This window comes from Agelaius tricolor, unplaced genomic scaffold, assembly GCF_023055355.1.
Source record: "Agelaius tricolor isolate 1412-34295 unplaced genomic scaffold, bAgeTri1.0.p SCAF_8, whole genome shotgun sequence".
Classification (NCBI taxonomy): Eukaryota; Metazoa; Chordata; class Aves; order Passeriformes; family Icteridae; genus Agelaius; species Agelaius tricolor.
In genome coordinates this window covers 5,330,094-5,474,272 of record NW_027269268.1, presented here as the reverse complement: position 1 = coordinate 5,474,272, position 144,179 = coordinate 5,330,094, and the positions used below count along the sequence as shown (strand labels likewise).

The window sequence follows — 144,179 nt, the reverse complement described above, 5'->3', positions numbered from 1 at the left end:
TAGCAGTCCAATTGGAAATGTGGCTGCAGTCGTCCTGAAGTATCACGTGTGGTTCTGTTGGAGCAAGGGGGATCAGTAGAGATGGATGTATTCTTCCTCTGAAGATCCAGTAGAAGAAGAGACAGCTGCTGTTCCTCTGGGGAATCCCGTGGAGAAAGCCGTGCTGGTGTCTTAAAACCTTCTGGATTATATCTGGGTAGCAATGCTTGGCTCCTTCCCCTGGGCGGAGCATCTCCCAATGGGATGTTATAGTTCTTATCAGCCATGCAGTGACATTCAATAGCTGTTATCAGCAGGAGGGAGGTGTGAATGTGGTCACTCAAAGAAAGAGATAAAGCAAACTGCCCACTTGACAAAGGTAATCTGCCATACAGATGGTAATTGAAAACATCTTGCATTGCAATCTTCCACAGCCAAGGATAAGCCCACGGCAGAGCAGGCACACCCCTGCAGGGCAGTAGCCATGGGAAGGCCTTGCCCACACGGGTATCTGTGAGGCTGTGCCTCGTAGATAAGGCTCTCCTTGGAGCAGGTGCAGCCCTAAGGGGCTGCAGTCTGTGGATCAATCCAAGCCCAAGCAGGGGCAAGAGGAAGAGCTCATTGAAATGCTGAACCTTCTATGGTCCAAAGGGACCAGGGCGGAGATTGTTGTGGAAATGCCTTAAAATTCTGATACCCATGGTTTCAGAATTCCCATAGCAGGAGCTCCTTGCTTCTAGTCAGAGTAGGAGCAAGAGTAAGAGTTCACTGCAATGTGAAAGCCTATAGAACCAGGGATGGAGATTGTGATGGATTTATGCTTAAACTGCTGTAAACCATTATTTGAGTTGTGTGTTATAGGATTTACTACAGCAGGAACCGCTCTGGAGTGGAAAACCACAGTGGAGGACAAGTGATACAAGAAGCAGTGCAGGTACAGCAGTGACATGACCTGAGGTGGCTTTGGTGCCCAATAACTCCACTCAGCATACCATCTCTCCTGTCCTGAGTGACCACCACTACACACAATTTTACACCTCTAATTCTCTCCCTCATTCTGTTGGATGGCTGGGGTTAAGCCTCAACAGCTACAGTGAGTGTCAAGACAGGAAAGTAAAGTTTCTTCACCTATATTTCTCTTGGATTCTAACAGACTTTTAAAAAAAAATTGAATTAAAAAAAGAATAAATGTCTATCTACATCTAGCTGTATGTCAGGTATCATTTTAAAAGCTTCACTGGGCATTCAAAGCATAATCATACTTCAAATGATGTCCTTATTTTACACCACAGGAATGGCTGCAAGAAAATGTAGTAATAGCCCTAGAAATTAAAATCTTGGTCCCTTGAAATGCATTGGAAATCATCATTCTTGCATATAGGTTTCACACAATGATGTTAGACTGCAATTTTATAAGTGAAAACTAAAATATTAGAAAATACAGGTTAACCTCTCAAAATATTTTCAGACATTATTAAAGTTGCCTTACATAATGTTAGCAAAAAGGTTTTGAAGATGTATGACGTTGCAAAGAGCAAACTAGTGTTTTGAACCAGCCTGTGTGTAATACAGACACACACACCCCTCCCAGGAGGGACTACCTAACCAGAGATTCAGGCAACTCAAAATATATGCCAAACAAAACTACTTTTCACTGCCTAAAGTTTTTCCCAAGATAAGAATAGTATTTTCCGTAACTGTGGAAATGACTGAATTAGGTTTGGTAATAAAATAGTCATATCTACTTTTTATGTATGATTCAACATTTCATTTCTCTACTGAAAAATATGGGTTGCATTAATTACACAAAAAAGAAAGCTCATCTTTATTATTCAATGAAATGATTAACATTCAAAAAACCACAATATTTTAAAACACTAGGGAATATTTAACTCAATGTTTAAAGCATAAAATTTGCTTATTTTAACCTACTTTTCATCCTGGAAAATTATTTATATTATTATAGTTCAATCTTACAGAATTTCAATTACATATGAAATATATTGAACACAATTTGTATTAAGTGTTGTTAATTATACAGTGGATACTTTGTAATTAAAATATCTTAGATCTAATTTTCATGCAGTTCTGAGCATAGACCAGTTCAGAAACCACCAATGAATTCAAGAATAGAATACTTTGTCATGTTCTTTTCCCAGCAATAAATACTGAGGCAACCTCTCGTGTGTGGTGCCCAGCAGTCCACTGAGATTTCATTGAAAATCTCAAATCTCTGCTTTGCTTTCTGACCTTTCTGGCCATAAACTTCTCTACTGATGTTGGCTACTCTGTTGTCCCCCCAGAATAAAGCCCATACAGGAGGTGAAAGCTATGCAGCAGGGAGACAGATTTTCAGTAAATTTTCAGTTAACAGGAATTTATATAGCAAAAGGCCTGAAATTATGAAAACTCAGTGCCTGAATTTGATCCAGTGGATGCAGAGAAAAGGGTAATGAGATTTAATATTCTTGGTGGACTTAATTGCTGAGAAAAAGCCCTGAGCTTTCATGCCCAACTCATCTTGCCAATTTATATGTGTATCATTTGATTTCTATAGTTGACTCATAGATGTCCACAGTAAAGTCTACAGGTAACACCTGCTTGAATCATCCTACTAAAATCCAACAATCCAGGAGAAAACAACCTCTGGCTCTCAGCTGCTAATTGTTGACATTAGATTAGTACCTTCACTTTCTGTGTAGGAAAGGTAAAGTTAGAGGGCAGGACATGAGCCCTGAGTGTCAACAAGATGGCATGGGGCCCCATCACACTGTGAGTTTGTGTAAATTTTGCTTCTGACTGGATTTTCTCCTGAGCCCTAGAAAATCAGGACAACCTGAGATCTATAGAATTGGAGGTACACAGGTGATGGCCCACACTGAGACAGGGGAATAAAGTGAGTTAAATTAAGCATTTCTCCCTCACAGTAAAGAAGGTGACTTGAAAGGATAGAGACGTGTTAAAGGAACTTCAGAAGATATTAAAGGCAAGTAATTAGTCTTGCCTTTTTCTTTATTTGGCTATTTATACAATTGTGTTTACTTAAAAGTGCATCCTTCTGGGAAGATGACGAGCTTATATTGGCTGTAATTAAACTGTGCTCCTCTGCCTAATGTAACACCACTGAAGTCAATAAGAAACTTTAAAGCCTCATTTCTGGATCTATTTGAGAGCTGCTTCTTCCATCCTGAACCATTTACTTACTCATCTACTCCTTCTCCATCTATTCTTTAACTAAAGTTTAATATGAAGAACCCATGTAATTAGCTACTTTGTTTTAAATTCCATGTCTTTAAAAAAAGACATTTATTTTATGCTCTGAATGTAAAATAAACTCTATAGCAAGGTTATGTCACAGTTTATTCAGAATAAAACTAATGAGTTTTCACATTCAAGTTTTACTGTTTGCAGTAAATTCTGCTCACGAAACACTTTGGTACAAATACAGGCATAATTTGAATTTATTTTAAAAAGTGGTCAGTATCAAGATAGAAATATCAACAGCAGCACTCTTCTAGTCTAGCTTTCTCCATGAAATATGGAACAGCTAAAGTATTCAAGCAATTCCTCAAATTTATGTGCTGAAAGCTATTCAAATATAAAATAAGCACTAACAAACGGGCAACCTTGTCAGTTGCAATGCTAATAAATCAAATTCACCAAGGTAAGTTAGCTACATTTTCAGTGCAAGTGGATATATCATAAGAGCCTAATAATGATACAACTACCAGGAAAATAAATGTGCATTCTCTGACCTTGACAATAATTCACTAACAGCTTGCCTCACGATTTTCCTAACATTGAGCCACTCTTCACAGGCCAAGTGTTTATATCTCTGTGGATGGAGAGTTTCATCTCTGTCATCACTAGTCTATTAGGGATTTTAGTGCCCTGCTAAGATTAATTATAGAAAACAATAAATTTCAGGATAATAGTCTATGAAAACGCCCAGGGGAATTTGGGGGATAGGGATCAGAGGAACACTAGGGGGTTTTGTTGTGTTAGTTCTTTTTTTTCTTTCAGAGTACTGATCTAATGCCCTTCACAGCATTTCACATGGCTCTAAAACATCTAAAGCTGGATTTCTTTTACTGATTTTTACTCCCTAAAAAAGGTAATGAGAGGCATTGCTACTGGGCTAACAAGGAAGAAGCACCTGACCAGTGTTGGCCCTTTTATCTTACCAACTTGGAAGAACAGCAACCTCAATAAGGGAAGACAAAAAGACTGTATTTTATTTTAGATCAGTGAAATTATGGGATATGGACTTTTTATTACTTTACATGGTAAATTACAGGCAGGACAGAGATCTAGTTAAGCTAGAGGATAGGCATGAAAAAAAATTCAGGCTCAAAACTAGAAATAGAAGAATATAGATCTTGACAAGGAAGCTAGCAATTAGAAGATGGAATTTGATAGCTTCATGGAAAGAATTACATGGTTCAGTTCCAGAAGAGGCAAGAAACTGAACTTGGAGATCTTCACATCTCCCTTTCTTGCCTCCCTCCACCCACAAAGCTACAAGCACTGTCCACAGGAAGAAAAAAAGGTATCGAGGGATAGTGGACTTAAATATCAAGACTATTATTTCATCCAGATGTACCTACTCTAAAGATATCTGTTATTAAAAACTAACATGTAATCATTAGTAACTTATATTGCTTACAGTTGCTTTCAAAAAGCTAGAAAAACTTCAAGAATGTAGCTCTTTGAAGAAGATGTGCACAGAACAAATACCTTTATTTTAACTTAGAAAATTTACTTCCTATAGCAATAAATTTTAAGGCCAGTGTCTCTGTCCCAGCTGGAAATACATCAACATATGCAACCAGCTTTGGGGATACAGAATGCAAATACATAGAGGACTTGACTCACTTTACTTCAATTTTTTTTCCCATTGTCTGGAAATCTAAAGCAATGGGAGAGAGAGGGAAGAAAGTGAACTTATCTAATGATAAGATTTAAAAAAAAAAAAAAAACTGAGTCAAGGAGAATTGCTTTTTAAGGGAAGGTTAGATTTTTTACTTTCCAGCAAACACATTTTTCTCTTGCAAAGTGCAATGTGTGTGGGAGTCTGCTCACGTAGAAAGTGGTTCCCTGATCAAAACAGATGGCATGCTGGCAGGGTAAGTTTTAAATGGCAGAGTGTTGATGTTGAAAGATTTCAACAGCAGCTTCCATGACAGGGACAGAGACATAAATGACAAATACAAAATACAAAGACATTTCAATAACTTACCATCATATCACTTTGTAAGTTAATACCACTCTCAGTTCTCAAGATGTTAGAGGAAGACTTCCGAGCTGTGGGCATGAAACTGTATTCTAGCTCAATAAATCTCAAAACACTAATGAGGGTTCTATTTTTAGGACAATGAAGCATGAAAACTAAAGCTTTTATTGGCATGGGGAAGGAATAAGCTGGCTATTGGAAAGGTTTGTAGCACAACTCTCAGAGAAACAGAATGGCCAAGTAATTCCTCTCCTAACTTAACCAAACTTGTCAAGTTATTCTGAAAAAAGGCTTTTATTAGGCTCTGAGCTTTTGTCACATGCATTTTAGTTATCAATTCGCTCATCTCTGAGGCACAGTGTATCAGTGGGATCAAACTGGGGAATTTGTGAGGGATTTTTTATCAGTGTGTGAATATGATTTTAATATTTTCCTAATGTTTAAAAACATTTAACTAGAGAAATCATTTTAGATATTCAAATTTGAATAGCTCCCATCCTTGATCTTTTCTCTTCACTACTTGTTCCTTCTATACATATCTGTATACATATCTGTAAGTCAAGATTGCTTTTAGGATATTAAGTCATATTTAGACAAGTTCTTGATATTTGTTATTCTCCAAACTTTCCTCATCTTCTCCTATTTTCACTGTCTTTTTTTTCAAGGCTGAGGGTAGTCCATCTTTTTTTCTTTCTTACCAGTATCCTAATCTTTTTTTTCTCCCATCAATTCAGATTCAGTTGTGCATCGAGCTGTCCGTGAAGCATTTATTACCAATAAGACAAGGCACACAGTTTTGCACTTTTTTGGGGCAGAAACAGAGCAATTGAGCCTTCATGCAACTCCTTGCTGCAGAGGGGGATGCTCAAGATGGAATGACAGCTCTGTGAAGCGCCAAATCATCAAAAGGAGATCAATGATTTTTTTCTCTGCAATGGGAAAGATGTGTAGATATCAGCTTGTACAGGAGGTGCTTTCTGATCAGAAGAAGTGATATGTAGACAAGGCAAATTTAAAGTATTTTACAAAAAGCATTTTTCTCATAAAATAATCTTGGAAGGAACTTAGGCAGAATCCTGACACGAACAGCAGCATTAAATAACTTTGTAGCTTGGTCAAAGAAAAAATGGCAGGGAGGAGATGGGGAGCACATGACAGCTGTTAATTCATAGTTAATTTTTGTACCTGGTAATGATTGTAGTAAAAAAAACGAACACTGTAGATTCTGTACAGTCTCCAAGGCATTGGCTTTATAATTTTGATAGATTAGAGATGATGGCGTGCTTTTTTTTCAGTCTATGCTTGCTATGAACTGGATAAACACCAAAAACTGAGCAATACATAGTAAAAAAAAGTAATGCATAATAATAGTAATGCCTAGTAAATACTAAAGAACATAATGATCCCAATTTAAAATTGCTCTGAAAGACATTTGTAGATGACATATAAAAATTAAATTACAAATGAATGCTGGATCCCTCTTCATATGATAAAATATACTGTCCTTTCAGGGAGCTACATCCCAGAAAGTGAGTTGTGCCTCACCACAGTAACAGCATCTCACGAAGAAGCTTGAATTATTTTGTTAATAAGATATTAATAAATTGACACTAAGAAAGAAAGGCTAAGAAAGAGGAAGAAATTAAACTTTCAGTAAATTTCTTTTCACTTTCAGCTCCAAAATAATTTGCTTAATGCTAAAAAAACCATACAGTTACACAGGCAGTCTCCATGTTTCTCTCCAGAGCAACTGTGAGCAGTTCTTAAGCCCAGATGTGTAATCACATAAATATAAGGTTTTCCCTTTATGTATTTATGTACAATAAAGCTGACTAGACTTTAAATATCTTTGCCAAGTTCCTGCCCAGGTAGGAGTTAAAGCTGCTAACAACTATTTTAGACAAATTTGGCTAGAATGAATCAGCTAAGTGCAACAAAATATTAGACTTCACAGTTTTCGTGCCTAGCCAGGTATTCCTACCCTAGTTTTCAACAGAAAGGTTTGAATATTTAGGTCTGTGTTTCCACTTTTGCACAGAATTCCACTATTTTGCCCTGACTTCAAATAACAGGCCATCCTTTCTTCAAGAATGACCTGAACCCACAAAAATGGCACCCAGACACTCAATGACCAAAATCAGTATCATTTTCTCTTTATATATTAAGTTTCAAAAGACTTTGCATAAAATCTTGTAGAATGAAATTCAATGAGAATCTTTACAATACAGTTTTATTCATTTATATGCCATATTTTATGCTAAATAGAAGGGTTTTTTTATTTAAATAAAAGGGGAATTAGTGATTGTGGTCTCTGTTTACTACTGCTAAGTGTCCTAGAAAAAGCAAAGCACTTTCTGAGTAGATTTTAAAGGCATAAAGGAGCAAATCAGAGGCAAAATAAAGTGTGTTTACCACAACTCACTGCAATTTATAGTCACAGTAATACTGTTTGGCAGGATATCAGTATTCCATGAATACTCCTTGAAAACATGACTGTGTCAATTAATGTTCCACTATTCTTTTCAGGATTGTGTTCACTGTCTGCAGACCTTCCTCTGCTAGGAAAAACTTAAGTGATTCACACCATTGAGCTCTCTTGTTTGTCCTATCTGCTGCAAAGCAGCTAACAGCTGAGAGAAGTGAGACTGACAGTATTGAGTCTATCTCAAGTACTCAGAATTGTGAGTCACAGTGCAATGTCCTGAGTTTTAGAGAACAATCTGAGGGATCCTATTATTTGCTGTCTGGTCTTTGAGACTTAAATCATGGTTAAAGAGTAGATAAATAAAATACAAATATAAGTTGTGAATGTATTTACTCTAATAAAACCACAAAATACCTATAAGTTCTAAGATGTCAAGGTCTGGCTATTATGCTAACCTGTTCAACTTCAGGCAGCAGCCCCTTTTCTAAAAGAAGAGCAGTGCAGCAACCTGGGCATTGCATCCCTCAAACTTCACTGTGGAAGCATGAGCTGCTAGTAAAACAAAAGCAATTGGCAGCTCAAACAACCACTGTGGGACAAGCAGAGAAATGGAAGAAAGGTCAAAAAAAACTTTAACACCACCCCCCCCAAAAAAAAAAAACAAAAAACCAAACCTAATATTTGTTTCTAACATTTGCATTTGTATTTGGCAAAGTCGGACAGAATAACCATTTATTAACTGGATATTAACTGGATGCTACCCAGTTTGCTGGTATTGAGGGCCAGCATTAGGAAAATCTCACCTTGCAAATCTCAGTAACATAATGGTTATTTCTGCTTCTGATATCAAATTATAGAATAAATTAGTGGCTGTTTCATTTGGTTGGCATCATTTATTTCTTCAGATGGCCCCAAGTTCAGAACTCATGTCTGTTGAGATGCTAGGGCACTTTAAGGTACTTCACTTCCAGCCAAAGCTGCCCAAATTAGACAAAGTTGCTACCACTGAGCCTCTGACCCACAATTATCACAAACCCCTCAGCACAATGAGTCCCTGCACTTGTGGCATAAACTTTGTTGTACCCTTACCCAAACACCCCATCCATTCAACCCCAAAATGTTACCTGAAAAAACCCCACAGATTTTGAAAGAAAACAATTGAAAAATGGGAGAGGGGAATGGGAGATACACAAACACCTGGCTAGCAGAGCTATTGTCACCAAGCAGATGTGTAGTCAAGCCATTGAGCAATGATCTGGCTGATGGCACCTGCTGACAATTTCATCATCAGCCATTCTCTCAACAGTTTAATATGATGGCACCCTGATAATGAATTAATCATCCAGGAAGAAAAAAGAGAAAATAAATAATATTAGTTAAAGTGAAGGTGGAGAAATGAGGCAAAGCTACACAAAGGGAACCAACCCCAATCAACATCTGGAGCAGAGTAACCCAGAGAGAGAGCCTGTTGACCTGGCACCTGGAAATAGAGCAGATGAATACAGGAATGCTTGCGAATCAGTGCATGGAAATAATAAAACACACTTAGAAACGTACTCCCTTCTAGCATTTCCACCTCTAAAACAAACCGATAAATTCCTTCAGTCTCACAAATCTAGTTCTACACTGAGATCCTGGCACTCTACAGGCTGATTTGATCCCTAGCTCAACAGCATCATATGGGAGACAATCACCAGAGAAAATTCACCTGTCCCTCTTTAAAAAGGACAGCTAACATGCACCAGTGGGATTAAAACAATTCCCAAGAAAACAATAATTTCAAATTTCATGTTAAATTGAATTAAGTAAATGAGATAGTTGCTGTTGAACCAACATGAAGAGAGCTATGATTCACTGTTTCAAAATCAAAATGTGTTAAGAGATGAGGATGTCATAATTTAAAAACTGAATATTGTACCTGTGACTTAGCTGACCAGAAAAAGCAGAAACATACCATCCTCTTTGCCCTTTAACTCAGAAAAAGAATTGAAATCACAAAGGAGCTGAGGGCTAACAGTGAACTGTAAGTGATTTATCTATTCCCAAAAATAATTTCCATATTCACATGCCAGTTGTAAAGCAGAAAAATACCCAGATTCTAGCACATTAAAAACACCTCATCTCTATACTATGTTACAAGCAAGGTTATTTCTTATACTTGAGCAACTGCAGCCTCTACTTCATAAAGAGGTATTATCATTATTGCTCCAACACTATTGCAGCAAGTATTGCCCCACTGGCTCTGACTGGAAATGGGCATATTTAGCACCATGGCAATTACCTCTCCTAACAGCCAAGTCTGGAACCTTTAGTTTCCATAGATGAACATACACCAATAATCTGGAAATTGCAAGACTCTTGCTATTAAATACTCCAATTTGTCTACCATAACAACACTTGCAAAATGACAGGCATCGTGAAGAGATTAATCTACGACAAAATGTTAATTCAAAAATAATTTGATGTTCCAGGAATCTTCAAGAAGTCCTTCATATTCTGCAATCCATCTTTTAAGAATGCTAATTTTATAATCTAAAAGCTGAATCCTTTTGCTGTGTGCAGAATACAATACACATTGACTAGCAGACAAGTAGGCTATTACAAAGAGGCGTTGTTCATGGCTTCTAGTACATCATAAGTACTTACAATGACACAATATATTGCTCTGATAAGATTATAAACACAATATCAGAAGAAAATCCATAAAAATCTAATTATGCACACAAAAGGTACAGCATGAAAAGCTTGCTGAGGCACTTGGACAAAAGGTTTGAAGTTAGTATTAATTTTAAACATAACACTACTGGTGGACTTAATTCCTACAGAAATTTAATTTTAAAGTTTTACTACTAGATGATGATCAGAATAGCTTCAAGGCCAGCAAGCTTTTAGTGTTTCTTTTAAATTAATACAGGAATTTGGATACAAACCCCGCTCAGCTTTCCTGGATATAGGGAAATCAGATGTCTAAGAGCTCAGTGATCGTAAGTTACCTGTAACAAACTCTCTAAGTCAGTCCAAGGTGTTGCAATGCAGAAGAGGCATTTCAACTACCACCTTTGAAAAGCTGGGAGCAGGGAAGCATAAAAAGCAGTGCACAATCACAGCTGCAGAAAGAAATAACAGAATGAACTCATCCCGTGTGCCAACATAACCACAAAACCCACGCACTCTGTCCAGATTGCCACAATCACCTGTTTGGACCTGACGCATAATTTTTTTCTAAGTCAAGCCAGTAACATGATAGAGGATTTTCACTTCTGTATCATGACCATGGCCTCACATGAGTAATGGCAAAGTGTCTGGGTGGCAAGCTAAACATAAGGCAGGACACAGATCATTAAATATACTTTTCAACAGGCAGATCATCCCTGTATGTCTTCATCTGTTCAGCTGCTACAGGAGTAAACTAGAGAACAGTACAATGACCTAAAATCCTATAGGGATGATATGAAAAATATTTTTGGATACTCTTCTCCTTCCCATCAACAACACGCATATATGAAGGAAAATAAATACCTTGCCAAGAGGCAAATTTGTAAAGTTTTTAACCTTAAGTTCTATGGAGTCAAAACTCTTAGTTAGTGACAAGATTTTCATTGACAAGATGATTGAGTGCTAAATTCTCAACAGGACACAAGTGGAAGGAATCCAGTTCTTTGTTCTTTTTGGTAAACATCAAGACATCCAAAATACACAAATACAGATATGAATTTATATGTATATTTATAAACACAGAAACAGGAGATATCTATATATACACACATATCCTGATAAGAAGAAAAAATGTGAAGAAATGAAGTCTTAATAGAGAATGACAAACCCTGAGCAGAAAATGGAAACAAAAAGAAGGTGAAGCTCAGCTTTCTGCAGAGGCTGATAGCTCAGAGTGTAGTGCTGAAGAAGGCTTCAAACAAGAAAAGATTCAGTGAAAGGGGTGGATTATACATACAAAATCTTGCCACGGTATTCCTAAAGTTTAAGAAGATTTTTGGGGGAGACTATTAAAAACAGGAATTACCAAGTCAGGAACAAGCAATGAACATGCTGCAATAAATCCACCAGAGCTATCAGGAAGTAGGTAAGAAGCTGAGGAAGTAGCTGTTACACAGACATGAAGTCGGATTTTCCTTTCAATTTCCCCACTATAGACCTGTGCTATTGCAAAAATGAAACTGGTTAAGAATGTATTCTGTGGTCTGTGATACCCAAGGCTGAAAGTCTGCAGAGAGAGAAAAGAGAGCAGGAGAAAGCTGAAATGGAAAAATGAAGTCTGGTTATTTTTCTTTTGACAGGAAGGACAAAAACAAATGGAAAAATAAAAGGGGGAAAAGAAAAGGTGAAAAAAGGGTAAAAGGGGTGAAATTGAAAGTAGGGGGAAAAATGTGAAAAAGGAGGAAAAAAAATAAAGAAAATATGGAAAACCCCTTTTCTTCAAGAGATACTCTGTGGGGTTGTCACAATTGCCTGTTACAGCTGGCTCCCAATTAGGAAGTTCCTTTTAAACCAATAGAGGTTAAATTACAGTTTGTGTCTTTAAGAGGAAGGTTATGTTCTACATACATATGCCCTCAAGCCCATGCTCACCAGCCATTTACCTCAGCCATAAATGCCAGGGCTTTGTTCTTTCAAGATGCTGCACTGAGAATCAGACAAACACCACACTTCCCCAGGAGAAGAGCATCAGCTCCATTTGCTCTCGTGTTATTCACATACAAATCCACGGTGAGGAGCCTTAGGCTGAACTCCAGAGCAAATGTGCAAGGGGTCCCTTCCACAGCCTCAGCACACATTTGCTATTGACGAGTTGTGCATCAATAAGGCCGAACATATCACAGTCCAGAGCAGTGCCAGTAATGGCAAACACAGATCTTCCTGCCTTCTGAGAGTCTAAGAGCCAATGGTCTGAGCAAAACCACATCCCACTGAGCTTCCTGTTGGACCAGTCGATCCCAACTTAGCCTTCATTAGGGAGATGTTGACATCAAGACCTAAAATTTTAATACAGGCAAAAAGTCTGTTTGCCACACACTTGTCACTTTAATAACTCTGTTCACCAGTAATAAATGCACAGGGTATTTAGATGGCCACCTTAATTAACAATAACATATTGTTTAACTCAGTGGTCTGCCTATCAAGAGAGACACAATAAGGTCTATTTTGCAGTCAATTTTTTTACTAGCATTTTCTTGCTACAATACTACTTTGTGCAAAGTGAAAAAAGCCAGAATGTATATCAATATTTATTTTAATTCATCTTTTCTACTCATTTCCCTCGTCAATGCTGCCACCTTCTGATGCTCAGCAGCTTCACCAAGCACCTCAAACCCAGTTCTTAGGTTACAGCGCTGTGGACAAATCCCTCACTGCAATTCTTTGTGGCCCTCAGGCTCAGGAGAGCCCTCTCACCCCGCCCCTATTGCACCCACTTCGGTGGAGTTTTACACATGGATGGAAGCAGGGATTTGAAGGATGGAAATTTGTAACACAGCAGATGTTTGTGAGACTTAACCTATGATGCTAGAGTTTGTTCACTGGTCTGGTTCTAAATTGTCCATGCTCCCAGGTCCTCAGAACTTCTGGAAGTTGCTGGAAACTGCTTTTTCTGACATTTTGCCCTCTCTCCTGGGCAACCTACCATGGAAACTCACTGGGTCTGTGAGTTTTAGCCCCTCTTTATACTGTTCCTGTGCCATAACATAGTTTCCTTTTCTAAGCTCCTAGGCATGTCTAAACTCTTATTGAGCCTTTTTGGTTTAGCCAACTGTCTAAGTGTTCTAGCTCTCAAGGCGACCTAGAGAAAGACAATAAAGATGGAATCATTCTCTTGGAGGATATTAAATACTGACCTACAGCCTTGAACTGAACTCTCCTCACTAGGAAAGCTGCCAGTTTAATGTGTTTTCATACCCTTTAAGAGTTTCAGCAGAACTCACTTCATTTAATAAAATCACAGGCATTGACATCAGTTTGGGGGAAAAATGTTTATATTAAAAAATTTTATACTGAAATTTATATTTAAAAAAAAAAAAAACAACCCAAAACAAAACCAAAAAACATTGACCCACAATTCAATAGAACTCCAAAAATCAGTTTCATGGAACACTTAATCCTACCCAACATAAATGGGTACAATTCTTGGATAGTAAACAGAATAGCAGTATTTTATTAGAAATTGAGAAAACAATCTAGATATTATTATTATTATTACTATTTGTGTTAAAAGTAATGCCTCCACCAAAAGCATGAATGCAAAATTCATAGCCAGTGTGTCACAGCATCTGATGCAAGAACAGGCCAAGTTCATGTACAGCAAGCACAAATTTCAAGCTTAGCAAAGAGCACAGACCATGAAAAGGATGCTGTGAGATGGTCTTACCCTAAACCCCTTCACTGGAATAAGAACCTATACAGAACTTTCATATACTGCAGTTTAACGTCCCAGCCTCTTGTCTACTGAAATAGAATCAGTCATTCTCTCCCTCTTTTTCACTCAGGGGCCTAATAAATATTTAATGCAAAGTGGAACTGCTCTGATCTGACTCCAGAGCAGACAGATATTTTAAAGCACAGACTCTCATACCCCAGGCAGATGGCCTGATCACTAAACCATTGGTTAAACAGGATGCCCATGTGCTCCACTGTGTTGAGGGTCAGCATCAGCCTCCAAGGGAAAAAGGCAGAGGAACTCTCACTTCATGAATGGTGGCAAGATTCAAGTAACAAAATCCCCAGTCTTTTTCAGAATTTGACATTTCTAGGCATAGTCATAAGTAAAACTGTACTTGGCATGTGGACTGTATTGACAGAAATCTAGGCAGTCCCAGGATTAGCCAGTTTATTCTTGCAGCTAGGTCTCGGATTAAGGTTCCAAATTTAACAGTAGCAAAACTGTCATGCCTATGACACGAGGCAGCGCAGTACAGAGAAAGCCCTTATGAACCATTTGCACACTCAGGAGCAGCTTAGCCCTTCCAAAGGGCAGACTGCTGGAAGGAATTCCTTTTAGCTTAGTTCCTTCCATTTTGTTTCATTTTTACGTTGAGATTGTGTTCACTGGGGCTCAGCAGTTTAACGGGGCCCACATGTCTGTAGGTTTGCATATGCAGCTATGATGCACAACAGGATTGCCTGTAGCTTCTTGAACGTCTGCTATTTTGGTGAATTATTTTAACAAGCCAATAGAACAGTGCACTCCATTGGCTTTTAAGTGCTTTACAAGACATCTAGAAAAAGAGGTTACTCTCACAGTTGATTATTCACCAGAGCCAAAATTCCTAGGTTGTATGTCATTAAAATAAAATCTCAAAGTTTAGCAAGTTGAAAATACCAGGTAAGCTTTTAATATCATATACTGAAAATGGTTTGAGACACGGAAATCTCTTAGTTGAGTACATCTCAATACACACTGATGATTTTTACAGGAAATCTTCTGGAAGAGCCACAAATCCATGTGAACAACCTGTCAGTTCTGCCAGCTGGCTCATCATATTGTGAAATGAAAAATAAAAGATCTATAGATTTTTTTGGTCATTTTAAGATAGAATGTAAGTGCAAACCTATGTTTGCTGCATAGCCAAAATTTCTCTGATAGAGAATGCAGGTGCAGAGTCAGCTGCTAGAAATGTTTACACTGTAATAAATTTCCAAGATTAGTAATATTCCTTTTAGAAATTTCCAAGAATTTTAAAGAGAAGTTTTCACAGAAGTGTTCTGAAGTGTCTGCATAATAGCCAATAGCATAACTTTACTCTGGGAACTTAAATTACTCTTCAAACTCTTTTTTTCCACACATTCAAAGGTTATTTACAAAGGGTAGATTCCACCGTTTAGTAAAGCCTTTCACTTTAAAGAGCTTCAGAGAAATAAGTGTAATACTCCCAAATAAAGGTATTCAGTCACGAATAGAATAGAATAGAATAGAATAGAATAGAATAGAATAGAAATTATTAAAATAGTTCCCGAGCAAATAAAGAAGAAAAGCAAATCTCTCATCTTGAGGGGACAGTAGTGTGTTAAAAAAAAAAGCAAGGTATATACAGTATGCCCATTGAATGCTATGGAAAGTAAAAAAAAAAACCTGATCCACCCATGCCAATGACTACTGAATTAAGTCCAAAATGTGTCAAGTGAAGGAAAGCCAAAAAGACAAAAGCTGCAACTTTCATTCTTGAGAACAAACTCCTCACATGTTCTTAACAAATGATTTTTAATGTTATGTCAGTATTTTTGGCACTTTCACTTGCATTATTCTTTGAAGGTTAATGCTTTTAATGATCAAATATAATAACTACAGTTGGATTGTACAATAATACCCAAAAATAATGAGCTGTAATACTATATAAGGTTACACAGCCCAATGGAAAATATGTTTATTCATATTAATTTCTTTAATAATATTTAAATGATGAAATTATTATTGTGTCCTCTAAGAATTTACTTTTTTTTCCTGGAGGACATATTCTTCACAGTTTTTTTTTTCTTTAAATACAAGATAGCAATTTCCAAAATAATTACAGTAGACTGAAATAGATTTAGGAGAGGGATGAATAAATCTGACAGCTAGGCAGTGAACCTAAATATTGTTTCTTTAGAAAAGGGGTTAGAGTTTTCCAAGCCTTACACATTTGATTTATCTTTTCATATCTAGCAATATGGAAAGAGAAAAATGATTGTACAGAAATGGGATTGTCTATATGAGGGGGAAAAAATGGTGTGCAATCTAAAAATCTGAAAGAGGAGGAAACTAACATAAACAGAGACAGCAAGGCAAGGAGTGAAAATCCATATTCTATCACAACAATGGTGGTGTCAGATTTGAGCGCAGGTTATGAACTCTCCCTATGATGATCAGTGACATCTCACAGAAAGGAAACTCAGTGGAGTGTCTTTGTAAATATCTGATCATTATAGCATGGTAATCACAAGGTAGCACCAAAATGAAGTTACCTCAAAAAGCCTGCTGTACTGTGAAATGTATTCATACCTACCTCCTTATGCTGCATTTCCTTTCCAGCAAGATATTTTGGGAGATCTCCGTTAGAAATGCTGTATGGAACCAAAGAGGAAGTTGCACAACCTGTTGTTGAGTTGTAAGATAAAGCTGGAACATGTTATGAAAATGTAAATACAATGAAGGTAAAAATGTTTGAAGTAATTCTAATCTATATAATATCATATATACTGTATTCTATAAAGGTACTACCAGCAACCAAGAGCCAGGATATCTTCTCTAGGATAACTCACACCTGTAAACTTGTGTATTTACCTGTATTATTTATGGCAAAAATAAACTTTTTTGCTCTGCATTCATTGATAATTTGTCTCTGTGACCTGATGTGCAGGGAGACTTCAGCAATGTACATTTGCCACATGGATGGAAAGGAGCCACAGGGAAAATTTGAGCTGAGCAGTCCAGTGAATCTTCCTCACCTGTGAAACAGAACTCAAACCAGCACTTCTAAAGGAAGAGGTCTCCAAGACAGCACCATTATTTCTGTGTTCTCTGATCAAGAATGGACTTCCAATCTTCCTTATGCTCACATGAGCAAAATTTGCCATCTATTTCTGCAACCTTTGTGATTATGAAGGAAAATTATTATTTAGTGTTAATGATATAGTGTCTTCTGTCTGAAACTGCAGGTAGCAAGGCACCAGGCACACAGGAGCAGTAACCCAGGTGTGTCAAGCAGCCCTGTTGTCTCAATGAAATTGCGAATTTTGAAACCAGTACCACCCTTACTTCAGATGAGGTATAAAGAAAGAGCAAATGAAGAATAAAAAATACAGTGGATGATAAACATGAAAATCTAACCCAGGATGAGTAATTGGAAAGTAAAGAAGAGAAGACTTGCACCAAAAGTTTTCTAAAGACATTTTTGGATCACCGGGCATACAAGAGTAGAAGAGCTGCTTTGATGCTAGATGTACAAGTGCAGAAAAAAAAAAATTAAAAAAATACCCCCAGAGCTCAAATAAGTCTACTGTTATTTCGCCTTTGCCTCTCCTCTCAGCCCTTCTGTTGTGTTGGCTTTTGCTGTATCCAAGTAACAATCTCTGATCTCACTCTTTGACTGTTTTTTTCCTCAACAGTTATTTGTTCTTTTCAAACCTTATGCTGCTCCCCAAATTGGTTGCTTCAGCTGTTTGCTAAACCTCTGGAAAAAGAAAAGCAACAGTTCCTGTTACCAGGCAACATCCAGTTTCTTTCCTGGGAGGTTGTGACGAGGTACAGCACTGCTCCTCTGGCTCTGTGGACTTCACTCCACAGCACCTGGAGCTGGCAGGCAGCAGTAAGTCTCTTCACTTTGCTCTGAGAGCTATTTTATAATTAAATCATGTAAAATCAACTTTCTGCAGCTTGATTTCTGTGCAAAATTCACAACAGCAACAGAACTTAAGTGCAGTTTTAGTAAGATTATTAGATTAACCAGAACTGCATGAATAAAGTAATTTATTTAGATAAAATATCATCCTTCAACGTGCAAGGTGGTTGCTTTGGCATCACAAATAAATCACTTGTTCCTTTCACCTTTTTTTTCTTTTTGAATCAAGTGCTTTGTTCACTTCTTGTTCAACAGAGCTCAGCAGAGAAGGCTGGATCCAGCAGCCTATGCAAATGGGGAGTTCTTGGTGGTCTCCCCATGAACTGTGCACAGCCAGCCCAGCCCCAGAACTTCTTCCAGTGCTGCCTGAAAAAGTGAAATTCAGCCCATTTTTCATTCTTCTAGGTGGACAGAGTTTAATGTATAAATTTTTTTGTGTGTGAAATCCTAAGACGTAGGATACAGAGCACCAGTAACAGAAGACTTCAAAATGCTTTTCCCAGTCCCTATGGGCTTAGGAAAATGAAGGGAATGTCTGCTCTGATATGATAGCACAGAATGTAAGTAGATATAAGCCAACTGCAAGCTACCAACACCACAGTAGCAGTTTGAGCATGGCAGTCTCAAGCTCCAGCACAGCCCAATTTACCCAGTTTCTCGGGCTCTGAAGTAAAGTCAAACACTAACAATCCCAAATGACATGGCAGATCCTAAATCCCTGCATGCAAAGCTCCATACAGCCTGCAAATATCTCACTGCTCACAGAGATGATAACATATCTTGCAGCACAGAAACAAGGCTTCACACTTTAGTTAAATCACTCCCTTCCTCTGTATCCCTTTGTATGAATTGCACCAGGCAGATTCAGCCTGCTCCTGTATGTAGGCTGAAACACTAATCAGATCTCCAAAGGGGCTTTTGGGATGATTGATGGGGAAGCCTTTAATAAAGGCTTTCTGGTTTTGGCAGGAGAGCAAGCAAGAAAAGGAAGCAGCTTGAGTTACTTGAAATGCTGAGGTGGAGGCGTTTGATAAACTGTGATGGGAGAGATGTTTGATGAGCCCTGAGCAGAAAGCAGCTGTAGGAATTCTGATGGACTGGCTGAAATGGCCATGGGAGGTAGTGGTTAATTTTGATTTTCCATTCTTGTCATTGACAGAGAGGGTGTATATAGAGTACAGTTAGCAAAATACAGATGAGCAGAATCACCCTAAATTTTCAGTGAAACAAGGAGCCTGGAGACTTCCCTGTCTGAAATCCTTGCAATGTCCAGGTCTTGGGGATCCCTGTTTTGAGAGGTCTCACTGAATTCTGTGGTAGATTTCTAAAGATGTGTGAGGAAGAGAATTTTTAATTTTGCATCCCAGTGCTGGGATAATAGTGGAAAAGCGAGTGAAAATACTAGAGTATCTCAAGTAACAAGTGATAGGACAAGATTAAATAGCCTCAAGTTCCGCTATGGGTAGTTAAGGTTGAATATTAGGAAAAATTTCTTCCCCAAAGGGATTATCAAGTATTGAATAGGCTGCCCAGGGAAATGGTTGTGTCTCCATCCTTGGAGGTATTTGCAAGACATGTAGATGTGGCACTTGGGGTCATGGTTTAGTGCTGGATGTGGCACTGCTGGCTTAATGGTTGGACTCAATGATCTTAGAGGTCTTTCCCTACCAAAAATCTGTGTGACTGTCTAACAGTCTCAAGGAAATAAAACACCAAAAAGTTGCTGAAGAACTTGTCCAGGAAGAAGAAAAAACCCCTCAGACCATGAGGGTACTTGAAGAGGGCCTGAAGAGTTGCATTACAGTCAGTTTACTTTGAGCAACACCAACTCACAAAGACTTTGCTTAACCAGCCAATGAGTGGAAATAAGTGATGTTTAACCAGTGAATGTTTATTCAGACTTCCTTCGGCAAAAGCAGAAGCAATTTGATTTTCTCACAATTATTATGTGCTGAGAAAAGCTAAATTGTTGCTATGGAAGAGGAAAGGTGCAACAACCAAATAACCCACCAGACTAACAGTCCCAAGGCTGAAACGTTAAAATATGGCTTCATGTACAGATTCACCAGAAATGGAACACTATAGTAAATCATAGAATGATTACACCTAATTCCATAACAAGAATAGGTTATTGCAGATATACAGCCCCGTTTGTGTGTTCTCCTGACTCGGTTCCGTTCTGCGAAATGGAAAAGACAAAAATGGCACTGTATACATGACACAACGTTCATATCCCAGGTAAAAGACACAAGACTACTGCTGAATGTATGTTATTAGTAACCAGTCCAGTTTTCCCTCAAGCTGAACTCCTCATATCTCACCAATGTATCTTCCAAGCTTTATACCTGCCTTCTTTGTGTCCATTCATAAAGCAATTGCAGGTTATATTCTCTGACTTAGCCTAGAAAGGGTTTTACTTTCTTCCTTTCAACATGGGACAGGGAGAAAAAACTTAGAAAAAAGCAACAGAGTTGCTTGAACAGAGCATAGTTCAAACTCAAAGTATTCTGTTCAGCCCATAATTTAATTCCCAGGACAGATCCATATTCAGTGACCCAAAAAGTCTAGCCTCCATCCCATGGAATTTTGCTATTAACTTCACAGTGATTCCACCTGAAAGAAGTAAGTTCTTTCACCAGATTGAAAGGCTGAGGTACAGAGGGCAAAAATACTCATTGAAAATTCAACAGATGCATCACTTTTAGAAACAATCAAATTCACCCAGACAACCTCAGTTTGTCCTCCTTTATGACCTAGTTTAATGAAATCTTGAGTAAAATTTCACATCAAAATGTCACAGAACAAACACAAGTGTATTCAATGTTTGAGACTTTGAGGCAGAGAGGTTGAGCTTATCTTAGAAGATATATCTTACTGGCATACAAGATGAATATTTTCTTATTTTTACATCTAATAACTTTTGAACTTGAAATTAAGACCGGCTTAGAGATAGAAAGTTTTGGCTGGTATCTCAATTTGCTAAAGTAGTATTTACATTATTGCAGCAGTGTACAATGGAATCACCACTAGGATAGTGTCCTATCTTGGAATCCCTTTATATATTTTGATTGACATTTCTAAATGCTGACTTCGCTAACTCATAAGGGAAGTAAAAGAAATTATTAAGAATTTAACAGTAGCTTTAGAAGATAAGTTTCTGCTTGAAATATCAATTGGTAGCTAAGATTTGCCAAGCACCATGGATCACGATTGCAAGAAATTCTGAAATACAGCCAATATTCTTGGAAAAAAATGCAATCAAATTCCCAAACTTTGTGTTAATCCTATTTGTTCTGTGTGCCTGGGAATTTTTCAACTGAAAATTATTCTTCTCTAAGAACATTTTCTCCTTTGTCAAAAAAAAGAAACCCAAGCCTCCAAAAAAACCATCAACAAGAGGAAAAAAAATCTTGTCTGTGTTTTAGTATTAGAGTCATCCAATCCTGCCAAAATTTTCACATTTCATAATCCATAATTCAAATAAGAATATGGTTTAATATAATACAACTTGTTACCTTGCCTAATACAATATTCTTATACAGTTTAATACTATGTTGTAGCCCCAGTCTAGCTACCTGATTTGTTTGAAAGGATACAAAGATCAGAGAAGGTATAATTAGGAAAGTGGGGATATTAATTTTATATAACTGGGAGAGGGAGGGAAAGGATGGGGTGACATTGAACTTCATTTCAACAAACTAACATATTACCAGTGATCTCAAGTTATATTAATTTTTTATCCTTTGTATTTTTAAAAGTTTACTTTAGAAATAAACTCCATGGGGTTCCTGGCAGAGCTGCTCTGCCACAACAGTTTATACCGACCATCTGTGGTGTGCCAGAAGCTTCCCGAATGTTCTGCCACCTGACTCAAAATCCTGAAGCTTTTCACGTTTTTCTGCCAATTTTCATCCATACTATGTCTGTTTCCAACACTGAAAACCTAAAAAAGCAAAATATATATCTAAAAGATGCACAGGATAGTAAATTCAGCCACAATATCATGGCCAAAAGGAAAGACCAAAGACTGCAGTAATCTGGGTCTGAGAGCTGTAATCACTGGGGACAGCTGCATACTCTGAAAATAGAATTGTTAAAGAGCAAGGGGGCTCCTACCTTTACCCTACCAGGTACACAGCACACACAAAGCTCAGTGCCTTTTCTTTTAGACCACAATAATTTCAGGCCAGATGTCAGGCCAATTTCTATTTCCATGGATGACCAAAACCTTTTTGTCACCACAGACAACATTTCTTCTGTCAGTGTTTCACTTTCTCACGTGTAAAGCATAGAAAGTATAACTATGCTGAGATAACATTTGGTCAATTTGCAATAAATGAAGACCCTCTTCTGGAAAACACAGAGAAAGTGCAAGAGAAAAAGGTCACTAAAATAATTGAATCACTCTGCCCACCAACAACAGGAAAGGCCTTGATTCAGGAGAAGACTCAAATTTTTGCTGCATGGAAATGAACTACCAAAAAACGATGAAACTTAGGGTGATCTGCTAAGAGCTCATATAGAAGAACAGGAGTTTAACAGTCAGAAGCCATGTGAGCAACTCTGCAATAATTTCCTTTTCAAGAGCTAATAATTAAACAGTATCAAAAATTTGGTCCAGCTGTTCCTGTACAATTCTAATGTTAGACAAGTCCTGAAGCATCTAGATTCAGGTTAATATTTTTCCTGCTTAAGCTGTATTTAAAGCAGATTCTAAAAATTCTGTCAGCTAAGACAACATTAATGCCACAAAATAGATAGCTATAATTGATCAATATCTTATAAATCCATCTGACGCTTGAGTAATAATATCCACCTTGCTTTTATGAATAGCTGCCCACTGCTGTTTTTAAACCAAGATGCTGTCAAATACTTCTCCCTGGCCATTTCCAGCACAGAGAGCTGCATTTCCATCCCCAAATAACTAATTATGGTTGTCCCAACCCCAGCCTCTTGAGTTTTCTGCTGTCTTCCAGCTGGGCACCCAAGAACAGTCAGGTTTTGCAGGGCCCCAGGGTCAGCCTTTCCAATAGACCCTCTGTATTCTTGAGGAACACTAGCAACATGATTTCAAGGGAGGTGTCATTTCCAATCCCTTCATGGAATAAGCCTCCTCTGATCAGAAAGGGCTGCATTCCGTTTTTGTTTTGCCGTGGTATAACCCAAATCTGTGTCTACTCCTAACCAGGATGTTGAGATCCCATGGTTTACATGCTTATCTCGGGCTGGGTTCTGTAGAAAATTTCCAGAAATGCTTTCTCAACAAACATGTTTAAAGAATATCAAAGAAAAGCAAATATATATATTAAGCACCCACTGGTAGTGGAGTTTTAGGAATTTGAGGGGGGTGGTGTTGGTGGTGGGTTGGTTCGGGAATTTCCTTTGCTTTGTCTATCTCAGCTAAAGGATTTTGTCGACTTGCTTGGAATTCATACCTTGTGTAATCCCGGTTTTTAAGAGTCATTTAGCTGAAATATTCTCAGCATGCATTCTTAAACAAGTTTTTATAACTCCTGGAGCTCCTGTGAAAGAGCTGAGTGTTCAAAAGCCAAGGTCTTTTTCTAACTTTCCTCACATACCCTTTGAACTTTTTAAATGGGTAATGAATTTTCACAGCTACATGCTTCAGCTGGTTTCCTTGGATTGGATGCTGATATTAAGAACACCACCAGCTGTCACTTCCTCTACCAGACTCTAGACAATGAGTCAGAAGTGTGTTGGCCTTTGCATGTATTATCCAGCTTTTGCCAGCACAGTGGTCTCAAACCTGCATTGACAATTCCTATGTTACTGGATTAAGCATGCCTTAAAATAATTCAGAGACGAGATTCCATACCGAGCCTTTTACCCTATATTTTCTCTCCTGCTATTGTTGTCATATTTCTCTTTACCATTACTTTGGTAAATTTTATCACAGTCTTTTAGATTACACCAGGAGCTTGCAAGTTGTTGGACAAAGGCCTATGAGAAGCAGCATGTCAACAAAAACAAAATATACTGGTTTCAAACCAGCACTCACTGCACGCTCCACAACAGTAAAAATATTTTCAAAAGCGAAACACTTTCTCCTGTCATTAGCAGCATTTTGTTCCCTGTGACTGTACTGGGTTACCTTTGTGTCATGCACAGCTGTCTGACTGACCTCTGCCATAAGCTGCCTCTAGTAACAGATTACTTTGTCCCTGTCAAAAGCTGCTAATGATTCTTTTCTCCACATAAAAATAGTTCTCTCTCCTTTTGGCCTACATGCATCTTTCCCACTGACAGTCTTCCTTTCCTTTTTCTTTTTTTTTTTCACTGACTCCCCTCACAAGAGAGACTCCAAATGTTTACATTTCTTAATTGAATTTATGTAGAAAGGAAGTCCAAGTGAACTTTGGCTTGTGTTCAACAGTAATTCAGATAAGTAGAAGGAAGTTTGATTTTTAAAGGAGAGAAATTAGAAACTCGAGACACCAAGTGTTATTCAGTGGCATGTCAAATGCTTATCAAGATATCTTTATCACATATTTAATTGTTTCTTGTAATTTGAGTAATATGAAAGACCAGTAATAAAGAATGTCTCACTGTGTTTCTTTTTGAAGTGCTGTCTGAAACCCTGAAACATTTAAAAAGAATGCTATAATTAGACTTGGCTAGAAACTTTTTGATTAAACACTTTTCATTTGAAAAATGCTGATTTGTTAGAAGTGCAACTTTCTGCAGAAATGTATGTGTTTTAATGCAACTTTAATGAGAAAAATTTCTTAAATCAAAACCAGAGACAACCAGAGATGAAGCATGGCAACACTGAGCTCACAAAGATGAGACATTGTTCTGCTGTGTCCTGAGACAGTGACCTGAGACTCACTCTGGGAGCCCTGTAAATGATAAACGATAAACTGCCACAGTATTAGACATTTACTGACAGCTTATCTCTTCTTCCACATCTGATCTTGTCACCTACTTTCTCCATAGCCATCTAAGCTCTTACTTATGGTGGAAACTTTGCCACTTTAGCCTTATTACATTGTGCTGACTTACTGCATCTTCCTTTGCTATCCCAGTTCACTAGAATCTAAATTTTGAGTACTTCTGGATGTGTAATACTTCATTCCATTAGGTCACCCTCCACAATGTACCCAAATTCAGGGGAGCCTCTTTAGTTGGGCAGCTTTCTTTAACTGGTCTTTTTTTGAAACGGTTCAAGACAGCATTTTCTTCATGTCAATGAATTAAACTAAAGGTAAAACCCCTCAAGTTCTGCATGACTTTGAGAGTTCACAGAGCTATCTTAAAAGTTTCATCTACAATAAAAAATACAAGTAAACCAGTCAGTCAGTCAGCCAGTCAATTAAGACTGAAAAACCACTGTGACCTTTTCAATCTACTTTAGAAATTCATAAAGAGTTGCTTTCCAGAATGAGTAGGATTGCTTGATATAGTGTAATAGACTGAAGCCAAAACTAACAAGATCTTTGAAGGTCTTGAATAGTCTGCTTCCAGTGAAGTCTAGAGTCTCCCAGACTTGTTACCTGGCACACGAGCTATACCATCAGTTCTCATGAACAGATTGTGAAATTTGCAATTTCCTAGGAAAAATTTTTGTGCTGCAATCTACCCTGATTTTTTTTCTGTTGTCAGGCTGCTCACTTCTCATGCCAGCTGCTCCACCCACCTGTTCCCCTGTGTATAACTTAATAATCTCCATTTGATATAAACTGGAGCAGACCGAGGAAGTGTAAACTTTCAGTGTAGGATGATAGCATGGGGTGATTCTGGGGGAGTAGAATGTCTGGCAGTATACATTCAGCAGGCACAAGATTTTGATCAGCAGTAATGAATATATTGCTTCAGAAATAATCTTCATTAAGTTGGTTGGTGATGTGGGGATTGATTCTACAAGGTGCTGTTCATCTTGTAGCCACACGAATATTTTTTGAGCAAATGAAATGTTCTTCTCCACTTTCTCATCTTCTAGCATTCCTCAGAAGTCACAGCAAGGATTTTGTATCCAAGCAGGAATTCTACCTCCTACAGTCAGAGGATGAACAAACTGTTGGACACATTTTCCAGTCTTTGATCAGAAACTACCCTTCCCACACCATAAAAGCACCCTACTCCCACACCACTTTAAATCTCCTATGGTGCTTTCCAAAGTCTCGGATTGAAAAGATGGTGAGGATTTCCTAGAGTTTTAATAACTCACTGTTTCATTCCAATGGTATGAGTTCTTTGGTGAAAAGTGATTTATTGTCATAGAAAATGGTGGTCTTTCTTCAAATGTCAGCTGCTGGATAGATAAACATCAAAGTAGCAGGCAAGCTGAACAGATTCCCCTCCATTCTGAAAGAGAACTCTCAATTTGTGTTTTGTCCCGTCTTTCATAAGATGGTAAGAGCTATTAGATCCCTTAGAATTCTTTGTTTAGAGTCTCTTATTTCTCTCCATGGACTGGTGAGGCAATCTAGAGTAGCAGACTGAAGTAAATGTCTAACTTTAGAGAGATAAACTTTTAAAGTTGGAGTGTGATGTGAAGTCCACCCTAGAAAAGGTTCTTGCATCTATCACTGCATACATGCACAAATATCCATATAACATTGCATAAGAAATGTACTTTCATATCAACATTATTTCAAGTCTTTGAAGATGAGCTTTAAGTACATTAATTATCAAGATTATCTTTAAATACTTTATCAATTCAATGAGAAAGTTTTCACAGTTTTTTCAGTCTGGTGAAAAATGTTTCCCTTTCAAAACCAAGAAGCACAGAACAAATTAGTTTTCTAATTTTAGATTTGTATATCTTGGTTTTGATTCCACATTTGTTTAATTGCATTTATAAGTATTGGTAAGTGGTTTAGATAATGAACAAAAGTCATTAGCTAAGTAACTTAAACAACTTGTTTCTTATACAGAATCAGAGAATGGGTAAGACTGGGAGAGACTACAGTGGGTCATCTGGTCCAATCTCCCTAATCAAGCAGGGTCACCCCTGAGTGCCTAGCACAGGATTGTGTTCAGACAGTCCTTAAATATCTCCTAGATATCTCTACAACCTCTCTGGGCAATTTGTTCCAGTGTGTGGTAACTGCACAGCAAACAAGTTCTTTCTCATGTTCAGGTGGAACTTCCTGTACATCCATTTCCGCCCGTTCCCCTTGCCCTGTTGCCCAGCACCACTGAGCAGAGCCTGGTCCATCCTTCTGGCATCCCTCCTTCAGATACAGACAGACACTGATGAGGTCCCTTCTCAAGGCTGAACAGGCACAGCACCCTCAGCCTTTCCTTGTAAGAAAGGTGCTCCCTTCATCATCTCTGCTGCCCTTGGCTGGACCTGCTCCAGGATCTCCAGGTCTCTCTTGTACTGGAGAGCCCAGATCTGGACACAGCACTCCAGATGTGGTTTCACCAGGGCTGAGCAGAGAGGCAGGATCACCTCCCTTTACCTGCTTTGTAGTGTGTCCAAACATTTCACCTTATTTAGTCCAGAAGTGCCACTGCCTTTACTAGATTAATTAGGCAAGTAAAATGAGCAGAAGTTATCTGCCACAACTCTTAATTGGAGGGATAACTCACCACTGAAATCTATGCGGACTCAGAAGTTTAAGTCTGGATAATTAAATACCTACATGCATCAGGGTTTCAATGTTCTTAGCATGCTGCATTTACTCTTCTACTGATCTCAGTGCCAAGTTAACTCTGCACCTCTCATTTATCTGCCTGGATAAAACCTCCATTAAAGTCTGGCAGTAGCTCTAAGGACTAACAGTTGGGAACACAGCTAAGTAAAGAGGTGTAGAGCCCATTTGGACTACAACAGTGAGAGCAGGAAATGTATCTTGGGGTAGGAAAATAGATCCAGCTGATATCATCTGGAATACTTTGAAAACATGATATAAAGAGCAGATCAGCACAAGCTTATTATGGAAGGATGGAATTAGAAATTACAAATTAAAGTCTATGGCACACAGGAAAAAAAAGGAGCATTTATGACAGGCAAAACATTACCAATGCTTAATCACCACAGGCTTAAGAGAAATAGCCCAGAGAGCAGTATGAAAATAAAATAAAATAATGCTGCCAATTGGTTTAGAGATAAAGGTTAGGATCCCCTTATGCTTTTTTGGAGGCAATGAGAGTTTTCTACTTCCCCTCATTTAACATCAGGACAGTGATCTGTTAGCACTACAGGTACCTGCGTTTCATTTATTACTTTCCTGCATAGAAATATTTCAGTTTGGTCTCTCTAATTATTACATATTTGCAATGTGTGTGCAGGTCCTTCTCTCCCAAAGACCTTTTCTAGCACTCAGGTGAGTATTTTTCCAAGGGAGTCCATACCTCCATGATCTGAAGGTACAGCACTTCTTTCTAAAATCTGGCAACTGTTACTACTAGTTTTCCTCTAAATATCCAATTCTGTACTTTAGATGTTGTCACACAAGGTGGCAGACAGGAGCTCCTGTAACAAACCTGGAAGAATTTTTATTTCTGTAACTGTGAAAAGATGCAGTCCTAAAATCCCACATTTTAACCACACCCAAACACACAAACAGCATATTCCAGCTTATTTTACAGCACACCACATGATGGCTGTTTCCAAAAACCGTCACCTGGGGTGTACATCCACATATTTTGACATGGATACATGGATGACAATTCCAAAATATTAACAGCTGTTCCATGTGGGCCTGATAAATACTCTTTACATGTATGACACAATTTCTTAAATTATTTCACTCTTACACTTAGGAATGAACAAATCCTGCCAACATTTATGTATGTGCTTGGCTTTACCAGCCTGACTACTCCTGGCATCAAATATGATTTTCATAAGATCAAGGCCTAAGATATCATATGCAATAACTTGGAATAGAAATGCTTTCTAAAAAAATAACACTTGCCCTAGCTGAAAGCTACTGAGATTTCATTGTGATTATCATCAGCAGCCTGGTGAATAAACATGAGACACTCAGGCATTTACTCTGGTCAGGCATCAGGGAGGAGAACAATGAAACAAAGGAGGGAGAAATGAGGCAGAAGGGTAGAAATGCTTCTTCATAGCTTCCAAGTGTTGCAACTTACTCAGAAATGTCTGGTTATTCTTAGTGAAAAGTCAGGCATGCCTAGAAAAAGGACAAATGAGTTTTTTGGGATGGAATTTACTGCTAGACAGATTTTGAAAGTAAAACCCTGGAATCATAATAGCTTTGCTTCTGAATACTACACCTGATTACTGCAGAATTGTTTAATGTATCTACCAGGAAAAATAGATCTCTGTCTAAAGGTTTTATCTTTCTTGTTATTGTAATGGAAGAGAGTATATGATAGGATATAGGTGATTAATAAAGAATCTCATGCTGCTCCATGTCTGATATGACATAGATTTCCAAAAAGTGGATATTTACTAAAATGAATAATTTACCATCCCAAAAAATACAGAGAAGCTTTGTCAGTGTGGCTTGAAAATCATTCCAGTTCCATAATTTCTTTGATGACAAAGAAAATTTCTTTTTCTTTTTTAATAACTTCGCTGCTTTTCAGTGCCTTCTTCAGAGCTTTTTCACAGCTGCTACTTCTCATCATTAGACCTTCTCTTCTTAAATCACCCTCTCATTTTCTGTCAAATCCTGATTTCCATAAGGGATCTATTACTATATCCCTGCACTGAGAGGATCTAAAGAAGGCATCCCCTAAACAACCTCAAGTTACTGGGAAATTTAAAATGATAAGTCATGGACTAGCTAAACAAGTGACTTCTACTATTTGTACTGAAAAACTCAAGTTTTTGCATCTGTTAGAAAGGTCTCCAGACTGTTGAATTCCTTGTACATGCTTCTAGCAGCACCTTATTTAAATTTTTTCTCATAATATTAAATGTTTTCTATACCTTAACTGTACAATCAGGGGGTCCTTCCCAGCCATTTGGTCTCACTGCAGTCTCTGCATCCTGCCACTATGTCAAGACAGGCATTGACAAACTTTCTGACTCCCCCCACCACCTTTTCCCATTCCCTACATCCCACAGGAAGAAAAGCAGACATGAGGGATGGGAAAGGGGTGTAATATACTGTGGCCAACTTTCAAGGGAGACAATCAATGTCATCAGGTCCCAGATATAGTCATTAGTCATTCAGTGTTTAGAGTAAAACAGTCATTACCCCTCACATAAAATGAAGAAGTGTTGGAAGTGATCAGAGTCCAGCTCCTTCTTTAATGAGGTACAGACCCATGAATATCATCCTGGAAGATTTCTGGTAATAGAATCTTTACAGGCAGGGTAAATTATGTCACTAGGACTTTCCCCGCTGTTGAGGAAGTTATTCCTTATTGCTAAGGTCTAAATTAGCCACACTGGAATTGCCTCCTAACTTCCAGAGGCATGTGTGTGAGAGGAATGGAAAAGGATTGAGGGACTTAGCATGGAGGTGTTGCAAAAGTTACTTGCGGCCCAGCTTGCAAGGGTTAAAGCTACTGCGAGGAACAGCTTGCTTAGCCATGGTGCCAGGTCTGAAGAGACTTGTAAAGAAAAATTGACTCAACAGTAAAGGGCATGATTTCTGGAAGATGAATGACATTTTCCACAGGGTGTTTTAGGAGAAGGAAAAAAGTGCACCATAATTGTCTGCTGCTTGTGAAACTGTTGAACCACTTTGTGGTTTCTTTCTTTCTTTCTTTCTTTCTTTCTTTCTTTCTTTCTTTCTTTCTTTCTTTCTTTCTTCCTTCCTTCCTTCCTTCCTTCCTTCCTTCCTTCCTTCCTTCCTTCCTTCCTCTCTCCTTTCCTTTCCTTTCCTTTCCTTTCCTTTCCTTTCCTTTCCTTTCCTTTCCTTTCCTTTCCTTTCCTTTCCTTTCCTTTCCTTTCCTTTCCTTTCCTTTCCTTTCCCTTCCTTTCTTCCCTCCCTTTTTATTTCCTCATTACCATTCAAAGAGGTTTCTATAAACTATACCACTGCTAGAGCTTATAACTTCCTGCTGTGATTTGTGGGCAGCTAGGCTGTTGTGCTCCTTTACTTCTTGGCAGTGAAGAACAAGGGAAGAAATTGGAAGTGTCTTCCTGAGACACTACAAGAAGAGACAGAAGATAATGAATTGCATTGCTACGTTAGGTAGTAAAAGGCTTCAAATTTTCTTCAAATACTTTTCTGAGGCAAGGAAAAGCAGTAGGGTCACTGAATAAACTATCTTTCATTGAAAACTGTTAGGAGAGACAATCACAAAGAGAATATTAAAGTTCTTAAAGTATTGATAAGATTATGACATTACCTCTATGAGATCTGGTTTGGAAGGAGATATGCTCCTGAGAATAAATAATATTAGCAAACCAGCTGCTGAGCATAGCGTATGGAAGCCTGCTTCATCTGACCTTTCTGTCTCTATAAACAAAATTGCATGCTATGCAGGGCTTGAGAGGCCTGAAACAAGGAGATAATTTTTCTGGTCTTCTTTTTCCTCTAGACAGTAGAAACAGATTGTGAGCAGGAATTCAGGAAATTCAAACCTTATCCTAAGATCTAAAAGCTGAGGGAACAAGTAGAGAACAAGTAATCGGAACTGACAAAAGTTGTACTGCAAAGAATTATTTAGAATTGTACCTAACATTTTCTAACCTCCTTTGTTTTCATACCAGTCACAGTACTCATTAGGTTCACAAGAAACCTTTGAGAAAGCCATTCTCATTTTCTTGTGCAAGAGGTCAGACATACTTGGGCGACTTGATTCACCTCACTCACCACACTCTACTGTCTGCTCAGTAGATATTCCAAAATGATAACTGCCAGAAGCTGGAATGACAACCTGCTCTTATCTACCCTATTTGGCCAAGTTCAGTGAACAATGGCTCACCGAGGTATTCAAACTCTAGCCCCCAGGGAGACTCACTCCTCCAGTTCCTCTTGGTTTCTCTCAAGCTATTTCAGCTTCTGCAGACCAGCAGGCGCACCACAGTGGGGTATACCTCTCCCATGCAGAGTACCTGGTGCAGCCGGAGACGGAGCAATAGAACGCAGAGTCTATCTTCAAAAATCTGACTCTGAAGAGAAGTTTCTGACTTCTGCCAACACAACAGAACTCCTTCCCTTCCTTCCTTGCCAGACTGTCCAGTCAGCCATCAGAAACAGCCTCATGGGAACACAGAATGGTTGGGTCCAAGGGGCAGCATGTAGCATCACATGAGATTGAACAGACTCCACATCAAGAACCAAGAAAGCATAGTTGAAACCCTGGAGAATTCTACCTCTGGAGAACACCTTTTGGCAAAGAGGTTACCAAGGCAGACAGTTTGCAATATTATTTTAATTAAAGCAGGCAAGTAATTGTGAACAACCTAATTCACAACATGAAAACGCCACACAGAGCAGATTACAAGTCCTGATAAAAAACTCGTAATTGAATTACAAATGTGTAAGTAAAACGTGTCAAAGTTGTATCATTGGATTATCCCCACAAGGAAGACACAGACTTTGTTGTTGAAATAAAATAGTTTCTTAAGATATTAAAGCCATGTCCCTGGGATAAGTCAAGAAACTCATTGCCACAAGACCAGACTCTGCTTTGCTGTGCATATCTGATATCAGAAAGTATCACTTGACCAGTCTGGTCTTAGTGCTTCTATCACACCAATGTCCATAGATTTGTCAGAGTCATCAAAACAGAAATTTCCAAACAGGTAAGGAAGGGTGAGGGCATAACTTATGTTCCATTCCCACACACGTCTTGATTCCTTCCCTTCCTGCCATTGTAGTAATATTAAACCCAAGCTTTAAAAAATAATCATAAACTAGGCCTCTCTAAAGTAAAAATAATGACTTCATAGAAACAGAATTGAAAAAAAAATAACCAAACCAAGCAGCATACTGCATAAGTAGGCAGGGAGTGTGCAGGGCAGGGAGTTGTTCTTGTTATTCACCCTTGACAGCGCATTGTTCCAATTTTTCTTAAGAAAGATTTCTCTAAGCATATTTTAAAATTAGTGGCAGATGATAATATCTATAATTAGTTAACTCATGGAAATGTTTAGAAGAGACATCACTTATCTTCAGACTGCTTCTTTATAGCATTGTATTTCTGTAGCCAATGCATATAATCTTCTTCTGTTCATGCTTTTCTCAGAACACCTTAAAATCCAAGATTCAACAGAAGCCAAACAACACAGAAGAGAAAAATTGGCCAGACTTCTTTTCTAATTGAGTATACTCAACAAACCAGCTAGAAACAATTTCAAAATAAACTTTCTACCCATGTATCTTGGTAATATTTACTTGGAAAAAACATGCCCTTTCAAAGTCATGGGTATTCAGATGTAGGATAAAATTAATGACAAAGACAGGAAAAAGAGAAAAAATTGCAAAAGTATCTGTGGTCCTTGATTGTAAAAAGAAAAAAAAAACAAAACAAGACAAGACAAAACATAACAAAAGGCAAGCAGTCATGTTATTAGTTCCACTCACATTTCATGCGAGATGACCAGCTCTGCTTTTAACAGACCTGGCTGCCATTTGCAGTTAGAAAGGTCTTATCCAATGGCCTCTGCTCTGCTAAAACAAGACTGTGTTAGTATCATACTTGAAAGGTATCAGGTAAGCATAAGACACAAAAGCCTCCAGTGAACACTATTCTAGCGTTCAGTTTTAAGATACACATACCAGAAATGACATTGAGCTTTGACTTCCTTTCAGCTGAAATAACAAAATATTCTTCCTGCTGACTATAGCCTCATAAAATAACATTTAAATGTCAATAACATATTTGTGATACAAAAAGCAGGTTGGCCAGTAGTATGAAAATCCCCAGGGACACTCTCTTTGCAGATAGCTCTCCTGTTGTATTTGCAAGCCTTTCAGACTGTTCAACGGGAGCAAAATTCACCCTTTTCCATATGTAACTTAGAATCATTAATTTGCCAAATCAACAAGTCTCCTAAACCAGCATTGTTAGGAGAGTTGTAACAAGAGACATATAGCTTAGCAGCAGGGGAAAAGTTCCCTTTGTAATTTAAAAGAAGTGGTGCTTCTCATTCTGCTTCTGCACTCTTTCTCATGTATGTATATTGTTGCCAGCTCACAGAGAAACTGGCTGTGAGATTTGAACCCCGCAGGAGATACAGATGGCTCCTTGATTTACTTATTGATGAAATAAAAAGGAATTCTGCCTGTGGACAGAAAAGTGGGTTTTGTTTTTTGTTTTCCATTCACTGAGAATGAAATCTCCCGTATGAGGAACGTAGCAATCCCTGCTGCATTTCTTGCTTGTGTAGCCATCAATGAGCTAGCATGCACACAACTGTACAATCCTAGATTAAACATTGTAAATGACCACAGCATTTTCTTCTTGGAGCTAAAGCTATGATGTGATCTACGGCCATTTTCCCCTTATTTGGAGGCTGCAGGGTTCATACTGCGGGCACAGCAAAAACACAACACAGAGCTATCAAGCAAAAGTAATCCTCTTTATTTCAAAACAGATGACTAGCTATTTGCATGGTTAAAAATACCAGAGTTTTCCCTGGGTAATCCGCTAGCCAGTCTGATCTACTTTTTCCCCCCATAATGCTAGGTCATTCTTGGATTAAAAACAAGAGTCTCCACCCTTAGAGAAATTTTTTTTAGTACCTTCACAACACAAAACAAATTAAGAAAAATAAAAATCAATCACCTAGACCTTCACAACTCATTAGCTTTTTTCCAGTTATATTTTTATATGATGTTGCAAACATTCTATACTTAAACATCTTATGCATGGTAGTTCAACTTTTGCAATTATTAGGTTTTTAGGCTTCCTGTAAAAACAATTGCGGTTTCTGCAAACATAAAAATTGCTTAAAACTCCTGTCTACCAAAGCAAGCAATCTCCTGAGGAGGTGGTGGTAGGCACAGCTTGCCTCCTTTGTTGCACACAGAGTGAGGATTTTGCAAAGGAGTCCCAATTTCAGTGGTAATGAGGGAGATCTAGTGAATATAACTAAATATCTCAAGGTCCTGGGTGTAACAGTGTTAGATATTCATTGTAGGAATAGATGATGGCAGGTGAAATAGCTCTCCCTGGCAATTTTACAAGTTTTGAAGTTGTATGCTACAGTTGCATGAAGCAGGAAGAAATTAAAGTGCTTGGTTAGAAGTCAGTATAATGACCCAAGCCATCAGATAGATGGTTTGAGATAAGAATTAATTCTTGGGTAAATGGCAAGTGTTGACAGCAATATTTTTTTCCCCATCACTTATATACATAAACACTGATTTAATTTTTTTTTAATAAAATGATGATATGAAAAAATAGTTGACCTAGAAAGGGAAAAATTTGCCAGAATTGACATCTTTCTGAAGCAAAACTATTTTTTTTTAAAAAAACTTAAAGGGCTCACAGCTTAAATTTCTGAGAAATTTCATGCTTACTAGCAATATCACCCTTTTTTAAAGAAAATAAGTACATACAACCATCAAGCCCATTTTAAGACATATCCCACATGAGAAATTACTGGCAAGGTATCTTTTATAACATTGCACTAATATAGATCTCTGGTAACAGCCTTACACAGGCTGTCACTGCTATTCTCTGATGTAGGAGGGAGACAAGTATGTGAGGCAGCACAGACTGGCAGAGCAGGCTACACACATTACACTTGCCAAGACTCCTGAGGGATGGAGCAAAACCACCATTCAGCCAAACTCTGAATGCCTGTGGAGCCTGTGCATGCCTAGCAACGATAAACAGTGACACCTAAGGGAAGGAGTGAATATTTCCCAGGGGAAACAAACATTCATGCAGGGAAAGAAAAGACAGCTATCCAAGTCGTCTCAAAGTAACCTTTATGATTCCCAGGGTATAAACAAAGTGGGGGGAAAAAAGGAACTTTTAATAGGGTGAGTTGTCTGTCACGCTACCTACCCAGAACAGGAAAACTGACAGAACAAAACACTTCACTCAAAGCAGATGCTTCCATTATCACCTAGGGCAGCTTCAGCCAGCTTTGTCCTATGTGTAGAGTTTAAAAAACCACTGCTATCCAAGACAACTTTCACACCCAGGACATTAAAAGCACTATAGTGCAATTTTGTCAATATTATGACAAATATTATGGCTAATACCATATCAATTCCACAGCAAAACAATCTTCTCCAAAAAGGTCAAGCAGTTATCCTCACTGTAGAAGAAATTGTTCCTACATCTGGAAGAACTGTTTGCAGGTTTGTATCAGATAGAAATATTAAAGCCTGCACATCTTCTAGACAATCTAGGTGTTTGCAGGGATTAGGTGTAGTCTCTGTTCTGTTGTTTTATGAGCTGTAATACAGGAGCAGGTTTCTTACTAATTTTCTGCTCCCTAGCTCTGATTACCAGCAGGTCCCATGTGTCCCATTCAGAAAACCATAATGCTTAAAGATGTTGTCACCTATAATAGAAAAATGTACTGGCAACACAATTACGTAGTTTTACCAGAGGGCAGGAGACAAAAATTTCCCTTTCTCTCTGGGATTAACACCTTTGAATTTAATTTTAGCTCAAGCAATTCCCTGATGATAGAAGTGAGGTACTTTAACTGAGAACAAGGCCTTGTTGAACAGTGATGAATTCAAGTGTAAGTCCCAGCCTCACCATTCTGACAAGTCTTCTGTACGTTATTGTGTCGTGTTCTTGTTTGTCCATGTCCCACAATATAGCATCTGTGTGTTTCTCTCTCTTAATGTCACCAAATGCTAGTTTACACAGAAGGGCTTGCTTAGGTTCTAGCTAGTTATATACTGTACAAACACAAATTAACAGCTTACAAAAATTACTCTGCAATCTTCAATATCTCAGAACATAAAAATAGTCCATTTAGTCTCTCCAGAAACAGTAGCCTACTCGAGGCTTAGGGAAAAGTGCACAAGGGCAGAACAAACATGCTGTGATGTATCCCAGTATTCCCCCATCTTCCAATGGTCTGTGACTTGGGGAGCTAACTTCCTCAGCTAGAAGTCTAATAATTCTGTTTAGCAAATTTAGACTAAATCTTTCATGATTTTGAACCTGCACAAACCTTTTGTCATGCACGATATCCTTTGGCAGCAAACTCCACAGTTCAGATGTACCCTATGTGAACACGCTGGATTCTGCTTCTTTACTTTGAACATCTTGAGAGTTCATTTTGGTGCTTTTATTCCACAGTCCAGAAAAGACAATGATCACTTGAAGCCTGTCTCTTTCTCACTGTTGCTCATCATTTAATAAATCCTATTTCAATCTCCATCAGCAGACTCCCAGAGATTTTAGAGTCATTAGTTCTGTGGTCACTTCTCATGTGAAAGTCATAAGTCATCTGCTGATCTGCTGACTTCAATCTTCCTTGTTCCTCTTTCTGCTATCAGCTTCTGAGATCAGAAAAAGTAGGATATTTGTTTTGTTCTCCATATTTATCATTCCCAACACCTCTCTGCTTTTTTTTTTTTTTTTTGTAATCATCACAGAGCACTGCGCTTACCTTACATTGTCATTAAAATACTCATAACTACACTCTCTTTTCTGCCTGGTAACAGCCAATTCAAAACCCTTCATCACATATATAAAGCTAAGAATCATTTTCTTCATCTCTGTTGCTGTACCATTCTCTACAGTGAATTTAATCTGCCATTTTATCACTCCATGTCTCAAGACCTTTCTTCACTGCAGAAAGTTTTCTCTTTTACTGCTCTGCACAACTTAATGCCATGAGCAAATGTTGCCACCTCCCTCTCTACTCTGTTTCCTAGACTGATTACACTGAGTAACATGGTCTTCATGCAGATCTCAGTGGAATTTGCCAGGTGAAATTCCTACACTGAGAAAACTGAACATTTGTTCCTACCTTCTGTTTCCTGTCTTTTCAACTGTTACTAATATATGTGAAGACCTTTCCTTTTATCCTATAGCAGTTTGGCTTCTCTAAGTATTTTGGAGGGATTTGGAAGACCTTCTAAAGTCAACCTCAATTAGACCATCTTTGTCAAACACACAACAGTGATTCCTTCAGAGAACTACAGCAGAATCTTGAGACATGGCTGTTTCCTGCAGAAGCTACAGTAGCTCTTTCTGAGTACATTTTATTTATCTATGGCTTCCTTCTCCCTCTAGAGACATCAGACTCACCAGTCAGCAATTTCCACATCTTATCCAACTGATAATGTGTCTGCCACTGTCTCTGATACAGAGGCGTTTCTCAGTGATTGTATTATACAAGGGGTAGTTCAACACTACCTAAACAAGAGTTCACTCACTCTTACCTGTATTTCACCAACTTTTTCAGATTGTCAAAGTAACCTTTGCTTCAATCCCCTATGGAATGCCTAGAATCTACATTAGCAACAATTTCTTTTTAGGGACTTCTAATTTTGTTTGCTTCACCCTTTTAACTCTTACATGAAGGAGTCCTTCTCCTATACCAAGAGGGCCAGCTGAACAAAGTTTTTATCCTGTTACACAGCAGGTGCCTTGCAAACAAAACCATCAACCTTTCCGATGTTCATTGGAATCTTGACCACAGCTAAATTGGGCTAGTTGAATTGGGTTAAATTTTGGTTAAATGAGTGGTTAAAGTCAGTTTTAGAAGCATATCTAAGGTAATGTCTTCCACTCACAGAGCAAAAATACCCATGGAAGAACATTGATTTACATAATACGTAAATTAGGAACTGGATTAAATTAAACTAATTTGACTGAGAATATAAAAACTGCATGAATGTATTTTAAATTACAGCATTGTTCACAGAAATTCAAATAGCATTTGTATTAATCCAGTCTATTTATATAATATTACAGTTTGAAGGAATTTCCTGTAGGGATTTTAATGAATAACTGTATAAAGAATTATAGAAAATTGTATCTTAGTTACTAACAACCACGTAATATCTGTTCCTATAAATGGTATAGGAAATAGAATTAATTGTGTTGTGACATTGCTTCCACCTTGATTCAAATCAATTGGCTTTTTTTATAGCATAAATATTAAATATTCAGTATTTTTTATGATTCACGGATGAAAATAAAGGGAAGTCACTACAGGGCACTACAGAATCCAGGCTAATCACACTTTGGTGCCTAACTTAAGGGTTTAGCATTTGACAGGTACTTTCCTAACTAACCATGCCTTCAAAATTCAAGACCCAATAAAGAAAGAGTAAACTGACTTTTCACAGGGCAGAGATGCTAAACAACCTTCTCTTAAAATAGTAAATTGGTCCTGACAGTGTCCCATTTAACTGGGAGTTTTGTGAAATGGACCAAAAGAAAGCTTGGTTTTAAACGTATTTATTTGGCTAGAGTCAAAGAGAAACATGTTTTTTTATCTTCTGCTAATTTGTATAGAATTTATTTCATTCTTCAAACACACAAGAAATTCATTACTTGGGGGAAAAAAATTATCACACCTTTCGTGTTGCCATTTGTTGTCAGTTTCCTAAACTCTGCATCCAAATTTTTTTCCTCTTCCATTGAACACAATCTTCTCAGGAAGCAAAAAGGAAGACAGATGTCAAAACAAATCTTGCAGAATGGTTCACAATGCTATCCAACTGCAAACATCAATGTTATGTAGGAGACCTTCACAACGATCGCAATGTTTTCTGTATTTCCACAAAATACTGCATTAGATGTGCCCATTCTGCTATCCACTCCTCTCAGCATTACAGTTTTCTAGGAGAGGATTTCCTGAGTTGTCAGTTCATGTCTTTGGGATAGTCCCTCATGTTGCAGTTTTGCAAAAATTTATCCCCCTCCACCATATTTCATGTAATCCTAGCATTGATGACAAATTTATAATTTTAATATAAAATGTTTATCACACTTCCCCTATCATCACCCAATCCTGACTTGCTTGACTTTAGCACTGGCTGATACAATGTTAATGTCTGATCTGCTTGGTTTGAAAACTAAATTGAACAAGCATAAACAAACCAAGACCTTTCAGACAGTCATCTGCATCATTGGCGGCAGATCCTCATCCAGAGGCTTGGGGTAGTTTGGGTGTTGTTGGATATGGCCTTGGGATAGGGTTGGTTGAGATGGTGGGGCTGGTTATAGGGGGTGTGATGGGGTTATTGGCAGATGAGGGGACGGTGAATAGTGGGGGTCTGTTGTTGGTCCAATCAGATTTTAGTGGGGTGGCTGTGTTGTATTCAGAGAGAGGGGGTTTGCTTTTGACTGGGGGGTGAATCATTACATTTTGCCTACAGAATAATAATAATAATAATCTCTGCTTCCTTGATCACAGCACTGTGGATGAACTAGCAGAGGCAAGTGCAACAGGTTTCTGTTGATAGAGGCTGAGCAATGGGCACCTGATGATAAACATCTCCTCTGTAAATTCAGTAGAAGCCAGCCCATGACTCCTGCTTATTTTATGATCAACTAGTGACAATTTAGCAGTGGTTAGCACAACAGTATTGACAGTTCATCCAAAAGAAAATTATTTTTCCCCATAGGCAGGAGGTCTTGGTCTGAAGAGCTTTAATTAAACTCCAGGTGGAGTTTAAACAGCTCTCCTAAGTTACAAAGCACATGGAAGGACTGCAGTAGATTCTTGACCTTTTGTTTTCACTTGGGAGGAACACTTGCAGGAGAGTAGATGTCCATCTGCTCTGGTAACACCCTCCACATTCCAGCAGCATAAAATATTAAAGCTACTCAGCATCAGGCAGTGTAGAACTCACCTAATTTAACACCTGGTATAAAAAGAAGCATCAAGCTGTCAATAGAAATGGCAAATACAGTGGAAAGCGTTTCAAGGAAAAAAGAATACAGAGCCATGACTAACAGACCAGCAACATCACAACTAGACAGTCAATTGCCACTATCTTTCTGTTTCATTGGAATTTTAACACAGACCCGAGTCTGTAGAAACCCCCATTTAGACTGACCAGAGTAACCCATATTCAGACTGCTAAATATTCAGACTCCCATTTACCTGTCTAAAAATTTTCATTTCTGTAATTTCTCATTCAAGTTCAACAAAATGAAATTAAACCTTTTGTGAAAAACTCCTTTTGAAGCAGGGATGTAGTCAGCTGTACAGGAAAAAAAAATCAGTAAAAGAGTACAAGGAATAGGAAGTAACCAAGGACTAATAGTGACTCTAAAACTAAAAGCAAACTGGGCAATGCAGGCAAGAGAATACAAATACACTGAGTGTGTTATTGCAGCAAAGAGAAGGGCAGCCAAAATGCAGAATGAATTAGAGCAGTCAAATCAGTTAAGAGAAAATTGGATGGGTTATAACAAATCATGAAAAGAATAAAACTGGAGGCAACGAAGGACTTCTAATAAAGGAGGAGGCTGCAGAAATTAATGAGGCACATCAAATGTTTGAGGTATTGCACTGCTCTATAAAAACGTGCTGTCTGTGAGGCAAGTAGAGCACAGGACTGGCAAGTCATCAAGTGGTAGAGGTATGTATTGCATTGCTCTGACTGAAGGAAAGAGAGACTTTCAAACATAACCATATGCTCTGAAAACTGCTGGACTTCAGAGAGAGGTATTTGTTTTTCAAGACATGCATGCCTTAAGAGATATGAAACTATGAGAGAAAAAAAGGCAAATCTGGTACCATTTTAACAAATACAAAAAATTTCTTGTGATTATTGTCAGTAAATTCAGCTCCAATTATGGGCCAAATAATGGAACAGAACTATTTTCTTCTGCAGGAGGTAAGTGTTTCACCTTTTAAAAGTCAATAAATGAAAACAAATAAAGAATATTTTAAAAGCTTGTGTTTATAGAGGTGAGGAACTATATCAGTAAATGCAAACATTACATCTACACTTAAATATTTTCCTAGTTATAGGAAGTACAAACCTGACTTATTCCTGACAAATGTGACATATTCTTGCCATTACTGACTTGGCAGGGAAGTAAAACAGCATAGCAATTAAAACTGCCAGAAGAAAATAAATTAGGAAATATTGCAAATACCAGAAAGATCTAAATAAAAAGGCAGAACACAAAGAGCTCAGAGGGAGGAGGAAAAAAGGGAAAAATCCTAAAAGAAAATTTAAACTACTTTTCAGAACTCAAGTTTTTCATGGCCAAATCATGGCTAAAGTGTTGCTAAGGAAACTAAAGAGGTGAGTAGCAGATATTAAAGATGTTTCTTCATCAATCCTCCTGTCTTCCCTTGCCCTAACTCTGCTATTCAAAATCCCACCCATCAGCCAGGATCCCTGTATTTCATACCTAGCCCCCATATTCTGTGCCAGTTGATCTGCCTGCCCTGGCCTTGCTCTGCCAATCTCCACCACAAGGCTGAAATAAAAGTTAGCAGGCAGAAGGTATAAAAATACTTCTCTCTTCTTGTCATTGCCTGACATGATCTTAGTCAAATTACTTCCTGCAGATTTCTTCACCTTTGAACAGGACTGAAGGCTAGTAAAGCAAGAAGGCTTTCAGAGAGGATTTTGAGAATTAATTGCTACATGTAGAAGACTTAGACCTAGTGTTACCAGTAAAAAAGCCAGAGAGCTGTAACCTCTTGCCCAGTCAGTACATGCAACTGTGCTTTCAGCATGGGGATTCTTGTTTGGACTTAGCTCAACCATTGTCACCAACATGTGCAGTTCAAGTCTCCTTATTTATTCATCAGTGTTCAGGGGGAAGACTAAAGCCAACACAGTTAGAACATGACCTTTTGTTTCAGTTCATATAAATAATGTTATAGGATTGTATTTCTACCCTCCCTGATGTGAATAGTTGCATGAACTGGACAAAAATAGAAGCTTTCAGAACTTTTGCAGTCACAAATACAGCATCTCCCCTAAGTGGCTGAACAGCAAAATGGGCAATTCAAACTCTAAATAGCAAAAAACTATGAATCTGACCTATTTACTCAATGGAAAGGATATTACTAGTACTTGTAATCCTCATTGATACTGACAGGAAATGCAACTTTTCTTTTATACTTCCTCCACATCTTCAAGAAAAGGAGAAAAAAATTAATTTTACCCTAGTACTGAAGAGAACGGCTCCTGTCTCAAGCTCTTATTTTACCCAGACAGATCAAAATACTTTGGGGGTATTTATGCAAGAATTATCTCTGCTTCACAGATGGAGTATGTGAAACAGATTCTGGTGGCTTGTTTAACAGCTTTACATCAAAGAAATGTCGGAACTCTAATTCTGTCTGTATAATTCTCTGCTGCATGATCTTGACAAAGTTGGATCTAACTTTGAAGCTGGTTTTGCTTTGAATGGGAGGTTGGACAAAATGACCTCCAGACATCTCTTCCAATCTAGTGGTTGCTCTATGATTCTTGCTTCCTTTGCATCTTTCAACTCTGCAGCCTGAACATACAAATCACTATGCAGACTTCAAACCCCAGATACAACATATTGGTAGGCTCTGCACAGAGCCTGTGCTTAATCAGGAACCTAGCAGGACACAGAGTTTTAAATAGCAAAATCCACTTCTTGGCATTCAAGCATCATAGTATCTGTAGAATGACAATTGAGTATCATTACAAGTTTTAATTAAGTGCTAGCACATAGCTCATCATCTTTCTCTGCAGCACAGAACACCCAGCTGTTCTCAATTAGTATTAAGCACCCAAATGTAAATAAGGGTATCTTATTTGTAAAGAACAAGGTATGTGCAGCAATAAAGATCACAAATCTTTGTTTTAAAATTCATTAAAGAACTCAAAGTTTCTCCACTAGCACTGGAAGTGTGAGATCTCTCTCATGCTGCAATTTTGTTTGGAGGTCTGTCAGCATTCTGTCAAAACAGTTTGGTTTCTCTACTCTGGGAAAAGTATTTGAGAGCATAGAAAATACTAGCTGAGAAGCAGGATAGAATGGATATATTTTAAGGCAAAGAGGTAGATAACCTTGTAGTAGGGATCTGAACCAAAAGAGCTGAAAAAAGAGCTTAATGTCTTGTTAGATGACCAGAAGAATTATATAACTTAAAAAATAAAGTTACTTTTAATTCAACTAATATTTTGCAAATCAGTACACCAGGTGGCTGGTACCAGTATCTTTTTTGATGTCACATTGCTCTGAGTAAGTGGGTTTTACTCCAGTTCTGCAAAATTATGGCTTTTTTTCTTTACAATGACTCTGAGCAGTTACTTTGCAAATTCTCTGGGTTTTGTTGATGTAGCTATGTTTTCATAATTATCTCATTTGCCTTTTAGCAAGGACAACATGTCTTCTGATTTGTCTGATGCCTGGAGTTTTGCTGACCATGTTCAAGCTTCAACATTTTTGTCCTGTTCCTGCTTTCTCTGCATTGTTTGTAAGAGATTTTTAAAACTTTGCCACTACAACCTCTTAAAAGTTATTCCAGTTATTTTAACTTTCTTCCAAACTAATTTTTAGAAAATTTGTAAATTCTCATTTTTGCATGTCAATTCCTGTTACCCAAGAAGCAGAGAGTGATTTCTTTAGTTCTTTTAGTTCTTCATTTATTTTAACCTTCTATTTCACTACTGCTTGTTTTTTCCAGTTTTGTTTTCTCTTAGAAGTCCAACAAACTATTTAACCACAACAGCACACCACAAAACCCACTTCTGATGAGATTAGTAAGTAGTCTGGGATCTGTGAAGTATTTCCCCATATACAGCTAAAAATCAATTACAGGTCTTTTAATGTACAACCTTTTGAACCTGGGTTCACTTGACTGAACAGGTAATATCACTTACAGTCTTCCCTTCTACAAAAAGCTTTTCCCCCATAAAAATCAAGAAAAGAAAACCTATAAAACTACTCCAATGACATAGTTCAGGGTCTGCTGTAGTTGATTAATTCACCAGCTAACACAATACCACAGATAGTACCTCAGGTAGGGAACAGAGGGAGCTGAAGAGCTGACAGGAAAATTAACTTTTTTCAGAGACAAAGACACCTGGGGAAGGGTCAGCTTTAAGCAGCAGAGATAAAACTGACAGAACCTATCAGAACCTCTCTATTTTCTAATAAGAACCAAACATAAGCTCTGTTTCCTTTGAGAAGAGGAACAAAGCACACAGGGATATTTCTCCAGCAAATAACTCTGGCTCCTTAGGAGAAGCAGGTATCTTGTGTCACAGCCTCTAGAGCCTCCTTCAAAAGAAACTATGAACATCCTTTTTTTTTTTTTTTTTTTTAATACTTATTTTCCCTCTGTTTTCCATCAGAGAAAAAGCATCCTGAGGAGCAGTAGCCTGTAAGGGTGAGTCTGCTTGTTTGTTAGCTTCAGAGAAAGGTAGAAAGATTTGGGATTTTTTTCTTTAAACTGGATTTTAGAGCTGCTTTGTTACCCTTAACCAGTATTATTTTCCCGTTGATCTGCTGCCATTGTAAATAATTCACAATACCTAAAAGCGTAAAGATGCAAGGGGTCTGGGGAAAAGGAAATACAAGTTCAAGGTCTAGCAGACTCACCACAATAGTGCTGTAGTAATTCCTTGTTTTAAAATTAAGATAAAATATCCTTTCCTCTTCCCTTCTTCTTCCTGGCCCACTTTAAAGGTAAACTCTTTGGATACTAGAAATTGTTTCATGTTTATGTCTGTATGTATACACACACACACACACACATTCAATCTAGTTGAAGATGTCCCTGCTTATTGCAAAGGGGGTTGGATTGGGTGGCTGGATGACCTTTAAAGGCCCCTTCCAACCCAAACTGCTCTATAGTTTTACGATATGTTTGGATATCACTTCTTACAATTCATTACTCTCAGCTAGAGCCTGCACACTTGTGCAATACCAATAAGGCAACAAGAATTCACCCAGTGCCTTCCAAATGTTATTTTCTGAATTGCACAAAGAGATGGGTCTTGATTCATCAAGTTTAATGAGCTGTGTTGATGTCTACAACATCAAGCAGCCTTTCCCCATGCCTTTATTTTATTTTTCTTTACTATCAGAAACATACACAACACAAATCACCTGTTTATTTTCAGTAGATAACAGCACATAGACTGAGATATGGCAAGCTAGACCCAATTTGTGAGCTACAAAATTCTGTGGTTATATATAAGCTCTTCTTGCAGCTCTTCCTAGCCCTCAGTAGAGAAATGTCCAATAATTTGCTGTGAAACAGCTCAACACACCAGAGGACTGAAGAAGAGCAGGACATGAATATTTAAGACAAAAAAGCAAGAGATGGTTTGTTTGTTTGTTTGTTCTATTTTCCTGGGGGAGTGTTTGTCGTTTTTTTTTTCCTAACAGACAAAAAACTGCACTCCAGAAAATATGATTTAAATTTGCCTTTTTATTGCTGTTAAATGTCATAAGTAGCAAAAGCATTCCTTAATGTAAGAAAAGAGATGAAAAAGAGATGAAATAACTAAGCTGCATAATAGGATACAAACATGCAATTAGCTCAAAGAACCTGATACATTTGGAAATTGTGTTCTTTTCACCTTTGATCCTCTCTTATAACAACACCAAAATTTTCTTCCTGCAAATATTAACCTACAGAGATATAAACTTGTATTTCTAGTGTAAATGAGAAAAAATCCTCCACATCCTCGAATTACCCACAAGATGGCAGAGTAATCTGACCAAACCCGATACCGGTACAACCAGTCCTCCCCTGAATGCAAACACGGCTCTCATGAAATGGTTTTTCCTCCGATCCTGACAAAACCACCACCATCCAGCAACTGCCTGAGCAGTATTTAACCCATGTATCATCTATAAAAACAGATGTTGCAAAGTCGGCGTCACCTTTTCTCCCCACACCTGAAAATCTTCCAGAGGGGAGGAAGGGTTAAATAAAAAAATTAAAAAAAAAAAAAAATCAAACCAAGTAAAAAAAAAAAAAAAATATGATCTTTTATCTCTTAAGGTTTTCACGTATGAAATATTTCACAAACTAAATATTAATCCTCTCTCTATTTTCCTTGTTCAATCCACAACATTTCCACAACATGTAATAGATGTTCCCAGGCCAAAGAATGCTGGCCTGCAATTTCAGAGGTCACTAAGTCTCTGTGAGAGTTACCTGCCCTAGAGTAAATGAGCAGCAGGGTGAAAAAAGTTCCACTATGCTCACAGCAAAGTTGTTTTCTTGCCATTCAAAATAAAAGTGTCAGTGGGAGACACAACTGCCCAACTAAAATAGAATTAAAATTTTAGAAAATCAAACTAGAAATATTTCCATAGTATGATAACAGCAGACTCTCATGACTAATTTGCCAGTACAGGATCAGACAAGAGAACAGATGGAATATCTGCTGAAAAATGTAGCTTTGCACATCAATCAAGTCTATACCATCCCAGCTGGTGTAAACCCAGCTCATATTGGACCACCAGCCTGTCTATTAATGGGCAAAATGCTGAAATAGGACAGTTGCTACACTTGCATTTAGACTTTGAATGAACTATAGCTTTATATTCTTTTTTACCACTGCACATCTTGCTAAATTTTAATGCCTCTTATATAAGAATAGAACTGCAAACTAGCACAATTTAAACTACTTTGGCATATGTCCTTGTTAAGCAGATTAATTGCCTAATTCCCTGTTATCTGCTCTGGCTAACTACTCATTTCCAGGTGTTACAGTTGCTGTTCTATAAAGCAGAACATACACTGACACTATATGTGTGTGTGTAGATAACAAAAATATATGGAGATAAAACTTTCTTTTTTTTATAAAGATCAGTAAGAGCTATCATGTTTCCTAAGAGATCTCTACTAGAAAAGAGAAGTTGTTCCGGGAAAGATTTTTTCATAGATTTTTCTCACCATTAGAATTCACCCCTGGCTCCTACACAATAGTCTAGATCTAGTGACTTACATCACTGAGGGAAAAAGACATAGAACACCTCTGTTTGTAACTGAGTAGCTGTGAATGGTTTTTATTTTCCCAGTGCTTCAGTTATTCAGGCTTTTTTTCTGAATATGGCAGGAGAACAATAGAGGAGTGACTAAGGAACTTTCTAATTCTGGGGGGAAAAAAGAAAACCCAAACACTTAATGGTAAGGAGAAAACCCTTCCCAGGACACTTTATTGTGACTCTTGTGTTTGTCAGCAGTATTTATGTTCCTGTTCTGCAAACGCATGGGTCAGGTTTATCAGTTGATGAATTGCCATTTGCAGGCACACCCCTTCCAGACAAATTCTTGGGAATGTAACCTCTCTGGGTTTAGCACGAAGTCCTTTCAGTGTACTCATGGCACTTAATCCATTATGGTTATGGAAAGAACCAAGAGCTAAAACTGAGTACTCTGGGAAAGGTTTGCTTCCCCTTACTTCCAGAGAACTAAAGGGTTATACTGCATTTAAAATCTCCCATTTCTGAGGTTTGAGGAAGTTCATAATGAAAATACCTTAAGTTCTCCAAGAAGACTTCATTTCCAATTAAACTCTAGCATCTGAATTTCCTTCAAGGGAAAAAAAGAGTTCAAAATTATTACTTTTGTTCCAAATTCCGGCTCAGCAAATGTACTGGGGACTCTGGAACAGCCCAAGGTTACTTTGTGCCTGTAGCCATAGTTGTTCTTTTGTCAGCAATCAGCTTCTGTGCCCCTTCATCTGCGCTCCCCTCATCTCCTCTGCCGCTCAGCTAGAAGTCTAAATAAGAATTATTCCTAATTCAGTCACAACTGACCTTGAAATTATTTTGCTTAAGGTTCTGCCTTCTCAAAAATAAGAGTTGGCTGCACTTGACAATCTCTATGCAAATGCTTTAATTCTATATTATTTCCAGCTCTTTACAAAGCAACACACACTACTACTCTGTCTGGAAGAAGCGTGACTGGTTTTGCAGCAAATTGTTCACTTTCAAGACCGTACACGGTACCAGGATCAGAGAAGCTCACCAAGATTTCTTCCATTTACTTCTCATGGTTTCCTTATTTATTGATGAATCAGTTTATTTTTGTCTTTCCAAACCTGTCAGGATCAGCAGTCTTAAAGGAAACATTAAAATAAGAAGTCATAAGGCAGTAATATTCTCAATCTAAGTCATCTGAAGAAAAGAAATGTGATATTCACAATGTTACTGCCAAAAATTAAGCCCCAAAGCAGCATTCCATTATTTTATTAAGGCCATAAGTTCAGTCTGGCAAAGTTCCCACACAACTTCGACCATGCTGGCTGTAGTAGTTGAGAGACATCATTCTGCTCCTAATGCAAATGGCTTTGCTGGCAGCAAGAAGTCAAATGTATAGATTTCTTGTCAGAGATACAAAGAGTACAAAAACATGCCAACTAAAGTATGACTGATAGGGAAAGAACAAGACAAGATTAAGGATTTTCACAGCACTGCATCTGACTTCCTTTTAAAAACTAAAGCACCACTCTCATCACATGAAAGCCAAGTAGCTGTTTTCTCTTTCCTGTACAGGAGCTGACCTTATTGATTCAACTTCATTTTGTACTGTGCCGATGAACAGACAGAATAATTCTGCTGAACTTAACTAAAACCTTTGCTGGTAATTAGGACAAAACAGCAGCATACCATTCTCCAGCAAATCTGACAACACACATGCAAATAATAACACCAAAATTACTAAAGAAGTCACAGAAGCCTGGAAGGCCAAGATTGGGCTTGATATCTCACCTCTGGAACAACACCTTTCTTTAGATGCAAGAATTCTCTAAAACAAGTTATTAGAGCACTAAGCTGAAATCAGACTCTAGTGATGTGCACAGAGCATATATTAGCACACAAAGAGTGAAAACACTCTAAGGGGATACAACTCAGTCTTCCTCAGTAGCTGGCTAGGTGACAGATCTTTAATTAATGTTATAAAATTGTCATCAGCAATTTCTGCAACCTGTCCTGATCATCACCATCACTGTATTTGTGCATTACAAAACAAGTTGAGGCTCTGACACTTTAGAAAATCACTGGGAATATCCTATGGCTGAGGACTTCCACAGTCAAGCAGCAACAAGGTTAAGGCCCATACAGAGGCTTTGAAAGTAAGATATGCATCCACAGACAATGCCATGCTCACCCTAAACATATCAATAGACCAGAAAAAAAAGCTTGCTTAGTCTTAAATAAATAAAATTTGATTATTCTATAAAAAAAATATAACTTACATTCAGCAATTGCTGATTCTGAAAGTCTCCCTGCACTATTTTTTAATTAAATACCACATGTGATCGTCTTCAGATGAAGAAGAAAGTGAAAAGCTGCACTTACTGTTCTTGCAGCTTAGCCAAAATTTCTGACCAACAGTACATTCCCCCCCTTCTTTTCTTCTGTTCCCCAGTGGTGAGTTTCTACTCCATGCTGGAGTAGAAAAAAATCCTGATATATATATATATATATATATATATATATATATATATATATATATATATATATATATATATATATATATGACTTTACACCTTTACTTCTACTCGTCATTCCACTTCTCCAATCTTCAAGGTATTTCTGTAAAGCATCACCATTCTATACTGCATTAATTATGATTTTCAAAATCCTCAAGGGTGTTGCAGGGTCCAGCCAGAAAGTAAACCTAAGGAATAAAATTCCTATTTCTTCCAGGTATTGGAATTCACAGATCCAATATAAAGTCAGGAGGTCTCTTTTACACCCAGTGTTCTTCTTCAAGGCAGTTCCTTGTTCTGCCTCTACCTCCCACAAGCCACAATCACCACTATTTTACTCTCTGCATCACAAGGCTTCTAAATCTGCTGCTTTTCTCTTGCAAATATGGCACTCTGATCTTGACTTTGATTAGCATTAATTTATTGCTCAAGTCATTTTTCTTAGAGCAACATTGGTTTTAAATGATGCTAATATATTGCTGCTTTTTGGATGTGAAAGAGGCTTGTGGGCTTGAAAATCTGTCCTTTTGCTGACAGCTGTACCAACTGCTCTGATTCAATGTGGTACCTCACCTTTTCTTGCATCTTGCTCATGTTATCAATAGAAGTCATTTGTACATTCTTCTCCTGTTTTACAAAAAGTCATTCCTTGGATGAAAAGGCCCCTGAAGCCAGTGGAGTCAACTGTGACACGGAAGAAAGCGAGGGGGAAAATTATTATTCATTTCATTCTCTGCAGTTGTTCTATTGCCTGCTGATGCTCTTGGTATATAGGTACACTATACAGTGGGTTTTTTCTCAAGGCAAACTAAATATGCAATATTAGCTTCCTGCTCTATGGCATTTTTGGAGGTGAGGCTTATTATTGTAGCAAGAACATTGCCAGATTCCAATTTGCAAATATCAGATTCAAATAAGGGCAGCAGCCCCAGGTGGGTGAGGAAAAAGCCATCAAGGAATAGGAGTGTAGATGAGAGAATTCTATGCTTTGCTTCAGTAACCATCATATTATAAAATTAATTTTTTTCCTTTACTAGTTTACTTGTTTCAGAATAGGTACTGCTGCTTCACTCTTGTTTTCATCTCTAGTTGCCATCAGGTTTGGGGCATCAGTTTACCTTAGACCTTTGATCTTTGCTGAAGTACCTGTCTCAGAAAACACATTAATTTTTCATTTTTAATTATGTTGGTAATTCACTAAAATAATTATTGGCAGTGATCTTTGAAAGATTTATTGGAATCTTGTCCTTTTAAGTTATTTAACATATATGCTATGAAATAGCATAGTTCTTAAGGGTTTTTTCAAGATCCCACATTTCTCCTACTTTAAAAACCATGTGAATAATCATACTTTTTAAATAAAACAATAGATTAAGTGATCCATTTAGTCCTAGATCATGGATTGTCCAACCAGAGTTATAGCAACTATTCAGACAGCCATTTCTATTGAAAATATAGAATTTTGATGTATTGTATTGAAACAGCAACAAATGGAATTAAAATTATTAATGCTTATACAAAAATGATGATGGGGTTAGTAGCAAAAAAAGGTAATAGAGATGTTTTTAAAACCCTAATGACTTCTTTCTAAATATGCTACAAGAAAATAGATAAGTAAAAGATTTCTTTGTCTGTAAATCATGCTTTTCTTCTCTTCAAATTATCTAAATTTTAAGCTATTTTTATTCAGTTACAGAGGTGTATGATAGATAAAATTGGCCATATGCAAAGCCTAAATGAGTCATAGAAGTCAATATGACAGCCTTGAACTGTTAGAAAAAAGGGAGTTCACAAATATCTTGCAATGCAGATTAATTAGCAAAGACATACAATTTGTAGGTGTTCTAATGCCTCCTCCTTTTTAAGCTTTCAGTTGTGTATCCTTTGAACTTTGATTTGGAAACTTTCCTTTTCAAATAAATGCTGAATCACACCTGGAGAATTTAATGACAAAGGAACATGGAGACCTTTATGTAATCCACCAGTATGGGGACATGGAGTTAGGCATTTATTTATGTCATAAAAAGCCATACTCAATTTATTTAATGTGGTCATCTCTGATCTAACTTGAGTGGGTGAGGATCATTACCTCATGTCACTGAACAACCAGTTATAACCAGGAGCTGAATTTTAATGGAGTGCAGAAGGGCTGAGATCTCATTTGACTTCAAAAGGAATCTGTTGTGAGGGTATGCTAGCTCTTCCATGGTGTATACTACACCATAAAAACTAGGCTTGCATGATGCATTTATCCATTTTGAGAATATTTTACAACTTCATTCATGCTGCTGTGGGTACAGGTCCCATTCCCTTATGCATTCCTACATCAGGGACAAGAGAATGAGACAGAATGTCTCTTGAATATTAGCAAAGTGCCAGAGATGTTCTGCAGAAAAATGCTAATCTGGAAGGAAAAAAAATACTGGATATGAAGACAAAAATACTCATCTGAGCAGCTACTGGCTGATATGAAATCCCAACCATGAGGAAGCTTTATTGGTCCTTTCCCAGGACCTTGCTGGGAAGGGTTTTGATACAGTTAAGTCTTCTTTGGTACAGCAAATTGAAATAAAATATAATGTGAGGATCTTTTCTTCTCTACATTTTTGTGCTTCAGGTTCAACATAGGTTTTATATGGCTTTTATTCATATGGTTTGTTACTACTTTCAAAAATCTTAAATAGATGTACAGAAATATTCTTAAAGACAAATCTAAATACAAATATGTACTTTGGGAGGTGTACAAAGTAATTTTAAAAATAACTGAACTTCTATGGCATTTTCATCTAATCTATCAAAACCAGTGAATAATTCTGAGGCCCGAAAAATGCTCACACAGACTTATCACAGATCTTGGACTCAGTCATTTCCCTATGATCCATTAAGTTGTATAGAGATAATTCAATACTCAACAGCACTCAGACTCACATTCCCATTCATCAAGAAGTGTTAATGTAAGAACAGCTTCATAATGAGATTATGAAACCATAGAATGGTTTTGATTGGAAATGATCCTTAAAATAATCCTGTCCAACTGCTGATCCAGCCCTGCTGAGTCCATCAAGAAACCATGTCCCCAAGTGCCACTTTTACACTTCTTTTAAGTACCTACAGGGATGGCAATTCCACCATTTCCCTGGGCAGCCTCCTCCAAAGCTAGACTACCCTTTCAGTGAAGAATTTTATTCCTAATATCTAGTATAAACCTTTTCTGGTGCAACTGAGGCCATTTCCTGTTGTCCTATCCCTGTTTACTTGGAGGAGGGACTGACCCTCCCTTGGCTATAACCCCGTTTCAGGGGGATAGAGAGATCTCCCCCGAGCCTCCCTTTCTCCAGGCTAAACACCCCAAGCTCCCTCAGCTGCCACTCACAGGACTTGTGCTCCAGACCCTTTCCCAGCTCCCATTTCCCTTCTCTGGACAGGGTGCAGCACCTCAATGTCTTTCCTGTAGTGATGGGTCCAGAACTGGACACAGGACTTGTGGTGCAGGCTCAGCAGTACCAAGTATGATCACTGCCCTGGTCTTTCTGGCCACACTTGCTGATACAGGCCAGGATGCCATTGGCCTTCTTGGCCACCTGGGCACAGCTGGCTCACTAAGGACTGAAGATCTTCCTTATTCCACCTACATTGATATATTTCTCTGCTACTTGCTCAAGTTGCTTAAGCTTTTGGTTTTATTTTATTGTATGAATATTTTAAAAGCATTTTAACATTCTTGGGTTGAAAACAAATCATTGCAGATAATAATCTAATTGCTTAAATACTCAAATTTGGTATTCTTGGTGCTGCAAGTAAACATTTCCTTATTGAATTATTCAAATAATATTTCCTGTAAATAAAATCTTCAGTCAACAGACCCCAAGTTTATGATTTTTTTTTCCTTCTTTAGTGACATTATGTATTATTATTTTCAAGGTGAAATCAATGGGCTAAATGTAAAGGCCAGATACATACTTTTTTCCTAATACCACCCACAGTAAACTCTAATTCTGAACTGATTCTCACCTATCAATCCTATTAAATGTTCTGAATAACTTGAATGTCACTGATTATAACCAGGATAGTAAACAGTTCAGGTAACAGAAGGAAAAAAGACATTGTGTATGATGGTACACTTTTCTTAGTTTCCTTTTAGATACTTCTCACAGGGCTTGCTTGTTTTAAAACAAACAATCAAGCCACAAAACCACATAGGAGCTCTTCTAGATGCAAGATGAGATTTTAACCATGAATTCATTATGCCTACCACATAAAAAAGAAAGGAAAAAAAAAAAGTCAGGTGAGAGAACTGATTAGTTAGCTGGACATGCAAACAACAAGCTCTTTTCTATTCAAACAGGAAATGTATATTTACAGAGTAAGAATATCACAAGAATGAATGATAATCACATTTTAATGGTGTCTGGAGATTTAGGTTAATAAGCAAGGTATCATTTATACATCAGACTTTGCTTGCTGTAAAGTGCTAATTTGTCAGCCCCATTTTGGAAGAAGACAATGGGATTCCATGCGTCAGTTCCATACAGAACTACATATTAATCACATTAATTTTCTAAACCTTAACAACAAATGTCCCTTGGATGCATATGGGGTTGTTTTGGGGCTATAATAAATTGTCCTCATCTTGGAAAGTCTTTTAAAACATCTGTTTGGCTACAGATAACTCTGTAGGGGAAACAACGTGGCAAGGAAAAGGCAAAGTAAGCACACCAAGGGAAGCACTGTGCAACAGGGGCTTACAGATCTTACAAAAAATATCCATAACATCTGAGGAGGACAAAAAAAAAAAAAAAAAAAAAAGAGCACAAGTTGTAGGACCATGTTGAATTTTCTCAGCAGTTACACATGCAGATCTAATCCCAACCTCTCTGTAAATAGCCTCTTAATATAGAAATAGTTTCATTTTACAGATCAGAAGTCAATTTCATGTTTATATACTCTACAAAACACAGTTGCTCTACAGACTTCAAAAGTTCTCTGTAGCAGGAATTCCCTTTGAGGAGGACAGAGAATTTTCCTGGTGAAAGCTGGAGAATTCCCTTTTAGCTTTACTTCACAGGAGGTTGCATTGAAATCCTTTCACTCCATCCCATCTCTAGCTAGAGATTTCAGAAGTCAGAGCAAGTCCCATACATGACATATCCTGCCACCCAGCAAAACACCTTGAAACTGGCAAAATGCTAACCCTGGTACCAGATTTTCCAACCTATATTCAGACACAGACACAGACAATAGATTAAATTCATATATACATACATATGTATATATATGCATATAGTTAGCAGCTCAGAGAGACAAAAGGTGTGTACGAGGGCGGGATTAAACTTCCCTGGGCTTTTGTGACCTGCTTCTGAGCAAATGGAAAAAGGTTAGTCCAAAGAGCCATCTGCTGAGGTTTGAACTTAAAATGTGACCTGTTCTGCAAAGGCCAGACATGCCCATGCAGCGTGGAACCATTTGGAAAAAAATATAACTTTGTAGCTGAGACCCATCCGCTTTGGAGCAAAGTTACACACATGAGTTTGAATTTTGTCTGTGTAACTTTGCCTGTAATCAAGACTAGAAACTATATATCAAAGCCAGTCTAAAAAAGTTGTTCCATACTGTTTTGTGGCTTCTAGGTCCTGGTTCCTAGGCAAGACCTGCGTGTCTAATCTTAACAAGTGTATTCATGCCCTGACTGTAACAAAATTCCCTCTCATTCAGTTCCTTTTGTTGATTTTACCACCAGAGGAGATAATCAAGCTCCATGGTTTATCTTTTCTTTTTGCTTGTGGAGGTTTTCAGGCATCACAGAAGTCGGTACTTCAATAAAGAATGAGTTTCACTGATGTTTTATATGTATCATCTTTAGAATATTGTAGCTAGATGTCTAATCTGCTTTGTAAGAAACCCAGTAATAATGGTGAGAAAGTGCTCAATTTTATTGGTATTTCAAAACATAAAAAGAGAAAAATAATAAATCCATCAAAAATGTGGCAAAGAATATTAGACAGAAGAGCACACCTGTAATGACACAACACAACTGCAACTTGCAATGTTGCTACTGCAATATCTCTTTTTTTATGCAAGAGATGTAAAAAAACCCCAAAAACATGTATGTACTTATAAAAGCTTTTACATTTATTTGAATTCTCATTGTGCCAAGAAAAGAAAATATGTTCAGCAATGGTTGAGAATAAGTTGGGAAAAAAGTTGAAATTGCATCTATTTCAGTGTATTTGTTGGCCATTTCTATAAAAAGTGAATTTGACTTGAGCAACCTCAAGAGCACTGAGAAGATGCTTGGGGAAACCATGGAACGTGGGTTGCAGCACACTTAGGTTTAGGCTGTGTGAATGGGTTTATTTGAGTCCCTAGGGAGAGGTGGTGACAAATGCAAAAGGAAAATCATAGAACCACAGAATGGATTGGAAGGGCCCTCAAAGATGACCTAGTTCCAACCCCTTTGCCATGGGAAAGGATGCCTTTCACTGCACCAGCTTGCTCAAACCCCTCTTCCAACAGGCCTGGAACATTTCCAGAGATGGGGCAGCCACAGCTTCTACGGGCAACCTGTGCTTGTGCCTCACCATCGTCATAGGGAAGAATTTTGTCCCAATATTCTTTCTATCTATCTATCTATCTATCTATCTATCTATCTATCTATCTATCTATCCATCACCTACTCTCACTTTGAATCCATTACCTCGTGTCCTATCGCTACATGCCCTTTAAAGTAGTTCTGCCAATAAATGATAGGGATGCGCAGTTTTCTGTCCCCTGGGATGTATTTTGGGCTGAGGGCTGTACAGAAGGAGCATTTTTAGCGTGTTAACGCAATGACTGAGCCACGTAAAGCCGGGAGAGGGCTGGTGGGCAGCTCCGCGGGTGCGCCTGAGGGTCGGGCGGCCCTTGGAGGACCACCAGAAGGGCAGCACAACCCAATGGGAAAACTGCGCCTCCAAATTCTGCTTTCCTAGAAGAGCCCCGTTCCCCTCCCGCTCCCACCCTTCCCACGGCCGCTCCCGCCCCCGCGCCGGACGCGCTCCGAGCTGGCGCCGCCCCCGCCCGGCCCGGCAGGAGCCCCGCCCGCTCCCGCTCCGGCTCCGGCTCCGGCTCCGCTGCGCTCCACGGCCGGGCCGCCAGCGCCGCTCCCGCCGGATCCGCTGCGGCTGCTTCCCCCGCCGGGAGCCGGAGGCTGCGCCGCTGCCCGCGCCGAGTGGCGGTGCTGCCGCCCCCACTGCGGGAATAGGCGCTCCGGCCCCGCCGCCGCTGCCCGGCGGAGCCAGCGGGGAAGGGGCTGAGCGGGGACCCGCGCATTGTGCGAGCCCGCATGGGCACGGCGCGGGGGCGCGGCCGCGGGGCTCCTGCGAGCCTCTCGCCCGGCCCCCGGCAGCGCCCGTAGCCGGGGGGCGCCGCTCTCGGCCGTGAGGGATGCTTTTGTGCGCGGCCGCGGGCGCAGCAGCGGGTAGCGGCGGGGCCGGGGCTGCGCCGGCCGGGCAGGTCGGGCGCCGCGCTCAGCCGCAGCCCTCCCGGCGAGAGCGGCGGGGCGCGATGCGCTTTTAGGCGGCCCGAGCCCTTGCGAGCGCGGCGGGCAGGCGTAGGAGCCCGTAGCGGAGCTGGGAGGGCGGGCAGGCGGCTCCCCATGGCGAGCAGCCGGAGCATCGAGCTGGAGCACTTCGAGGAGCGGGACAAGCGGCAGCAGCGCTCCGGGCCGCGGCGCGGAGGCTCCGGGTCCGGCGGCGGCGCGGGGCCGCGGGGCAATGGGCTGGTGCCCAGCCCGGCGCACAGCGCGCACTGCAGCCTCTACCGCACCCGCACCCTGCAGGCGCTCAGCTCCGAGAAGAAGGCACGCAAAGCCCGCTTCTACCGCAACGGGGACAGGTACTTCAAGGGCTTGGTGTACGCCATCTCCCCCGACCGCTTCCGATCCTTCGACGCCCTCCTGGTGGAGCTCACCCGCTCCCTGTCGGACAACGTGAACCTGCCCCAGGGGGTCCGCACCATCTACACCATCGATGGCAGTAAGAAGCTCACCAGCCTGGACGAGCTGGTGGAAGGTGAGGAGGGTGTCACGGCTGGAGCTGGCCGTGGGACCTGGTGATGGGTTGTGGGCTCTCCCTGGGGTGAGCTTCCCAGTCCCTACCTGGATCAAAGCGGAGAAGGCGCCTTGTGAAAACTGGCGGCCACAGAACCCCTGAGGGCAAGTAGCCGGGGTTGTGAGGGGCGGTAGGGCCTCGTTTTCCCCGTGTAGACCATCCACTTCTCCCATTCCTTGAGCGCTGCCATCTGTATGCGCTGGGCTTGACTCCAATGGTAGTTAAGCAGCAGGTGCTCTTTTCATCTGCAAGAACTGTGAAGTTCCTGGTTACCTTCCATTTGTAATAGAGGGAAATGCTGTAATTCTCCAAGTGTCATTGTTGACTCGCAGTGGCTTCAGCCTTCAGAGAAGGAGTCCCAGTGCTGTGAAAAAAGGGTATCTATATCCCACCATTTATTAAAACTAACAGGTGTAACGCCCTAGTTTCAAATATGATCAGAGTCCATATTAACAGAGGGAATTATCTACCTTGCCTGACTTTCAAAAGCATGTTATGGAATCAGATGTATTTCAGAGTTGTTCCTAAGTAGCTTTTCATAATGGGACTTAGCTGCTGAGGTTATGTAGACCTTGCAAATCTGAACAGAGCAGTGCTTGACTGTCTCAAAATGGGACCAGAAGTATTGTATATGCCCCTTGTTTATGGGGAGTGATAATTATAGGAAGGAGCAGAATTCCCCAGTCTTTTCACCTGATGTCTTAAAATACAGTTTGAGCTCAGCATTGCCTGCTTCCCAAATGCACAGGTGCACACTGAGAGGTTTGTAAGGAATTTGCATTTGATGGATGTTTTCAATACATCAGCTACCACCACAGTCTTCCTTCCACCCTGTGACTTTGTGTGCCAGGTGTAGCTGGTTTGCATTAATGAAGAACTGGGATTTTTTGTAGGCCTTCCAATGCCTCCTGCTTCCTAGGCTTTCAGCTGCCTTTCCTTTGAGCTTTGGTTTGGAAGCTTTCCTTTTCAAGGCAGTGCTGAATCACACCTGCAGAATTGGATGAGAAAGGGAACCTGAAGACCTTTATCTAATCCACCAGTAAGGACATTGGGAGTTAGGGACCAGCTGCTTCACAACATGGAAGAGAAAGGGGAGGCTGCAGAATTTGCTCTGCCAAATGGGTCTCCCTTAAAAAAGATGTGCATGGAAGGGCACTTTCTGATGGTACCAGAGTGCTGAGGACTTGCAGCCTTAGAGTAGATCATGTTTTACATTGACAACTGAAGAAGTATTAAGTGGTTGTAGAGTGAAATGCTGACCCTGTGGTGATAAAAGAAATGAAGTAAGTAAAGAAACTTTCATGATTTGCTGGTTAATTCAGAGACACCTTAAAAAATATGATATGCCGAAGTGGTCACAGAAATGAAAGGAGATGAAACTAGCAATAACATGGGGTGACTTTTGAAATGTTGCAGCAGGAATGATATTAGACTTTTATGGCTTAAAACAAAGACAGAATTACTTGCTGGACAGCCATATATACTCTTACAACTATAAAGTAGTAATTGAAAGCAAAACTTACTATTTGTCTCTTCAAATACTTATTGAAACTGTAACCTTTGATGTGGCTCTTTACTGGAAGAATAAAGCAAAATAAATGTCACAGTCAAAATGCCACTTCCATGCTTTCTCAGCGAAATAAAAGGGGGGGAAAAAAGAATCTGAAGTACTTAGTCATCTATCCAATACAACTTTCAGGAATATTAAGAAAATCCTATAGCACCATAATTGGATTAGTATGTTCTCCAGTTAGCATGCTAAAAACTTCACCAGTGTAAGACTAATCACACAGAGAAAGAAAAGTATATAGAGGAAGGAAAGGACAGCAAATAAGTAGTGAATCTATCATTCCTTGAAATTATTTGTGTTTTTTACCAGCTGTTTTGTTCTTGAGGTGCTGGAAGAGATTTGATTTGGGTTCATTTTCTTTATTTCTCATGGTTACAGCACAGCAAGCTTGAATTTCTGCTCTCGAGCGAATGCTCCAACATTGGTGTTGACCTAAAGCTTGAACTGCAGAAGCACCAGAAGTAGTTTTGAATGGTATTTTGCTGTATTTCAATGTTTTCAGAAAGGAAAATAAAACTGCAGTGCTGTAGTGTGTGCCAGCCACAGGCTGAGCACCAGACGGGCCACGGCTGTGTGATGCAATACCAAGCTCACTGGTCTCTTGGCACCTTCCCAGTGCTCCTGAACTGGGACATGGAGTCACAGCAGTTCAGGTTCAGTAGTGGCACATCTCTGCAGTGAGCAGAAGGTGAGTGCTCAGCAAACCTTGCCAAGCCAGCAAGATCTGCATTAAACCTCCCTCAGCTCCAGCCTATGTGTGTGTAGCTCTTGGACAGTGACGTGTCCCAGTACAGGGCAAGCTCTTTAAGGCTTATTTGCTGATTATCTATCAAGGATATAAAAGCTGGCAACATCAAATTCTGTATCGTAATGAGCTGAGCTGAGTCACTGATAAATGGTTTTTTGGAGTTTGGCTGTATTTGGCAATCTGTTTTACTGCTTGTCATTTTAAGAGAAAAAGAGCTAGTGCATGGACATACTGAGGATATTAAATATTGCTGTTATGGGTTGAGCCAGTTAAAAATTGCACCAGACCATGTTTATTAGTCAAAAATAGAAGCTCCATTTTATGAAGCATATTGCTTTTCTTAACTGGATATGACAATCAAAAAAGCATGCTCTGCTGGACCAGCCTAAGGCAAATATAATTTATATTCTCAGCCCCTGTAGATTAGGAAACATTATGAGTTTGACAGTTTTCACTGTTTTCTTAAAGTGGAAGGAATTTCATTGTCTGCTTCAGATCTGTTTGAGCAGGCAGATCCAGAGAGGAGGTGGGGGCTGGGACTATTATGCTTTCTTATGGTGTTCTTTCTTCCAGCTTTGCTCTCAGACATAACACTACTTTTTACTTTAGAATACACCATTCCACGTGTAATTTTATACTTGCCCTTCAATATAAAATATTAAAAATTAGATTATTTTTTATTTTCTACCAGAGTTAGCTATTTAAGTGTTTGTCTATCTCCTTCAGTTTCCCTTGAAAATCTAGGCTTCCTAAAGCATGATGCCATGGTAATAGAACAGTGCAGCTCTTTAGTCCTGAGCTATGTGTTTTATGTGGATGTTGGTTGTGCTCTGTCTCTTTGTTTTCATTGCCTTGTTAATGAAGGACGTGGAGAATCCCGATTGTACAGGTCTGCTGCAAAGCTGGGAGTTTTTGTTGGATTTTGGGAGATGAAAGCAAGTGTAGACTTTATTCCTGGAAAGAGAAGTTCTGTTTGTTTTGCATCTAATGGGAATCCTTCTAGTTCCCTAGAAAAATGGCTGAGTCTTTGTTCGTTCAACAACAATGCTTAATTAATACAGTCCTTTATAAAAAGTCAAGATTTTTGTCTGCATGGTGTGCACACAATCAACAGGCATCTGTAGGGAAGGCCTTGGGCAGGAGGTGGGAAGGTTTGGCACAGGACAGTCCTTATGCATGGCCAGGACACGTAGCACAGGGCAATATCTGATTTACAGAGCTCTGCCTCACTAACACAGATTAAGAGAATGTGTTTTGAAATGAGGTGTTGAACAATCCAAGTTTTTTCTGCCTTAGACCATAGTTGTTACTGCGTATTACATTTTAATCCTGCATAAAGTGCCTGTGACCTTGGTTGATGTGCATTGTTGTATTAGGTCAAGAATATATTTTCTCTTGTCAGGGCAAGCAGATGGCAACACCAAGTAGGCAGTTTGTATTTTTGCTCATTCCAAAAGGTATGATTACCCTCCTGTGCTAGAGCCAGAAGCTGTAGCACTTTAAAAAACAAGAGGCAAATGTAATAAGTTGAACAAAGAAGGGTAAAAAAGGAGGATGAAAGAGGGATTGAAAAAACACTGAGAGCATATTCTTCCAAGTACATGTTCAAATCACTGTAGTGACACAGTTCTGGAGTAATGGGGTGTGGATGTGAAATGAAGAAATAATTCGTTAATAAATAAAATAGTTCCATCACCATCTATCTCCTAGTTTCAGGGGTGGGGAAATTCTAGTTTACCTGAAAAGGGTTTTTTAGTTTCTGTGAAGAAGGCACATGGTGTCAGGTGTGTTTGATACCAGGTGGCATTGACTGTCTTCTGAGAGCTTTTACCCTGCCTGAGCAGGGGGTTGAACTTCCAGAAGTCTCTTCCAATCTCAGCTGTTCTATGAAAGCCTGTAGGAAGTAGTAATCTGCACCTTTCAATGTCTAAATCAAATCAAAAGAGAACTAATAGCAGTTAGTCATCTGCTAAAATCCCAGTCATCCCATTTTAAAAACTGCATGGGGAATTCTGAGTGCTGTAGATGAGGAAAGATCATGACTTATACAGGGTTATTAAAGGTGGTATGAAAGTGAATTGTATGAAACTGATGAGGAGGGAAGTTGCTCAAAGGAAGGAAGGAAAGAGAAATTGAAATAACCCAATCTTTCATAAAAGGGGTTATTTTATTTTTAGATCAGTCATGTATGCTGTAAATACACTGTTCTGGAAATCTGCTTGGCTTTGTGTTACAGAACACGGAAAGGGTACTCTGCTGTGTTTCCTAAAGTTAGAAAGAAGGTCAGTAGCCTTAATAACTACCTTGCTGTACTAAATAAGCAGCTTTTGGAAGCTTTGAAGCTAAAGAGTTGCACCCACAGAAGCCGAGGGACATAAGGTGAATAGGTGAAATCCATGTAGATACCTGCCCTGTCCTATAGGATTCACAGGGGAACACATGCCTCAAAAATATGGAAACTGTTTTCCTTCCCTAGGGATGTTTTTACCTGCCAGCTGTACCATTCTGTTATGCAGAGTGCCATTTAGAAAGTGATCCTTTATGTGACTTTCAGAAGACAGTGCTTATTACTCTTGCAAAAAACAAGCCAGAAAATCTTATTCAGATACTTTTGTTTCAAATATCCCTACTGAGGATTTTTGAGTGTTGCACACTTAATTAATTCCTTTTGTTGCTTGCAACATGTGCATATGTCACATGCATTAGGTTAGAAACAGTTGGTTTCTAACCTAATGCTAGGGAAAAGTAAATATCTGCAAATATTTCTTTAGTAGTTTCTATTTGTTAAGGACAAAAGGTCTGAATATTTCTAGGCTATTTGTTAAATGCTTAGCAGTGAGGTTTGGCTCACAAAACTTGTGCTGTGAAGAACCCCAAATGGTGAGGCAGCTTTGTTCCCTCAAAACTGCATGTATCACACTTGTGATGAAAAAGGGCAGGATGCATCCTACTTTTTTTGTTAGCATCTAATATTGCATGGCTGAATTTAGAATAGTTCATGTAGGGGTATAAAATAATCAGGGTTGAAAGAGACTTTTGACATCATCCAGTCCAACCGTACACCCAGCACTGCCAGTGTAACCCCTAAACCATTTCACCATATCACCAGATCCAAATGCCTCTTAAACACCTGCAGGATGGTGACTGCCCCACCTGCCTGAGGAACCTATTCCAATGCCTCATCACCCTGATAGTGAAAAGATTTTTTTCTAACATCTCATCTGAATTTCTCCTGTCTCAGCCTGAGGCCATTTCCTGTATTCCTCTTACTGGGGGCATGGCAGAAGAGACTGACCCCACCTCCATCCAACCTTCTTTCAGGGAGTTGCAGACAGCCATGAGGCCTGAGCCTACTCTTCTCCTGACTAAACAAACCCAGCTCCCTCAGCCATTCCCCATAAGACATGTTTTACAGACCCTTCATGAGCCTTGTTTCTCTTCTCTGGACACACTGCAGCTCCTCAATGTCCTTTTTAAAGTGAGAGGCCCAGAACTGGACACAGCACTCGAGGTGTGGCCTCACCAGTGCCCAGTACAGGGGAACAACCACTTCTCTGTCCTGCTGGCTGATCCAGGCCAGGGTGCCATCAGCCCTCTTGGCCACATGGGCACACTGGCTCAGGTTCAGCTGCTGTCAACCAGCACCCCAGGTGTCCCTTTCTGTCCCAAGCCATTCCTCACCCAGCCTGTATCATTGCATGGCTCAGGTGCAGAACCTGACACTTCACCTTCTTGAGCTTCCTGCAGCTGTGTCCTCAGCCCACTGATGGAGTCTGTCCAGGTCTCCAGCAGAGCCTTCCATCCCCTGAGCACAATTACTGAGGGTGCACTTGGTCCCTGTGTCCAGATCATCCACAAGGATGTTAAACAGGACCAGCCCTGGGTGGAGCCCTGGGGAACACCTCTAGTGACCAACTGCCAAATGGATTTATCTCCATCCACCACAGCACTCTGGGCCCAGCCATCCAGCCAGATTTTTACCCATTGAAGAGTCCACCCACCCAAGCTGCAAGCACTCAGTTTTTCTAGGAGGATGCTGTGGCAGATGGTGTCAAACATTTTACTGAAGTCTAGATAGACCCTGGACAGACACATCCACAGCCTTCCCCTCATCTACTAAGTGTACACACTATTCTCCTTAATCCATGCATTTTTATCTTGAAAGGTGCACTAGGCACATTCCTGAGGATTGGTGTTGAAGAAATAGATGACAAATAAAAAACTTTGTGGATGAGTTTCTAAGAAAGCAAACCAGTATTTAGGCAGCTGATGACCTATGCCTATTTTTCAGTCAGATTGACCAGTGTAGTCTTGTTTTCTCTTTTTCCATTTTCTGTGTTTATCATCTGTATTTTCCTCCTCTGAGGGAATGGCAAGTGTTGTGTTTAGACTGTTGGCTGTCTGAAGCTGGAGTCCTTTAACATTGTTCTTAAACCACTTACACAGCAGCTTGTTCATGGATAGTGCATCTGGTTATTAATTCAGTCCAGCTAAATTATTGAGAGGCAGGTAGTGTTTCCTTGTAAATAGGCACTGTTCCACTGTTCTAGCTGATTTTCTACTGTTAATAAGACTTGGAAAACCAGAAGTAGACTTACGCCATTTGCTGATTATATTGTGACCCAAAATATCAGGAGATATTTCTCTTTCTAAGCAAGCATATGCCCAAATTGAGGAGGTTTTGATGGTAGCAGGATTACTTCATGGAAGAGCTGGCACTTTTAGCTTGCTCTGGGTGCTGTCCTAAATCATGGGATGGATTGTACATACACTCTGTTGAAATTATGCTGTGAACTTATAAGGAGGTTTCAGACTTCTGCCAAAACTGCTCTGCAGCCGGGTTGAGCTTTCTGCTGTGGAATAGTTTGGCTGGGCTTGAGACCCAGATGTCACCTACGTCTGGAAGTGTTGCATTTTTTTCTGCATCTAAAGGAAAAAAAGAAAACATTTTTAAATAGATCTTCCAGCTTCATTACTCTTTATTGTGCTTCTTTACCTGCAAATCTCAGTGTAATATTAGAGACTAAACTCATGCTCTGGTCTGAAACCTGGGGAGCTGATTCATGGTAATGCCAATGTTGTGAGCTAGAGACATGGTATTTACTTTCCATAATGTAATTGCTATTACTCTGTGCTAATTGAAGCTAGTATGCTTTAGCTTTAAAGTCTTTCAAAAGTATAAATGGAAAGTGGGCCTTCAAACCATAAAATTGACCATATTGAAGTCAGCAGTGTAAATATTTGAATTATTGTTTATGCCTGGTTTTGGAGATGTGTCAGCTTTCTTGGGCTGGTAGATGTAAAAATGCAAAAAGAAAAAAGCTACAGCCTGATCAAAATGCTGCTAAAGTCTCATAAGGTATTTCCTTTTTATTTGGGATGATATGCATTTAGGTTATTCACATGGAAAAGCTCATTCGAGACAGTGAGTGAAACGGACTGTAAAATTTATTTATGTTTGTGATTTTTAACTAAAAAGGTATCTGTTAGTTTCAACAATGTTTGAAAACAATTTGGGTCAACTCTTCTAGACTCCCTCAAAAATCAAGTATTGTGTGTTATATTTTACATATATTAGTTTTCTGAAAGATTGTGGAGATTATCAGAAGTGTGTACTTATACATGAATTAATCCCAAGCAGATTTAAAATCAGGTCATATATGAAAGCTGTGAGCAAATATGGTGTATATATATATGGTATGTATATTTTCAGGTTCTTACCTACAAAAAATTAATGTAAAAAGCAGGTAATACTTCTACAAATGACATGATATTTCTTCCAAACTGATATACATAAGGGTATTTTTTACTTTGGAGGATAACTACAATAATTTAAACAATAGCACACCTTTATTAATGCTTGCTTGTTTTAACACACCATTCTGTAGGAAAGTTTCCTGGAGTTAACTTTATAGGTGTGATTTAAGTAACCCCTGACATTTTTTTCCTTACATATTTTCATTTGGTAAGTACTGAATTGTACACCCCTGTCAAACAAATAAATGTTTAACTTGTTCCTAGAAAACTGTTCTTTATCCAGAGAGAAGCAATTGGCTTCTTAATGATACTGCTTCTTGGGTTTTTTGTATTTTAAATAGAACTTAGAAACTGTGGGTGAAGTCCTGGCTGTGGTAAAATAATTAGAGATTTAAGTAATAATTTCAAAACTTTATCCTTTAAGTCATGAAACAAGAAAATCACTCGGTGAATGTGTTTTCTCACTTGCAGCCCTTGCTCTAGTCTTGCCATATGTGCTTGCCTTGCAGGTGTAGAAGTAAAATCTGTTTTCCATGCAAAACTTGTGTTACTTAACTTTATTATATGTCTGGTATATAAAAGCAGGCATGGACTTTAAAGCACTTACTAAACAACCTATAATATACTATATTCTCAAGTAATTAGACTTTCTTGTATCTGCCAACTATAGGAAATTTGCAATTCATTTTGGCAGGTTTTATCTTCTTTTTTTTTAAGGTAAAATAGTTTGTGCTTCAACTTCAGGCTTGGCTAAATGCAGCTGAAACAAATAAATTGAAATTCTTTCTTTTAAGTTATTACATTGTTTGAACTTGAAAGCACTTCCTGACATTTGTTACTGTGGCCTCTGCTTAAAGGAAAAGAAGTTACAAGAAGAAATCTTGCATCACAACACTCTGAGATAATCAAGCAATTGTTTTATTCATGCATCAAGCAAGGGAAGCAGTAGGAGACAGAAAGTTTTACACTGCAATTTTAAAGAAATATAGATCCTTTTAGATTAATATTGACTGAAAATTTTGTAGAAGTACAATTTCTGCTGCCCTATAGAGTACTGTAGGGCAGCTGTGACAGATAATAGATCACATTCCATGATAGTACAAAGAAGATGCTCTATTTATGATTATGAGTCTGTAAAAGACAAAGCCAGCCTGCCTGTTGAAACTTTGCTATGATAAATCCTTAATCAAAGGGACCTTTTGTCCTCTACCTTTACTTTATGTAAAGCAATTAATTCACTTCAAGTTTGAGACTGTTTCTGAGTAGCTTTAATTTTTATTTATTTTTAAAAACTTTGTAAATTTAAATTTCAGCCGAGATTTAACTTCGAATTATCTTGATTTTTGTGCATTTGTTGGGGTTTCTTTGTTTGTTTGTTTTAATGGTCTAGGAAGTACATTGGTTTTGAGTCAGAAAGGATAATTTTGAACATTCTCAATGATGGTGAATTTTGAGGTACTTTGTAGAATTTATTTAAAGCTCTTTTGCACAAAGCTGGACAGATGGTTCCCAGAGCTTTGGCTGGGATAGAGTTAATTTTCTTCATGGTAGCTGGTGTGGGCCATGTTTTGTATTTGTTTTTGAAACAGTGTTGATAACAGGGGTATGTTTTTGTTCCTGCTGAGCAGGGCTTGCACAGAGCCAAGGCCTTTTTGGCTGCTCACACCATCCCACCAGTGAGTGGGCTGGGGGAAAATGACACTGGGAGGTGACACAGCTGAGACAGCTGACCCCAACTGGCCCAAGTGATATTCCAGACCATATGACATCATCCTCAGCTTATAAATCTGGGGGAAGAAGGAAGAAGAGGAGGAAAGTTCAGAGTTAAAGCATGTGGCTTCCCAAGCCACCATTACCATGCTGGAGCCTGGCTTTCCTGGAGGAGGCTGAGCACCTGCCTGTCCTTGAGAAGTGGTGAATGAGTTCCTTGTTTATCTTGGCTTGCCCCTATGGCTTTTGCTTTCCCTATTAAACTGTCTCTATCTCAGTCCATGAGTTTTATTTTACCCTTCTGATTTTGCCTCTTCTGTCCCACTGAGCAGGACTACTACCAGCTTCTTGAGGTGCCTCTCCTTTGGCAGCACTGAGTTTGGAGACAGACTTACTGGCAGTTGTCCAGACAACAAGCATAGTCCTTTGAATCTAGTGTTAGAGGATGTGCAGGGGGAAACCTTTGCTTTCTATTGTAGCTGAGCTGCTGCCACAAAACTTGAATATCTCAGGCTGTTTTGCGATAACAGGATAGATGATGAAAACAGCTGTTGGAAGAGAACTGTGCACATCTTTAAAATCATAGGATCTCTTAGTCTGAAAGGGACTTTCTGAAGTCATCTCATCCAATATCTTGCTCAGGTTTGATAAAACCAGATTGCTTGGAGATTTCTTACAATTTAGCATATAGTTCTGGGGCAGCATAAGCTTCTAAATGCTACAGTCCTTACAAAGCTGAGTGGAGTTTGGGGTTCTTTTCCTCCTACCTGTAAGTTGGTGCTAATGTGCAGCATACAGCTCTTTGTCAAGGAGTTTGTGTGCTGAAAACACCTCCTTTCTCTTAGCTAATTTTTTGGGGAAGGAGGAGGAGTCTAGTTTTGTCTGCATCACTTGGTTTTTGCACCACTTGATCTGTGAATATGAGGAGGAGTGATGGGGATGAGTGAAGAGAGAGAGTACAGGAAAGGCAGTGGCATCCACAGAACTTCACCCCAGTTTCCCAGTACCTGAGTGGAATACAGTCCCCAGTGATGTTTGTGGAGGCAGAACTGACTGTCAGAATTTCCCAAACAAAATCATTGTTAACTTGGCTTAATTATAATCTGTGTTCTTTCAAATACAGCAAGTAGACTTTCAAGAAGGTCTAAGTACAAGATAAATTACAAAGCAGTGTAATTAGTATTGGAAAAGAAACACCAAAATCTTTCAGCTCACGGTAATTCTTCAGGGCTATGAAAGTAGTTTAGTATCTTGCTTTTAGAATAAGCTCTGCAACTTCTAAGATAAAGCAGCTCTCCAAACTGGAGTTCAGAATGCAAAAGTATTGTTTAAAAGTTTTCTAGTATGTATCTAAATGTAGGCATGCATTTTGTAACTCTTACAATTCTGTCCTCTAGATGCATGTTTACTCTTTACTCCTCTTGCTGTGCATGTTAGAAGTGAGTTTGGTTTCTTCCACCAGTGACTTTGACTGCGTAGCTTTAATTTTAGAACAGGTCAAGCTTTCTAAGATACAGGTAGCTCTTCTGTCTGGAGCAATGGTGTATTCTGTCAGTTTTGAATGCTTTACCATTCATCCTTCTGGCAATACTCTGCCCTTTAAGAATGTCTTGGGATGTCATTTTGTGACACCTCAGGGATGTGGGTTACACAAATAACCCAGAGTTAAAGATTTCCTTGTCATGGATTACATCTTGCATATTGCTGTCAGGTGTCAAAAGTGTTGCCATAAGCTGCAACTAGTCCTCCTCTTTTTTTTCCTTAAAAAAAAAAACAAAGGAACAAAAAACCCCAAACAAAACAAACAAGCAAACCAACAAAAATTACCAAAAAAACACAAACAAACAAACCCAAAAAAGAAACCCAAACCACACAACCAAAAAAACCCCCCAAAACAAAAAAGAACAAAAAAACCAAAAAAACAAAAAAAACCAGAACAACAAACAAAAAACCAACAAACCAAAAGATCCCTGCAAACCAGCTTTGAGTTAGGAAATAAATTAAAAATGGGGAAGTGTAGATGTATTGTTATCCTCCCATACTCTCAAATACCATTTGTGGCCTCAGGAGGTGTTCATTGTCTAAAAAATATCAAAGTGGATGCATTTCAAATATGTATCCTTGGTAGAAAGGCAGTAACTCCTGGTAGATTAAAGTGCCTTTCAGGGTAAGGGTCTTGAGGTGCTTAAATTTATTCTGTTAAAACTTGCTGTTGTAAAATAAGCACTGACACGGGTGTACGTATCTTGAGATACGTGGTTGAAGGGTATATAGGAGAGGACCTGGATATTTGCTGTAGGAGAAAGCTCTTAATGTTGTGTTGAGCTCAAGTAATTTAAGCACTTGCAAAATGACTCCATCCAAAGGACATGTGAAATACCTTGAACCTCCTCATTACCTACTATTTTTTATACCAGGGGTCTTTTGAAACCTGTTGAAAGCACCATGGGAGTGTCGTTTGGGTGGAAAGCTCTGATAATTCACAGTCCTCCTTGTCAAAATACAGGAAAATCACTCCCAAAATATTGTCTTTTTTGGTTTTTCTACTTTTTAAGTTGACAAAGTAGCTGCAAACCCCCTTAAACTGTGAACATGTCCTCTTCTTTTCAGGTGAGAGCTATGTGTGTGCATCCAATGAACCGTACCGCAAAGTTGATTACACCAAGAACGTCAACCCGAACTGGTGCGTGAACATAAGGACTGGCTCCAGCCGGTCCTTGACGTCTTTGACATCCACGAGGAGCGAAGTGAAGGAGAGTAAAGATTTCATTAAACCCAAACTGGTGACTGTTATCAGGAGTGGGGTAAAGCCGCGGAAAGCTGTGAGGATTCTGCTGAACAAGAAGACTGCTCACTCCTTTGAACAGGTCTTGAATGACATCACCGAAGCCATTAAGTTAGACTCGGGTGTAGTCAAGAGACTTTGTACACTGGATGGGAAGCAGGTAGGAGAATAAACTGCTGTGGCCATCTAATAATCTGAGATGCTCAGTTTTCATAAGTTTAATTCTTGTTACTGTGTTTGCTTTAATCTGCTTCTGAATAATGACAGTTTAAAAAATCAACTTTTAAAAGCTTTATTAAAATGTTAATACACACAACAAAATTAGAATTGTATATAATGTAAAATAAGTGGATCTTTACATTCAAGTAAAACAAATTATTTTTATATTTTTATTGCATTGCTCAAAAAAGTGACTGTTTATTGAGTAATACAGTTTATTTGAAACATTTGAACTTAAGATATATATGTGTTTTCAGGCTACCACATAGTGGCTGAGTGGTATAAGAAAAATATCAATGCCTCCTTCCATTGCACTTCCACAGATTGCTGTTTCCAGAGGTAGTAACTGACATGAGCTGAGGTCAAGAATTGTATCTGAAATGAATTATTCTGGGAGCATGGTCATATCTTTGCAACTTGCTTTTTTGGTTTTAGTTTTATCTCTGCAAAAACAAAGCTAGGGTTAATGATGTGGTAGGTGTGTATTCTTGCACAGAAGTACAAAGGAGTGGCCCACAGGATGTTCTGCTGCACCAGTTTAAAGTGTCAGGAACACACTTGGTGTTGATCAGTCACATTAATGACTCAGCCCTTCACAGAGCAGGACTTTGATACCTGATACTTTTATTTGACACTGCTGTGGAACTCTGACAGAATTGTGACTTTAGTAATAGAGCAACACAGGCGCAGAGTAGATCACATTGGTGTCAGGTACCCGAACTCTTGTACTGTTGACTAAACATTGATATCCTTGCTCATTCAGCAGGTATTCATATACACCTGCATACCTATACATCTGCATGAAGTAGTTGTAAAAGTGTCAGTTGTGTTCAGAGATGTGGGCATTTTTATTTTCACTATTTTTATAATGTTTAATGCCAGAAAACCTTTTTTTGAGGTGCAAACTTCTAGCAAATGTATCGCAGAACAAGTGCACTTAGATTGCCTCAGTGTGAGCTCTGTCTCTGGTTATGTTCTGTGTGCTTGGATACACTTCTTGTAGGGAAATATGTGAAAAGAACAACTGCTGTGTTTTGATGAAAATGTAGCAAGGCAAAGGCTTCACTGAAACTCTTGATTTTCAGTGTTTGGTGGCAGCACAATGATGTGCTCCTTAGTTCTTCTAATAGGTTTGATTTTAAATGAGATTTGTTAATGCTGCTTCTTAACAGAGAATCCTTCCTAGGAACATCCAAACAGTGTTTGTCACGTTTAATTTGATTCATAATAAAATAGCATAATAAAATATTTATTATGCAGTAATGAGTCTCTTTAGCCCATGAAGTGTTTTGACACTGTCTCAGGATTTTGGTCCTCTCAAGCAAGTAGGGAATCAGAAAGGGAAACTGCAAGAGCTAGGATTGTCAGTTCACGTTCACCTCTTCTTGCATTATCAAAACAGCAGAAACCCACTCATCTGCACTGATATGGAAGATGCAATAGTGCATCAGGGATCAATAAAAGTAGTTAACATTAAATATCATATGCATTGCTTGCATGTTGCCATCACTCATGATGGATGATGACTGTCTTCGGTCTGTGGTGAGGATGACCAATTATTGGTAATGCTCCAAAATAGGATTTTTTTTTTTTTAATTTTTTTTTTTCTGCAGGACCTCCTCCTCCCCTTCTGTGGTAAAGGCAGCCGGTGAACTTGGACTGCAGCTGTAGGAGTGTTCTCAGGCGGGATTGAGAAATCCCTAATGCTGACTGTGAGCAGTCTGCAGAGAGCTGCTGCATGCAGCTGCCTCTCTGTGTAAACTGTTCCAGCAGCAGCAGCAGTGTGTAAATGTGGAGAGCTCCCTCCCATTAGGAAGACAGGCCTTGTGCTTTTCCACAGGCTTTGGGAAGGAGCCTTTGTTGCACAGCCACAGTGTAACTGTGTTTAGGAGCTTGTGAGATGGAGTGCCCCAAAGAGAAGACCTAGCACTTCAAACACCCTGACAAAAAATAAAAGCCTTCTACTACTTACCTAGGAGGATGGAGAGTTCTTGTTTTGTTTTATTTTTTGTTTACTTCTCTTTCCCCAAAGTGAAGGGCTGACCCCAGTTTGAGGCAGTAGGGTTTTTTTCATTTGTTTGTTCACTGCCGGTATATGTAGAAGTTGGTGCCGAAGGGCTTTTTGGGGTTTGGCACATGAAGAGTTGCTTTGCTGCCAACTACCAATTGGTGGAAATTTCTGAGCCTATTTTCTCTAATGTAGTAATTGCTTATTCTTCTAAATCTGCTAGGGAGGCAGATCTTTTATGTTTGTTGTGGTGTTGGCACAGCTTGAAAGGCAACCATTAAAAAAAAGGCATTTTGTAAATGGCTATGTTCCTATAAATGTAGCCCTTGTGTTTCTCATGGTTCTTTTTTTTTCCTTGCTCCTTCATATTTTTATCTCTGTGGAAATACTTTTATTTTTTTTTCCTGAGAGAATAGGCTTAGGTTGTATTTTGTTTAATATAAGAATGGGGGTGAAATTCAGATGATTAAAACATGCATGTATAAAACTTTTATCCTTTGATTAGGGAATGCATTGTTCTGTTAACTTGTGGTGTGATTTTTTTATTCCAGTAGAACCATTTAATGTGTAGGAAGAAATGGTGATAAAACCAGTGATCTTTCTGACCAATAGAAGAGAAAGGATGTTTTCAAAAGAGTTTTTATTTGCTCTCCTGACTTCATTAATCTTGACTGTTTCAAAATCTTGATGATAATAGTAAACCAGAGAATAACACCTGAGTTGGATATTTTCCTTGAATATACTTTGTGAAAACAGACAAGTATCTGGTTTTTAATTGTAAGATTTTATAATATTGCTAGGTTTCCTTTTATCTTCAGTTTCCAAATGAATGCTGTAACTTAACATATTAGTGCTTTGTAGCCTGAAGTACAGATCTATTTTTGAACTATTTTGGTGCTGGCCTTAATTCTAACTTTTAAGCTATTGAGCAACCATTTTTTTTAACCTCTCAAGATTGTTGAGAAGATTTTTAAGTGAGAGAAATATTTCTGTAAAAGTAACTAGGCTTTAACTTTGCAGTGAAGGCTTCTGCTGTTCCAGTCTTTGTGCTTCTGACACTGAGGTTTGCCTAATATATTTGCTTGACCAAAGTGTTTTCCTTACTTGGCTGCATTTTCCTGGAATCTGTCACTATCCTACTGTGAAGCAAGGACAGTCAGACTGAAACTTCTCCAGTTGGGAAGTTAACCCTTTGTTATCTCTGAAGAGAATGGAGGGTTTCTTTCTTGCTAAACAAGTTTTGAGCTTCAGTAATTGTGAAGTGTGGGGTGGAGACTGTGTGGTAAGTTGGGGGGAGAGATTCCCTGTAAGAAACTCACAAAAAACCATGCACAACTCTGGAGCTTGTGTTATTTGACACACAAAAGAAAACTAAACCTTCACACTTTTTAAGCCTGCAGTGTGTTGCAGTTTCATGGATTAATGTCCATTACAGGATTGCAAAGGTGGATGAGACACCTTTTCTATACTTTGTTGTCAAAACAGTGAGAATGCACCAAAAATTAGCCTTATTTTGAAAGTCTTTTTTTGATGGGTATATTGGGGGCTGTCTCTGGAACCAAAAGTTCTCCAATTTTCTGTTATTGAAGTTTTTTTATAAATTTCTCCTTAAAAGTAAATTGGTAATTGAAGAAAACAGTTACTACATGTGGATGTATTAATCACTCCTTGTGCTCTCCTCCCAGTGATTTTTTTTATTCTCTAGTGACAGACTCGAAAACTCTTAGTAGAGAAGATAGCTTTTGAAAACTGAATTTTGTATTTGCTTTGCTGTTAACATACCCATCACAGAGGGCAGAAACCAAAATAAGGGATGAGCAGGAGAGATTTTGTTGATTAGTGTAACAGATTTTCCCAATATTCTTGGTAGGATTTTGTCATTCAGATCTCAAAAATTTCCATTAATACAGTATTCTTGCTACAATCTTTATCTCAGTAGAGATCTTATTGTTTAATACTGAGACAAGTTTTAGAACATATGAATTTCATTTTTCTTAGTTTTTCTGTTTTGTTGGCAAAGTCCTACTTGTTTGAGATGATTTTTAAGAAAAATAATTTTATTGCAGTTAAGTACTTTTTGACAAATATTTCCCTTTAGTTCAATTCTCTCCTACTAAAGGAGGATGTTCCTTAAGCAACCAGGCTCTAGACATGTACTTTTTGTGTTTTTGTCATTTAATTTTGCTGTTACATCACTGATATCTCATTGCAGGCTAAGAAACCACTGTAATAGAAACTTAGTTCAGAGTTAACAGGCATAATTTCTAGTTGAAAGCTACCAAAGTAAATCAAGTTTTTATCTTGCATCTCAGACTCTAATCTAATACAGACACTGTACAAACGTATTGGAAATGGCACAGGTTTGAATTTTTGCTACAAGCAATTTTGCAAGAAAAGAAATCTCCAGCTTTTTTTTTTTTCAGTTCTAGTTCTGCTGAAATGTAAAATATTATTTTAAGCTGAAATGTTGCATTAATCTGCAAGTATGAGGGGAAGAAATCCTTAAGCCCTCACATAGCTCACAATTCTTTATAAGGCTTATATATTGTTACTGTGGCATGTTAGTGGCAGCTGCAGAGAGTGATTCTCTGCATTGCAGATCCCACAGAAGGAATTTATGGGCAAGGAGTCCTTCCTCAGCTAACTTCAGGACTTTGAATAGTAATGATAGTCCCTGAATCCATCCTAAAGGCTGAGGGTCACAAGTAGTGGAGTCAGCTTATAGAAAGGGATTTACAATTTGCCAAGCTGCAGCAGAGTGACTGGGGATTTGACACTGTGGATATGATTGCCAATACAACTATGCAAAGAGTAGATATGTTGGATAGAAAAGCTTTTTACAATTCATGGTTCATATCTACATGAAAAAGAGGTGAATCTGCCTATTTTGTGGAAAGAGGCATTTCTATTGCTGTTTTGGAGTTTGTTGGTTTGTTTGTTTGGAGGTTTTGTAGCTGACATAAGTCCGCAAATTAATAATGTGTGAGAAATAGTAAAGCACTTTGTGGAGATGAACCCAGAAAATACATTTAGATTGTCTTTAGAGAAAAAGAATGGAACTTCTAGAAGAGATATCTTCCAAGAGAGTACGAACTGAGTGGCCTGTGAAGTTAAATCAGAAAATATACACACAGTACAGTGGAGGAAAACTCATACTAGATGTCAAGAGTCATTCTTCTCATTCACTGGATCAACTTGAGACAAAACCAACATGGAAGAGCTAAAGATTACTTTCCAGGGCATAGGAAAACCCTGAAAATCATTATAGAGGACTTCTGCATGAGTCTAATGATCTTGCAGCTGATATTCATTAGATATGATGCTGGTCCCTAAGGCTGAGCTAAACAAATTTAACTCTCAGACAGGTCAAAAAATTCACAGAGCTGTACTATGAATTCCTTTCTTATGGTTGGCTGGATTATCTCCCTTTGTTTGAGTAAATATGTAGCAGTGGAATACCTGTACCACCTGGAAGTCGAAAAATTGTAGTTTGGTAAAACTCACATTTGTAGAGTCACTTTTATGTGTGTTACAGACCAGAAGGGCACTGACACAGCACCTGTCTGTTCAGGGAGCCTGCCAGTTTGGGTTGAGCTCTCAACACAGGATACTTCGATTGAGAGCATGAGGTGGGATTTTGGGAAATTTGGGGGCTTTTTTGTTGTTTGTTGAGGGTTTTTTTTTTTAACAATACATAGTTATGAATCAATTACTTGACTGGGGAGAAAGACAAGGGGAAGAAAACAGTCGTGGCTACTTCTTTGTATCTGAAATAAGTTTTTTTTCGTGCTGTCTTTTCTCATCAGTCAGCTAGGGAAGCATGGTCCAGAAAAAATGCACTACTTACCAAATGCACTGTTGGAATATTGCTGTTCCCAGTGGTTATTGATGACTCACTGCCAAACCAGAATTTCATATTGAGTAGGGGTCAATGAACGTGTGCCTGCACGAATCTCTGGAAATGACCTGGAAGATGGAATGGAGGATATGCTTAATAAATACAGATGAGCTACAGGAAGCCTGGACAACAGCAGATTTAGAATCTTGACAAACTGCAAAAAGAGCTTAGGACAAAGCAGGTTGAGTAATCTTGCCCTCGCTGGTTATTAACAATGCAGATAGGAAATGCCAAGTGTTCTGGCTGAAGTGGTAAAGGATCACAGCTGAAGATGTGAAGATGAATTCATGGTGTCACTGGTTGTGCATGGGAGGGGAAAACCAACATCCATGTGGAAGTTACAGTCAATCTTCTTGTTTCTGATATATCTGTCAGGTGCTCTGTCCTATTCAATGCAATGATGCCAGCTAGAGACAGCTTTATTATGGAAATCCAGAAAGGAGTAAAAAGATGTAAGGAAACATGTTCTCTGAGGAAAGATTAAAGGAAATGGGATTGCTGAGATGACAGAAATATAATCAAGTTTTTTTGGGGTGATGAACAAGAAAAAACTAGCAGCAAAAGAAAATTACTTCGGTGTCTTCCCTATGTATAGAAAAAGAAATAATAGGCTTACAGTCAAGATCAGGTCCTGTGGAACTTGATGGTAGATAGTCACTGTAAAAATAAGAATAATGAGGGGGTGATTTTTTTATTACTATTTTCAGCAGATAACTGGAGTCCAGCAATCTCTAAGGTTTCTGAAAACTGATTGGGTTTGAGAGTTTTCAGTAACTAAAGGTGATCTACCACTTTGGAAGAGCTGTTAAGCAGGAGATAAAATAAAAGTTAGAATATCTGTTAATATTAAAATGTGCATGTGTACACACCTGCAACCCACAGAATTCAAACAGCAGAGGTTACAGTAGAAGTAAATTTTATCCTAATGCTAGCAAACCTCTTCTAATGTTTGATGTGAAACGTGATATAAGGGAAGTTGGGCTTGTGCTGGAGGCTGGAATTGTTCAGAGAGCAGCTCTGGACAGATGCCTATGTCTAGTCAGTGTGGGATACAAACCTTGCAAGTCTTACTGAAAACAAAAGAATTAAAGTGGCTGTAATCTTCAGGAAGTCTGTATGGCAGGAAATGAATTCATCCATGGACACAGCTACATGGTATTTTTGGTCAGACTTCCAATCAGTGTGCTCAGAGCTGGGAGCCAGGGTTGTTTATTGCTAGAAGGACGGAGGAAGTAGCAAACTCAAGCAGAGGAGATAATTTTGGCCTCTGCTCATGGACATAGAAATATTCCTATCTCTAGTTATATGTGGAAGGAAGTGTTTGTCTGAAACCAACCTGAAATTAACCCTGCCCTGTCATAGTTGCAGCAATCTGAAAAATACTCTAAATATTTTTATTTATTAAATATACAGATGTCTTTTCTGTACTTGTTCATCATGGAACACTTTCCAAAGCATTTTCATTACATGCAGTGGTGCAAAATACACAGGCAGATAATCTGGGGCTCATGATTTAGCCTGGAGAGTATCTACAGTTTTATCACAGTTGCCAGAGGATCACATTACTAGTGCAATTATAATTTTAAGAAAAAAAAAGGAAAATTGTAAGGATTTTGTTTCAAAGCAGCAAAATTGTGATGCTGAAGGTGCTTCAGAAAAAGGATTAAAAAAGAAACAGAGCCTTGAACATCTAGGGAGTCGTCTCAGAAGAGTGTGTTAAACTTGAAGTGAGCAATAATGCTGAGGAAGCTCTTCATCTTTGTTGCATATGCAAAAAATAAAGGTCATGCTGTGTGAAACAGCCACAGTCTAGCACTGGAAAACTTGGCTCTCTGGAACAAAGCTCTTTAGAATTTGTCACAGCAGGGGAGCCCCTGTGTCCTATTCTTGCTTTCTGGAGATCAATAACCCCGAATACAGTACAGATAGAATAGAGAACGTATCTCTTTCCTTCCCACAGGGATGCACAATTCTGGCTGTGGGGCTGTGCTGTAATGTTACTGGGAGCGTGATGGCTGCTGTGGACACTGGGTGTGAATTTAGTCTTTTTCAGCAAGGTGCAGTTTAGAGATGTGATCAGTTAATATCCATTGCCATCGGACTACCAGCTTGGTGAAGTGTGATGTTAAAATAATAGATTATTTCTAAAAATGAACATAAAATCAGAACCTGGTGTGAAGTCAGCACTTTTAAATTACAGCGTGGCAACTGAAAAATTTGCTGATATTTTAGCTAACAGTAAGCATGTGTGTCCTGCTAAAAGTGACATCCAACTTGCTGAAGTCTTTGTGGATCTATAGAGAAGATAAATCCTACTGGGATTTCAATTTTTGTCTGCGCACACCCAGAGCTGACAGCACTTAATAAAAATGACATGCTGCACAGTGTGGGAAACAATCACTGCAGAAGTAGTGGTGGCACCAGCGGTAGCGTTGTATCTTTGTTGATGTACGATTACAATAATTTTAGTGATGGGTTACAGAAATGGTGTGTGGAGCTCTTGGAATAAAAGAGCGGTATGCAGTCATTGTCTGCCATCTGCCATGCTAAAGATGGGGTCACATGACTTGGAAACTAAACCTTGGGAATTTGTTATGTCCCGCTGAGCCTGCCCATTAACAGATAATTAGTCTGGTAAAAATCTTTTGAATTTATTCTGCAGCTGTCATATGCCAGATTAGGATTTGTGTCACAGGTTCCTCATTACTTTGAGATCTTGGAATTTTTTTTCCTGTAATCAAATTACCCTGTGTTCCTTCAGCAAACAGTTCTTACATTATAACATTTTAACATGCAAATTTGCTTTAAGAATCTTGCTACATCTTACAGCGTAAAGCTGTTTACCAACCATGTACGAAAGGGTTTCAAGGCTGAATTTTCTCCATCCCTGTTCAGAATAAGCAGAATTTCTAGTTTTAGGATTTGGCCTTCAGGTTGTCAGGTTAATGGATCTGTAGCTGCTTCTTGGTTGGCTGTAATCAGCTAGTGTTTCTTAAGTTTACTGAAGCATGACTGAAATCTTAAAATATGAACTTTTATATTTGTACCAGTTGCTAAGAAAAATGACGTTCTGTTTCATACTAAATTAATGGCAGGAAACGTGAAACAGTTTGTTGGAGAGAGGAAAGGAATATTTGTCTTTAATGTTTAAAATATTGCTCACTGACTAATTTGCAGTGAACCTTTAAACAGAGAAACCTGAAGACTCAGATGGAAAAGCAATATTAAAGTCATAGCAACACAAGCCAGTTCCTAAAAGCAAAGAGCTTCCAGCACTTAAAAGGAACAGTGACCCTGTTTATGGCTTACAGATTGAAAGCTTTGCATAGGAGGGAGTGATAACTCAGTGTTTACAGTGTAGGCAGTAAAAGTCAGTGTTCTTGTAGCACTTGTTCACTGAGCCAACAATTTTTCTTTTTTTTCTGTTGTGCAAATATGCAATCTATGCCACGTTCTTAAATATTTATTTTGTTTATATTTATTTGGTGTTTTATTTACTCATACATGGTGCAGGATATCTCTGTATTTATGAAAGGCTTCTTGAAGAAAACAAAATATTTCAGAAGAAAGCAAGAAAGGATAAAATATAACTTGTAAGCTAAATGGGAAGTTGGATTTTTGGCTTGTAAATTTGGCTTTTCTTGGCTTTCCCCATCTTATCTCTTACTTTCAACTCGCCATGTACCTAGGGACTTATGGATAAAATTATTGGAAAATAGGCCACTTAGCTAAAAAAAAATATAAAATATAAGGATGCTTATGCCACAAAGAGTACCAGAAGAGCCAGAATCCTCTTTGTAAGTGGTTTCTGAATTTGCCGTTTCCTTGCATGTAGAAATCTGTTCCTCTTTTAAAGAAATCAAAGGTCTGGTTGATTTAACCAAGGTAACATTGATGAAGAGAAGAGCAACTGTGAGAGACAAGCATTATCCCTGTATTTTGCAAGGGACCCAATAGTGCAGACACAGAATATGCCCATGTGGCTGTACAGGCAGACATCAGGAGAAGTCTTGGAAGTTGGAAAGTTCTGGTTTCATTTGCAAAGAGAGCACCCTGGTGCCCTGAATCTGACTCAAGAAACCCCTCCATCTCTACAAACAACTATTCTGGCCAGTTCCTTTTCTAGCTGATATTTTTGCCTTGATGGGAAAAGTATTCTTTTCACTTCCCTGGACCCTGGGGGGGTTAAGCAGGGAAATCTGTTTGCAGATACCCATGCAAGGTCTATTCCATAATTTTCCCACACTAATCTGTTGCATTAGAGCATGTTTTTAAAATTTAAGATATACTTGCAAAATTTAGAATACATTACTTTATATTTTTACTTAAAGAAAAAATGCGGTAAAATGGATATTCTAAGCTTGTAAAATCTAAGGGAACTATGAGCAAATGAAGAAATGTCATTTGCAAAGCTCTGTATTTTTTCCTCCTTTGCTTTCATACGCAAACCATAGAATTTCCTGGAGTTTTAGTACCAGAGTGGTGTTATTACCTGCAGCTATGGAAGTCTGTCACCTCCCTAAGAGCACACTCCTAGTTCAAGCACTAATCTTCCTTTACCTGGCAGGGATTTGCTTCTGCTTTTGGGCTGACGTAGGTAATCGGATGTGTGAAAACCTCGTCATTGTCTTCTGTCACAAAACATCAAGAAGCTCAGGAGAGAAGTTTCAGTCCGAGGTGCAAAGGTGTTTTCTGAGAAGTTTTTAGGGACTGAGAGGCCTTTGAATACTCTTGGAACTAGTAATTATTTTACAGATTTTATTGGGTTTCGCACATGAATGCATTTTGATTTCTTACAGCACACTTCACACATTATTTTTTCCAATCTTCTACTTCTCAAACATTTGGCTTTAAAAAAATGTATTTGTGATACTTATCTCCATAACTTCTTTTTCTTCCTATCTGTATATCCCTGAATATTCAAATTTTAGAATAGTACTAAAGTTAGTGGGGGAATGAAAATGTTTGATATTACTTCTTATGGATAGACATTTGTCTGCAATTTCCGAAGGAATTCTCATGGCTTGCTCGCATATTTTGACATTACTTGGAGAAGAAGGTTTCTATTCCTTGAGCTTCTATTCTGGAACTTCATTTTTTCATTTAAGGTCTATGTAACAAAGTATGAATGACACCACACCTACTGTAATGGACATGGAAAGGACTTGCCAGATATTTCGTTTCAGTACAAATCAAAAACGTATTAATAGGAAATCATCAAGTCATCAGAAGTAGTGAGAGACTATGTACCTCTAAAAATGACTGGTAGTTTAGAACCTTGTATTATTTTTATCTGAGGCTTTCTGAAGCCTCTGTCACAGTCCTTTGTAAGAAATAAGATTTACATGGAGCATTTGGATATAAACACCTAGCAAAAGTTATTAAGTATGGGGGAAGGGCATGCCTGAAAACTCAGCCTGATTGATGTTTAAGCAAAAAGCACATCTAGTTTTAAGGCTATTAAAATATGATTAGTCACATGGAATTTATAAGGCCAGATCACAACACTTAAACCTCCTTTCTTTATCTCTTTGGAGGCGGATGCAAGCCCAAAAGTTTCTAAACACCTACCTGAAACTGAAAACTTCAGTTTATCCATATTGCTTGAATAAGGATTCTTAACTAAGCAATAAAAGCAGCTTTCATTGCATTAGCTCTGTCAGCAGGTCTTCACTTGGTGGCTGGCAGTGGAGGGCATTGTTTCTTTACCAAGAGCCTCCCTGAGGAGAGGAAATGGAACCTGGTACTATCCTATGGAGAATGCTGCTGTTGTGTAGAAAAGAGTTTGTACACACTCTTCTGATTACACGAAATAAGTAATAAAAGTCAGCTGGTAAACAAAGAAAAATTAGATGTATACCTGCTGTGGCTGTTCTCCAGGGGTTGGACACAAATGCACCATGCACTGAGGTATGTACCTCCACACTGGGGTATGTTCTCCTGGACTATGGAAAAGCTGGGAGAGTAGGTCTCTGAGTATTCCTTCTGAATATGAATCCTCAGTGTTTCACCCTTCTCAAGTTTTCAGCTTGTATCTGAAGGTACTTCCAAATATTTTCATGTGCTTTTTTGGGTTTGTTTTTTTCTTCATCTGTAGCTGAGTTTAGTGGTGAAATTCTCTTGGACTCACATGCGCATTAGAGGCAAAATACTCCTGGTCTTCCAGTTTGTTTGGCTGATAGTTGGAAATGAAGCTATATTTTACATGGAATTTTATCCTTTCCCCATAATTGTAGTGCCTGTGTTTCTTCCTTCTCTTCAATGCCATTGAAAATTTATACAGATTCCTGGCAATACATTGCAAAAATTATCATTGTTCTGAACAAAAATTATTTGCTGCTGTAAATGTTGGGGAAGGATTGAGGGAAAAACTGGGATTTCCCATGCAGACCCCACTGTGAATCCATGTTATTGGACTGGTAAGAATTACAACACTTTCTCATTTCATGATAGAAAAAAGGATTAAATGAAGTTCAAAACTTGGGAGTGAACTAAAAAAATCTTTTCAGGTGTGATATGAGGAATGAATATTAATATTTCTTTTGTAAATTAACTTTGTTAGGGATGAGTCTGAAGTTAGAGGCTCTTTTTGAGCTCATTTATTTCTCAGTGCTTTATATATTCATATATAATTAGTCTCAAAATGTTTTAGATGATTCATGTTCCTTCATACCATGAGTCATTTTCAGTCTGACTAGCACACTCAAAAATTTTTATTTTTAGCAAGGGTAGATATTTTAGACATTTTGTATAACTTTGTAATTTTGTGTAGAATGTTTGTGTAAACTGTCCCCAGATGACAGGGAACAAGTTATAACTTTGTCTTACTCTATAGAGTTACTTTTTTAAATTATCATTTGCTATAATAGAGAGTGCAGGCTTTCTGTGAAATGGAATATTAGCAAAGGAACTCGTATTCTAATAGTGTATCACCAGGTTTCAGTGAGAAAAGTATGCATACATCTTACACATACCTATATATATATATATATATATGCTTGAGGGTTTGTATTTTGTTAAATACATAAAATTGTTTTCAGAATTTGTATCCTCAAAACAAAATTTTTTAAAATAAAAAGTATATTTGAAACAGATTATTCGCTTCTCATATTGTGTTAGCCTATATTCTTTGGTTAAATCTGGCTGACAGTTCTTAGAATTTGATGTATTAGGTTATTTTTCAGATTTATGAATTTATGAACACTTACAGTTATTTTAAAAATTAAATTCTCAGGTCAGAATTAGGGTTCTGAGAAATTAATTTTCAAAAAATACCTTCATGTTTTCACTAGTTCATGGATATACATGGAGCACTTGACAAGCTCTTCATTTGCAAAACAGTGATAATAAAATTGCTGGTTGCAAATTACATACTGTGCATCACCTCTTTTGCAGAAACTTGATATCTGCTTTCCTCTAATTTAGTGACCCTTTTCCATTACCTCTTTGATGGGATTTGATTTGCATTTGTCTTGCTTGCTTTGCTTCCACTATTGCAGCGTTATTATTTCACTATTATAGTATTAAGATAGCCTTGGAAATGCCCCATGTGATTTCTGTCTGAATATGACAGGCTTTTTTATACCCCCTTTCCCCCTTTTTCCCCTGCTGTCTGTGCTGCTGGTGTGTGCTAGGCAAGGGATTTAAATGGATGTGTCTCTGGGCAAGGTGTTAGTTGTGCATTTGAGTTGAGGAATAAACTTACCTGCTTCAACACTCTTTGCCATCTTTCCCACTTGAAAGGATTGAGTGTCCATAGCTTTTTCTTCCTTTTTCTTTTTTTTTTTTTTTTTTTTTTTGGTATATTTGGTGTAGATTCTTTTTGGTTTCCTGCTGCTAACATACAGTTTCTACTGAAAGGTAAGTGTAATATTTAACAAATTCTAAAATTGCATGCCTATATCTGCATGTTCTCTATAGTATAATGTGTGGCGTGACTTTATTCAGAATAATACTATGAGCTTTTTATAAATAATTTTCACTGAGAACTTTCAGTTATGTTTTCTCCTCCCTCTCTTGCAGTCTTTCCTCCAATGTGGAATAAATTGTAGTAAAAAGTGTATTTTGTAAGCTAGTGGTATCAATATTATTGTTTGGGGTTTCCTTTGTTGTTGCAGCAAAGTATAGAGTCATCTTAAAATATTTTAATGGCAAATTGTTGGAAAGACACTGGGAACTTTTGGCTGTGACTGTAGTAAAAGTTATTTAAAACATTGTATTGGAAGAGTAAATATTGTATTGGAAGAGCAAGTGTTTTTCACCAAGAGAAGCAACTTGGAGAAAAATACTTCTTGGGTTTCAGTTGATGAAATATTGGTGCTTCTGACCAGTCATGTTAGGTAATTATAATCTTACTACACAGAAAGGTAATTCTTTCAAATGAATATTTTTTCTATTTGAACTCAGTTCAGTGAATTTTAAAAACAAGTTTTATTTTTCTTTGGGTCAATTTGTCCCAAGCTTGATGGTAGTAAGGGATGAGCAATTGTGCTTCCCCAGAATGGTGGAGATTGGAGGGGCCATAAAGGAGTAAATGAAATGCACTTTTGCGGTGTTTCTTTAAATGAATGTCACCAGACAGTTTTAGGAAAAGCTGATGCAGCATCTGCCACTTCATGTGGCAGGCAATAAATCCCCATAGGGGATTTCTGCGCTCATTTGGATAGAAGGAGTTTACAATGACACACAATAGATATGGCCTTTACTTCAGTCTACTTAACTGAAGTAAAAGTCTTAATTTTAGAATATTTTATTCTTAAAATATCAATAAAATTTGCCAATTTTGAGAAAACAAGTCACTATTTACTGGGAAATCTGAGTTGGCAGAGGATGGCCATAACTTCTAAAGTGCATGACCAAGAGGGTAGCACAGTTACAGACTGAGGGTAGATACATTTGCATATAGCCTAGGAGGCATATAAAAATTAGTATTATTTACTTTTAAACTTCTGTACTTGCTAAAAAGCATAGAATACCTTCTCATTATAAAAATATTTTAAACTTATGCTCCTTCCATCTTTAATATGAGCTTGGAGGGAGATTAAATGTGTATGTTTGAAATAGTGCTATTTTCATAACTGCTAATACTCTTAAATTTTTGTGCTTTTCTATTCTTGTTGAGTCTTACTGCTTTTTGCTTTCCTACATAGACTTATCACAGTAGTAACTTGCTGAGGCACAGGGCAATACTTGAACATTCCTTGGGGCTGTGTGTAAACTTAAATTTGAGTTGACAGCACTTAATTAAACATGAAGCATATGATGAGTAACTGTGTGTAGGGGGAGATTGCACTCCTGTTGTGGGTTGCTTTGGAAATGGTTTTCATTTTTTAAGCCTGCTGGCTTTAGAGTTATCCTAAGTATTACAAATAAGTCAACCGAATCAGAGAAATGAATCTTCCCAGGAGGACTAGGAACTTTGAATGAACTTGATTTTTGTACTACAGGCGCTTCATGCTGTATCTTTTACAGCATTCTCCAGGTGCTCTCAGGAATATCCGTGCAGATAAACAGTGAGTTGAGAAAACTCAGCGTGAGTCCAGAGAACCCATTGCTCACTTACGGCTCTGAGCTGCTGTGTTTTGTTTGATCTAGATCTTAGATGCAATAAAGGAGTTACAAAAATGAGTTTTAGACTTTAATGCAGCTCTGCAGAAAGCTGCATTCAGTCCTTCCATGATGCTTGAGTTCCTCTGTGTTTATTAATAGTCCTTCCTCTTTTTAAAGCACCATTATCTGACTGTCATCTATTGAATGTAAACATTTGCGTAAAAATTACTGAAGTTTGTTGTGGTTTTTGGTGGTTTTTTTGACTAGTAAAGAGTTTTGTAACAAAAAATACTGTTAGAGCCTTCTTTCCACAAAAAAAAGCCTGCCAGGGAAACATCTATAGAATACTTAGATGCAGGATGAACCATAGATTCCTGGAGCTGCAGTTAACTTTTCCATATGGTGTTCTAAGCAGCAGTTTCAACATGGTGTTCACAGAAAACAGATGGTTTCCAAAAACTAATTAGGAATAGAAAAGTAGTCGCTGGTAATTTAAAATTCCCTTCCTGGGGGTCTGTATCTCCACTAGAAGTATTGTTTTTTTAGGGAGACTCAGGAAAAGGAGGAAAAATATTCCATTTTTTCAGTATATGCTTTCTAGAAAACCTTTTAGCATTATGACAATATTTTGGGGAAAAATGAGCCTTATGGCTTACTATGCCTCAGACTTTCCACTTGCAACTGAATTCAAAAAGGCTATTGTTAATATCAAATAGATGATTTGTAGCAATAGAAATGATTATTCATTTTTTTAAGGCAGCTACTAAGACAGGTTGTTGTTTGGGGAAGGCTTTGCGAGTCAGGCAGGTGTCTGCCAGCACACCTCAAGGCACTGCACAGAGTGCTCTGTAATGCCAGTCCTTTTTAATAAACCACTGGAGAGAATGTCACAGTAAAATAAATCAAATAACTATGGTTGGATGTGCTGAACACAGACCCAAAAATCAAGGTTCTCCCACAGAGTGAATCTGCCAAGAGTAGCTGGGCTTGGGTTCTAATTTTGAACAGTGCATCAGTTGATCACTGACAGGGCCCCAAGGAGGTCTGCTTGGCACACACACTGAAACTCTACCCAGAGCTAGTAAAAACAACATATGTTCCCAGAAGCTGCTTAGGAAGCTCTTTAAGCACTGGGGAATATCTGCAAAAGCCTTAGACCTTGAGAGTAGAAATAAGGACACCAATAACCTCAGTAATGAGGGACTAGTCACCACAACTATTACTCCTCCTTTAGCAATGGTGGCTAAATGGATTAAGGCTAATACTGCTGTAAACAAGTGTAAGAATGGTTAAATTCTAACTGGGATTCCAGTGTGGACAGAAATTCTCCTGATTTGTAAGAAGAATTCTTAAGAGCAGTCAGGGCAAAGGGAATCTTTCAGTATAACTGGTTCAAAGGTGATATTCTGGCATCTTTAACAACCTGTTTTAGCCTTTTATGGTCTATATTATCTGAAGGCTGGTGATATTCCAGCATTTGAAGAGAATATCAGAAATCACACCTAAGGAAGCATTTTCTGCTTTTGGAGAGAATGATTCTTGTGGTCTAAGGAGAAATAGAGTGACAAGAATTCAGGTGTTTCTGACACAATGTATCTACAAAATCTTAGTAAAATGGGTTTGTACTTTTTTTAAATCAGTTTCTTCAGGATCAGACAACTAACTTTGTATTAAGCCATATGTGTAATGGAAGTTAGCAGGAAGGGAAAAAAAAAGAGACAAATCCCTGTATGTGCTTAAATTATGATGCTTCTCCAGACATTGTGTACTTTATGCAGCTGAAACCAATGAAGTCTTGACCTGACTGCAGAAAACAGGAGTTTAGTTTGATGCCATGGTGCTGTGTTGTTATTTGTGGTCAGAAGTGTGTGACAAGGACAACCTGTGCAGTGTTTGCTTCAAAGCCTGTGTACTTGTGAGCAGATTCAGTGTCTGCTGCTGATGTGCTACTGAACTGGCTGCATGGAGCCAGTTCTTGAGCTATCTTGAGCTATCAAGAGGCTGCCCATATTCCTTTTATTGTGTTGTTGCAAGCAGATGCTGGTGCACAATGTGCCTTTCTCTGCCACTGCAAACCCAGGTGCAGGCTGTGGAAGGGGCTGTGCTGCAGACCTCCCTTCTGCATGGGGTATTCTTATTACAGAATAAATTTTAAACTACTTAAATACCCCTTTAGGCTCTTTATGTCATGATCTTATGTGTGCTTAGTTTTGGTGAGGACACTGCTTTTTAGGAAAACGAGGAAGGACTTTGGAATTTTTTTTTTGTTTTGCAAATTTATCCTGATGATGGTAATGAAAAAACCCTGTAATCCAAACATTCACGAGTTACTTGCATGGGTATTTCCATCAGCTGCAACCATAGGTGCATTTTGATCCAGATTGAACATCCTGATACCATTCTCTTTAAATTGCAGTATGCAGCAAAAGCATCAGTGCTGCAGCTTGGATTTGGGCACACTGAGCTGGACCTTGATTAATTCCATGTGTTGAGAGCTGTGATAGAAACAGAATTAAAGCTACCAGAGAGCATTGCAGCTACAGTAGCTTCTAATTCTGTACAAAATAACAATGCAGTTCAGTTGCTGAGGCTGCATTTGCTGTTCTTAGGTGCCACAGACCAGCTTAGGATCAGGAACACAAGGAGCACCCTCTGTATCATTGATCTCCTGTCACTGGCTGTGCAGCATTGCAGCCCTCATCTGTTCCCAGTTTTGTTGTAAACTGAAACATAGTTTGCATTTTTATCTATATTTGCAGTTTAGGTAATGTTTCTGAAAATCCTCTTTCATCAAAATTGAAAACAGATTTGATAGATACATAAAGATGTTAAAGAGAACTAGTTAAACAGAAAACAACTCCACACAATGGTGAAGCAGTGGCACAAAACTATTTTGTAACTACTCTTACTGATATAGCAATATAACTTTTTCTCATTAATCACATGAATAACTTTTGCTTCCACTTCCATAGCCTGGTCTTAGTTTTTAGCTTGGAGCAGATGAAGTTTTCCTTGTTGTTTGTGTTTGTTTATTTAGCCAGAAATAGGTGATCACCGATTTATAGACTAGCCAGCTTTGCACACGATATGACTTGGAAGAGATCCTACTGCTGCATTTGCTGGTTTTCTGTCTGGTTTCTGTGAAAAAAATATAATCAATGCAGTGAAAATTATGAGGTCTGATACATAGGGTGTTTAGCATCCTGCAGACAAGTGATTTAGCAAGAAAAAAACCCCCTGAAATTAACAAAAGTACCCCAATTCCCATTTATTACTGTATTTAAATGCCTTTCAGTAATGTATTAATGCTTCTAAAATCCTTTTTAGATAGAGGAAAAAGAGTTAATCGAAAAAGCAGCCCTCAAACAAAAAATACATTTAGTGAACTCTGACTTTATTATTGGAAAAACAGAAACTTGGGAGACTGACAATTTAGCAGTAGTTATCTTGAATAGAATTTTGGAAAAAGATAGCTTTTGCCAAACCACTGAAAAGGTTTGGTCGGCCAGAGTCTCAATATTGTACAAACCCAAATTTTGCACTGGGCATCCCATTATGCAAATTGGCTTTATGAGTCAAAAGAGGTTTGTCTTACAAGGAATAAATATATAATTCTGTGTAAATACAAGGAATATTTGCTCTTCAATGAGCACTAGGAGTTTGGAAGAGTGTATGGATTCAAGTACTGCCAGATGTAAGTGGAAGTGAAAATTCTTTAAGGATACCAGCACTGCTTTCTGAGCAGAACCTTCAGTGTTGAGCTTCACTGTTACTGATATTATGGTTTTATGATTGTGTTTGCTCCAGTCTATGCTTCATAGTTCAGTGTCTTACAGAAGGAGGAAGCCTGGAATATATTTTTGAAGTTTCTTATTTAAAAAATCAAAAATAGTAAAGGTTTTGAAATGGATCTTCAGTAACAATCTATGAAGTCTTGTTCCTGGTCTCTGAAAGTTTATTTCCAGATAGAATTAATGATTTCTGAGCTAATCATTTCAAAATGAAATGAACTTCCTCATGCATCTCAAAAGCACTTCTGATGTGATTGATACAGAAGTTCATAAAACATGGTGATGCTACCCAGATGCTTCCAGTGTTCAGCAGCATTTCTCATGTTCTAGCTCAGCAGAAACAGTCATCCAGACTACTTTAGAGGCTTTTAATATTTAGCAGCCTGTTGCTGAATTATGGCCCTCTAAGCATCTTTACCTTCTGATCCACTCACTCTTCAACTAAAGAAAAACCCATACTGAGTCAGCATTTAAGTCAGGAAAGAAAAAGAACTGAGTCACCTAAATCCTCTGCCTAACTCACCAAAGCTGAGTTCCAATCTGCTAATAGCAGTATAGCAATGAAAATATTGTGGTGTGAATTTAAAACGAGCCTCAGCAGACGCCACAGAAGTCAACTGATTGATAAATGGGGTTTAGCACCTTTTATCTGTGCTCTTAAATGATCTGGAGAATTGGACAGGGGTTTAGTTCTGTGTTTCTGGGGTGGGGGAGGCATCCATTTTGCTTTTCTTCCTGAAATTGTGGAAGTTTGTTAAAAGGAAGAACTGAGATTTTCAGATATTAAGAAGAAGTGTGTGTGGCATAAGGAGAAACTCATGGAGACACCTTTTCTTCTGGTCTGACAGTATTGATGCATCTGTTCTTTTGTCAGTACCTAAAGTGTATTTGTAATACATTTGCTGTCTGAACATGAAATCAAACACATTTCCATGTCTTCAAATGTGTTTTACATCTGTTTATCAGCTTATTAAAGTGATGCAGAAGCAGCAGCAGCAGACTTAGAAGTAATATTGGTTGAAGTTGGGAGCTAATGAGATTCAACTGGATCTTTGAAAGCCAGATAAAAAGTAGTTTCTATTTCCTGTGCTACATTAATTTTTTTCACATTTTTGAGCCTCTCATCCTTTTATTAATCAGTTATATCCTCATTTTTCTTATTTGATGCCCCTAGCCCAGCATAGCTGTTCCAGTTTTTGCATAAAGCTGCAAGTACAACAGACTTCAATAATTCATGACAGGCAAAGCGGAGTAAGCATGGAAGTTAATTTGCTGAGCACAAAATGCCTCCACACTTTATATGGATGTATTTTTACACAGAATTTCAGTCCTTTCATCTGTGAAATGTCATTGTTTGAAATGGTGCATAGAGAAAACATCCATAAGCTGAATTTTCTTCCAGTGTTTGCAGTTAACTGAGGAGGATACTTCAAGAATCAAGTATCATTAAAAGCTGTGTGTGCTGTTTATCAAGCTGTTAGCATTGCAAGGTAATATTACAAAAATAGAATTGTAAATTTAGTTAGAAGTACAGTTGTTGCTATGCTGAAACAAATAGAACACTAAGTAAATGAAGTGTCTTAAGGGCTAAAATAATGTTAAATAACCAAAACTTAAAATACATGTGAAAAGCATCCTTCAATCTGTGAGGAGCTCTATGGATTTTATCAAGGCTTGTTGTTGTGTGAAGTAGTATCTGTGAAGGGAACAGGACTGAGAGAGAGACCTGAATCAATAGGGTACTGAAAGCTTTTTCCCCTCCTATTGCAGTGCTATGAAAAACAGCTTTGAATGACTGCAAGATGAAACCCTTGACACAGGAACTCAGAGAACAATAGATTTTTTTATATCTCTACATAACAATATTAAATTCCAGTGAATCATGCATTTCAACTAATATTTTGTGCCTTAGAATTACTTAATTTGATTTTTAATAGAATTTCAGTAGAAAACTGAATTTAGCAGCTCCTGCATGAACAGTTCAAGCCATAGGAAAAACACAGAATCACAGAATTATCAACTGAATGGCCCCTTAAAGGTCATCTAATCCAACCCCTCTGTGATAAGCAGGGATATCTTCAACTAGATCAGGTTGCTCAAAGCCACATCCAACTTGACCTTGAATTTTCCCCAGGGATAGGACATCCACAGTCTTGCTGGACAACCTGTTCCAGTGTAAAACTATAAATCTCTCATTTAAAGCCTAAAGATTCATGAAAAATTATTTGTACCTGTCATCAAAGTACATTTCCTGATTTATGCCTTTTCTTTTATCCTTTCTGCACTGGCCACAAACTAAGTTTGAATTTCTTATTTGTCTGTGGAAAATTAGTTCTCATCTAAAGAGCTGCAGCTTTTGTAATGTCTCCAGGAAACTGTCTGCCCATAAACACTGGAAACTTAGGATTGCAATAGGTTATTGATTAATGCTACAGAAGCTCTTCTGATCTAAAGAACCAAAAAACCTGAAAGTACATAGAATATTTGCCCATACAATTTTGGGGGTTTTTAAGTTTTCCATAGTATGTGGATGCCATGTTTTTCAAGTAGGGTGATTAGCCAAAGGCATGATTTCTATAATAGTGCAGGATAGGTGATTTTATGGGAAAAAAAAATAGCAAAACTTCAAATTTAACTGCATTTGTATTGTGGAACAGGGTGTCATTAAATCAGTAAGACTTGATTAAATTGGGTGAACCAGATCTCTGTCCTTATATGTGCCCTTTTCCTTTTAATGTTCTTTCATAATACAAGTAGCTTTTATTTTTAGCTTGGCTGCTTGGTGGTGAGATGGGAGGTTAGCTGTGTGAAGTCAGGTGCTATTTTTGGCTCCGTATTAGGGTTCCCAGTTATGCCACTTAAGGAGAGAATCTGTTATGCTGACTGGTGAACTGGTGTGATTAATGCACCTACGGGCAAAGATATCCTTGTCTTGTAACTGGAAATCCTCTTGTTTGTTTTTCTCTTCAGACAAACTGGATTATGTTCACAATCACAAGCTGCACTTGCTAATTTTCTGTTTCCAGTTTTCACTTACTGCATATTTAGTAAGGCTATTGTTTCTTTGTGTAACTCATGAAATTGAGAAACATGGCATTAAGTTTCACTGTTTAATATACTGAAATTATCGACTCTTGTTGAAGTAGTGGATAAGGCTAAGGTAAGGGTTGTTCTGGGGTGTTTTGTGTTATAGAGACAGATTAGTTGTACAGAGTGATTCAAAATTATTCACGATTTCCAGAATTACAGTCTATTTCAACTGTTATTTTCTGATATCTAAATAGCTGCACATAATCAGTGCAATTCAATTTCAGTATTTGAAATGCCATTTTGCAGACAGATCAATTTTGCCCTTTGGAAAAACTGGTGAACAGACCTTGCCAGGAAGTCCTACTGCACTGGAAGTCCTTAAGAAATAGATACATGTAGGAACTCACTTTAACTTATGCATATTCCTACAGCTTATTTTTCTTTCTGTCATTTCCATTGCAGTGAGATGATGTGTTTGAAACACACCCAAATGCAATCTTCTATTTCCACGTGTTCATTTTCAGAATTAAATTTTTGAGATGTTAAAAAAATACATGCAAAAATCTTTTTGAAATTGAGATTAGAAACTAAAATGTGAGATGTGCTCTGTTCTGTCATCTGTTCCAACAGCTGTGGGGCTGTGTGAGTTGTGGTGACCTGGCTAGTCTGTTTATTCAGCATTTCTGCATTGTCATACTGTAATAGGCGTTTCCTGGGCTTGCTGCCAGACTTTTTCTGTTTACCAGGCAGCAGGCAAAGATTTAACATTTCTGTTTCCTTTCTTACTCCTTAGATTCCCTGTGGGATGGAAGGGCTTGTCTTCTTCTTTTCTCACTGCTGTTCCTTGTCATGGAATATCCGTGGAAAGAGGATCATTTTCTAGTGGTGACTGTAATTATGTGACACAGCCACTGATTAAATAGTCATTTAAGAAGCTGACCTAGAAGAATTGCTCTCATTATGGTCTTTGTTTCAATTTTTTTTTCTTTTTTTCTGTTTTCCTAAATAGGTTAATGAGCTCCCTTTATCCAAGACAGACAAATTCAACATTTGCAAATTATTAGAAACAGAAAACTTCGTTTTTCTCTCACAGCTTATTGAATTTATTAAACTTGAAGGACAAAACAAAAGGATGCAACATGCCAAACCTCAAGTGGTGAATTGGACAATGTCTTGTGGAAGCTCTGACCTAGAAATCAGATTAATTTCATAGTTTATTGCTGTGTCCAGCAGAGCTGAGGAAGCCCTCAGACCTTTCTCAAGCTGAGGTTGTGCATGGCTTCATGAATGTGAATAATTTCATTGACTGCAGTGGGACTGCTGTGAAGGTTAAAATTAACCTATGGCATGGGTTTAAAAAGGGACTTTTAGAGTAAGAGTAGACCAAAAAACCAAGTGAATTACTTAAATTAACTATAGAGAAAAAGGACCTTCAACATGCTCTTTAATATCTGAGGTAATTTTGCAGGTCAAGATGCAGAGTCATAAAACAGAAGATCAAGAAATGAATTTTAAATTTTGCAGCAGAGTTGATACTTTTGTATTCTTTCAGCATGATCCAATCTGTTACCGTATTTCATGTTTCCTTTGCAGACAAAATAGTTGTGCATTTGAGCCTCCGAAATTAAGAGGCATTTGACCTAATTCCAATTATTTCCAGAGAACAAAGGAGGGGGTTTTGTCCCTTCTTGTCTGCTAATGACCTCATGGAAGTTGACTGGTGGGGAAGTTATTGTGGTGCCTTGCATAGTCCTTATGGCTATAGCCAGTAGGAAAGGTGGGGGTGTTTAGAGTCTTACCAGGCTCACAGTTTTATGTCCTCAGACTTCAGGGCTCCCCTGCTCACCCTAAAGCTGTTTTGGGCAGATTTGGCCAGTCTCTGCAGCATTTGAGCTCTGTCAAGCTTTAAGTCAGAGGTTAGCAGCTTGCTTACCCTTCTCTTGGTGTTGTGTAGTTTTGTGTACACTGGGAATTCCCAGAGGGATTCTGTAGTAGAGCTGTCACAGGGGACACACATAAGCTGGTGAGGAACAGAAGCTTTTGCAAGTGTCAAGTGCTTCTTCATTACACCAGCAGGAATCTTTCCAGTTTGACCTGAATTTCCAGGTTTGCTACAGATCTGATGTAGCAGTGGGTTTTGTTGCTGTTCTTGTGTACAGTGTGGGCTTCTGGCCCTTGAAAACTTTCTTTTTTTTTTGCCTGCTCCCAATTGCTTAGCATACTTGCCTTTGACACTTTGTCATTTCTGTGAAGTGAATAGGTTGTTAATTAAGGAAAGAATACTGGCAATTGCAGTATTTTTTGAAAGGGCATGTCATGGTCTCATTGGTTTGACTTTTTTCAGTATTTCTCCTTCCTAGGTGTATTCTAGCTACCCATATGGCTATTTCCTCACTGAAGACATGTCACAAAACATGACTCAGGATAACCAGGCAAATAGCTGCCATAATTTAGTACTGAACTTCTTGTGTGCCTCTTGGTTAGTCATGAAGGTCACTGATGGCTTAGTATGTAATTGAGAATATTGGTTAAACACACCCCCCTTTCCCTTAGTCAAGTTATTCTGAGAAAGAGCAGAACCAAGGGGAATTTCCAAGGTAAAAACTCCTGTGTGAAAATCACAGTACTCAGTAGGGAAGGGTGGGAATGCCCTTTTCACCTTCCTTTTTGAGTTCCTGAGGCTGCCCACAGGAAACTTCCTTTGGAAAGTTAACCCTGCTCCTTTTGGTGATGGAGCTGAAATGGCAGACAGACAACTGACCTGTTCATGCAGGAGTGATTTCCTTGCATTTTGCACCATAAACCCTGGAAATATAAGGCTGGCAGCTTCAGAAAACACTGCAAGAATTTTAATAAGTCTGAATGGCAGTGAAGAGGAAGTGGCAGTGCTAAAAGTATTTCAAAAGAGGAAATAAAAATGGTGATTGCAAATATGACCTGACTGGTAAAGCAGACAAATATTTTACTTTTGCTTACTCAGAAAAAGAGTTGATGCAAAGGGCAGAACTGCCAGGGCAGCACGGTTACAATCTGTCCCAGTCAGAGGAACAGCATTTCCTACAAAAAACGTGGAGACCCCTCACAATTAAGGCAGTAGCAGGAAGGTTGTATCTAGATTTGTCATGCTGATGTTTAAGAGATTGTTTGCATTTTTTTTTCAGCAATTCATGGGGGAAAAAACCCCACTGTAGTCCTTGAAGAATTTCAGCCTCAAATGCCTGTCTCAGCTGCTGAGCTGAAAATACATTCACAAATCCAGCTGTTGCTGTGCATGCTAGTTTTCCTAGTTTTCTTTTTGCCTTGTATGTTCTGTGCTTCCTTTTAAAAATATTTACACCATATCCTGTTTTCTTGAAGTCAGTAGATAGAAGTATTTCTTCCATTGTTAAAACAAATACAAATAATCTCTCGTATTTTTTCCAGTTTTGATGTTTGAGATCCATTTTCAGCTGTGCTGAGAATTTGTCATCCAGAGAAGCTTTCCCCAGACAGAAGGTGTGGCTCTTCAGGCTTAAACTGTGCAGTCCTGTAGCTGATTACTTCAATGGAATCAGACATACTAAATTAAGCCAAACTATTTGTCTTTATAGCCCTTCCTTCTACGTTTAGAATGAAGCACATTTGTGGAGCTGGAATAGAGACAGTTTACCCACCAAGCTCCTGGCTGAGGGCTGTTGATATATGATCACAGAACTCTGTTGACTGCTACAGATTTCTGGGAATTTGAATTTCCAGGAATTTTTCAAGTGTTTATAAAACCTTCTTGGCTCTCGTCTCTCTTTTTTTTTTTCTTTTTTTTTTTTTTTAAGTATTTTTCTTCTGGAGATTGTAGGAAGAATATTTTCTGGATAAACCTTCATCTATTTATTTCATTTTTTTCCCATTGTATCATAAAGGGCAATCAATAAATACATGATGAATTCTATTTATAAACAGTTGATCATTATTCATGCTTTTTCTGGAGGGAATGTATCTTCTGTTTCTTCAATGCGGTGGAAGTAGGGATTGATGTAAATCACATTTCAAGGCATGTGTGCTGGTAAGAGGAAAAGGATTTCCATATGGATGACAATTTGTATGTTCTAATCCAGTGGCTTGATCTGACTGAAGAAGTATTTCTTTGAAAAGAGCAAACTTCTTTGGTTTTAAATGTGTGTCAGAAACATAAGCCTATTGTGGAAAGTAACTATGATGGGTGTATGTGACATTAAAGCACTGCACTAGTACACAGCAGTGGATCAGGAATCTGATTTTTCAAAGTGATGTGTTTTTTTTTTCTCCCTTCTTTTTCAATACCCCATGTTTGTGAGTTTTTTCCTGCCACATTTTAAGCCACATTTTTTGTGCTTTTAGCTGTAGATTTTGTAGTGCTTTGACCAGTAATTGTCTTAACAAGCTGTTGTTATGCCTGACACTCCTGTAACATAGTGCATATTTAGTCACATGGGCCTAAGAGAGGTCTTTGTGTTTGTCAGAAACTTCATCCAGTGTCTCAAGATTTCATTCCTTCAGTTGAGGTCTTGTTTGAGCCCATCAAGAAGGATGGGGATGCCCTGAGTGGATTGGACATGGTCTCAGAAAGCTGTGGAGAGAATGCCAGTGAAAGGATTCCAGGGAAAGGACTGAGTACAAAACCAGTGCAGTCTCACTCACACATTCTCCACTCTGCTGTGTGTAGAGACATATTTTGAAAAAAAGCAGTGCAGCAAGACAACCTGAGCAGCCTTGAGTTGTCAGAGTGAGTCATTTCTTGTTTTAATGAAAGGGATAGCAGTGGAGTTACCAGGTCACAGGCAATGTTTGTCTGGGAAAGGGTGATGCATTTAGAAATAATTAGGGTTTAACACATTTTAAACATGTTAATTGAAACATGCAAAGTCAACAGAAAAGTGCTTTCAGCACTAAGTGGGACAAAAGAGTGGATAAGACTATGGATAGATAGTGGAAGGAGAAGCAGCGTTATTGTACACTAGTTTGATAAACTAAATCTTGGTCCCTAACTTTCTGGAATACCTGACCTCCTATTCATATGCACAGATCCCACAGCTAATGAAACTTAAAAAAAACCCAAACTTTTCAAGATTTTTTGTTTATAAATTTCTAAACTGATTGCATCCTGATTAAGTAATAAAAACCCCTCTTCTATGACCTAAGTTCAGATATTCTTTGAAATGGAATTATGTGATTTGTGAGTTAGACCATGGTGGACTTGCAGCATTCAAAATCACATGCAAACAAGTTAATAATTTCAACTTAATAATTTTTTGAACACTGAGCAAAAATCTTTTATTTATTTGCTGTGTATACATTTATTTAATTTCTGTAGGAGATGAAGACTTCATTTTAACATCAGTTTGCACCTGGATGAAATCCTCACTTGACTTTATTACAATAAAAGCCTAGAAAAATAACTATTAGGTTGTGCTTCTAGAAAAATGCATTTCCATTAATTTAATTTTGAAAATGCTTTCCTCACCTCATGATGTGGGGTGATTTGGGATTGGTAAATTTTAGCAGGTCTTTATTCTATGTTGCATACACTTGTTCAATGCTTTTCTCATTCTTGTGTATTTTAGATGTAGCCTGTCTGGATTATTTGTGGGGAGAAGGGAAACTTTGAGTATTCCCTGTTGGAAGACAGCAAGCATCTGAGTAAAGCTTTCTCATAGCTGTGTTTATCTGGCTTTCAGTTATAATTGCATTTAACCCCTTTTTACAGTAATCTGTCTCGGTGTGTGAGGGCCAGGTGGTAGTCACACGGCTCAGGCACACTGAGTGGGAGCAGCAGAGGCTGGCCTCAGCCTGAACTCCAAGACAGAGGTGCTGTGTCTCCACCTTCAGCAGCTTATCTCATCACTGGCACTCAGGATTACTCCTGTGTATTTTTGCCTGGGGAAGCTCTATGTACATGAACATGTGAGGAAGGATAGGTGGGAATTACACGTTTCTTAAAATTCCTTATTCATTCCCACTCCTAGTAGCCATTTTCAGCAGATTTTCTGGAGCATTTCTAAGGGTGTTCCTGTCATCTTTTGTGCACAGATCTGAGCCTCACTCTGTAGAATTGCTCTGCAGACAACAAAGGGATGCTGCTGCTTGCATTATACCCCTGTGAATTTCCCAGACTCTGACATAAAATCTGTCATTCCTTCCTCACTTACTCTCAGTTCATATGTTTGACTGGATGGGTTGAGGGGTGAGGTAAGGTGAGGCTTTCAATCAGAACAGAAAGATTAATTTTAGACACTTCTAAACCACAGCATTTAACTCCAGCACTGCAAGGGTATCAGGAGCATTGGTGGGCAGGCAGAACTTGTGGAAATGACTCCCAGCTTTAGGGACTTGGACTGTGAGCTTGCACCTCACAGAACACCTCTGCCCATGTCCTGCCAGTGCTGCTGTGTTCTGGGTGAGTGTGATGTGTTCTGGAAGTTTTCTCACAGCTTTTCCTGCTGGCTTGGTTGCTGGTTTCTAGAAATCTGTGAAAATGATGATGAGTCCTCTTGTTTATTAAGCAGAGAGGAATAAATCCCAAGTTAGCAAAACTTCTCTTAAATTTGTGCAGCCTTTTGAATCCAGTTGTTGATGCCTCTTTGGCTAACTAAAAGCAGCAGGTCTAGGCAGAGCTGAGAATCTCTCTCATCAATGAGAGCAAAGTGTCATTGCATCAGTAAGGTGGCAATAAAAGGATTTTGGTGCTGGCTGTGGCCCTTTGGCTGCGTGACACAGTGACACAAATGCTGGATGCTGTGAGTGGCTCTGGGCTGAGGATCTGGCTGCTCTCCTGGGGGAGCTGCCATGACAACCCCACTGCTGGTGGGGAATGCCCTGCATGGAGTTCCTGCGGAGAGCTCGGGGTCGCTGGCATTCCGAGTGGCTCTGGAATATTGCAGGCACCAGAGAGCCTTGCCTGTGCTTTATGATCACAGTGGGTAAAATATGCAAATGGTCTTCTCAGGTATCTGGGAAAGAAAAAGGCTGGTTTCTCTAAAAGCAGATTTTTGTATTAGTTCTTTGATTTCATGGCTTTACCAAATGATTTTAACTTCTACTACTGAATTTCATGTGGGTATGCAATGTTAAAAAAAAAGAGAAACAACTATACATTAAAATTTTAATCTGTTTATGTCTAAAAAAAATAGCTTGCTTCTGCAAACACTTGTTTCCCTCACAAAGGAATTAGAATGAGTGGAATTTCTTGTTATGGCTTTTTGGTTTTAACTGTTTTGAAAGCAGACACTTGCTCCTTCACAAGGTGATTTTTATCAACTTTTGAGGATGGAGATTTTTTCAAGGTATTTGGTTTAGTGCTTTTAGAGAATGTCTAAACCATCTTTTCTTTCTGATATCCCAATCCTTCTTGACATACATTACTTGGATAACATCATTATCCAAGTAGAATCATTACCCATATAATTAAGAACAGACAACTGCAAAGAGCATGAAAGGGACTCTATTTCTTTATTTTCTTGAATATGAAATCCTTTTAATAAAAAGGAGAATTACTTCATAATTTTATTTTAGCAGGACATTAAAACATGGAAATTAAATGCCTCAGAACATTAAAAAAAAACAATTTGCAGATGCAATCACTTTAATTCAACAGATCCTCCCACAAGCAATTAATGTATTCTTAATACATGAATCTTTGATATTTGAATAGTGTTTTCAGATGTTCCTGTCAAAGCAATGTGTGTGTAGTTATAGGCAGAAGTCATCAGCATGCTTATGTAACTATAAGCAAAAATACAGGTGCTAAATGTAAGAGTTTTTGGAGGTAAGGGGCAGTCATATTTCACATTCCTGGCCCTGGTGTTTCCTGCACTGCTAGAGATCTGACGTACTGAGGAACTGAAGTGCTTGTGTCATTACAAATGAATGTTAAGGTATCACTGTGAGAAGTTAAAGAAAAACTTATTAATTGCTGCTGTCTAACTCAAGATTTAGTTTTGAAAGTACTGCATGTGTTTATTTTGCTGTGCAGGTAACGTGCTTGCAGGACTTCTTTGGCGATGACGATGTCTTCATCGCGTGCGGGCCGGAGAAGTTCCGCTATGCTCAGGATGACTTCGTGTTGGATCACAGTGGTAAGACTGCACATCCTGAACCCACTCAAATAGGAAATTCTCCATCCCATTCCCCTGTTCAACCCTCAAGAATGGTGTGATTCAGGAAAATATACATGGGAGGATGTTTTCCAATGGATAAAAAAGTTTTTTCAAACCATCATCTGGATTCTGTAGGCCTGTTAAAATGTGCCAACAAACCTGATCCAAATTCCTCCAGAAGAGACACTGTCCCTAAAGTTACATGGAAAGCAGAATTGAATTATAAAATGTTCTGTCATGGATCTAATGAATCTAAAATCTGTTAACAATGTTCACTTTTGGCATCTGTGACTGTAAGATAATTTCCATACTGCTTTCTTCATGAGATTTTTTTGAAAAATCTCATATGTAGCCATGCTCATTTCCAGTCTTGAATTACCCTGCCAGACAATTCACACACTCCAGTCTTGTCTGCTATAGACCAAGTGTTGGCCCTGTGTATATTTTGAGGTGATAGGGGTTGTTGGGTAGGGAAGGAGGTGAGACAATCTGAATTTTGTGCCCTCCTCTCTGCCTTGGGCGGATCATGAATTGAACTTGTTTATGAAAGCTGTTTTTCCGTAAAGAAAAACTTTGTAACGTAAGTTCAAGGAAAAGGCAGTCCTCTAGGCAGTTTTGGAATTGTCTTGAAATATCAAATCATAAAGATCTTGGGACTTTTTCCCCCATGTTCATGGAACTGTAGGATTGGTTAAGCTGGAAAGGACCTTTAAAGGGCCTATGTAGTCCAACCCCTGGCAAAACCGGGGACAACTTCAAAAAAAAGGAGTTCATGTTGCTCAGAGTTCCATTGAATGTTTCCTAGGGTGGGACATCTGTCTCCTCTCTGAGGACCTTATTCTACTGTTTTACCTCATGCTCAATAAAAAATGGCTTCCCTATATTTAGCCTGAATCTACAGTTTTTTTGCTTTAAAACCACTCCTCTTGTTCTATCACTACCAGTCCTACTAGACATAGTTTTATCTGTCTTTACTGTTCGAGTTGTAGAAACACCCTGATTTTTGTTTTTGAAAAAAAATTAATTTCTTGTAAAGAAAACTTGTCATGGCAAGAATAGTCAGATTATTCCAGAAGAGCTTCACATTGTGAATGAAGGATTTAAATTTTTTAAAAATAAAAACAACAGCACCTTCTGTTCCTGTAATTTTTACACACATCATTATTTCATTACAAAATGCTCAGTTGCAGCAGAAAGTACAGATGTGTATCTACCCACTGGCTGTACATTTGGATGGATGGAGGATTCAACTGCCTCCCATTCTGCTGTTCTTGCTAGGGTGCTGCTTTTCCAGAACTGCTTGATTATGTTGAGTCACTTAGTGAGGGAGTGACTAAAATGGTGTTTTTTAACATAGATAACAGCTAAAAAATTACTTTATTCTTATGAAGGAGTAGAAGAACATGGTTGTATTGAATCGCAATGTAAATCCCAGTCTGGGCATAATCCTAATTTCCCTAGCAGACTTTAAGGCTGTAAATTTGCTTTTCCCATTACACAAGGCACAGACTAATTGATCTAATTTCCTTGCCTTTTCCTCTTTCTTTCCTTTATCTCTTCAGCTTTGGTGGTCCTCACTTCCTCTAATAGCCCTAGGGGTCTTTATGGATAAAAGCAGGTTGTGTACATGACTGGCAGGGCATGCAGCTCAGCTTAATTTTTTTATGATGACATGGCATCCTGATGATGGCGTTGGCATCAGGGACAAAATAAGGAGAGAAATTGATGGTCCCATTTGGAGTGATTTGCTAATGATACTAACCATAGGAATTAAAATGTTACCAAAATGGCAATGCATGTGTGCTCATTGATTCCTTTCCCATTGAGGTGGTTATTTAATGATATGTAGCTGATGGTAAATGACAGTAGTCTGTTCTCTCAGCCTTCTGGAAACAATAGACATTTTTCACCTGTTCAAAAATTGGTCACAGCATCAGTTTCTTGAAAAAGAAGGGAAATAGTGCTGGCTGGGCAGTTGCCCAGTGTGGAAGTGCCATTACAGCAAGAACCTTGGCATCAGCATATGTACAAACTTGAATTGTAGAAATAATCCAGCCTCAAGACATGAAGAAATACTGTCTGCAGAATGTCACATTGTGTAGCTCAGACGGGTTTTGATGGTGACTAGGTGAGAGTTGTGAGATGCTCTTACAAATCTGTTTGACTCAGCTGGGCAGAGCTGTTTAGAAAGTGCTGGTCATTTTCTGGATGACAAACAGCCACGGTGCAGTGTGGAGGGAGCCTGTGCATTGAGCTGTTGCAAAACCCTTGATGGAGTTTGCTTGCTTTGTAGAATGTCGTGTCATGAAGTCGTACTCCCGCTCCTCTGCCATGAGGCACACTGCATCCAAAAGTCCAGGACCTTCACGTCGGAGCAAATCCCCTGCCTCAGGTACTACTGCTAGCAAAGAGCTGAACACATCAAATACACAAAAATGAATATTTTTCTAATGGGGTGAAAAACCTGTTGACCCTGTCTGTAATACAGGGGGGAAAAACCCCTTTTTTTCATTTTGCCTCTCACAGATTTGATAGTAATCTAAAAGAAATTTGCAATTTATTTTTTTTAAATCCTAGGAAGAAACATGGTTTCTATTTTTTTAATTACAGGCACATGTAGTTTCAGTTTATGAACATTGGAGTAATTTGTGCTAATTGTGCTCTTGGGATATGTTTTCAGCATGGCACTTGATTTTACTGAAAACTATTAACTGCAGGGTTGTATATGTGGTTAAATTCATGTTCATTGAACCAGAGTATACCCTTAAACTTTGAATTAGAAAGGTTTCTCCTATATAAGCCAAATACTATCAGAAATACAGGCCTTTGCTGGTTCAAGTAATTTTAGGAGATGTACTGTACTGTGATTGCCCATTAAAAGAGAATTTTTCTTCCTGTGCTTCTTGTAATTTCAAGGAGAGGTGTTCACACTGTGATTTTGCCACCAGTTTGGCTGAATACCATATGTTCCAACAATTTAATGTAAATAAAGGGAGAAACTTGTTTTTATTTTTTTTTAAAAAATAAACCACTGCATTTAATTTCTAAATACTTCTTTTTGCCCTGAAATCAAACTATTGAATATGTAAATATACTATGCTCTTTTTTGAATGTAACTATAAATGTAAGCTTCTGTGTGTATTCAAAACTGTGACATGTTCAATATTCTCATCTCCACATTTGTTTTGCTTAATTGGTGCTGGTTAAAGTCATTTTATCGTTGGGTTTTTTCAAAGTGGAACATTAATAATCTGTTTATAAAGGTTGAATGTTTAACTGGAAAGCTTCAAAGGAGGATTGCAAAAAAATGTCTCATGAAGGGCAAGTTTTGCAACTGATCTACATTTCATGCAGTTCTTTTACCTCCAGAGATATGATGTAGAATATCTATCAGCAGTGAATTTTATGCAAAGTATTTAGATATCAGTGCTGTCATTCCCATACTTATTTCTACTTAGACCCTCTTTAGTTTGGTTAATTTGAAAAATGTATGCAAAGTGTGTGGTATTTATCCTTCTATTTACTTGCCTTTTTTTTTTTCTTTCACATGTGCTCTTTACTTATCTTTTATTTACCTTTCTTCCTTCCATGCATGTTGAGAGCTGTTTAATAACTTCTTTCCTTAATGTCTTTTTCCTTTGTGTCAAATATATGAGTACAGTAAAGAGGGGTGGCCACTCCAGTGCTCATTCTTCAGCAAAATCCCCAGGTGAGCCATTACTATTATGGCTGTATATCACTAGTGTGTCTCCTCCCTCTCCATTTACCTGTATTTTTGGTGCTGTATTTGTGAATGTGTTCAAGTTTGAAACACATTTTGCATTGGATGAAACAGAGATGTAATGGGTGTTGGATGTTTTTTTTTTTTGTTGAAGTAGATAATTTCAGTGAAATAATGCTTTTCACTTGTTGGACATCCACTAATGGTGTCAAAGTTAAATTTTTAAAGGTATAATTTGACTACAAGTAGAGAGCATTCTAAGAAGCAATACATTTGTATGTTTATTCTAAAGCATATTAAAATAGAAAATTTCAGCCAGCAAAAAGACAGGTGTGAGAATTACTGAAAAAAGCAGTGCAAAGCCATCTCATATGTTTCAATGTTATGTGCAATTTCTTATTTTTCTTATTTTTCTTGTATCACTTCAGCCTAAATTCTAAAAAATCTGAGGAATCGCTGAACTTTCAGTTCAAAGTCAAAGCATTTGTGAAACAAGTAACATACAAATTAATCAGAAAATAAATGGAGTCTTTGGGTCATACTAGAAGTAAACAATGTAGAAGTTATTAATGATTTTAAAGTTTCAAACATTCCAGTATGCCAAACATGTAGCCTAACATGCACTACTTCAGAATGACAGAAAAGTTTTGGTTTCTTTTTTTTCTGTGTATTCACTGGTATGCATGTGGAATGAAACCTCAAAATAATTTATGCTTAGAAAATAGATTAAAAAGGTAAGTTTGGCATACATAGGCAATAACCAGCAAATCCATAGCAGCAGATTTGTGCCAATGCAGATTGCTGGGTTATTGAGTGAGGGAAGGACAAAAAATGCTGCTGCCTGAAACAGCAGTGTCATGGTTCAACCTTAGCCAGCAACTAAGCACCACACAGCCACTTCAGGCACTTCCTGACTTCTGGAAGTGAATTGGAAGGGTGAAAGTGAGAAAATTCATGGGTTGAGATATGGATTGTTTAGTAACTGAAGTAACAATAGTATTAGCAACAATGATGCCCCAGTGAAAATAACGAAGAGAGAGAAATAAAACCCAAGAATGACGAGTGATGTGAATGAGCAGCTGACTGATGCCACCTTGTCCCGGAGCAGTGTCCCCTCTGCCAGCATTCCCTCTCATTTTACTGCTGAGCATGATGCTGTATGCTCTGCAATATTCCTTGGATTAACTGGGGCCAGCTCTTCCACCTGTGTCCCCTCTCAGCTCATGAGGAGCAGAAAAGACCTCGATGCTGCGGATGCTCAGCAATCACAGGGACATCCCTGGATCAGCAGCACTTCCCAGCACAAATCCAAACCCTGTGCTAGCTGCTGTGAAGAAAATTAACTGCACCCCAATCAGAACCAGCAGAAGCAGTTGGCTGACTCCCTATAGATGCAAAATCTTTACATCTGCCCAGGGCCAGTTGCAGCTTTCCCTGTTGTTGCAGTTGCTTAGCAGCTGACGTGCAGGGGCTCTCCAGAGGCACTGGCAGAGAGGAATCTGCAGACAGCTCTTTCCAGCAGGACCCTCAGCAGAATGAACTGTGTGTTCTATAGAGGCACAGAGTTGGAAGGCACCTCTGGGTGTCATCTAGTCACACCCCTGGCTCAGAACACCGCCCTTCTCCACCAAGAATAGCTGAAATATTAGCAAAGAGCTACAGTACTGTCAGTGTAATCTGGGCTCTTCTTCCTTGGACAGTTTTGGGAGGGAAGCACGTTATGTTAACCAGCCAGTTTCACTGGAACAACCTAGTGGTTCTGCCAATGCTTAGAGAGGATGGTAGTGACTCAGACAAGGATGCCTTACAGTGGTCCTGTCCTGGAAGCAGTGACTTTTCTGTGAGCTATATAGAAGAATCTTTGAACAAACAAAAAATATTTTTCCTCCTGTGGTACTAGTTTGTCATTTGGAAGCAAACTCTGAGACATTTCTACTGAATTATCTCATTTTTGCTCATGCAAGAAGCAGAAAACAGTAAAATAGCAGTCACTAGCTCTTGCCATTGTACACTTGCAAATTCTTTCTAAAACAAGGATGCATTGGTTATCCAGAACAAATTGTTGAAGTCTGCAGGAGGGTGGTGTACTTTTAGATGCTTTCAACTTCTCAAAAAAAACCAAACCTTAAAATCACCTATTTTTCTGACAGGCAAACATGATTGTTAAAATCAAGATGAAAATGTCCTAAATACATTGAATACTTTTTCAAGAAAATACTAAGGTCTTGGTACTGTAAAAGAACTGGGAATATAAATCCAAGTTATCAGACTTCAAGGTAGACTTATAGAATAGCTAACCACTAATTAATTATATCTTAACATCATACACCAGAGAAGGAGATTTTTGTGAAAACCAGGGATTTGTGGAAGTTGCAGTGCAGTCAGCCTGGCCTAGTGGCAGATGGGCTGCCCAGGTTGTAAAAATAGCCCTTGAAAGGCATCTCCCATACTCAGATAATGTTAGTGTGCTGGGTCCTGTAAAATAAATCCAGTAGTTTAAGAAGTGATGTATAACCCATGACAGACCTGAATATGTACAGGAATGGTGCAGGTTATTTAATTTGAAGCTCAGTTTCTGTTTACCAGGGTTGTCTTTTCTTTCTGGAAAAATAATTCATCACCATGCTATGAAGCATTTTTAGCTCTTACATTTCTGCCTAGTATTCTTTTCTCCCATGAAAAATAAGGATCAGCTGAAAAGAAATGATGTCTCATCATATAACATTGCATCATATTTGTGTCTGATGGACAGTGTACTATTCTCTCTGCATAATGAAATTTGTCAGTTTGACCTTTTCAGAAAAATACAAGGACTGACCTAAGTAATATTCAATGCACCAGAGAGATAACAAATGTTGTATGAGGCCTGTCTAAAAATCTGGACTTAAAATGAATGAACTCTTTAAGACAAGAGGGAGGATATTGTATATTTTCAAAGACACTTGTACTTACTGGAAGCTCAAAAACAACCTACTAGCTTTTCTCTTGTTGAGGTTTTTTTTTCCCCTAAATCAACATTTTCTGAACTACTGCTGAAGTTTTCTGTTATGCAAACAGTTAATTCTTCTTGTTAGAACTCCAGTTCTGTGAAAAATGCTACCTAGAAAGTAAAGCCTTGATCCAAACTGAAGAGAAGGAGGGTCAAATATCCTCAGAAACATTTTCTTTCTATAAATTTTATTGTGTGATACCAGAATTTATTGTGCAACTTTTGAAGGCTGTGGCTTTTTTTTTTTTTTTCCCCTTTGTTTCTGTGCCCAAAACTCTTGCCCTGGCAAAGGACAGAATGGGTCTTTTTAATCTCTGGAATGACAATGCAATATTTGCATGTCTCCTTGATCCCATATCCAGCCACATGAATTTTCAGGGTGCAGTTTTCTGACATGCAAATATATGTTATTCCTAAATACTGAGGACTCTGTTTTGGTCTATGTTTGCAGGCTTCAGTAGTAACTTTTGATTTTTATTCATCTTTTCTTTCATTTGTTCACTTTCATTGCTTTGGCCAGTTAATGGAACCCCAAGCAGTCAGTTATCCACCCCAAAATCTACAAAGTCCTCCAGCTCTTCACCAACAAGCCCAGGCAGCTTTCGTGGACTCAAGGTAAGTGCAAGAACCATTAAACCCCCTAAATTTCATTGTTTTGTGACTGTGTGACACTGGTGCTGAAGGAAAAATAAAAAGCTGTAATTTTGGAAGGCAGAGTGTGATGCTGACTCGAATATGCCACTTTGTCCTCCAAATTTTCCATCCAATCCTCCAAGCAATTTGTATCCCTTCAGCCTATAGAAATGTAGTATTGTTTTATAGTCTGTAGCATTGCCCAAGTTTCATCTAAAGCAGACTTATTTCTCCCTGGCACCAATTTCACCCCTCAGTCCAGTCTCCTGCCAGAAAGGGTTTGAGGGCTTCCTTTGGGAGCAGCCTGATGTCTGGCAGATTTTTCTGTGCTGCACCAAGAGATTTCTCTTCCACTCCCACTTCAGAACTGGCTGCATTTGCAGTTCTTGGAGGCTGCTCTGTGCCTTTGGCTCAGTGAAATAAAAGGAACATTCTGGGTTACAGTAGAGCATCTCATTGCTGCATTTGTGCAGCTGTCCTTTCAAGGGGAATTTTCTTATGGAATCATAAATTGCAGCCTTTCTGGAAGCAGACTGGATGGTTTGCACTGATTATTCTGATCAAGTAATAGCTCCTATTGGTGAACACAGCATTTGTGAAGAGGCTGCATAATTCTGTGGAAAACTGTTTTCTCCATTGAGAGTCAGGCTAAAGGACGTGATTTGAATAGTGCTCAGATTTGGGTTTTGACATGCTAATTGTTATCAAGTCTTGTTTTGCAGGGAGTATTGGCACTGGTTTTTGCCAGACTGCTTGTGATAATTCTGACAAAGAATTTTGATTATTTTAATTTATTTGTTTAATTTATTGTCTAATTGTTCAATTTCTAAAATAATTTTAAATTATATCGGTGGCTGTTTGGTTCAATAATTTTCAAGAGCAATAATAGTTCTGACATGGAAGATTAGAACTGTGTGTCTTAAAATCTGTCTGGACAGCTCCTCTATGGAGTTTACAGTAGAGGACACCAGAATCACTGGGCTTGAGGCTCTCAGCTGCTCTGCACTATATTTAACAAATGCTCTTTGGTCTTTCTTTAATGAAATTACAAGTTTAGAAACGAGATCATTTGCCTTGGTTTTTTCCACTGCTGCCCTGTCTGCTTTTAACTGATTAAAGCTCCATTAAGGCAGAGATAATTCTGATAGCAGCAAGCAACTCTCACCAAACTGGACATGTCCCCTTTCCCATTCACTTTCACTCAAGTAGGCTGCTGTACGTTTTCAATTTGGAATTTAATTGGTGCTGGGTACTAATTGGTTTTTGTGTCAAATTGTCCACTCCCATACAATCAAAGACAACAGCAAAACCAAATTAAGCCCCTCAGACCTGGTGTGTTACTGGGGTAGTGAGCACCTCTTGTTTTATCCTTTAGGATGGATCTGTTTAGCAGTAGAGTCCCAGCTGTGCTCCTGAGACAAAAGATAGGGAAAGTTATCAGGGGAATTCCAAAGGCATCGAGTGTGCTGTTCAGTCACACTTCTTTCTCAATTATGTTGTAGAAGTAAGGTTTGTTTTGGGGAAGCATAAAACCAATAAGGTCTGTGTTGGGGAAGCATAAAACCAGTAACACTGAGGCACAGTTTTATGCAAAAACAGATTCTTTTTAAGAAATTCATACACCCTTTTGTGAAATCGGGGCTTTTTTTGGTTACTCTGATGAGAGAAAAGGGGGAGGAGGGATCAATTTTATTATTTGGAGATCATTGCTTTTCCCTATTGTTTAATAGTTCCTTCTTGCTAAGACTGCACTGCTGCACAGACAGGCAGTCTGGCTTCCTGCACTTGTATAAAGAAGGTGTCATGACTAAAGCTGAGTGAAAATATAGATATAAATACTATTTCAGTGACAGAATAAGGTGTATTTTAGAGTTTTCTGTCTCTGGGAGTTCAATATTTTGAGTGATTTATTGTGCACAAATCATATATATTTGTTTTTGTAAAGGCTGAAACAGCGGGACTGAATAATGGTTTTGTACAAGCTTGAGGCAGCATAAAAAAGGGGAAAAAATCAGAGTTGATGTTTCTGTTTCCTGTAAAGAGCAGAACATCAGAGCAGCTGCACTTGAACTGCACTTTAAAAGCTGTTTTATTTGAAAAGCCAGAGCAAAGTAAGATGTTTTACTATAGATTAAAACCTTGCTAAGCTTTTTGTAGTTTGACAATCAATGTAGAGTATAAGTGATAGTGCTAGTCATCAAGGCAGCCAGCTTGCAAAAATACTGACTGCAGCAGTAATTTCTTCTCAGTCTCAGACACTGAATCTTATATCATATTCTCTGAATGCCACTATTCCTTTAAAGAGAAGTCTCTTCAGTCCCCAAGGATTCCTTCTGCTTCACAACTCTTTTGTTAGGAGTGGTATGTTCAGGCACAGAAAATTCCTCACAGGAAAGACTCCTTGTGAACAGTTTATCTTTAAAGGGAAGGGCTGTCTCTCTCTCCTTTCTAGCTCTTCCAAGCAGAGTGCCCTTGTGCTATTAATTGTTCAGTATATACAGTAAGTCCAGCACCCCAGCCTTGCAGAAGTGTTTTAAATAGTGGACTCTGAGGTTATATTGAAGTCAGGAATTAAAGCTATGTCTTAATAATAGTAAACACTATTGAATTTCCCCATAAACCCAAATAAAAGCCTTTATTCCGGTAAGTGACAGATGTGGATACTATGCACCCAATACCCTATATAGTCTTATTCAGGCTGTTTATTTTTAACAGCCCAGAATTACTCTGTAACTCAGCATTTCACTTAGCAGAGGCTTTGTTTCAAGGTGAAAATTTAGATATAAAAGTTAACAAGTATGGGTATGAAGTAAATGACTACTCTGCGCAGTGTTCTCTTTTGATCAAATGTGCTGAGTTGCTTATTTTTCTTTTGAAATTCCAATGGAGATAAAATCTGGTGCATGGGTTAATGATAATGGTAATGGTGCATTTGGTGTCACAGGACAGCTGACCAAGAGAAGTCCTTTTGCTGTTCTCTAGGCAGTGGGAAGGTTTAACATTTTGCTTTGGTTCTAAGTGTACATTTCCATGCAAAGCTGTTATGGGTGATTTGACTCTTAGCTCTTCCATCTGTTGTTCTGCAGACATTGTGCCATAAAAAAACATCCAGAAACTAAATTAAATTTGGAAATTGGTGTAACTTTGGAAAGTGGTGTTGTGGCGTTCACATTCTCTGGAGAAGTACCCTTTGCCCAGGATTTTTCTCCTGGGAAGCTGAGAAGCCTCAGAGAAAAAGGAAAACAATTCTTATCTCATTTGCTTCTTCTGTGTTGTGCTCATGTGGAATGTGCTTGGAGATTGTTTACCCACAGGTGATTGTTTCATTGGATTCTGGTGTGAGTTGTTTTGACTCTTTGGCCAATCAGGGCCAAGTTGTGTCGAGACTGTGGAAAGAGTCATGAGTTTTTATTATTATCTTTTTAGCATTCAGTAAATATCCTTTCTGTATTCTTTAGTATAGTATAGTATTCTTTAATATAATATAGTAGAATAAAGTAATAAATCAGCCTTCTGAGAACATGGAGTCAGATTCATCATTCCTCCCTGCCACGGGGGACCCTGCGAATACAACATGGTGTCATAACTTCCTTATGCTTACTTGGATTGCCTTATTTATTGTCCCATCTTGAACTTAAGGACCACAAGACCTTGCAATCTTTTTAAAAAGAAAGTAAAATCATCCAAATAAAGAGGTGTTACAGTTGAAGCCTTTCATAGACTCAGAATTATGCCAAATAGTTTTGTGTTTGAATTTGTTTGGGTGTTACTTTTGCAATTGATGGACCACACAGCCAAAGTGAAAGGGCATTAGAACCTGATCCAACAAATAACTTAAGTACTTGCTTAACTTTCAGCAATTGAGTAGTTCCTTTTAGTTCAATGAGGATGTTAATGTACTTAAAGTTAAACATGTGCTTAAGTGATTTGAAGGATTAGTGCCTATCTTCATCAAGGTTTTTGATCTCCTCAGTGTTCTACACATGTGCTTTGTGTGTAGTTATATGTAAAGATCATTTACATGTGATTATCCAGCCTGGTGACACAGGGGCCACAACAGTTCATAGAGGGATTCTTTCAGGTATGCATTTGGTGAGTTGACAATTCATGTGTAAGGATTAAAAAAAAATACTAAGTTTCTGTCTTACACATTATGTTACCATTAAGTGTTATAATAGTAAATACAATATCTCTATGAAACACTGATTATATAAATAGCATTTTATTTATGTTCAGATTATCTTTTAGTCCCTTCTTACTACAGCCGTTCAGGAAGAATTACAATGACATAACCAAAGTGTCCCCAGATTTCAGAGAATACTTATGCAAAATTAATCCACAGTCCCACTAAAATACTGATACTCCACAGTTAGGTTCACCACCATTCCATGTAGCTGCCAAGGAGTTAGGTATTTTTTTCAATATGAAAGTAATCCCCAAATGTTTCCACAAACATTTGTGTCATGGGCACTCTTAATCCTGACTGCAGAGGTTTGCCAGCCAAGGTACCATTCTACTGCAAGAGAATATGGGTTTATTTATAAGGATCTGTGGATCCTCAATAAATAGAATCCTACCAGCTGTGGAGTTGTGGCAGAGCAAGGGTTAAACCTGCCATTTCAGATTCTCATCTAACACCTCAGCCACAATGGCAGCATTAATTTTCTTTTATTTTTGTATTCATTTTAGCTTTTTTTCCTGTTAATATTTGCTTCCTTCTTGTGGTAAGAAGGAATGTGCCCAGTCATGCTCTGCCCTGATTACAAGAAGGAAGGAAGTTGGAAATATGGGCTAGATGTTCCCATGTATTGTCACTCACTGAAAACCCAAAATAGAGTACTAATATTTTAGACTGATGACTAATACTTGGCCATGGTCTGCTATCTCTGCTTCATGCTTGAAGAAAATGTGGCTGACTGGTTAAGAGACTGACTCATGATTTTATATAAATGTCGTTTAACCCAAATGTCCTTGTTCCTAATCCCTGTTAAATAGACAGATAACTCAGAAAGGCAGCAGCCTCAACATAGCCTGGGTTTAAGTTATTAGCAAGGAGCAGAGTAGTAGCTGCCTGCTTGCTGTTTGGTGCTACTTCTGTGCCAAACACTGGTAAAGGTTGTTGTTTTGGGGGCTCTGCAAAATTAAGTTGTACAGCTTCTAGTTACTGTACCTTTAGCTGATTTGGCAGCTCAGCTGCCACTAGAAACTTAAGCATTCATTAGCATTTCATGAGCCTTTAGACAATATCCCTATCTGTCAGTTCAGTTCTTTCCCTGACAATAGTGTTAATGATTTAAAATATTCAGCAGTGTAACCAGACAATGTCAGCTAAAAGGCAAAATGCTGCATTTGCATTCCCGGTGTCTCGAAAAGCCATTTCAACAGACACTGAGCTTAAGGCAGAGAAGCATTTTAATCCTTCCTGTGGTGAGTGCTGAAAACCACCATAATGGCCCATGAAGAAAACAAGATCTGGAACTTCACAGAACAGCAAGAAATGTTACATAGAGGAGGGGGAATGATCTAAACTTTATTTTAATTTCATGCAGCATCCCTATACATAACTGTAATAGGAGAGCTTATAAAAATGGTGCACAGAACACATCCAGTATATCTTACTATTTATGGCATTCATTCCTATGCCTCCACCCCTTTTCAAAATAAAAACTTAGCATCGTTTACATCCCTGGGCAGTATGACAGGATGACTTAAAGTAGAATCATGAAGATTCAGATCCAGTATCAATTAAGCTGTTAGTGCAGGAAAATCAGTTTTCTTCAGCTGACATGCTTGAAAATTATTTAGATATTTATTTATTTACAGTGTCACAGCTACTAAAACTGGATCTATGTCTGGATACATACATGATACATCTAAATTGAAATGTTTTTAGGTGTCAAAATCTTCACATTTATAATAGCCTAAAATATAGCCTGATAAGTGGCTAAATAAATCTGATTATCATGGATGTACCTGGCTACCTAGGCCAAAACTGCAGGTGTTGCTGAAAGGACTTTTCTTTGCTATTTACTGAAATCTCTTCAACTGCTTATCTAAATAGAAATATTGTGGCTGAATCTTAAATTGGTACAAGTGACAATGATGATGAACTGTGAGAAAACAAGAGTGAAACTAAGATGGGAGTAGAAAAGTAAACTGAATCTGTATCAGTGTTTTTAGTGGGGTTCTTTTTCAGCTTTGCTGCTATTTTGTATGGCTATTCTTTGTGATTACCATCAGAACTTAGAAGTTCTTGTGTCCTTCCACAGATCTCCCCACATGGTGGATCTGCTTCCAATGTGAATGGTGTATCTGAGTCACTCCGTTGCCAGAGTCCCGAAGGTAGGACACCAATAACTGCTGGCAATCCCTGCCCCAATTTGGCTGTGGGTGACACTTGCATTAGCACTATCTGGGGGTTTCTGATGACTCCAAATACTTTTCTGTTTGGAGAGGTTTGTTACCTTGTTGATTCACCTTGGAAAAATTTTGGCCTAATTCATGCATCAAGGCAGTAAAGTAAGGAGATAAATTTGTTTATTTTGTCCATTGGTAGCATATTGCTGGACCTTGCTCTTCAATAGTTGCTGTCAGGAATTTGGCTGATTTTGAACATGACCTACTTTATCACTAGAAATGTGTTTGTGGCTGGATTGAAAGAAGAACCCTCCTCAAAAGAGCTCATTGTGCTTCAGGTGGAACCACTGGCCAATCAACTGACCTTAGCTAAATTAAACCTTTCATTCCTCATTTCTTTACAGCAAAATAAATTATTTTAAAATATTTTTAAATTTCATGTTGGAGTAATGTTTTTCATTTTAAAAAATCTGAAATAAGCATCTATCAAAATTACTTGCATTTTGGATGTTTTAGGAGTACCTAAAAGAACTTAAAGGAATTCAGCAGATAAAACTTTTTTGGTCTTTTATATGCATGTGGCTGTATCTTATTTGCATTTTTGCTTTGAATTTGCAAACAAAAGAAATCAAAAAAGTAATTTCAGGTCAGAAAATTTTAGATTAAGAACTTCTAACTGCATTCATTACTTTTAGAATATGCCTATACAAAAACATAGCAAGAGGCTTATTTGTGTGTTCAAAGGTCAAATATCTTTGGGTTCATCTTGTTGTTCTTTACACTTGAGATAAAACCAAGGGAATTGCAGCAGAGAAAACAGCTTACTTTCAAGTTTTGTTTTGCATTTGTGACTGTTTTTAATCTGTGGAGCCCATTGGGAATATATTGCATCCTGCTGACACTTCTCTTCAGCTTGCATTATTGACTTCTCTATTTTTTTACAGGCTTGAATGGAAACAAGTTCTCAGGGTCATCTACCATTCTTGAGAAGTATAAAGTGGGGAAGGTGATTGGTGATGGCAATTTCGCTGTTGTAAAGGAGTGTGTGGAACGGTGAGCAAGGAAACTGTTCAGTCCTGCTGTTTATTGTACTGGAAAAAGCCCTGTGCATTAACATAATTTCCTAGACTAATGTAATGAGATGAAAGCAAAGAGCAGTTGCAAAAATATGCACACACTTCAGGAGAAATAGGCATAGCAAAACATGCAGAGCTTCCTGTGTTTTCTTCTAGCAAAGGGATACAAGAGCAGCAGAGAACCACGGATTTTATCCCACAAAATAAAGGAGCCATCACCTTCTCTTGGTGCCTCCTCAGGAAACCCCACAGCTCTTCAAGAAGTCTCTCACACTACAGATGGTTGTGCATGACAGGAAATTCTATGTGGCATCTAAACAGAGTTTGAGAGACCCCCCCAGCCCTTCTGCCTCAGCAATTCTGCTGCTGTGGTGTCCCCAGTGCCTGCTGCTGATGTGGTTTTTCACAGCTTTCAGCATTCTGTGGGTAGAGGACTCTTAAAGACGTGCAGTTGTTGGCTATCAGCCTGTGCTGGTGGCTCCCTTGGGCTTGCTCCTTGTGTTTGGTGGTGTGGGGGAAGCCAGACACTTCAAATGAACCCTCCAATATGCCTGAAATATCCTTGTGCCTGATTCCCTGTGGGGTAGGCAGGACACCTTTACAGACCTGTGGAGTGCTGCTGCTCTTCCTCTGCAAGCTTTGTGTCACATTTGCTGCCAGTGCAAACATAGCAGATGATCTGACTGTCACTTTCTCAGTGTATTTTTTTAGAACCACTTTCTGCTATTTTCATCAACCTGAGAGTTATCTCAGTTTCTTAAATATTATGAGGAATCTCCAATTTGTACGCAAATACTGGGAAAACTCAGCAAATGACTGTGAGAAACATAAATGTTAGAGAAAAATCCTATTATTTGATCCTCACCTGCTGCTTTTAGTTAAATTGGAAAAAAAAAGAATTCAGAATGGAAACATCTCATTCCAGAACTGGGGTTAGACTAACAGGTCTGTAGTTCCCTGGCTCTTCTGTCATGCCCTTGGAAATTCAGTGTCAGCAAATGGAAGGTCAGGGCTCCCACCCTTGGAATCCTCTGGCTCAGGAGACTGGGCAGCCCAACTTCTATCAGTGGCACCAAAGACTGAGGCAAACAAAAAAAGCATTCCATGCCTTTGCTTTATCTTAATGTTAGTCAGGTGACAGTCTTCAGCAAGATCCAGTGTTTTCTTTCCAACTCCCTTTGCTATTGACACACTTAAGAAAGGCTTAAGTGACTCAACACTGGCCAGTTTCAGCCCTAATGGGCCTTTGGCATTTCCTCTCCTCTCCCTGCATGAACCAACCACAGCTCTGAAATCTTGCTGCAAACCCCACCTTGCTTCCAAAGGTCCTCTTGAGCACCACAAGGAGTTCCCTGCTCAGCCAAGCTGGTTCTCTGCCTCTCAATGTTTGGGAAAATTGCAATCTCCCACAACAGCAAGAGCTATTGATCCAGTGATCTCTCATCATTGCCCACAGAGTAACTCACCAGTGCTTACATCCCAACCAGGTGATCCCAGACACCATCTCCTTTGTTTTCCACTGCCCTTATCCTCACCCAGAGGTTTTCATGAAGGATAGCAGGTTAAAAGCACAAGATAACATATTTATTATCAGAAATATAAGCTGTGCATTTTGGAAATCACTTAAATTCCACTGGAAATGGGACAAGGGCTGCTAAGTCTCTGAATGTCATCTGTGCTTTTTAGAATGAGGAAAGTGGACTAGAAAAACAACCCTCCAATTATAAAAATTTTAAAAAGGCACCATTCCACTTCAATGTCTAGTTTTCTATGTGATCAAATCTTTAATGCAACATTATTAAATTAATTTTATGTAAAATAAGTATACAAAAACAATTGTTAATAATAATGATGAAAGGGGAAATACCAACTGTAAATGCTTCTTTTTAAATTTCTATTAATGATACATAATTTCTGATAGTGTTGTGCTAAGAAGCCTTAGCTGTGGAGCCAGGATCCTATTACACAGCTACCAGCTGGGCTGTTCTACAAAAAGAACAAGAAAAGAATAAGATGGTCTCTTTTGTGCTGTGTGTCTGTATACATGTATATAAAGACGTGAGTCAACAGATGGGCACTGACAGCTCGAGAAGAATCCCCAAAACCTGTCAGACAATGCTGGTGCACAGGGATGTCAGGGATGTCAGCACACAAACTGTGTGGGTTATATCCACCTTTATTCCATGGGTGCTGCAGCAGAGGATATTTGCATGAAGGATTTGAAGTTGTTGGATGAATTGGCTTTGTGAATGTTAACTCCTCCTGCTCTCAGCATGGTCGGGAGGGTTCCCCAAGTGGATGTTGCTGATCAGCTGTTCCCAGGATTTCTGATAGAATGGTGTAAAGTACAAATTGTGGTTGTGATTTCCACGCTGTACTTGTAGCAGATCTTCCATCGGGTCTGTAACATCAGAGGGTGGCGTTTCACAGACACCATTTAGATAAGGGCTTCTATCTAAGGACCAGATCAGGTTGTAACTATGACAACCTCGCAGATGCAGCTGCACTTCCAGGGCAGGGATTCTCGCCTGCAGTTTTTCAATAACGCATAAATGGAATGTTAGGTGTTAATTCAGTTCCTTTTCCTGTAAGGTGCTGATTTTGACCAGCTATATCTAATGCCAAATGCAGTGAAAATCACCCTGGATGTTTGAAAAGATGCCTTTTGCTTTTGTTACCATCTCCTGTTTTCTAGAGGTGTTCTGATGCACACTGGAGGCTGTAGGCACTGGCACAGTACAAAATAGCAGCAACTTGGTCTTACAGCAATTTCATATGATTTTTAATTTATCAATAATGTATGTTATAATTTCATCATATTTTTTAAAAAAAGATTTAATTGTATTGCTTTTTTTTTCTACTCATTTTCCCCCCATCTGGAGAAATGGAGATTTTTATTGCTTAAAGGGATGAAAGACAAACAAGAGCTCCTTTCTGTGAGAGTATTTGCTGCAAACAGTAATCCTTTTTTACTTTGTATATGACCCACCCTGTTAAATGTCATGGGACTTTAGATGACTGCTGCAGAATTCCACAAAATATTAAAAAAAAAAAAAATTGCAGTATCAAAAGCTCAAAATCAGTGCCCAATAAATTCTACAGGATTTTAGACTATCTGTAATGGACTATGGCATTTTAGCTCTGTAGAATCCTGTTGAATTTTTTTATTAGGGTATCAATCTTCACACATGTATGATTTTATCTTCAAAGCCTACCAGTCAAACAAAGCTAAGTGGAAGGCTGAAGGCAAATTTTGCATGCTGCCTTAAAGGAGTGACAGAGTTGTGCCAGGTCACAAAGGAGAAATTGCAGCTGAATCCTGGGATTCATACACCAAGGGAGCTGGGTTGTGGTAGTCAGGGAAACAGCAGGCACGAATGCTGCTGAGGAAACAAAAACCAAACCCAGGTCTGCTCTGTGAATTTCCTGCCAGCAACCTCCACGGGCCCCAGCATGTTGTTATGATGGTGTATTTACAGAAAATGCCACAATTTTTCTAATTATTGGCTGTCGTGTTTTCCTTGCTTAGATCCACAGGAAAGGAGTTTGCCCTGAAGATCATAGACAAGGCCAAGTGCTGTGGGAAGGTAGTGTACAACCATTTGCATGTGTACAGAAGCAGCACTAGCAGCTGCTCATTAGTCATAAATGGTGGGTGTGTTTGGGTTTTCTGACTATTTTCAGAGCATCTCTTTAACAAGATGATAATGTATCCAAGAACCAAATAATAAAAGCAGTGACTGTTAGTCTACTACATAATAGAGAAAAAACAAACTAATTGTTGCCTATTTTGTTGAGCTGGCAAAAAAAAAAGCTAATATGCACCCCAAATTTATTGGACTATTTAATGTGTAAAATGTGAGAGAGGAAATTGGCAGCTATATGTTTATTTATGCAATTCCCATCCCACTCTGCCTCTTCTTTTTCTCTCTGTATAGCTCAACATGCTCCTTTTATAAGCAGAACATGGATTTGAAAAAAATTTTCACAACCTTTTCTTTCTCTTTATGTGATGCCACCTTCCTGTTTCAACAAAGATCTCTTGTGTTCTGAAAACTTTCTTTTAATTCAGACTTAAAACAGAAAACCCAAAATTGTTTCTTCAGGAGAACAGTATCTCATATAATGCAAGCAAATATCTGAGAGTGTCAGACCTCTTCTTTCCCTTCATACTTCTTGAGTATAGATATTTTTAAAAGAAGAAAACTGCCTCCCCTCTTTGTGTGGTAAGGAGCTGTGTGATGCTGTGATGACTTCCTATTAGAAGAGGTCCTTAAACAGAAACATTTTATCTGTGCAGGTTTTAAACCATGTTTTAGATGCTAGGAGATGAGGTTTTCATTTTACCTCATATTCTCCAGGTTTATTTAGAAAATTTAGAAAGGAATCATAAAAATGTGCAGCCACAAGAAAAAGTGCTAGGATTGCCTTTCTGAGATTAAAATGTTGCAATTTCTTTAGCTGTGGAAAGGGTGATCCACTGTCTTCCACTGCAAACAAAATTTTTGGATGATGTGTACAGCTTGCAACTTTAGATGGTTTTTATTACTTGTCTGAGTCAGCTGCTTAGGTATCATAAATTGGAATGGTCTGGAGATAGATATTCTATTTTAAACAGTAGAGTTGAGAGGAATTTTCTATTTATCATTCTCCTTTCTTCAAAACATCTATAAAAAGAGAAATCAACCCTATGGATGCACAGCTGCCCATTTTGAAGGGACCTATATCTGTAGAGCTAGAGACTGTTGGAAGATATTTATACCTCTTGGGCCAGTGGCAGAATCATCCTGGAAGAATTCCAAGAAAGGAAATAATTAAATTTTGCTACAGCTTATTCCTTCCTCACTCAGTTCCACAGCCCTTCCTTAAAAGCACCCATCCCATCCAGCCCAAATTTGGATGATTTAAGTGTTGCTCACTGTTCCTTGATCTTGGATGTTCAGAAATTTGAATCCAATTGACTGTTTTCCACAAGGGGCTCAAATGCTCATTACACAATAATGTCTCTGTAAATAAACCATATTAATGTAGACTGAAACATATATTGCACTATCCAGGAGAACACCATAACAACTTTTGGAATTACTATTTTTTTCATGGCAAAACATAGCAAACAGTGGGGTGGTTGAACATAACTAGCTACATATTAGTCAACATTTTTTGAGGACAGTTTTTTAAACAGTAGCTCAACAATATTCTGGAGCCTTTTAAAAAAATACTGTTTATTTTAAGTATTAATTATGCCTGAGCAATTTAGTCAAGAAAGCACAGATAAAGCCTTTGTGCCTGAGTTGTAATCAATGGGTGTAATAAATTTAATATGTTCCCTGTTCTTTAGGTTGAGAAAGCTGTAATAACATTCTAGTTTTGCTTGGACTCTTAATGTTAGTTTTGAACTTCCAGGCTTCCATTCCTGAGGCTTAGTGTGCTGTGGCTGTTCACGTCTGTCTGGTGATGAGATTCAGCATTGTGTTTAACAGAATTGCTTCCTGTTTGTCTGTTTTGTTTTCTCTCCAGAGCACTTTGCTTGGAGCAGGCATATGTTTGTTCAGAGTGACAATTGCTGCTCTTTCAAAGTGAATGTCCAAGGTGTGGTGTTTGACCCGTGTGTGCTGCACTGCTCTCTCACCAATCGAGGTGCACACGTGGCATGTGGTTTCTGAGCTATGCAGCCACAGAAAGCTTTGGCAAAAGCACAATGCATCCGTAAATAACCCCAGAAAAAGAAGGTGAAGTGGTGTAAGATCTCCAGGCACTGCCTGTGCACAGTGGATCACATCTCCTCCTGGTGCTCTGCTCACAAATGCATGAAGTGCATGCTCCTTATCAGTGCATTCAACATGGATAAGTTCCCAGTCCAGTGATATGATTTGTTCCCTGCCAGGGTGGAAGGATACTCCTGTCTAATGCAAGCATTGTTTCTTATTTTGCAGAGAACCTAAATACAATATCCATATTCCAACATCTATAAAGGAAAACTAAAATAATTCTTCATGTGGAGGGGACACACAATTTTTTTTTGCTCTCCAGTGTTAAAATGTTCTAGAAAACAAGGCTTTTGAAACTAATTAGTTCTCAAAAGCCATTACTTCCTCAGAAGAACAGGGAAGGGGAAATTGAACTCAGTCTGTATGCTGTTAAGCTGTTGGAGTCACAACAATTTAACTGAGCTACTACACATTTTGCAGATTGTAAATCTAAGCAGGCATATAAAATGAACCAAAATCCATAACCAAAACACTTAGAATATTTTTTTTCTTGTATATGCTCCACAACTTTTTACAAAAATAAAGTCCTTGGATACAAATCCTAGGTAATCTGTCCTTGAGTAACCTCCACCAAATGAGAGGTGAAGGCTGGAGAGGATCAAGAACATGTTAACTGTTGATGAGGGGTGACAGCTTCCAGTGATCCAGCTGGGGGGGGCAGAAAGGTTCTGAACTTAATTTCACCTCATAATACCCACATAAGAACATAACCTGCACTTCCTGAATTGCTGTCATGTTCTGGGGTCGTTTTTGGAGATGCCCCATTTGTTATCTGTGTGAAATATATTTTCAATTAAATGTGGTCAGTGATGAAATACAAGCTAAGATCCAGCAACTGTAAATAACCATCTGCTATATAAATTAATCAGCAAAAAGGGTGCTCACTGATCAAGTGACTGCCTGATCAAAGGACCAGTGAATTGGCAAATTCATGTTTCAGATAAACTTCCAACCTCTTCTGAACAGGAGCACCTGATTGAAAATGAAGTGTCTATTCTGCGCCGAGTGAAGCACCCCAACATCATCATGCTCATAGAGGAGATGGACACCCCCACAGAGCTCTACCTGGTGATGGAGCTGGTCAAGGTAAGGCTCAGGGGCCTTTATTTGTCTTCTTTGAATTCTCTGTGTTGGTGTGAAATCTGAGCAGTATCTAGGAATGCCAAGATCTTGGGAGACATAATCAAATAAGGTTTCAGTGGCAACCTGCATTTTTAAATCATAAAAATACACCTGTCACACAATTATATGAATGGGATTTCTCTCTCTTCTGTTGTAATTTGACTATTAACACAGATTTGAGGTAATTGCAATGTGCAGTCTAGAGAGAAGTGGATAGTGGGTTTTATATCATGCCTACAATATACAGGGATGATAGTGATATGGATTTACTAACAGATTTCACTATTCTCATTAGTTAATAAATTGATTTAAATTAATTGATTCTTCATTTCTTGAACAATGAACTCTCTGTAATGAATTTATCTTAATAGATAAGACAAGTAGATTAAACTCAAGTGATTTTTATCCTGGAAAACCAAAACTCAAAAGATCTCACCCATTTTGCTTGTATCAAACAGTTCACCAGAGAACAGATATTGCTTTCCTACATGTACAGAGAAAACACAAATATTCTTTTTGCTGTCACCTTGTGAGCCAAATACACAAGTAGCATCAGGTTCCAGTCATGCATTCTCTTGTCTGAGTTCTGTACATGCACAGCCACACTGCACATCAGCTTGACTGGCATGTCAGATACAAATAACATGCAGCAAAAGCAGTAGGAGCACTGCTCATTTTTTGAGGAACACTCTTTATTTCTGACTGAGGCACTGTTACATTCAGGACTCTAGAATGGTTGCCAGACTGGGAAACCTCTAAAGTGTGTAGTTGTTGAATACATAATTTCTGTAGCCCACTCATTTTTCCTCCTTTCTAGAAGCTATTTTTATACCCTATAGGCTTTTTGGGGTTTCAAGACAGTATTTTTTTAATGTTTTAATTCACCACCATTTTGGCCTCTATTTCCTGAATTGCTGCTTCTCTTCGGTGTGCATTGAAATGCTTGGAATGCCACCCACAGCTCAGACAGATCACTCCTACAGATGTATCCAGGGAAACCATCCTGGAGACACCCACATGACATTTGTTGTCATGACTGAAAATGCCCCATCAGTAACTCACTCACATGTTGCTGTGTATTCCCAGAGGAATAGGGCATCCATAAACAGAGCTTGACACATTCAGAAATCACCTGGAGGTTCTGCACTTTGATGTATCTCAATCCATGGATTCATTTATGTTGAAATGTGTTTATCTTTTTTTTCCTCCTCAACTATATTTATTTGGTATTTCTTGCAATATCTGCAGAAATTTGAATTTGCTGAATATTTGTTCGTTAGGGGTTTTTTTTATTATTATTATTAGGCTAATTTACTTTAGGCTTTACTCAAAATCAGAGCTGTTTTTCAATATGTGGAATATACTGATAAGATGAAGAAAAGGGATGCTGTATGCCTGTACCTGTAGGTAATATAAATGAGTGATCAAAGGTAGGAAGATCAATAGAAAAAAACCCTGTGATTTACCCAAGCTCAGACACTAGAAGCCTGGAGAACAGTTAAGAATTTAATGTAGATGACTGAAGTCCTAGTCTAGTACCTTGGTGACAAGATAATTTTTCTGCAAAACTTTTTTTTTTCTGTTTAACAGGAATTTGAGCATGTCTTTTGGGAACATTTTACATGTTTATGATTTGGGATTTTTTTAAACCAAATGCAGTCTTAATTATTTTTTAAACAATTATATTTTTTCTTTCCATAGGGAGGAGACCTGTTTGATGCCATCACTTCATCTACAAAATACACAGAGAGAGATGGGAGTGCCATGGTCTACAATTTAGCCAGTGCTCTCAAATACCTGCATGGTCTCAACATTGTGCACAGAGACATCAAACCAGAAAATCTTCTGGTATGTCCCAGTTATTTTCCAGTATTTTCTCTTACTTTGTTCTCATTAATGCAAATGCTTGTGTGGAAATGTCAAGGAGCACAGCAGAGAACAGCAGGCATATTAATTTAGAATAAGTATGTATGAAGTAAATCTTTTGCCATGAGGTAGCAATCACTGTAATGCAGGAGAGCTGTGCTCAAACCTGTCCTTAGACCTATCTTTATTTACAATTTGATTGGCTGCCTTTTGGATAAGCAGGAGTATTGTCTCACAAAACAGTGAATTTTAAAGTTATGCCAATGAATTATTTATCAGTTTGCAAGTGGGAGAAAGGTGGGCTGAGAGCCATTTCTTCATTTCTTCAACAATCCTATGGTTATCAGCTGAATCCAGTGGTTTTTTTCCTTTCATTGTCATTGTACGATCATCTCTCTGATGCTTTACCAGAATTCTGGCTGGGAATTAACCCTTTACATTTGTTTATTCTTTTCCTGGGCAACTGGCTACTTTTGTTTTCAGCAGAGACATAAAATAACTGTGCTGACAAGAATTACCATGAAGTCTGCTTAGGGAACTCCTTATTCCCCAGTCCACAGAGGGCATCATTCCCATTCTGTCCACAGAATGGGATCAGTGAGTGCTGTCTCACTTACCCACAGAGGTTACACTTCAGCATTACATATTGGATATTAAGTGTCATGCACTGCACAAACAGGGCCATAATCTCCCCTGCTTGAGACATTTCTTAAAAGTCTTTTGTGGTGTTTGTCAGTCCTGTTTAATGAGTTCGAACCGAGAGTAGGAGTCACAGCTTATCCCAGACTGGATTTTGAACTATAACAAGGACAGGGCTACAAGCTGAAAATATTTCCTAATTAATAGTCAATTCTTTCCCCAGTAATTCCACTGACAGTGTTTAGCAATTTAAATAAACCCTCAAATAAATTAGATTGTTTAGCAAAAAGAAGCATGGGGGAAAGCTTCTCCTGGAAAATGTAGTCACAGCAACATGGCACTTGAGAGAGAAAATGAAGGTAGAAGTCTCACGTACTATTAGTGTATCTCCAAACACAGACAGTCCAAAGAAATTTTAAGCTCTCATTAGAGATTGAATCAGTTATAAATAGGCACAAATGCCCTTTCTGCCTAGAAAGCCTAAAGAGATTACTCAACAGATGCAAATCTTACTCACTGTGATTGACAGCAGCAGAATGTTCAGATAACATCCTGGTATTGAATATAAATGCAAATAATTCCCATCAACAGCTACCTGTAATTGCACATAGTTTTTTTGCACAGGGTCATCCAGCCTGTCTGGATGGGAATTACATTCCCTGTGCTAGTCATGCATTTAAAAAATGCAAACCCTAAGAGTAATAGCTGGTATGAAGGTGTTGTATAAAGGAGAACAAGTGTTTCCATTACTGATATGAATTACACAGGGGAATGAAGAAAGGTATTGCAGTGCTCAGATGTTTGAGGAAGGCAAATAAATTCAGCCATTCTGGAGATCCTGGGGCCCTCCATTCTAGATGCCTTTGAAATCATGTTAATATAAACATTTTACTGTAGGAGCAAAACTGAGATGAATTTATTAGGGGGATGTTTCCTTTGTGTTGGTCTGGTTTGGTTTATTCCTGCCATCACTGTTGTATAGCACTTTTCTTTTTAATTAAATTCAGCTTCTTTCAGCAATAAAATGACTCAGTGCTAGATTGTTTATGGGCCTTTTGGTAAGGTGCAGTTGGGTCTGCACAAAAACCTAAACTGAATTTGTCCAGACCAAGCACAGGGAAGACATTTGCTGATGAAATTGCCTAGAATGTTGGCTAGATTTATGCTAAGATAACAAGATGTTAAACAAATCTGATTGTAGCTGCCAGTCCCATTTTAAACTCTAGGTCCCAGTCAAATGAAAGTAGAGTATTATATTTTCCTGAATATATTTAAAACTTCTCAACATTCAAGGACTGAGTTTTCTTTTCCACCTCTAGCTGCTCGAGGCTGTGTCATGGTCTGACCTACATAGCTGGCAGACAGCTCCATTGAAAATTTGCTCCAGCTGCAATCAATGGGAATATCATTTTTTTTCTCTTCTTGCCCTACAGGATTGTGGAAATCACCTTTTTTCCCCATCTTCTTGGTATGGTGATGATGTTTTCCCAAAGAAATTAAAGGATATAAAAATGCAGATGTTCTCCTCCTCATTCTGTGTTAATTTCTCTGATTTTAGGTGTGTGAATATTCAGATGGAACCAAGTCTTTGAAGCTTGGAGACTTTGGACTGGCGACGGTGGTGGAAGGCCCTTTGTACACTGTGTGTGGGACACCCACCTATGTGGCTCCAGAAATCATTGCAGAGACAGGGTGAGCGTGACTGCCTGCCACACAGGCCTGGTAACCACTCATTTTTGGCAGGTTGTAAGATCTTGTAAGATCCAAATGCTCCAACAGGCTGTCCTTCCATTGTTTTGTAACCAAACCACCCAAGGGCACCACTCCCAGTTCCTCCAAGAGGCCACCAGTGTCCTTGCTCTGCCTGCTCCCAGAATTTGCCTTTGCCTCTCCTCTCCCACCTTCCCAGGACCAGCTCTGGTGCAGTGGAGTCCATTTGTTTGTACTCCCTGCCTCACCTCAGCATCCAGAGCCCACTGTACCACCCATGGCAGCTGTTTGGGGAAAAACAGACAGGCAAAACACAGTGTTTGCATTAGAAATGGAATAATTTATACTGGAATAGTATACTATTAGTATATAATAATATAATATATATAATATATATATTTATAATATATATATTATATATATATAATATATATAATATATTATATATATATATATGATATATATATTTTTTATATATATAATATAATAGTATACTAATAGTATATAATAATTTATACTGGAATAGGCTGCAGAGGTCACCTAGTCCAAACCTGTTCTCAGGACAGTTCTAATTAGAATATGTTGATTCGAGTGACCCTTTTGGGTGACACATCCTGTTTGATAACAACTGAGCAACCCCATTATTCTGTATTTAACAGGTCATTGCATAAATACAGAAATAAATTTTGTAAAATGGTAAATTTTCACCAATGGCAGATTTTCACAAGTTCTCTCTCCTTTTAGACCTACGAGATCTCCATTCCATGCTTTGGCTGACTCTTGCCATAGGTGTAACCACTGAATTTCCTGATGGAGGGAGGTTTTGTTTGTGTTGTTTCTCTCCTTGTTCAGAGCATTTGTTGCATTGAGAAACATTTCACAGCTGCAGTCAGCTCCAGTGTCAGAGGGCACCTCCTCTGCCTGCTTGAGGGTTTGACAAACTGAATCTACTGAATAGGAGAAAAGGCCTCTTTTTGACCTCCAGTGTTTTAATTTCTGTGCTTTAAAAGAAAAGTGCAGCTCTTCTGGCCCGTGTTGCTCACTGGAGAGGCTGGAGAATTGGTGTGTCTTGTTGCTTAGCAACACATGATAACCTTCGAGAGAGTTACTTCACTGTGGGGACTGAGAATGCACATCCTTGTCTTTAACCATTAGTGGCTCTGGATGGGGAAAACCTGGATACTGACTTGGATTTGAGTATATTCAGAAGACCCTGGAGAGCCCTGAGGTAGAAAAAAATGCCCATCATAGAATCACGGTTTCTTAAAGGTTGTAAAGGTGTGAAGAAAAATGTGCTCAAGCACAAAATACATCACCCCATCGGCAGCAAATAACTCAGAACAGATTCTCATGTAATCCTGTCAGCATAATTTATTTTTTATTGGAATGACTCTTTTTTTTGTTGTTGTTGTTAATTTAGCACCAGTAACACAGACTTATTTTCTCAGGTATGGCTTAAAGGTGGACATTTGGGCTGCAGGTGTGATCACTTACATCCTGTTATGTGGATTTCCACCTTTTCGCAGGTGAGTGCCAAAGGGAAAACCAGCAAAAGCAATCAAGTTCTTTCAGAGCAAGTCTGACCTTTCTCCCTGAAGGAGGCATCCTTGGGGGAGGAAAAAAGGTGGATCAGATTGATGTGTTTTCCTCACGGATTTGTTCATTTCTTTGCGTGGTTTTCACTTGTCCCTCATTTTAGGTCTGGGATCAATTTTTTAAATATGTTTTCCTACGGGGGCAGGTGTTTTAGTGCTGCGGGGGGATGCGAGGGCAGAGCCGCTTTTCCTTTTGTCTCCAAGCGGATCCCGGCTCCGCCATCCGCGGCCACGCGCTGCCCTCTGCCGTCGAAACAGGAGAGGGGAAAATGTGCTCATCCCGCCTTTTTAACCTTGCTCGTCCTTTTGGGAAGTGTCCAACGGGCACATTTTAACAGGGAATTCTGCTCTTAACATATAAATTACCAATGCAGGGCCTGTTTGTTCAGTTTTACGGCAAAATACTTAACAAAATAGGTTTAACTAAAACATCTCACTGAACAAAAATATCTTGCCAACAATAAATTTTATATATATTTTTTATTTTATATATTTTTATTTTATATATATATTTATTTTATATATATATATATTATATATATATATTTTTTTTTTATATATATATTGTTGATGGAAAAAATATTAGTTTCACGTATTTGGGTTTTTCATGTTGTTATTTCTTGTTCAGAGCTGAAACTGTGTTTTGAAAGATACATTGTGCAAGAAACTGTATTCTTTGATGAGAGTTTTGGGTCAGGGCACGGAGAATGTCCATATCATGCTAGTAGAAGCAGGTTATGAGTGAGATTGATAAATGTGTGTTAACTATGCAGCCCCTATTTCAGTGGAAAAGTTACCTCAATGTATTGGCTCAGAAAAGCTATCACTGTATAAACTTGTAAAATGTGCATTTCTAGTAGTTATTAACATAATTTCTGTTCCATCCCCAAATCAAGTTAAAATCCCTATGACAAATTGGCTTTTTCTCTCATAATGTTTTTCATTACTGCTGTTTTACAGTGAAAACAACCTTCAGGAAGACCTCTTTGATCAGATACTTGTGGGGAAGCTGGAATTTCCCTCTCCCTACTGGGATAACATCACCGATTCAGCAAAGGTACTGATATTTTTTCCCACCTGAAACAACATTTCTGACAAGGCCCCGTGCAGCCTGTGCTCAGCTGGGAAGGCAGCCTGGAAGATGCAGAGCAGCCCAGTGCCCCAGCTGTGCCTTTTCAGTGGGTTAGGCTGAACAGTGCTTGGTGAAAGCTCAGGTGTTTCGGGCTCTGCCTGAGCAAGGGTGGCAGAATGCCAGCTGCATTCAGGGAACGTCACACGACGCCCAGCTCACTTCATGATGCACTTTACAGCAGCTTCCCTGCTTCAGCTGCCAAATAAATGTGTCCCTGAATTTTTCCCTCTTGTCACTCTTAAAAAAAAAATAATTATTGCTCTGTGGATTGGTTGCAGTAGGCATTTCTTCCTATTTTTACTTGAGGCATTTATTAGAGTTTTCAAGAGGTGCAGCCATGGCTAATTGCCACTGCCAGCAGTTCCTCTGTGATCATTGCAGTTTTGTTTAAATTGATTGTGTCTGTAGGATAAAGATTCGAGTTGTGAGCCCACTTCTCAGGTTAATTCACTAAAGTGTTTTGAATAATGTCTGTAACAAGTGGAGGTGGTTTTTTATCTGGCAATGAGAAGTTGAATTTTTTTCTGCATTTTTTATGCATTTCCCAATGCGTGTTTATCCATTTACCAACATTTCGCAAGTCCCAGTCATCTCACACGTTTCCAGACATGCATTCTGAACAAACAAGGTCCTCAATCTTGGTATTCAAGGTGATGTCTCACTTCAAACTTCCACAGACTAAAGAACTTGGCTGGTTGGGAAAGCTCTCAGTTAGGTGTGTTGTTATTATCTGCTTCAAGAAACCATTTCCCAAAACTGAAGCAATGGACAGTGCCCTTGAAATAATTTTGAAATAATCTTGATAAAAATATGAAGACTGATAATTTGGAGGCTATAAAAGGTTTTTTGAGGGAGGGACTTAGCTCAATGTCTTTTATTCTTCTGCAGTAACACAGAAGAGAACATTTTCAAATAATTTCATCAGTTTCTTGACTTTCAGGTGCAGATTCTTGTCTCTGATTTGTGTTTTTTTATGTAATGTTACTGAGTGTATGTGCACTGCCCAGAGAGGATCTCATGTCTCCCACGCTTGTTTTTGTTCTGGTCATGTGCATGAATATATAGAGAACAAAGTGGAACATTAGAGCTGATTTTTTTAACATTTCTTTTTCATTTGTTTTCAATAGACTCAGTGAAACATGAGTACAGTGAAGAAGCTGATATCAAACACGCTGCTGCCTTGCAGCCTCTTAATCCTAAAGGGCAAATTTAAGTTCCATTTAAATCACACTGGTAGTATCACTGCTTCTGGTATCAGCTGGGGTTGGTTTTTTTCCATCCAGGTATCAAGAAGATTGCACTGAGAAGAACTTGGTGCAACATTATTTTCAGTTTTAATGTCCTTCTCCATGCCCTTCAAACTCTCTTTTTTTCTTTTTCCATGAAGGAGTTAATCAGCCTGATGCTACATGTGAATGCTGAAGCCCGGTACACAGCAGCACAGATCCTAAGCCATCCCTGGGTGTCAGTGAGTAAATCACATTTCACTTGTCTCTAATTTGACATTAAACCTGTAAATCTAACCATTAACCTGCACTGTTCAGAAGCAGCAGTACAATCAGCAAATATAACACCTACAGACACTAAGCTGATGCCTGCCAGGTCCTTCATCTTCTCAGGCAGCAGCAAAGGGGAACACCAAAGTGCATTGCTTATTGATTTAAAATCAATTAATTATTAATAAGCACTAGGTTTACATGGAGACAGTCAATGCTTTTTTTCAGACATGTTCTAAAAGAGGGACTGAATACAATCTGTGGAGTTCCCTGACACAAGAGAAGACAACTATTAACAAGTGTATCAATGGATAACAGCTCCTCTCAAGCATATTTATGATACTTGATAACACCTCCAGACTTAGGACATGATAGGCCATTTAAAGTGGTGATTTGAAAGAAATCCAAGTGAAAAATATGCTTTTCATTTTTAATATTATTTCAAGCATGTTATTTTTAACTTGCTTGAATCAAACCTGCAGCTTATAATTGTGGGACAAAACAATGCACTGGAAGTGTCACATGTCATTTTAAGAAATGGAAGTTCATTCATAAAGCAGTGAGTGATTGCTCTGTTCTTTCCTCTGGAACTGTCTCTCATGTAGCAGAGTGTGTTCACTTTTGGACTGCCTGTCTGAATATTTACTATTCATTAAAAAGCAGAAAGTGCCTGATGATAAAAAACTTTTTGTTTTTTCCCTAACTTGAATATTGTGTTCTTTCTTATGCAGGATGATGCTTCCCAGGAGAATAATATGCAAGCTGAAGTAACAGGTAAACTGAAGCAGCACTTTAATAACACCCTACCCAAGCAAAATAACACATCTGCTGGGGTTTCTGTCATCATGGTAAGAGAAATGAACATTTCTATACATTGATAGTATACTCTGCATAATTTCCTGACAGTGCTCTATGAGCACGTGTGGTGCAAGAATAGCAAACCCAAAACTAGAAGAGTCTCTAATTCTAGCCTTTATTGATGTATAATGTGGATTGTCTCATCATTGCTTGAGAGCAACCAAGTCTATCACAGTGTGCTGCCCAAGAGATAAAAATGAGCTTTCAACAGAACCATGTGAATACCAAGTAGGTGTATGTTAAAATGAAGTTTATTACCAATTTGAAATATTTCACTTTAAAAAGCAAGAGTTTTTTATCATACTGCCCACCTAGTTAAGTAGGGTCTACCTCTGTGCCTGACCAAGTATTGCTTCATCTTGAGCATAGTGTTGTTGAACACTACCTGTGCCAGGAAACCAGGCTCCATTCCAGAAACTTCCTTTCTTCCTGATCTTACCAGGGCCCATCCTTGTCTGATGCAAGGATGGACACTGCACACAAAATGTATCTTCAGTAACTTAAAGAAAGTAAAACCATCCATGATACCATAACAGGGATTTCCAACCTCACCCTCCCATTAGTATTAATTACTTTCAAAGGCCAGACCACTAATGTTAACAAGAATAATTGTTTTAATCATCTGAGAACCAGTACATTTAAATAAAATGTTTCTGCCTACATCTCTGTCTTTGCAAATAGATTTATGTGAGTTAAATAGGCAAACAATTTAAATGTAGGAAAAGTGATAACATAAAAATAAGTCAGGAAATGGATTTCAGGTTCATGCTCTTGTCTACATTTCATTTGACAGTTTGACTTGACAGTTTGAGAGGGACTTCAGAGCTTCATTGTTTATACTGTTGAGACTATGGATAAGCCTGAAGCTGAAAACTGGTATAAAATGCACTATATGTAATAAGAGCAATTTTAATTCTAACTCTCAGCCCCTCTCCAACTTGCATGCCACTTAAGCCTGTCTCAGATCTCTGACACAGCGTAGCTTTGGCTTCCTATTGGTGTGAGTTTTTTCTGTTAGCTACTGACACTCCTTCAGCCAGGAAAGTTCACCTCATTTTACCTTTTCCTGCTTTATTTCCTTCTAACAGGTATGGAAGGATGTAAATGCATAACTATTAATTGCTGAATGCAGCTCCCATTTATTAATGCTGAAAGGAAAAGTAAAATCTTGCTCAAAACACTGTGATCTAATGAGGATTAAGCCCCCAATTTGTTATTCTTGCCCTGGTTTACCTTGAGCATTGAAATTTAGTTACCTTTGTGTTGAGAAGTTCTTCACTTGCTCCAGCACTCATTGCTTACCAACATTCAGCTTCAGACAAGCACACTTTGTAACTCTCACTGTGTATTGCAGTGCATTGCTCTCTCAGTCCACCTGCACATTCACTGGAGCCCCTTTAGCATCACCTCATTCCAACACTGTCACCTGGCCCATGCAGATAATACCATCCTGTGGCAGATAAGTAAAACTGCACATACCCAGTTCAGTGTCCTTGCACAGGAGGCTCCTGCTGCCCCCAAAAGCATGTTGCTCTTAATTCATTACTGATTTTTTTTTTTTTTTTTGGTCAATTAAGAAATGTTCTGTAAATCTAAATTTGTTGCAATTGTGTTAGTTCTGCTTGAAGTAAGTCTAGTTTCTGTCCCTTGCTTTCTTCCTTTTTTCCTCCTTTCCCAATGCCTGCATTGCTTTCCTCTGAGTAGGTCCAAGGCAATGGTACGTACTAACGGCGATGCTTTGTTCTGCTGCACAAAAAGTACATGGTCTCCATTTGTAACAAGAAAGGAGAAATAACTAAGCCAGTCTGAAGTGGAAAAAGCAGTACAGCCACACCAAACCAGCAAAGGAATACCTTTTAAACCCTTAGGAAAAAATAGTTCTGTCTTGAGTGATGCATATCTGAAATAGGCTAAGCAAACACCAATACAACAATTTTTTACTTCCTCAGACATGTCTTGGTTTATTCTCCTGGCAGTAATTTTGTGCATGTCTATATCTATCTTGTAGCTAAAAACAGCTAGAAAAAGGTGAGAACCCTTTGAAGACAGAAGCAAAGAACTAAACCACTGAACTAAACATTGTTTCTATTTAAAATTGACACTTCTTTTAGAGCCAGACAAGGGATAATCAGTCCTAGATAAATAAAAAAACATTCTTGCTTAGCAACAGTAAAATTAAAAAGAAAACCCCAAACTGCTCTACACAGAACTGTATTGCTGCTATGAGGACAGCACAGGAGAAAATCACTGTCAGCATGAACTGAAAGCATGTCCTTCCCCTTTTATATAACTTCACCTGCCACTGATATATTGAAACCCCTATTTACAACTTTTTCCAGCAAGAAAAAAGGCAATGCAATGGTGTCTTGATAATGATAAAATTCCTTTAGACCATCACTAACCTCAAAACTCAGATCCAATTCAGCTGCTCCTTTTCTTGCATGCTCCCTTTGCAGTGTTGATTGTCAGTAGCAGAAACTCAGTTGTGGACTATGGAATTTTCTCCTTGTACCTCACTATGCAGGGAGGCTAGCGATGTAACTTGAGTTAAAAAAAAAACCAACAAAACAACAACAACAAAAAAAGAGGGGTAAGTACCTTGTATCTGCTGTCCTTGATGACTTTGATACAATAAACACATCTGAAAAAAAAATGAACCCTGCTAAACTTGACTTGTGTCAGAAAATTATTTAAGTATCAAATACTTCAGTGAATAGTGTATTAGTCAAACCCAACTAAAACCACATAAATTTTCACATTAGTAAAGTAAGTCCAATGAAAAGAATAAATTTTTGAGGAAAAGGCAAAGCACCTGACCTTTACAATTAGCACATATCTTTGAGGGTATGGAAAGTGTTGTCTTCAGCAGATGTACCACACACTCCCGATAATCGACCTATTCACTACAGAATTCTGTTTTCATTCCAGCCTGTTGCTCCCTTCTCCTGTAAACTCATTTTTAAGTACAGAATTCAGAAATTATGCCTTTTTGCAACCATGAGAGGTCATTTTCCTACTCTCACCACTAAGCAGAAAAGCAGGCCCTTTTCTTGAAAAAAGAAAAAAATGTTCTGTCACCTTCCCCAGGGACTTCCCCTCTGTACCATGTGGTTTGTTACAGGAATTGTAGCACTGAGTCCTCAGTAAGCATCACCTGATTCCTTGTGTCTGCAAAAACACAGGTACATAAATTTTGCTAATAGTTACTGTGACAAGTTCCTTCTCTATCACAGCCACTCGTGCCATCTTTTTTTCCACATCAGACTTGCAAGACAAAAATTTTAAACCTGCAACGTCATGGCAAGCATACATCTGGAAGAGAAGTTTTCCTTACATTTCCTAAAGTCAGCATCACAAAAATTCTACAATTCATTATATAAAAGATTTCTAATGTTATTTCTCCTTTTTTATCCTGGCTGTATTGCATGCAGTTCATGTCTTGTAGATTGTTTTAACCCTTAAGACAGGGCTGTATTTAAGTGTTGTTTCATGTTTTGCCTTGGGTTTGTTTTGTTTGTTTGTAGAACACAGCTCTAGATAAAGAGAGTCAGATTTTCTGCAGCAAGCGCTGTCAGGACTCTGGTAGAGCTGGAATGGAGAAAATTTCTGCAATTGCTGCTGCAGCTGCTGATCCTCGTGTGGCTGGGTCCGAGCCCCTCCTCCCTGCTGCTCCTGAGCCACTCCGGTGCCCCACGCTGCCTTCTCCCGAGCCTGCTGGGGATCAGCCTGGTGCGTAGCACTGGGGAAAACAAATCCAACTGAAGCTCCCCACTCCCTGGCCACAGTTTTCTTCATTTCCCATGACTGTTTTCAGTTTGTGAGCACCTCTCATAGCCAAGCCCCAGCCAGGTCTGATCCGCTCTCTCAAAGGGGGTGAACGAACCACATCTTGGGAACAGCAGTAGGGGAAAGACCCCAGGAATGTTAGGTGGTTTTTTAAGTTCTCTGTGTCAATAATTAACTCCATTTCACACAGCCTTGGGCTCTAGATAGACTAACTTATGGTGTAGCTAACCATATTTTTATATGAGCAGTGAGGTGGGGAACAGTTACCTGGCCTCACGTCCACCAGCAGGCCCTGTTCTGTTCTTCTGATGGGAATTTTCAGAAAAGTGGGAGAGGCAGACAAGGGAAGAAAATTTCTATTTGCCTTCTATTCCAATGCCTCTATTTTTAGCCAAGTTTCTACTAAACTTGAAGAGGCAAATTTTCACAAAGAATTTTTTAGTGGACTAACTGTAAAATATCATGAGACAAACATTTGAAGATAGAAAGGGAAGGATGGTTGTTTTCCATCAAGTTTGTTATCTGACTTGCAGGCAGGGTAGTGTTTAGATAATATGAATTTAAATAAAGTAACTTGGGATGTAAACATGAGCAGTGGACGTTTATTTGTAACGAAGACTGGAGTGAAGGAAGCCTTTTTGCTTTGCCATTTTCTATCCTAACCACAAGTGTCCCATCCACACCTTTCTCCAGGGTCAGACTACCTGTTAGATTAAAAAAAAATAAAATAAAATTACTTTGGGTCTGTGAAGGGAAAGCCTGCTGCATGTTATCCAAGCTATGATGAGCTGAGCAGCTCCTAATTCTAGGACATGCTGACAGAGGAGCTGCCATCAATAGCCATCAGAGGTTTGTCAGTGCTATCCCCCTATTCACCTGGTGCAGGCACTGGAAACCAGGATTGGGAAGCAGCTCTCCTTAATCTGCAGTCACAAAATAGACAAGGTTTTCTCTTTACCATAATGCTTAGTTCAATAGAGTATGTATTCAGCTTAATCCTTTTCCTTTGCTCGTTCTTATGAATTGGTCATAGTTCATTTTTTCTCTTAGCTATACTTTCTACTAGAATTGTAAAAGAAAGACCTGCAATAAACTTTCTTCATTAAAAAAAAAAAAAACAGAACACAAAAAGTTATTCCTTTCTTTGAGAGCTCAGTTATTTTGTCAGTGACACTTGTCTTATTCTCCCTGGAGAGACTGAACAATTAGATGCCTACCAAAACAATTTAATAGAATTAATTTGAGGGATTCCCATAAACTTCATTGTTTTAAAGTTCATTGCTTCCTATGAAAGCCTTGATTAAACATGGTTGCCTTACCTTTTGAAGAGCACTTAAAGATCAGAAAGTGCCAAGTGATAACTTAAGGCCATGGCAGCTGAAAGATGTGCAACATCCTGGCAAGAAAATGGTATTAAAGGTAGGGAAACATAGCATGTCTTAAACTATGATAAAAAAAGTTGGGCTACAACCAATCCTTGCTAATTAACTTCGTTGTGGGTTCCCTGGAGTAAGTTCAATATACTTGAAGAGTATGCGAATAGCCTTTCTGTAAAATAATTTGGTTTTTGATACAGTGCAAAAAGATGAAGCTATCATTCCAACCTTAATCAGAAGAGAAACTTCTGATTCAGATTCTGGTGAGAGTCTGTAGCTGGTTGCCTGTGTGGTTGGTGATTTCTGCAACAAGTCTCAGACTCAGCCAAAGAAAGGATGTGGAATTTCAGGTGGAGCAGGCTAATGAGCCCCCCCAGCAAAGACAGGGAACCTCCAAAAGAGCAGAACAGAGAGATCAGCAGAGAGGGAGCAACAAGCAAATAATGAATGCTGGGTAAAGTTCTGTTTTTCCTAAGAGGATGAATTCAGCTATGAAGAAAAAAAACTGCAATGGATTGGCAAGGGTTTCCAACGAGTTGTGTTGCACAAATAATTATGCACCTATTACAGAAGGGATCAGCACTTGCCTGGTCAACAGCTGCCAGTTCTAAACTACTGCCTTGTCTCATGGAAGAAGAAAGTAAAGAGACATACCCTGAATTCATGTCCCTGACTTCATGACTGATCAATATCTAAACAGTCTTAGACAAGTATTTTGATTCACAGAGCAGAGGCAGGTTCCAAAATGCCTATTTAAAAATAGTGATGACAGCTGGAAAATATCATCATATGGCCAACAATCAGACAAAAACAGGATAGCTGTGAATGTCCCCCAACTCTTTGTGTAACCTTAGCAAAACTATAGCACTACTCCATGCCTTAAAATACTTCCACATAAGGTCAGTCTGTGCATAGGTGCAGGAGATACCACACTTTAACATAAAAATAAAATAAAGATGTGTTGGTTAACACTAAAACACTTAATGAAGGTGCCTAAGTATCACATTTGTTTTCTTACCTGCTGCACTTTCATTTAGTCCTTCTCTTGTTGTAGAACCACCAGTTGCTGCTGGAAGAAGGCAAAAATAGTTCTGGTTCACAATTTTTTTCCTGTTATAAAGGGAAAGAAACCATTATAGAAATTGAAAACAAGTTACACATTTTTTAGAAAGAACTGTTACAAACACTCCATAGTGACAGCTCTACTGCTACCATGCCTACATTAAAAAAAAAAAAACTTTTTAAATATCCTAATCTTTCTAGGTCCTTTGAAAGTGAATAGTTGTTCACAAAAGTTCAATGAGCCATTCTGCAGTTCTAGATTTAAAGTCCCAGGACTGAATCCTCTCCTGCCATAAATCAGCCCAAGACTACATCCACTGATTGATTCCCATCAATATTTACCCTTGCAGACTATTACCCCCTTCTGGAACAACAACAAAAAAAATTAAAATAATTCTCAAAATACATTAATGAAGATGCTGTTTTATGGTGCTAATTTTACCAAGTAGCTAATTGTCAAGAATATTTACACAGGTCAGTAAATCCCATTTAACCCTGTTTTTCACATCTTTCTTCCTCCCAGTAGTCACTGGTCTAATTACCATAGCTTGATATCTATACTGATACTGATTCCTTCACTTTTACATAAATATATGTATTTATCTCTCAATCATCTTTGGCTTTATCAGCTTTATATTTTCATTTACTCATTCTTTCTTTCAAGCTTCATCCAAACAGCAATTGGAAAGCAGCAGAAAAGCACAAAACTAGCAACCGACCCAAAATGCTTGTAAGGCAAAACTGATGGTTTTAAAATGACAAAAAGGACAAGAAAATCAAACCCTCCTACTTGCAGTCAGCTTCAATGTCTAAAGCACAGAAGTAGGTATTTAGTTGAGCTTTTCTGTCAGGGGAATTCACTCTAGCAGGATTTTTGTTTTCTTTTCAAATTAAATTCGTATTATGAAAAGAAAGTCCAGGGCAGGTAGTGGTAGCTGCAAGCAGCCATGCAACTATCCACTAGGAAGGTGTTACTTCTTTTCTTGTTTTTGAGGTAGGTTTTTTTTCGGTTTTTTTTCAAAGAGAATTTGACTTTTAAGTGCCTTTGTTTCCTTTGGAAACAGGAAGCCATGAGTGTGAATCATGCAAAGTGCAGGTTTCAAAGAAGTACCAAAAACTGTTCCCTCTTCCCCAGAATAGTAGGTGAGATAATTGCCAATTAACAGGAAATATTGATGTCAAGAGCATTTAAATGCTGAATGTTTAAACATTGCTTGAATTACACTACTTGTTTTGTTTCAAATGGTCAGATTTTGGGTTTTGTAGCTACAGAGGCTTGAAAAAAGCATCCCTTGCATGCAGAATAAGCAAGGCAAAATGGGAGAGCAAGGTACAAAGTAATTTCTGTTACTGGACATTGCTATTGCTGATAGCACCAAAGTCACCACACAACCAGACTGAGCTGTGCCTACAACATTTTGCAGCTCAGAGCTCACACAGCAGCAAGAAAAATACTAGAATAACTTGCAGAAAAAAATAAAATAATAAATTATCATTTCTCAAATGTTGTCCTTTTAGCAAACAGCAAGTACCACATTTTGGGAACCCCTTTTTGTCTATTCCCACACAATGCAACATCATTTCCAAAGCACACACCACAATGTCTGATCCAGGGGCAAAGTTGTGTGCAATTTCAGATTTTACTAAATACACACATCTCATTGCTTTCAAGACTACACCTTCCACTATTATCTCAATTAATTAAAAAAAAAAAGCTGTATTTCCTACAATATATATAAATAGCTGTGGAATTTTTTACATTCCTTTTCTAACAATATGCTTCTCTATAATAAGTCTCAACTGAAAGTACACGTACAAGTTAGAATTTATTCTTTCAAACTTTGTATGTTTTAATTTTTTTACTTCATGACAATGGCTATATTTGAATTGAGGAGCTTTAGGTTAAACATAGTTGAATTTCAGTACATATAAACAAAATCTAAAACCATTTATTACCTTTTTTTTTGTCCAGAGCTTTTAAAGAGCAGGTTTAAATTGTGATGCATCATTACTGCATTAGTTTACTGAAGATCTTAGGTTGGTTCTGCATAAAATTAAACTACTTTGGATTTCATCTAATGATGTATCATATGGTAAATCCATGGAAGTGACTCATTTCAAGTGTTACACAAACACCCTAACCCTGTATGGGAGAGGTCTCACTGGCTTAGAGCAGCACTCTCAGAATGGCCCATCTCTGGTTCTATTTAATGAGGATAAACCCAGTTTCTCAACAACAATATAGTGATCTGTTATTCCCCTTGAATTACTTCTGGGAGAAAGAAAAAAGAAGTATGCCATACATACCATAAGCACACTCTATGAATATGAAATTTAGGACATAAAGTGGAAAAACTACAATCTAGATAGTCACCTTACCTAGGCCATTCTTATTCAATACAACTAAAAACAATTATGGCCTGACTAAAGCTGCAATAAAATTCACTTCCCATTACCTTGGTATCAGATCAGCTCTTTGGGATGTTTAACAGGAACAAAGTGCTCAGAGAAGTGAGGGCCTACCAAGGGGATGTCAGGGCAAGAAACAACAGATCCGTACCCAGCTTGCCTTCAGGTGTAGACAGCACAACAGAGCCAACAACTGCAGAAATATTCTCAAGTCTGAGCATTCATTTAGCTCTGCCTGCAGTAGCACCACAGCACAAACTTCCTGCAGAGAAACCCCCACTCTGACCACCCCATCTTCTCTTGCCAGATCCTACAGCATTTCCATCAGCAATTTACTGATAGAAAATACAAGGGATTTCAAGCTACATTTGCCAAGTACTGCACATCCCAACCAAGCAGCACTGCTGCAGAGCACTTCCCATAACCACAGCTGGCAGCAGCTCTGTTTGAACACCAGGGCAAAAGAAAGGCCAGACTGTCACATAAAAAATATTCTGCATAAATGCATTGGGGGAGAGAGGTCTGTCCCTCTCTTGAGGAATATTCTGCCAACACCAGCCAAATGAGGCCCAGCTGCTGGCACCTGCTGACAGCTTTCAGGTGATCCATGGGACACAGGCGCTGCCCTGAAGAGAGTAACAAGTACCTGAGTAGCTGGAAATTTAACCCTGTTTTCATCTCATCACAAACAGCATGAGGTGGGACTACTTCAGCCAAAGCTGAGATCCCAAGTGCACACCTGGGCCCCAGGGTGGTGTCCAAGGTGTTTGGGTTCACCTGTGGAAGGAAGGGATGTCCTACTCACCCGAGAAGTCCAGAACAGAGGTGTCTTGGCAGGCCTGCTCACGGAGGAGAAGGTGAAGGTGTCCTTTCCCACAGAAAGGCTGCAGCACTCCAAAGGCAAAACACCACACTGCAGCAGCTGCTGCTTCCCAAGGAGGGTTAGGTGCAGCTCAGGACAGCACACACAGCTACAGCTGTGCTTCCAGTCTGGGAAAGCATTTCCTGATCCAGTAGAGCCCCTTCTCAAACAAGCAACCTACCAAATCAACTCCCCATGAAATATTTTGGCTCCAAGATCAGGAGCTATTATTTCTATCAGTTATTGTTTCCTCATAAAGAGAAGACTTTCAGGATTTCCATTTGGCAAAATACACCCTTTTTCTTATTTGTTTTCCCTCCAACCCAGTCTAGGAAAAACCACCCCTGGTTAAATTTGAGACAAACTCAAATTTAAGTTCAAGACCATTCCAATTTCCCCTCAAACTCTGCTGATACAAGGCTGTGAATGTTGTTGAACTTCAGGAAATGTGAGATACCAGTTTTGCATAACAAATATTCAGTATACCAGGCACTTCCAACAGACACGGCCCACTACAGCCTTTCCTTAATCCCCATCCTTGTGCTACACAAAACATGAAAATGTAACTACTGATACATCACAATCACTCTGGTATGAAAATGCAGAAAGCACAGAAAACACCATTTCATACACGCCAAAAGTACATTAAATACATCAGCCACAGCACCCCTTTCCTCTGTTAGGAACATATCCTGAATCACAAGAACCCAGTACTCCACTGAAGGTCTCAATTACAAATGTGATTTTATTTAATTTATTCACTCAAACTGAATTTTCTCATTCCAAATCTTTACTGAAAGAGAGAGTAGTTAAATGCTTAGAAAAACCAAGAACTGCTCTAGTAGGCAGCTAGAGAAATGTATGCATCAATACAGATATGGAATGTAAATTTCAACTCAGAGATCACAACATACAAAGGAGATTTTATGCAATACAGACTTACAAAACAATAACAGTTCTTTTCACAAATATTTTCACAGAGTTCTGCACAGCAATCTTGTAGAAAAGTAGATTTATGCAACACCAAAATAACTTATTGTTCCTTAGTATAAATTATTTTTCATTTCCTAAAAGAAAGAGGTAATTTAATATGACTAGGCAGGATCTGACTGGATTTGGTGGTAGCAAAATACGAAAGACATTGTTGCTCTAGGCAGAAAAGGAATATGATGTGCTACAGTATTGCAGGGGCACATTCTGACAAAAAAGAAAGAAAAAGTGGCCTGCAAATCTTGTGCTTCTGCTGCTGTATAGGGGCTGTGCACCAGCAAGCTCCTGCTGCCTCCCTGCTTTCACAGTCAACCAGCAGCAATGTGCTTTGGAACTTGCCCCTGCTAAAGAACACCTGCCTCTGTGGGCTTCTGGTTTGAAGCCTTAAAACGAGCCTTTCTGATTTGGAGGAACAATCCACATTTTGGTGTGCTTTGAAGGAGATGCCAGGTAGAAACTAAAAAGGATTCACACTTGATGTAACACAAACTCCGTTGCAGATTTCTCTCGTAACCGCCCTAAACATACAACTAAAAAAGAACTAATTGTCTAGGCCTAGAAACATGCTTGAAGAGTAACATTGATGGAAATGATTTGCAAAGTTTAAAATTACATTAACCATAATTTAAATATTACCCCTTGATTCCCAGAAACTTCAGTGCTGATGTAGTACAATCATTTGGAAAAGTACGAGACAAAGTGTGGTACAGATAGCACAGATTAAAATTCCGCCAATACCATAATTAATTTCCGTTATGTTAAAATCATATTTTCCTCAAGGTTGTAGATAAAGCTTTAGATGGAACATTTGTTTCTTCGTTATATAGCTAGAATGTGAGTTTTAACCATGTTTACTTTAGGTTTTGTTTACATACAGGGATCAAAATAGACTTCTCATTGTGACTAAAAATATAGATTTTTTTTTTAACTACAGAACCCAGCAGCTGGTTTTCTGCTTCTTTGCCCTTCCCCCAAAAAAGTCAAGCGAGGTCTACAAAAATAGCAATTAACTTTAAAAAATAGGTTGCTTCTTCCAGCAAATTGAAGTTACATTCAGATGTAATAGAAGTATTTATAAGGAGCCGTGTGGCGGCCCGACCCTGAGGGAGGCAGTGCTGTGTGCAGCTCCCCCCTGGCCACAGCTGCTCCTGTCAGTGCTTGTCCCGGCCTCTGGGATGGTCAGTACCTGGTTTGGTACTCGTGGTGCCAGCGATTGAAATCATTGTAAAAAACCACGATGCTCCCGGACGCCATTCCAGTCATTATACACCTGAGGGAAGCAGATTCACTGGTCAGAAAACACACAATGCAC

At 38.6% G+C, this 144,179-nt stretch overlaps 2 protein-coding genes across 7 annotated transcripts in view; one reads left to right on the top strand and one right to left on the bottom strand.

Moving 5' to 3' along the window:
- Positions 1-57,211: 57,211 nt before the first annotated feature.
- DCLK2 (doublecortin like kinase 2) lies at positions 57,212-136,754 on the top strand. 5 transcript variants are annotated; one of them, XR_011679891.1, is made up of 18 exons: positions 57,216-58,208; positions 70,643-70,977; positions 101,297-101,399; positions 103,714-103,812; positions 105,082-105,129; positions 108,651-108,745; positions 115,033-115,105; positions 116,065-116,173; positions 119,726-119,783; positions 122,931-123,050; positions 124,788-124,934; positions 127,150-127,283; positions 128,750-128,827; positions 129,857-129,953; positions 131,416-131,496; positions 132,256-132,372; positions 133,176-133,258; positions 135,907-136,045. XR_011679891.1 is itself a non-coding variant. In XM_071431468.1 (18 exons), exons 1-18 carry the CDS (start codon positions 57,794-57,796, stop codon positions 135,921-135,923), a joined length of 2,139 nt encoding a protein of 712 aa, XP_071287569.1. In that variant the 5' UTR covers positions 57,216-57,793; the 3' UTR covers positions 135,924-136,060. The 5 variants fall into 5 exon arrangements, 3 of the variants coding, with proteins under 3 accessions (XP_071287568.1, XP_071287569.1, XP_071287567.1); XM_071431468.1 differs by lacking the exon at positions 133,176-133,258 and adding an exon at positions 134,087-134,099 and having other exon boundaries at positions 135,907-136,060; XR_011679892.1 differs by lacking the exon at positions 105,082-105,129 and having other exon boundaries at positions 57,212-58,208.
- Positions 136,755-142,604: 5,850 nt separating this feature from the next.
- The window catches only part of LRBA (LPS responsive beige-like anchor protein), a 370,517-nt gene continuing 368,942 nt past the window's right edge, over positions 142,605-144,179 (bottom strand). For both annotated transcript variants that reach the window (XM_071431464.1, XM_071431465.1), the window contains one exon: positions 142,605-144,137. In XM_071431464.1, coding sequence (XP_071287565.1) covers positions 144,047-144,137 — 91 coding nt within the window. In that variant the 3' untranslated portion in view covers positions 142,605-144,046. The remainder of the gene's footprint in view (positions 144,138-144,179) is intronic.

What these genes read in the sequence shown, in the direction of transcription:
- DCLK2 (XM_071431466.1), top strand. Translation starts at nt 57,794, where the DNA reads ATGGCGAGCAGCCGGAGCATCGAGCTGGAGCACTTCGAGGAGCGGGAC. An exon ending in GAGCAAATCCCCTGCCTCAG is followed by an intron (nt 103,813 to 105,081) that starts GTACTACTGCTA and finishes ATATGAGTACAG; the next exon opens with TAAAGAGGGGTGGCCACTCC. An exon ending in GTAAAGGAGTGTGTGGAACG is followed by an intron (nt 116,174 to 119,725) that starts GTGAGCAAGGAA and finishes TTCCTTGCTTAG; the next exon opens with ATCCACAGGAAAGGAGTTTG.